Below are 122,964 nucleotides of genomic sequence, written 5' to 3' on the forward strand. Positions count from 1 at the left end.
TAACTGCAACTTGATTGGACCTTGAACGAATCATTGGCTTAATAGCCGAATGTGCAAGAAACTAGGCCTATAAAATCTGGCATAGCTTTAGCTATATATAGAACGTAGCCTATTAAAAGTTTCCCACTATGGCTGTGAAGTTTCTTCGGACTACTAACTATCATTTAACAGACGAAAATCGACCGGAGAGTGGGTACGGAGACATTGACTCCAGAGTCCATGTACAGATACAGTACATTGATTACAGCCCACCCTTGGCCAAATTCGCATTTTAGCAAAGCAAGTTGTGACTTTCACTGACCCCTAGTGACTAGAAGAAGCGCGACGATTAAAAAACAAAACAAAACAAAAAAAAAAAAAAAAAAAAAAAAAAAAAAAAAAAAACAGGAGATAAAACAACCCAACTGTTCTGAATCCTGAACACTTAACTTTATTGACGGAAACAACTAGGCCTACCTACATGAATCAAATAAGCACTGTTAGAAATTAATCTCCACTTAAATTTTGTTTTATACATGGGGTGAACGTCTTGTGTGCACTAATGTTGGGCTGTCACGGTGGAAGACAACAGGGGTCCTTGGGATGTTTTCTGATTGATAACGGGTTTGCATCTTCAAAGCCTAACTTATTCTTCTACTTGACAAAACACTCAAAAAATGTTTTAATGGTTAATAAAGATGCAATCACTGCTCTAGGCAACATGGTTATTGGTTAAATATTAAAATTAAGTCTTTTGTTTAAGAATGTATTTTTAATGATTTCCAGTTCAGATACACAACATACAGTGTGTAATAGCCTCTATTTGAAATAGAAATATTAACTTTGTTCTTTCAACCCCTTCAGTCCATTTTGCTCTCTCACATTATGTTGAGCTTCAAGCAGATACTAAAACAGACTAAATGAAACAGACAAACAGGTGCAAGCCTCCACTTTCCCAATCAGCGTCTGGTACAAGAAGATATCTGAAGTTTGGTTAAGCCTTTGTTATTCATATATATATTTTTTGTTTTTACTTATATTGAGCCAACATCATAACTGTAGTGTAAACATGTAAACTTGAGTGTGCTTCCGATCTGTTGGCTGACCCTTAACATTGCATGAAAAAAAGAATGCATCTTTAAAATTGGCACAAATGCTTGATGAGTTAAGATTAATGCTGGATGAACATAATCTGAATATTTAGGCCTATCCATCAAAGTCATGTAAAACATATTGTGACATTACAATGTCCCCAACTAGCTCTGCATCTACTATCTGCCAATAAAGGGTGATTATATTAATGCACTGAAAGCATTATTTTTTTGAGTGTATTCTGAGCTCAACAGATATGCTGTCATTAAATCATATTAATTCTTGAAAGCATGTTTCTGTGGCTCATTGAAAAAAAGAAAACAAAAAGATGAAAAAACTAAATGAACAAAACTTGCACCTGCTGTCACAAAAAAAGGTTTGGCCAATCACTCAAACCAAAGGACAAACAGAATATTTACAAATTCCCAGTTGGTTCTCTTACACTTAAAAAATGTACAGTTTGTGTGGTGTGGTGGTTTTGTCCTCTCTGCTCCAGTCCAGTGAGGGATGGCAGTCTGGGCCCAGGGTCGTGATCACATGACCCCCACACATCCAGCTCCTGTAGTAACACATGAGGATGAGTTGTGTCTGTCGGAGTTTTGAACTCTTGTTTTCGGCTCTGCTCCTGCGTGCACCGGCAGATCAAAGTAGACAACAGATTTATCAGCATTTGTCCACGTTTGTCCTGAAATCACTGGGCTGTTTGATCATGAATGTCCAAAGTGCGACCCGTCAGTCTCCTGTTCAGTTGTGCGAGAGCTGTGAAACACACATTGCAAGGCGCTCTCACCTTTAAGCCATGGTAAATTTAGCCCATCCCACTGAGAGGAGAGTAATAACAACAGAAGATGAAAGACAAGTGTCAGGCAGTCTTCAAACACCGAAGCATATGGATATAGTCAGTCACACACAAAACGCATTAGGACTAATCATGTTGAGCAGTCGCTTTTGTTTTTTGTAACTTAAAAAAGTGCTTTCCTTGTGTGATATTGAGAGTGGCTGTGCAAAAGAGACAAGTTATAACATGAGGGGGAGATAAAGGCTTTGTCAGTCTTTCTGCTAATGTGTGGCACAGCCCCAGTGTTAGAAAAAAATAAAGAGGAAATATTTATTCTCTTTAGTATACTTTTACACAATATTCATCTCTCTATACTTTTATATCAGTTGAAGTACCACAAAGTGCTGTGTATTTTAAAACGGAAATAAAAAAGTAAAATAAAAAATGACAAATAATAAAAACAAGGCAAAATATGGGAAATCTAAATGGCAAATGTCTATGTCCACACTGTTTAAAAAAACATGCAAATATCCCAGACAGCAATAAAACTTCATATTCATTTTTTAAACAAGGATATACTGATTTCCCTTTGAGAAGAGACCATCCACAGTGCAACACTGAATGTAATTAAAAAGTGTGGATCAAACAGAAAAATGAAGGGGTTGGCACTTTTCTGATGATATTTCCTTTTGTAGAATACAGTCAGGGTAGGCCTCTCAGACGTCCACTGGACGCCAGCATGAGAGGAGCTTTGTCACAGTACTTGGCACCAAGAATGCTGGTAAAAACGAGATATCAGAATATCTTTTTTCATTCATATCCTTACAATTTATTAATAATACATCATTTACATTTGTGTTTTTGTATAAAAGACTCCAAAAGGAATAAAGAGTCTAGTAGTGATTGCAATAGAGAGAAGGGAATGTGAGATGGATAATGCAGTGGTTTAATAAAAAGAGCTACAAGGGCATATGCACAGAGAAAGTGGTGTGAGGCCGTAAATGGAGAAGCAGTTAAATGGGCCGAGATGCGGATAGAGACAGAGATAATGAGTGAGAAACAAATAAAGTAATGGATGTGATTAGCGCCTGTGTGGCCCAGATGCAGCCCAGTCTAATGGGCAGCCTGGATTCAGGTCGCACCCCACACGCTGAGTGAGTCAGTTTATCCAGGAACGCCCAGAGGAGCCAGCCCCAATCTGGAAACGGCATCATCACTACATAGATCTATGAAGCAAGACTCTGGTATTATACAGTATAATACTATACATTGATTTGTAAATATAAAAAATACATTTCATAATGAAGGACGACGCTCAGCTGTCACATTCTTGTACTGCAAACAGTACATTTCTCATATCTCTAAACCAGAACGGAGACAGCTTTGGGGACAAAGTGCTCAATGCGTGGTGCCAAATTACACTTCCAGATTGGGCCTTTAAAGCTGCAGTTTGTAGGTTTCAGGAAATCTCTTCTTTATGACACACAGCTTGTTAAGCATATGCCGCCTCGTTCAAAGCAGCCCCTAAACCATGAATGAAAATGGTTATTTGTATTCTATGTCAAACATAGTTTTACACTGACACAACAACACATGATCAAAACAACTAAGCTACACATAAGTTGCCTGATTGACTGTGATAGGCTTTCTACCTCTGACGGGGGCTATGAGCTTAAAGCTGCACTTTTGGCATCTCAAAACACCAAATACAGAAAGCTGTAATGAGGCAAAGCTGCAAGAACCAATGGCAAAGAGCATTTGAACACAACGTCCTTTGATTGTTGTCCTCATGTTGAGGTGTTCCTGAATGTGAAACGTACAAACTGCAGCTTGAATGAGGGCTGAATGAGAAGAGACAAATACAAAGGGTTGATGGTGGAGCAGTTTTGTGGTATGTCTCTGTGAGCCCAGAGTTGTGCGTGGTCCTATACTCGTGTGGTAGAGTGTTGGTGCGGCAGAGCATTGTTGCTGTGGCTGGGAACAGGAGTACCAGAGGGGGCCGGGACAGGTGGGTAGGTGTTGAAGGGGTGGAGCGGCTGCATGCTGCTGATAGTGCTGGGGATCATAGTGATGGTGTTGGCTGTCATCAACGGCACATCTCGGGCGCTCTCCTCAGGGCAAGAGTGTAGTCAGGGGGGCACACGGGGGGCCGCAACGTTTCCAGGTCACCGTGTACACCGCGGGAAGGGAGGGGGGTCCCATGCTCCAGCTCCACTCTCTGCTGCTTCATCTGCAGTGACATCAGCTCCTCCTCCTGACTCAGGGCCAGGTCGTTGTGAGGTGGGGCTCCTACCACTCCCATACCCACACCCATGCCCATAGTGGTGCCCCTCTGAGGGGACAGGCGGCGGTGGCGCCTCTGCATGAGTTCATGCCTCTTATCACGTTTGTAATAGAGTGCAGCGAAGGCCAGGACGTTTAGAAAGAGCAGAGAGGCTCCCACAGCCACTGTCACGCTCAGCTCTGTGGAGTAGTCCCGTGTTTTCTCAGGGAAGGGGGGAGTGCGCGGGGGCTCAGAGCTTTCGGGGTCTGGGTCAGGAGGGTACGTGGAGATGATAGGCTGACGTGTGGAGCGTGTGCCAGGGTTGGGCCTGATGCGATTGGGACCTACAGGAGTCACTGGAGTTTTCACAGAGCTGATGATCTCGTGCTGAAGGCCGTGGAGGTGTGGCACCAGCTCCAGCCAAAAGGCCACCTTATTGGCCCGATAGTTGTCCCGGACACGAGGCTTCAAACCGATGTGTAGGTACTGTTTGTCTTTTGAACTGAACTTGGTCCAGATGACCTCCTCAAAGCGGTTTGGTTTTGTGTGAATAAAAGTGGTGTCCTGTGGAACAGGTAGGTTGGGATCTCTGAAAGAAAAAATATAGCACCAGTTTTAAGGCCAGACACTGCATGGAAATACAGAAAAATCTTACATTTAGAGGTAATAATTTGAACCATTTTGGTGGCTTTTGTATTTTTTCACCATTTCATGTTTTCATATGCAAAAAGGATTTAATGTGTAAAAATGGCACACATGTCACATACTAGTATCTGGAACAAAATAGATGAAGTCAGATCTAAATTCTTGTCTCATTTTGTTGACATATTAGGCACACAAACATGTTACAGGAGGAATTTTGGATACCCTATTTAAGTAAACTAGATATTACTGAAAATAAATAAATAAAAAACTAAACCGAAAAATCATATGAAGAACTGTTGATGAATAATGCCTACAAAACGTATATTTATTAGTTTAAAGTTGAAAGACAAACAAAAATACATAATTTCTAATACAGTATTATTAGAAAAGCATACATACCCTGTCTTTGCAAAGTTGGTCCAATACGTCATGACCACTGCACTTAGCATCACATCATTTTTGCTGAAGTTGCATGGAAACAGGTCAGTGGCACCCACCATGGGGATCCCAAACACATAGGGGATCTCATCTCCATGGGCAGCGTCAGCCCACTCTGGTCGGGCCTCGGTCTGACAGTGGTGGTGGAAGGTGTAGAAGTAGACAGGCGACTGGAACTCTGCATGCAGCTTCGCTGTGGCAACGGCGGGGGCCACCCACTGATGGTCTGTGAACAGGGCCAGGAGGGTCTTCCTCCGCATGTCGCTGTTGTCCCTGTCAGCCCAGTCTGTGTACATGAACTTAATGGTCTCCCTGAGGATACCTTTACCTTGCCAAAAACAGGAAAGCCAAATGAGAACTCACTGTTGAAATAAAGCATTACATGTCATGAAGAGCAGTTTTTCTGTACAACTGTTACAATAGATAAATCAATTTAAGCAGATAATTAAAACTATTAGTAAATACATAGAGTGTAAAATGAAGTATGGTCTGACCATCTGGGTATCCGTAGAGGTTGTCCACAAAGTTTGATATGGTGTAGTCAAATGAGGCAGCTGAGATCCCGTCTTCTCCTTCACTGTCATCCACAAATTTCAGACCCTCTCCCTGGTTCACTCCCAGCAAGATGTCATAGTTCAGAAACTCACCCTGTGTCAACAAAGCACAGTATAACAGCATAATATTTAAATTTTAAACATGCAACGAAGCGAGTACAAAAATAACACTTCTGTCAAGGATATATTTATAAGAGATTTTGTAGCTGGAAAGCTGAAATGCTGCTCATATTTTATAAAACGTACTTCAGTGTAAGTTTTGAGAAAATACAAGTTAAGTTAAACAAGATCTAAACAGTTTCAATATGGCTGTACTCTACCAATCTCTAATTACCAGAAAATACTGTCAGAACTAGAGGTAGGATATACATTGGAAAAAAAAAAAAAGAATATTGAAGTTGATTTTTTGTAGATAATTAGAATATTTAGTATATCATCTACAATTTAAAAGTTCCTCAAAAAGAGAGAGAAATCACTACTGTAATGCTCCATGTGGTTATGTGGTTAAATTTACAGTCCATTCACATTTTGTGCTCAGTCAAAACATTTACGCAACACATTTAGCACATTCCTAATGCCTTGGTAGAATACTGTCAGAATGGTGTTATCAAGATACTGTAAAAAAGATGGAGTTTTTTGTTAATATCCCCCACCCCTAGTCAGAATATATTTCATAATCACATTTTTTTAACATGTAAAAAAAACTATTGCATTTCTGTTCTGTATTTAAAAAAACAAACAAAAAAAATCTTTATTTTCAAACAATTATTATTGTTTGAAAATGATAAAGCTCTGGAGTGATCCATGCATTTAATTTTGTTTGCAAAATTCCTGTTCATATGGTGCTTTTCTGCCTTAGAATTCTGTCATTGTTTAACAGGGTTAGGTTAGGTTACTTCAGCTTAAACCCTTTTGGTCATGGTCCAAATGGGGTTGTAGTCTATGCCCTTGTATCGCTGCAAATGACCGAATAAACTGCTAGTACTACTACAACTACAGTTTGAGTAATATCTGTACCACAAGATCACCAGTGTCAGCTCTGACCTGCTGCATAAGAATCTCGGGGTCATCTGGCACCACATCTCCATCCACCACAGGCCCAAAGGCAATGTGATATCGAGCCGGCTGGATGTCCTGATCCACCAGCTCCCGGAAACTCTTCCTCCTCAGGCAGTCCACTAGCTCTGCCATATCGCCTAGGTTACAGCCCACCTTCTTAGCCAGGGTCTTAGTGTACATCATGGGCTGGTAGTTGACCGACCAACTGGAAATGGCTGAACCGCTTTGTGCTATGGCTCTCTGGAACAGGCCTGTTGGAAGACGAGTATATCCATTATTAAAGATGCACTATGTGGAGGATCCAACATGTTCTTGTAAATGAATGTCAAATGAATTTTGTTATTATAACGAGTTCTATGGTCCTGTACATTATCTGGTTTAACAGATCTGAGAGTATGACATCATCACATCATATAATATAAAAACTACCGATGGATATGTTATTGCTTTAATTGGAATGTTCCACAGTATGACATTAAACTTATCATAGAGACAAGCAGGTAACACGACCAGTCCAAGTAATAGGGGAGGCGACCATACTCACAGTAAGAGCAGGAGTGTAACAATATCCAAGTCTCACGATACGATATTGTCACGGTATGAACCTCACGGTACGATATTTATTGCGATATCATGGGAAAGCTCACGATACGGTGGGGAGGCTCACAATTAGGGATGTAACAATATCCATATCTCTTGGTACAATATTTTCACAATATTTTGTGGAGGCAAACAAAACTGTGAATATGCTACTTTTTCCTCTTAAAATGTCTTGACAAGACTTAATCCAAAGAACTAAGACTTAAAAGTGCTCAGAACTGTTATTTCTACATGTAGTCTACACTGAAATGGAGCAAAGGATCATGGTCTATGTAGTTCCCTCTGGTTCTTTTTTAGCTATTATTGCACCATAACTCTTCATTTAAGCAAAGAGACTTGTAATTCAATATATATTATGATTGTCCACGATATTATTGAGAGAACTTTGACGATATGATATCACAATATTTTGGTTATTGTTACATTCCTAAGTAAGAGTGCATTTTTTTTAAGGTATGTTTGAACAATAAAAACGTGTATTTAAATAAGTGCAGGAAAGATAAGTTTAATGCCATATTGTAGAACATTCCAAATAATTCCAAACATCTCCTAGGAGACAATAGGTGGCATACCACCCCCAGAAAATACCATAGCACATCTTCAGTGATGGGAAGAATACTTTCAAAATGTATTTAGTTACAAAATACTGAAAGCCCGCATTAAGATGTATTTTCTGATATATGGTCTAATCAAAGTACTCTATTCTGAATACTTATAATACTTTTTAAATTGAGGTGCATGTAAATTATAGTGTAAAAACGCAATATAGGATTAAAAACATCTTTATATTTGTTTCACTGTTTGTTATGCATTTCCTATAACTGATGGGAGAGAGAAAAATAACTCATGCCCTTTTTTGTTTTGTTTTTTTCCAAAATTTGTATTCTGAATATGTATTCTCGGTACATGTATTCAGTTACTTCCCAACACTGCACACCTTTAACAACATACAATCACATATTCTCTATCAGTTTAGCACAGTTTTCTTCCTGACACACTTAGCAGGCCTTGGAGAGCCAGGAGTGTGAGCGTGTTAAATAATGCATATGTTGGAGGAGGAGCAAATGTGGAGTAATACATATGAAGCAAGATGAAGGAGATACCCTGCTGCGTTGCATTGCCGGGGAAAAATCTTTTTGAATGTTACAGCCAGGGAAAAATATGCTCCCATTACATATGACCAGAGACAGCGAGAAGAGAAATGGCGGCGAATCAACGCGCAGCAGTGGTCTTGATGTGTCAGATAATGCCAGTGAGGAGATAGATGGCGAGGCGAATAGAAAGATGCTTCTTGAACTGTTGCGCTATTATGTAAAATGGCTTGTGTCCCTCTATTTTATCTGCAGATTCTGTCATTAATAATTAAGCCCCCCACCCCCCTTTGCCATATTCTGCATGTGCCCCACCCCCGTTCCTCTCCCTGTGAAATCAATTAGGAAGGCTCTCGGAGGCAGCCCATCTCTCATCCGCTCATACAGTACCTCCACAAACTGTTCAACTTTTTTCACACTTCCAGCCATTACAGTCTGACTTCAAAATGGATGCTCCATGGATGCATGCAGTGCAAACTGAGTAGAGGATCTGCAAAATAAATGTTCCCCAAAAGCAAGTATACTTTGAAAATGCTTATAATTTATGCTATAGCAATGAAATGTTGCTTTGTATTGTATAGATATGGCCAAATAACCATCATCAGCCACAACTAGTTCAGCAATAAAAAAATATATAAATTTTCAAATAGATTACTGAGTAGAGTGAAGTATAGAACACAGTGGCACTATGTAACTTTTTATTGATGGGGGTGCATAAGTACACAAGTTTAATGCTGTACTGTGAAAGTTACCAGGCAAAGCCATAACTTTTCCATGGAGAAAAACAGGTGGTTGACTGTCACAGTCCTCAGTCTAGTAATAGTAATAGTCTAGTATAATATTACAGTTTACTGATATCGATATAGTAAAGTAGGAGAGGAAATCCCTTTTAAGTATTAGATTCAAGACATTATAAACCAAAATCTGATGACTCCTCAAATGTTAAAATCCCAACTGCATACAGCTAAATTAAATACATTTTAACTTTTATCATTAAGGAGTGACATGCATAATATTTGACAAAACCAAAAATAGCAAGACATTTCTTCTTATTATAGTGTGAATGTAAACTTTAGTTGATCAAAAATTAAATCTGATCTTTATGGTCAGGTTGTGTTAAAACAAAAAATTTAAGAAACAGACCAACAGCAGTGCCTCCAGCTAGCTTTACCACACTAAGGAATGTTGATGGCATCATCTGAAGGTATCAGGTGCCTAGACAGGATAGGTTTCATTTCAGAAAGACAATTTTTGTTGGCATAGTTGAGTGATTTGAGCTCCATGAGGAGTGACGTTATTTGGGATTATCTCAGAGCCTGTGTCCCTAGGTGCAGAGTGTGGTGGGGAATAACCTACTGTTTATATCCATCTGTCAGCCCAGTCCACCGCGCCACTCGGCTCTCACAGTTTATGGGGATATCCTCATGCATATGTGTCAAAATCCAAACATGGGCTTTCTTTTGCATTGTGTTTATTATCCCAGCTACCAGTGAAAGGAAAGAATTGGGTTTTGAAGTGCATATAGTATATATTGAATAGGTAGTTTTTTAGTATTACAGAAGTGCTTGTTGCTGTGCTCTAGGCATAAGTTTGAGAAAAGGTGGAAGTAGTACTCCAAAGCTATATTTTTGACAATTAGCATTACAAATATATACATTTGCAGAAATATTTTTAATATCTTAAAAAATAAATAGTAATAGCGAATAGTGAGTTTCAGAAAAGAAATAATAGTAGTGGTAGTAATAATTAACATTAACATTGGCAGGAACAAAGGACAGGATGAGAACATTTTCCACCTTGGATATGGAAGAAAAGTGTTTTTCGTGAAACAAACTCTCAATGACACACAATATGTGGGTTCATTCTGCTGCAAGCTCACTGGTGTGTTTGTTTTTTGAGCTGTTGTAAAAAATAAAAACAGAAGGAAGCAAGATTCTTATTCTGCTTTTGGTAAGCGTTGCAGTTTAGTAATATGTCAAAATACAATGTGCTTTATTTTTAAAATTAAATAGTATTTTTGTAAAATGTGTATGCAACTCATCCTGTGTTGATGTGTTGATTAAGCGTGGCCTCACCTTCAGAGTGGTGTGACAGGATCAGGAGGTTCACGCAGGCCGCCCCTGCTCCAGAGCCAAAGATGGTGATTCTCTCTGGGTCTCCTCCAAAGTGCCCAATGTTTTCATTTAGCCAGCGGAGAGCCTGGATCTGGTCCAACAGGCCATAGTTCCCCTTCGCTGACTGGTCCCCTGTGCTAAGAAAGCCTGCCGGCCAAAACAACAACGAAAAGAGAAGAAAAAATGAAAAGTGCTATAAGTGTCAGACAACAAGGTAATCCAAGTGCATCTCAAACTATTCTTTTAAGCGGAAGATGGCAACCTGTCATTTTCAAGAACTGCTCCAGCTCCTGTGAAGCCGGCTGAGATTTTAACACTGTAAGCTATGCCAAATTACTCATTTTTAATACACACACTACAAATACAGCACAGTTAGGGTGAGATGAACAGAAGGGAACATGTCTCAACAGTAGGTAAACACCCACTAAATGTTAAATTAAACTGAACAAACTATCACTGGTATGAAACAAAGTGTACATAATGTCTATTCAGTGTCTAATAATACATAAGGATTCTAATAGGAGCCACTCAGCATCACTGTAATTATGTAATTAACACACTTGCCTATTGGCAGCCATTGTGACCAGCAAGCTCTCTGTAAAAAGGACAATGATGTGAAAGATTTTATGCTGTACTAAATATTGCTATGGAAGTAGTTTAATGCATTAGCCATTTTTATAAGCAGGTGAATGTATGCAGTGTGTGGTTTGCTACTCGGATAAGTCAAAGTTCAGTAACAAAGAGAAAAACCTTTATTTTGTAGATCAATGGTGTCTGTGAAATGCTAGGGTAGATATTGAACACTCTCAAAATCAAAGAAATTAAACCAGAGCAACATAACTCCTGCCACAGGGGGTCAGTAAAGGAACATATGATTGTTTTAGTGAACTCTTTACTGTTCTGGTAATGATGCTAGGTGCTCTATTCATGGATATGGCATATATTCTATTATGGAGAAAAGTCCTCACAATATCCATCAAATCAAAAAGGAATCATTTGCCTGATAGATCTCTCACTGGTGCTCAGGTCTGGGCACTATATCAAAAAATCCAATGCCAATTCTCTGCTTGTGCTCTTAATTGTTAAAGTGAGGCAAAAAAAAATTGGCTCTAAAAGTTTAGATTAATTTATATATAAAATGTTTGAGGTAAATTATGGCCTGTGTCTAACCTGCTCTACTCTATTTTCCATGAGAATAAGACCAATGGAGCATGAGTGTTGATCCTGTGATTGATATTCTATGGAGACCGCTGTGTAGGTGCTGCTCAGGATGCTGAGGTAATGAGAGCCGGTTAGCAGCCACTGATGTGTGCCTCTGACAGAGACTAATGTTCCCTAATAGACCTGTAGGGCCCAGGCTCCCATTTAAAAATAAACCACACAAGATACAGTATCCCCAAAAGGAAAATAGGGCTCAGACACTCAGGTAAGCATCCTATTGCTGTTTCATCTCCAAGCTCCAGGGGATCTCTATATCAGCATTACATGAATGATTGTGGGCTGGATGATACAAAGATGTAAGTATTAATGCCATATTTTAAAGGAACGTATACAATGATAGAAGCACGTTAACTCTTTGTTCATGAGGTGTATTGTATTGCTGAATATATTATATGGTTGCATATGTATAAGCCTGTCAAAATATCACATTTTGAAGAGCAATATATTTATAAGTAAAAATAATACAATATTGCCATATGTCAAAAATAAATTAATAAATATAATATTGAATGCCATTATGCCACTGCCATGATAACCCTAAAGCAGGATTTCACACAAAAATTATTCTGTATGTACAGTATTGTTAATGAACGCAAGATAAAATATATAAATGTAAAACTTAATGAGTCATGGAAGTTGTTTATTCAACCCTCTACAGCTCAGTTATTATTGTAGTACTGAAAAATTGCAAAAAGTCCCCTACTAGTACAAATAGAACGTAGTCACAATAAATACTGATTCCAAAAATAACTGTTCCATTTTTCATGAATTGAACAATAAGTTGATATAGTATTTATCATGATATTATGATAATATGATATGTTAATACAATGATAAAACCACAATGCTATATTGCTACACCACACTAATACAATATTTAAAATAATAATTTGATGTGCAACAGTCTTGGGCTTTTCATAAAGTTAATAAGAAAAAGCTTACTGATTATTTTTGTATTGCACTTCACAATTTAAAAAACTATGTAGTGTTTGATGCTCTACATGAAATTTCCTTCTATGACAAAAAAATAAAATAAAAATCTTGAATCTGAATCTAAATCTAAATTGAATCAGAGTAAATTCTTGTGAGTTACATGGTGCAATACAGTCACGGATAACTGTCCACTTGTACTAACACAATATCTATTGGAGCTACTTTTATTACTACAAGCACTACAACCTCTAACAACTACCTAATCAAAATAAAATTCAGTTTTACAGAAGAAGGCATACATTTGGAATTAAAAAAATACTGTACACTTGAAATGCTTGGGTGTTTATAATTAATTAAGCGCACATAATGAGACTTTTGGATACATAGTTGATTTGACATTGTTCTTTCTCGTCGGGTTCGTCCTGTTCTTACAACCTGATGCATAAAGTTAATAGAGTGAGGCAGAGCATAGCCAGCACCGAGGGGACTGTTTGTCATATGGTGGAATCTGCAACAGCCACTTTGTGTGCACTTTGAACCTAACAGTTGTTGTAACAGCTGGCCAACAAACTACCTGCTGCCAAATACTTCCTGAAAATGGGACATAAATATATGCATTTGTACTAATAAATGTACTAAACAGTTCATAAACTGTTTGTTATACTAAATTGTTATACTATGGGAATACATTTGTGCAGGATAAATATTTGGCCAGACAGAAAGTATGAGACACTAACTTGTAGAGGATTAAAACTATAATGTTAGAGATTTTGGAGAGCCTAAAGCAGCTGAGGAGCAGATGGCCCAGGAGGACAGTCAGCACACTGTACAGAGCAGAGAGTGTGTTTGTGGAGGTACTGATGAAGCCTATGATGAGGCCATCATGATAATGAATGTACCATTACAACAGGCAACTTGGATAGACTTGCTAAATATGCCACAGTGGGAACATTTACATGGCTAATAGAAATCAGAAAACTACAATAATCCAATATCACAAGAGTTAGATAAGATTTTTGGTCAGTGTTTACATGCACAAGAGAAATCTGATCATCAAAATCTTTTAGAGTAACAGTTGTATTTGGAAGACAAAGTAGAATCATTTCCTAACATACTGTAACTTTTCCAATCTTTAACAGTTTTTCTTTCATTTTTGTTTTTGCCACATTTGCCATTTTTTGCATAATTTTCCTGGTGAAAACCTGCACAGGTATGAACAATCAGAATTTAAATCTGATTAGATTAAATGTAACTGTAACTGCAATAGTTTACAACTTCAAGGTGTGCTTTGTGCATTTTGTGAGTTCAATACTGCCATACTGTGGAGCATTCCATACAAAGGAAAAACAGCTCTATGGAGACAAGCAGGTACATAACAAGGTACATAGTATGTGTTTAACTTAAGTCAAGACAATAATTGAACATACTGATCAATGAATAGAACAAGAAGCAAAAATGTGCTCGTGCATGTATGTCCTTGGAATAGGAACATGACGAGTCACAATACCAAAAACGCAGCTCTCACAGGTCTGGGGTTCTGGGAAAATTGAAATTGGCAGAGGTGTACACAAATACAGATGATAATTACCAAAATGCTAATTCATTATGGTTGACACAAGTTTTCATAGATACATAGATTCAACAGACAACAGTGTGTTTTTATGTCAGTGTCACGAGTGTGGTCATAAATATATGCATGACTTTAATATGGCGTGTGCTATAGCGCTATAATCCCTGGTTCATCTCCTATTGACTGGACATTAGCCGGAGTGAGTGACTAGGGTAAGATATGAGCACTGACCTGTGTTGCCACACCACCACAGTGTGTGTATGTGTGTGTGTGTGTGTGTGCCCGGTCGAGTGCCGTGCTGCCTGCCACAGTTGCTTGGCAACTGTCCAGAGCTTCAAGCAAAATGATATGGACAGACACTCGCCAAAGCACTTGCATACACACATCTAAGCACTTATATATTCAAGTACACAAACAGACACACATAGACACACAAACATGCAGCCAGGATGTGGCTGTCTTTGCCTTTACAAGGGCATCATGAACAAACACACTTAGCATTTTCATTTGTTATTGAAGATATGTTTCGCGTGGTCTTCTGGTTTGTCTTTCACTAAGTTTTCATTCTGATTCCCTCCATCTGCTGAGTGGAGCTTCCTCCTGACTTTAGTGCTGATAGCAGCAGTTTATCAGGATGGACTCATGCATATTCAACACTGGCTTTAGGTAAGAGCCAAGCAGCTGTGAGGAGGGTCTCCTGACTCACACTTCATATGCAGACAATGGACAAGGAGGAACAAAGGGTGGTCTCCAACTGGAGGAGGGAAACTTCAAATGTTATTGCAAGAGACTGTTACCTACAAGTTACAAAGGCTCCATTCAGACTGCAATGTCTAATGATTTATTCACAGATAAGACAGAAGCACACAATACCTTGTGTAAACTACTGTCCTGAACTGACCCACAGATGCAGTAAAATATAAAACAAAATATAATAATAATTATTATTGCTCAGACAAAATTATACATGTTCTGGCTTCAATAGTCAATGTACAGTACTATACTGTACATATTACTAAGGCAGAGTAGGTAGTTATGAACATCTCAGGAGTGATCAACACAGCTCCCTTAGTTTAATAATATTCTTGAAGAATTTGATTAATCAAAATGCACTCAAACCTTAAGCAGCTAAAATGAATTAAAGTTTGTTAAGTGATCTTGTGTCATGTGCCCTTTTAAATATACTTCATCTGCTGGTCAGTGGTATGTCTTTAATGAAAAGTGATTCTGATTCTGTTCTGCAATGTGATCCGTCATGTATCTAACTGACAATTCAAACAATAGATTTTTAAAGTTTGGCCAAAACCTGTGCAGGTCACTGGGCACATTCTGGGACAAAGAAGAAGAAGAGGATGAAAAACACACAGGAGACGTGAAGCAGGCATGAGGCTGAATCTTGCCCAAAGCTACTGTCAGACCCAAAATGACAGAAAGGTGAGCGAGCGACAGTGAAGGACGTATTTGATAATGTCAGTGCATCATCACACCTAAGAGGATGAGAGGTGTCGAAAACAAGTGCCGAAAAATATTGCCTTTTGATACACAGAGGGAAGGTGATTGAAAACAGGAAGATACAAAACAAAGCAGTCTTTCTACGTGACTCACCAAATTAATAAGGCAAAAATCACACAACAAAACGGAAAAAAACCCTTAGCAGATGGTGAATAATTCCTGCACAAAGGAGCGGTTTTCATGTTTCAGATGCAGCATGTTTGATGGTTGTGGATTGCAGGCTAACCTTAGGAATTATTGAGAGGATATGAATGCGGTTATGCACAGATGAAACATGACAAGATGACTTCCGGTGAGTCGTTTGGGTGAAGAGAAATGTGTTCCCTGTCACTGGAAAGAGTTTGTTTACTGGTGAGGAGGTCTGGAGTAGAACACAGATTAAATCAGCCTAAAGCTTTTGTGTTTTGTAAAAAGGTTACAGGAAAAAAACAAACAACAAACTCATGTGTACTGTTGTATCTGTAGTATGAAATCATGATCCAGAGATCATATTATGACAAATCTAGGAAATATGCAGATGTGTTAAAAATCATATGTACATGAAAATATATATTTATACTTTTTAATGGTGTTTTAATTCTGAAATTGATGAATCGATTCTAAAATGCTTTTTGGAGTCTTTAGCACATGAATTCAGTTTAATTATTTTGAGCTGCATCAAACATAGACAAAAATCTTCAAATACATGTATAGTCTTAAAACAAAACAATCATCGAGAGAGGTAAAATCTCATTACTATGAAATGCAATATGTTCCGGCAGAAGCCCAAGGGAACAACAGACATATGGTTGACTATATTTTCTGTTTTTAAATTACTTTCACTTTTTTTCTGTTCACGGAGAGGTGTCTATTGTCAAATGAAATCAGTTAAAAAGTTAAAACTTTACAACGCAATCAAAAAAACAAAACACAAAACAAAACAAAACAAAAAAACAAGCAGTTGTTAGTTCCGTTACAGTCAAAATGAATCTACATTTATAAGCTTCTCGCTGCAAAAAGAAAAGGCTTTGCAATAAATAATTCTCACCCTCAATACATGCAGGTAAATGTCAAGATATCTAAACCAAGCATTCATAAAGGGACTGACAGAAAGATCTGATTTACAGTGGAGTTCAAATATTAGGACTATTATTCCAGTGAGAATCAGCTGAGGTTCACAGAGAGAACTAGCTGGCAGGTCGCCTTCAATTATGCATCATGCTGTATGTCAAGTACAAGCTGGAATTAAATTATACCTTGTAATTGGGCCTAGTCCTGCTGAACTAATATGATTTTAGTACGTCACCTATAGGCTCCCAATGACACTGTATTCATTACCTGACGTATAGCTTTCAATTTCAGCCCCCAGAGGCCCATTCTCATGCACCCAGGCTGTGTCGTAAAACTGTGCTGTCACTTACATTTCAAAGGCAATACTTCAGACAGTACACTGACAGGAGGCGGTGAGGTTCAAGGATCAGTGGCAATAACACCAGGGGAATTCTGATGGTTGCAATCAGACTTAAGCAGTTTTTACCCCTCATTCTAGAGTAAGACAATGATATATTAACTAACCATTAACATGCCAAGAATAACAGTAATAGTCAGTAGTTTGTCTCGAGTACTCCCTAAGCTTTGTCTCACTCTTCAGGTACCCCGTAATTTGGGTCCTAGACAAAAAAAGTCTTTAAGGACGATATTTTTGCCAGTTATTACCAAACTAGTATACACACTTATTTTAAATGTTATGATTTCCATAATAGAGAAAGAGAGCGAGAGGGAGAGAGAGACTTTGATGGTCACATTCACAATTATGCAGTTTTTCTACAGCTAAACAATGATATATTAAGTAATGACACACAGGCCAAGAAGAAAAGAATCTTCTAACTAATTATCACATGGGAAAGATTCTATTCAGAATTTTAATTAAAATCCATTTTCTTTTGAATTAGTGATTGTAGGTGGCTGGGTAGTTTATTGTAGTAGTCAGTTAATTACAGGAATTGTAGAAACAATGGATAAAAACAACTATTAAGTATTACGCCCACTCTCCAGACATGTTTATGGATGGGCGCACCCAGAATGGACCCAGGTCAAAACAAGGAGGACATGCAAACTCCACTAAGCATGCAGATTGAATGGTACAAGGACAGAGCCCATAACAGTAAAAAAAACAAAAAAAAACACTCTACTACCAGACAGCTCATAATAATTTATCCTGTATCAATAAAATGATTTGTACTGTCTGTAATTTTTGAAAGGAAGGGCTGGAGGTAATTATGAATACATTATTGCATTTAATTTAATTAACCTTTTTCAGCTGATTTATTTCAAACTGGTACTTGTAATTGAGTATAATTTTGACCACGTAAATTTATTTCATTACATTCACTGCTGTCTCTGCTCCCCTATACACAGACACAGACACAGACACAGACACACACACACACTGCATCGCCTGCTCTGATTGGCTAGAGCTCAGAGATCACACAGATTGTGATTTATCATGTTTTTGTGAAACTGACTGATCAAAAATGCAAATAAGATGTGTTAAAAGTAACTAGCGACTACTTTCAGTGACATTTTTACCCTGTAACTGTAATTTTACTTAGTCTTCAGTACTGCAGCTTACAACACTCACCTTCCCTGTCCCCAAATCACTGTATTTGATTACCATACATCAAGTAGCACTTACTATAAAAATATGTGTTGTTTTTCACTACAGCTCACTAAAAGGGTTGTCTAGCTTTGAGCTGAGTGTGGGCGTGTTTCATTTGGATCTGAGGACTGCCGAGTTGAGAGGAGACAGTGGTCTAAACTCAAATGGTAGCACAAATGTTTATTGGCTGGGAGTACAGTATGTGTCATGGCTAACGGGTGGTTTATGAGAACAACAGGATTTGAACTGCGTCCCAAGGCTCATTTACTTCAATAAGAGAGTATTGTTGAAATGCTGACACATCCTGACTAAACATCACACTTTGGGTTTACACTCTTGGCTAAAAATATCTTGTCTACAACTACTTTTACTGAAGATTTTCTTGTTTTAGAACATATAATGTTTCCCTATTATAATTTGCGTTTGGTGACCCCAGAGGTGAGTTTCCGCTTTGTTTTTGTCTATTAACATTAATGTCAGTAGTGGTAAAATTAGTAGGTATTTTATTACTAAAAACGCACATAACGTTTCTGGTGGAGGGTCCACCACCTGCTTGTCATACATTAAAAATATCTATCTTGCATTAATACAATTATGGGTATTTTTTGTTGCTAAAAATATTTGTTACTGTACACTCTCCACAGATCTGTAACTCACCAGGAGGTGAGTTGCTTGTCTTCACTGAGAGACATACGTTTAATGCCATACTGTGGAACATTTCAGGCAAAGCAATAAAATCTTCAGACAAGCAGGTGGTGGACTCTCAACCGGAAAGGTTACAGAGCGCAACTTTAAGTTTTGAGGCAAAGTTGTGAGTATGTATGTGGAACTTTTCAACATCTTAGTCACAGTCAGAGCCAGTGGTATCAACCTTTATATAAATAGTCTAGAGCAAGTATCAAACCGTATAAATTTTAACTTTATATAGGTTAGAGGGCAACCAACTCATATTCTGTGTCAAAGAGTTCACAGCAATAGTTGCAATGAATATTAATCTTTCTATGCACACACACACACACACACACACGCGTGCGCACACACACACACACTCACACACACGCACACACACATTTTGGTGTACAACTACTTTTATCTTAGTAAAATTTTAGAGTCTTTTTGCCCTCTAGGGGTCCTTTTGAAATGTTAAAGTTCAAACTAATTGCAGAATGGATGAATCCTTTTGTACAAACAATAGGCTTTAATTAAACGTTGACGTAGCTACAGCTTAATAGGTTGCTATGCCTTAGAAGAAGAAAGGTTTGAAGGAGCAGCGTTTCATCTCTTCCTCCTGAGGTGAAAAATGTTCTCTCGGAGCCCACACGACGGTAGGCCTCTCCCCAGAGTTCATTAATTAGTTAATTAGTTAATTAGTCAGAACAGATGGCTATGCAACACAAATCAGAAGGCTCCTCCGGCACAGGGCAGGAGGAAGGTGAGCCGCGACGCCATGGAGGGGGAAAAAATCTACTGTCACTAACCTCTGAACCAGCAGACATTTTCTAACCACTCACCCATTTTACTCCACTATATCCAGCCTCTGATAAATTCATGAGGCTATCTGGAGAAGGGCTATAGCATGCTAACATATGTACCAGTGGAGTGAGAGCATAAAAGGCTGCAGGAGTTATTTGAATGAATACTTAGCATCAGAGCCGATTTCAAAAAGCATTTCTGACGGTTTATTTTTAGCCCGTTCCCATCTCCCCCCTTCTGCTCTCTTTTTGCCTCCGTCTCTGCACCGTTCTCCCTCATCCGTCTCTATTCCGTGCTCCCTTCGTCTTATTCCTGACTCCTGATCAGTCTCTTAAAGGCACAGGCAGCCAAAGTACTACGGTTTTATCTGCAAGAACAGTCATTACAATCTGTACAGTAATAGTCATAATCACACTATCACACTTTTTAACAATCGAGTCTTATCACATGTAAACACCACTAGAAAGGCAGCAAACACAATTTATTATTAAAAGTAATATTTCCAAATTTGATATTGTTATACAAATACAGTATCACAAAATAAAAAGACCATGCATTCCAAGTCTCTTCTTTGCAAGATAACAACAGTTATATCTTGTGAGTTTGTAATACAGTGCTGCTTGAAGGTGTAAAATGACACACAATAGACAGATGACACCCTTCTTAAGTTTTGTTAACAACCATTAAAAAGATGAAACCCACATTTGTTTTGTTTTTTTTAACTATATTCTTGTTAAAGATGAGCAATGTAATTTTTCTGGAGTGGGCCTGGTATCTGCAGTTTGGCATTAAAATTACCTAACTGCCTATCTTGCCTTTATTAAATTGCAGCTATTTTATTGCTCAAAATTCCCAAGAAAAACATGTATTCTTACAGTGAGTAAACTTGCCTCTCAACAGATATGACCTGTAACTTGGTCTGATGGCATCACCTACTCCATCGAGTTAGATGTGTTAAATATCATACTGAGTAACATTCTAGGCAAACCAATAATATAAGGGAACAATTTTTTGATTGAGACTCCATCACCTGCTTGTTTCTATGGAGATCTCACTCCTCTAGCATGTTCCGTAGTCTGACATTAAACAGTTCTACCTTACATTTATTAAATTATAGGTGGTTTTATAGCTCAGAAACCCCTACTAAAATAGGCATTCTGACTGTGAGCAGGGTTTCCTCTCCACAGATCTGACATGTAACTTGTCTCCATGATTAATACCATACTGTGAAACATTCCAGACAAAGCATCTCCACAGAAATAAGCATTCCTCCACCAGAAAATGTACAGGTATAGGTATAGGTACAGGTTAAGGTATAGTATCCTAACATTTCTGGTACAAACATGGGAAATCTCAAAGTCCAAGAAGGATGCTGTTAAACATTCACATGGATAGTGCATTATTTATGTATGATTTACGCATCCATGCAGCACATCAAGACTATTACACATGCACGTGCAGCAATTAGCCTGCACACGGAAAAAATATGCAGGTTTATGGGACATGACATACATAGCAATAGCATACAAGCTTCATCTGCTTAATACAGTAACCCCTTTAGTGCCTATATCTGTACAAGAGGGTGTGCATGTTTTCACCCACACATTAAACTGTATCAAGACTTTTAAAGAATCGAGGACACTGCATCATCTTCTATAATCACTCAGCAGGATCACTCTCCACCTCTATTTATATACAGTGTGTGTTTTTGAGACGCTATGCAAAAGCTCTCATATAGTTACTAATGCATGTGAGAGCAGCGCAAATGTTAATGTGAACCCCTCTCAATATGGATCAGTCCGGATTAAAAGATGCATTCAAGATTTCACTCAAAGCTGCTGGATTTAAATGTGACAGGGAGTTTACCAAACAAGATTTTAAATTAGCATAAGATGGGATGAAATGATTTGATTTGTAGGGTAAATATCCTTTTTTAACCATGCCACTATAGGGCAACCTGTACCCCCATGAGAACACAGGAACAATATAAATAGAAGGCCCTGTGTGGGAACGATCCTGTCTCAACCTTCTTGCAGTGAGGTGAAAGTGCTAACCACTCAGCCACTGTGCCAACACCATTATGTACATACAGTACATGTAAATAAAAAAGCTCAAATAAATTCCATAACATTAGATTGTCCAAATATATTGTATAATGGAAGACATTTGATTAACAGCTCGATCTCATAATACACATGTTCTGCGTGTAATTTATATAAACACACTTTTGGATGAATAATGAATCATCATCAAAAAGGGGCAGTACCAATAGACAAAAAAAAAACCTAGAGGGCTAATGTAATTAAAACACATCTAAGAACGAAAGAAAGTGGTTCATACAGTCTGCCAAATTTCAGAAGCAAAAGTGTGTTTCACCAGATTTTGCCATGCACAAATAATAACCAGATGTGCACCTTAACAAGTCTGCCAAACCATTAGGTGATACTTTCCAGTTCATTAGCTGACTGGCACAGAGATCCATGTGGTTTGTTAAGAGCGTCAATATTGCTGTAAAACACGTCATAGAGCACACAATAATGACCCTCTCAGTCAAATATTTATAGTTTCATTTAAAACTAGATGTGATTACCTCACAAATATCACATGCATTACAGGTGCAGTCTGCATCACTACCTCACAGACTAGTGTGTCCTGGCATTGTCAATACGGCTCTGGATCATGTTACCCTTCGCCACAGCACTTGGATGACATCCTACATGACTCTCATTTCACTGTTTATTGTTATTCTGATATGTTGAAACAGACCTGATGCAATAAACAAGATTTGATTACCTAACCTGGCAACCGCAATGACTGTCGGAGATAGTGTGTATGCAAGCACCTCCAAAAGTTCACAGTCAGTGCAAATACTTGAACTCCACTGATTTTTGGTGCACAGGAGTACACATACACACATATACACATACACACATATACACAAACACACATGTACACATAGTTGGAAGTCACACACACAAAACTCTGACACAGAATGGACAAACAGAGATCCCCTTAATCCTGACATACACTGTCAGCCAACAGGCACATTGTAGTCCTGCTTTCTGACGTGTGCATAAACAGAATACTTCAGTCTATTTAGTTGAGTTACAATGTATTCACACGTTCACAAAGTCCTACAGCAACAATTTCACTTTACTTTTAGATGTCACATGCACCTGGACCCTGGCCTGCCAGAGTCCTTGCAGTATCAATGCGTCTGGTAGATGTTTCTATCAATTCAGTTTCTTCTGCAGCCAAGGCGAACGAACAAGGAGAAACTATTTAGACAAGTGCAGACTTGAGGTTAACATTGAGACACAAAACATTAAGTTAATTGTTTTTTTATACAGTTTATTTAATACATTTATTTTCTGATCTTCTTTAACTGAATGGAGAACTGTTCTTCACAGTTGTGAGAACATACTGTCACCATCTTGATTTTTGAAGAAAGAGCCTCTGTCAATCAGCTTGCCCACTTCAAACCAGACAGCCAATTGACTCATTGTCATTCATAAGGGGGTACATTAGCACCGATACACCTAGAAATGCATGTCTTCAGAACCAGAGAACATCCCTGGTTACTTATCTATTATAAATAAACAAGATATGGGGCATATACAGTATGCATGTTTCCCATCTGTATGTTGCTTTAAAGACTCTGACAAAATATTTTGACATTAATGACAAACATACAAATAAAAGGTGTTTCTCAGGGAGCTTTTGTACACAGAACAAACATGGCATAACGTGACATGAATGTTTTATTTTGAGTAATCTGTGTGTATCATTTTTTATCACTGTGCGTTTATGATGAATTGTGCATTCATGTATGTCATGTGCAGCTATATTTAATGCCTAAAGGGAATAGGGAAGCACTTACATCCTCTGATCTGTTGCATCAGTTGTGAAAGCTTACAACAGTCACTATTGGTTGCCACAACTCAAAAATACATGATCATCCAGAATAGACATGTGTAATTGTGTGCATGTGGACAATTCCATTCTCTATAGTAGTGAAATGAGAGAGATAAGATTTGTTCAGAGCTCAACTCTAAAGACTATTTTGAGACAGTATGACCCATGCAATAGAGACAGATACAATCATTATTGGAATGGACAAGATCTCATGATCTCATGATATAATAATGCCATTCTTGTCCTAGTAACAGAGACATGATTTTAATTTAATTTGCCATCAGGCTGCAAGCAATATAAATGACATTAGACAACAGATGTCTGCAGCTTTTAGTGAAAAGAATTTTAAATAAATAAATGCATTTATTCATTTATTATAGCTTCTTCAGTTTAATTTGACAAGGGAGTTGTATCTCGTTTTACTCCTAAATTTTCCTAAGCTACACATGCCCACATTCTTACATGATAGAAATAATACAACCCCAGGCCTCTATTATTTGAATCATTTTTATGTTTTGGAGAAATGCTATCGGATGGGGGTTAATATTTACTACTCCCTAAAAGTGTCTGGCAGAGGTGATGTGACTTACCGAGCACGCCAAGACGGTAGTTCATGGTGACAACAATTTCCATAGGCGGCCAATATACTGCCATCGAACATGTTCCCTGAGCCCTCCATGTACGAGCCTCCGTGGATGAACAGCATCACTGGCTTCTTACGACGGTCACGGATATCTGCGGCACACAAACAAACAAGGAATACATTTAACAAAGTTTAATCCTGGGGAACAAGTTGTACTGTACTTAATTGGTGCAAAGTGAAAAGTCCCTAAGTGAGAGCCATGCATACTACAGAGTCTGATGCTACTTAATATTATTAAGTCTCATAAGGGTCACATGACTGCTTCCCATTGCGTTTGTAATTATAAAAAGGCACAGAAATGTAATGCAGAGAAAATGTGGACCATTACATAACTGTCCACAGACAAGTGTAACAATGTGCAATAATGTTGAAAATGTCTCCTTTGGTTGAGTTAGCATGTGCTGCAACAATGCTGCTGTAATTGTCAGAAATCGTATTTTTGGTTGTCACCTAGAAAAAAGCTGTCTCTTTCTCTGTAAATTATGTCATAACAAGGTTCAAATATATAAATGTGAGCACATACTAAAAACGCTGTTTAATAAGGCAAATTTAATAGAATAGGGAAATTTGTTTCTGTGCATTTGACCCATTCGTCAATTTGCTAAGGCCCCCAGTCAGAGGGGACCTGCACTGGGTGACCACAGTAAAGAGCCATGTAATGATTTGGGACTAAATCTATTCAGAACTACTTTATTGAAGGATCAGTCTATTGTATTAGGGTGATGTGGAAAACTGCACAACCCAGAGGAAACCCACCCAGACATGCAGACATCATGTAAACTACACATAGAACAGACCTGGTGTGGGAATTTAACACGGGACCTTCGGCTATGAAATGGGAGATATAGATATATACTCAGCCACTGGCATCAAACTGTAATTAAACAATACATCATTGAAATGATAGGTAGTATGACTGTTTCAAGTTTATGCCACACAGTATCGCCCTCTTCATTATCCCTGTATGTACTGTATCTAACAGGAGCAGAGGAGTAGGTCCCTTTGCCCTGTGTGTTCCTGGCGTCCCGGCCATCTTTGTGTTGCTATGGCAGTCTCCGGCAGCCCCCCTGCTCCCCCACGCAGTGTCTGTGCTCAGCTCGTCCTGTCTGTGCGTGGATGGGGCTTGGTGAGCTGCCAGTGTGCAGCCCAGTTAGGCTGATCGTCGGCACTGTGCACGGCCTGTGGATAATTTGTATGAAAGCCAGACCAAGTGGAAACATAAATAACAGCCCCAGCATCTGTTTACCCTGATGAGCCTCAGCACTCGGAGATGGAGGAGACAGAGATAGGGGGAGAGAGAGATAAAAAGGTAGCGGATGAAACTAGGCCAGCGTGAGACAACCGGCAAGGCTAGAGACACGAAGGGGAGGTTCAAACAAAAAAAGATGAAAAACATACCAAATGTTACAAAGCAAGTCATACATAGCAAGGTACGCTAATGAACACTCAACTCACACCGGAGTCACACACGACATTCACGCAGCACGCACACACAAACTCTTGCATAGGCAGCTGCGATGCCGAGTCGCTATGGAAACTGCCTAATAGAACTGCACCAGCCATTCCGTCGCACCGACTCACTGAACGCCTGTTGCCCTGGTAACAAATTCTACTCACGTATTTGCACAAGGCGCCTGCATCACCACCTGAATCTCAGGTTACACATGCAGTATAGGGTGCGTCACTCCGTCAGAAGCAGCGGACAGGATGAGAGGAGCAGAGCATATGCCCACATACGCTGCCATCCATTCATGTTGGGCATGTATGACATAGATGCTGTGTAAAAATAACGCTTTTGTGTCGTACATCTGACGTGCCGCCTCCTCCGGTGGATGGAGAGCCGATGCTGATTTCCCCAAGGATATGTAAAAACAAGTTCAATTATCCCTGCATTACCATGACAGTATAGATGGGTGACATATCAGAGGGTCGCCTTGAACCGCACTCACCGTACTCATGGCACTAAATGAATCCACAGGGAGGGACAGAGTTTATAGACAAATGCAACCTACTTTGTCAATGACATTTAAAGGATTAATCTTATTTAACAGCACCTGTATTTTTCTTACATTCATTAGGACATGTTTTATTAACAGTCTGAACTATAACTGTGTGCATTTGATTCACAAATGGTGAATGACTTTTATGTCATACTGCGCATAGTATAGCATCTATATATACTGTATATTTTATTGGAACCAGAATGTATGACATCTTTGGATTTTTTAAATCAAGCATTGTATGTATAAAGGCATCCTATGCAACTTTTCTGGTAGAGGGTCTGCCAACTGCTTGTCTCCAAGGAGAGTTCTACAGTATGACATTAAACTTGTCTATCTCCATGAGGACAAGCAGGCGACACAGACAGATCATGTTACAGGTAAGATCTGTGGAGAGGGGACCTGGCTCACAGTAAAATAGTATTTGGTATTCTTAGCAATAAAATCTGGTATTTTTAGGTAGAAAATTGTCCTACATATAACTATCCTTACGTATAAACAGACCACACATTGAACTGAAATTAGTCGTAGCACTAATAGACAAACATCAGTTTACAATGTTTGATGTAAGATTATGGCAGGATTTATAGTACTGTTAAGCTTGGTCCCTTCAAAACCACAAGGGCTACCCATCATCTTGAGGCAGCCTCCTAATGGGCTAGTATGATTGATGTGGAAAAACTAAGTTGACATCTGAGAAAAACACAAAATGCAAATGCTGTATCCAGAATGAAGCCATGGAATGCTAGGTTCTTTTCATTTCACAGGAGTACTAACCTGTATATACAGCTCCAACATGACATTTAACTGGTAATTTTATTGCTTTGCTTGGATTGTTCCACAGTACGGCATTAAACAAATATATCTTGTATTTATTAAATTACAGGTGCTTTTATTTCTCAAAACTACAGCAAAAGCATGCATTATTACAGGGGTGGGCAATTTTTTTTTCCATGGCTCACTGATTTAAATACTACATAATGTCAAAGTACATAATATTTTACTCTCTGTGCAAACTAAACATCACTAAAATATTTGCTCAGTCCAATAAATGTGAGAGAATATGTTTAAAAGGAAAAAAATCCACTCATTTTATTTCAACAAAAAGATAAAAAACTCATGCATACCTACAAAGGTTTAATGAAAGGTGTAGCTCCATGCCTTATCTTAGCAATATATTTAACTTTAACAGACTTTTATTATAAGCATGTCCATAGTAAATGGTTTTTAAATTATTAACCCACACTACATTACATCTACATATTTTACATATGAAAAAGCATATTTCATGAAATATCGGACAAGTTGTAGGGCACATTCAGGTGTACTGCATTCAAGAAGATACTAGCTGCCTGATTTTGTGTAATCCTAGGTATAATTAACAATACAATTAAACAACAATATGCGATTTATCTATTGCCATAATAATATTGTGACTCAACTGATAGGTCTAATATACCTTCATACAGTGTAATTCAACTTTTCCGGTGGAGGGTCCATCGTTTGTTTTACTCCATAACTGCTTTGATTTGAATGTAGTTAGTTTGGTATTAAACATATATTTAGTTTAATTTTATTCATTTAATGAGACAGGAACAGTGCACAGTATACATTAACCTTAGCAGCAGATATGAGTTATACCAGGTTGTAGCACCACAATGCTAATTTCCAGCCTGTAGTCCCTGGGCAGGATGATTTTATACTTCAGAAAATTAAATATATCTTTACAATGACCACAATGGATGTATATCCATAAAGACAAGCAAGTAATTCCAGTGACTAGACCAAACCACAGGTCAGATCTGTGGTATCTGTGATAAGAATATATGTTTTTCAAAGTATTTCTATCAAACACCTGTAATTGAATAAACACAAGAATGACAAGTTTAATACTGTGAAAAATTCCAGAAAGCAATAACATCTCCAAGGAAACAAGCAGTCGCAGACGCTCTGCCTGAAAAGTTACATAGTGCGCCTTTAAACAAGTCACACATTAAATTATTTCTATTGTGATTATTCTCCATCCACATCACTTACATTAATAGTTGATAAAGAAACAGAAGGCTGTATCCAACACAAATATATGCCATTGTTCTTCACTTAGACTCTGACACGTGACCTGTTACCTCTCCTACTGTACCCTTACGATGAGGTGCAGGCTTAATCCCAACTCTATATGCAGCAGACAAGCAGCTTTCTATCTCCCCCTCTACACTAGCGCATTATTTACCCTCCTCTGTCTACCTAATTTGATCCTTTCTGCTCAGTATTCTCCGTCTTAATGCAATATCCTACCACCCAGATCGTCCTATACTCTCCCATTCCTCTGCTCATCTCTCATTCATTCTCTTATGGAAATTGAGATTGATTTGGGTGTAAAAGTTTTCGCCTGAGTCAGCCCATCCTCCCCGCACACAAACCCACACTCAATGAGATGCACTTTTTACATTCTTCCTGGAGCCAACTGCGAAATAACTCCACAATAAGATAAGTCTTTTGTCCAGATGTGCTTTAGCACCTGGGTACAGTCCATACACAAGCAATTTAGACTCTCTTGGCCTTCAAATGCTAACTTAGTGGCTTCGCAGAGGGTAACAGATGTGTGTTTGTTTAGATATTACAACCGCTTCCTACTTTCGGCAAATAAATGTGACATCCTGTTAATTATAATCTTAAACATTTAATTAATCATGCATACATGATACAGAATTATTGTTGTCCATAATATCTTGTTTAAAGAACCCATATTGCTATATTTTCTGATCTCACTTTTCTTTTATTCACACCCGTTTTTACACACAAATCCTTCATATTCAGAGTTATTCTCTCAAACAGAAAACACTCTGTTCCACCTTGTGTTGTCATGTGGCAATACAAGAAGTGCTCCACTGCATTTTTAAAATACATATAGTTTCACTAGAATCATTTGGATGATTTCAGCCCGGTCTCTACTGAACTAGGTAAAAGGTAGTTAACTTAAAAACTATTGCTTTATGACACAGGGTGGGACAGAGCATTTTGAGCTTTGAAAATGTAGACAGGCTAACAAAAACTCTAGGTATGTTTTTGGTGAGGTAACGATATAATAACATGGCTTAACAATCACAAGGGTCAATTTATAAAATATAGGACCTTAAGCTTAAGAATGCATTTCTTAGTTGTTCTTTTCTGATTTCTTACTTGCAAATGGAAATAATTTTCGAAAACACATGTAGAGATTTGTGAAATGTAATGCCAGGTCTGCTAATATTATCTACTTTCTCCTGACTATACAATGTGCAAAAGTGTTAGCAAGTTTTTACTCTCAGTCTCTTACTGATTTATCCAAAAAGTATTAAATCTGGATTACATTTTATGTCAGGATATGTTATGTTTTGGATATATTGTATTATTTTTTTTAATATTTTATGCCTGGATGTCTCAAAATCTTCACCCCTTAAATGTATAATTGATTGGATATCAATAGGATTTTGTATTTGTATCCATTTTGTATTTTATTAGATGTACTTTCTAGGGTTTTAACTGCAATACAGTGATGGGAAGAATACTTTGAATATGTATTTAGTTACAAAATACTGAATACCTGCATTTTGCAATGTATTCTGATACATGATCCAAATGCAGCACTGTATTCCGAATACTTGGAATACCTTTACATTGAGTTGCATTTAAATTATAGTGTAAAATCTCACACTAAAACACTGTTTGTAACACTGTAACTGTATTCTGAATACCACCAAATAACTATACCTCAATACAGGTACTCAAAATTTGTATTCTGAATATGTATTCCCTGGACATGCATTTAGTTACTTCCTAAAACTGCTGCAATATGGACATTTTTTGGGGAGAAACACATACACACCTCTAGTAACAAACAAAAGTAGCATATTTCTAAAGGGAGTACAGTAACAATATCTGATGGGTGGATCCTTGGGTGGGGCTTAATAGACAGCCTGTTAAACTAGGAAAACCAGGCCCTAAACAGAGCCCTCCTGATCCTGTCGAGATCCATCAGGTGTCAGCATAAATGTCAAACTCCAGCAGTCCTCCACTCCTCCGCCCTCTCGCTCTGTCATTCTCCAAATCTCTCACTTTCAAAGCTCTATAAATGTCATTTCATCATGCACTTGTCTTCATTATGACTATTTTTCCCTTTTCTCCCACTAGTGCCCTCCCCTGTGCGCTCTCTTCCACAGCTTTCATCTCTGCTCTATCATTTTGCTTCTCTCGTCGGCAATCCTGAGCGAATCCTTCCTTGTGTTTTCACCGTTAAGAAACCGCACAATTGGATTAGCTACATCTGTCTCTTTTTAAACCATGGCAATTAGAGATGCAAGGCAAAGAGAATTCAATACCCAAATAGCACACATAGCCCGAAAATGAGGAGGGTTAGGGGGAAAGGGCTCACGCACACGCTGGCTACAAATTAGAGCAGCACATGTCCATCCAAGTGGACACACACAGGCACAGATTTGTGTTATTGTTGTGTTCACATACGGTCATGTAATATACAGTAAGTATGGCTCGTCTGACAGATGCCTACACTGTCTGCATGGATTTGAGTTGCATCAGTGGAGAGACAAGAGCATTTCCATTAGCTTGCACTGAATATAGGCCCATACTATCAGCAGTGTTTTCCATTAATATTAACAGTTTATGGTGGCTCCCCATAGTCTAAAAACAAACTGTAAAAACAAAAAGTTAAACTTTATGCCTGTATGCAGCAAAAGATGTTAATTTTGTCTTCTTATATACTTTAACTTCTTGGGTTCTTTTTAAAGACAATGCAGTAAAGTGTGTTTACTGTGTGCCTCGTTTCCTGATTTCCATTGAAATCAGGAATCAGGATTTCAGTTGAAATCAGGAAACGAGGCACGGACAGCATTAACCGTGATGACGGCGCGTTCCTCCTTTCACACACCTGGGACACCCTCCTCCAGAGAACACCGGGCGACAGGAGGCGTGGTCAGTCTGAGCGACCTGCCAGGTCCATCAGGCTGACCACGCCTACAGGAAGTAACAACAGCTGATATACGACACGTCACCACCAACACCGGTGACAGTTCTGAAGATGGCTTGCAGCTAGCAGCCGAAACATGTCAACAAGGTAAACACACTTTACTGCATTGTCTTTAAAAAGAACCCAAGAAGTTAAAATTTATGCCTGTATTGTTATTAATATCCACAGATAACTGTACTTATACTTATAAAGGTGTATTGTGTAACTTTTCTCCATGGAGACATTATTGCTTTGTCTGGAATGTTTCACTGTGTGGTATTAAACATCATGGAGACAGAACCAGGACAAGTTACAGTTCAGATCTGTGGAGAGCCAATCCAGTCAGTCTGATTTACTAGGTATTTTTGAACTATAAAACCACATGTAATTCAGTAATTTAATGAATGTAAAGTAGAACTGTTTAATGTCATACTGTGGAACATTCAAGGCCAGGGATCTGCAACCTTTTTTCTGCACGGAGCTCCCTTTACAAAAAGGAAAATGCCAGAGAGCTATCGTACCAATTTCAGCAGTTGCTACTCAAGAAACTGAGTTAATATAGGAGCCAAGGTGAGCCTTAGATGGGGATCAGTTAGATGCTTATAAAACATAAACCATTATCCATTTATCGGTGCACCAAGTCAGGCATCAAAATGATACATTTACAATGGTAATTAATTGAATTTTACGTATTATGCACAGTACATATAATTCAAAAATCCCTTGGCAAGCTACTTGGAAGGGAGTGGAGAGCCACTGGTAGCTCCTGAGTGACAGGTTGAAGACCCCTGGACTAAATATTAAGACCTCTCAGACTAAGAGACAAAGACATTCACAGCACAGAAATGAAACTTTCCTGAATAGCTTGAGAATGATCTGGAGCTGTATCAGAACAAGTATAAGAGCACATAGACTAGTATAAAACCATGGACCACTGAGGGATTACACAGATATAAAACCACATGGGAATAGAAAAGAAAATACTAACATTTAATGTTAAAAAACACATGCTATTCTAAATGACAGTCATGTGTAAATAAAGAATATTTGTTATTCATTGTGGGATCGGAATGCGTATTGAGTATAGAGTTTATTCCTTTGTATTGAAATAGAGTTTAGAATTTTTGATAGAGGCCATATATTTTCAGTTCACCTTCAGAGCAGCTCTTAAACATGTTCAGTTTCCTCATTAGATTTGCAATATGTATTTAAGAGGAAGGATTCAGCGTGCACATTGTAAACAACTCCAGAAGACTGAAATCTGAACTGATAAACTAGTACGAGAATCACATGTATTTCAAAGCACGTTTGTAGAGTATGAACTACAGAGTTAGCAACTTTTACTCAGAAGAAGACCTGAGTGCTGAGCTAGTGTCTCTGATTGGTCAGTTTTAAGACGAGGGCCAGCAGCTCACAGATGGACGGCCCAAAGAATGAGAGGGAATTTCTGAAGTAACCCCCAAAAGAAAATCAAATCTGATTGGATACTTTAGTTTTCAGTTCAGTTCATTAATCCTTCATATTTATGTTATGTCTGAGAGAACTTAATGTCTAAATAAATACAACATTGTGACTTATTTATGTAATAAAATTATTTGTTTTATATTTCTTGCTGAAATGTCAGGGCCTTGCTGACACCACAATTGAAAAAACATGCATGCAGGTGAAGTGCCCTTTACAGAAATGTTACACAGTGCTGCTTTAAGAGATAAAAAGACATAAAAGAAAGATAATAATAATATTTGGGGGGAGCAGAATTTTTTATTTATTTTTTGAATGCATTTGAATAAAGTCGTTGTGTCCTCTGTGAGGTGGTGTGATCCTCATTCGGTGGGAGAAAAGGAGTCGCAGGTTTCATCTGAACAGTTTTTGAAATGGAAATGCTTCAACTTCCATTTGAGCTAAAATGAGCTCTGGATGACAGTGAAACTTTTTGACTTCAAAAGTGTCCAAATATGACCTTTGACCCCTCTCTACCAAACGAGTGACTCCTCGCAAAGGACACATGGGGCACTGTCTAATAGGCCCTCTTCCTGGGCTTGTCCCACTGTAGAAAGAGCCGTGCTAGAACAGTTCTGGGCCGGTTCCTGAAGGCGCTGAGGCGAAAGTTAAAATGTTTCATGGCTTCCTTCTGGAAATCTGTGGGATCTGGTCCCAAAAAATCGCCAAGAGCTTGGAGGCAGAGCCGTATTCATGGATCAGATCTCTGGCACCAGCTTTGCCCAGCTTCTTGATGTTCTTGGTTTTGATATGAACTCCAGCTGGGACTTTGAACTGGTCCAGAGCCTTCTCCAGAGTGTGTCATGGTGGGACTTCAGTTTGGACGGCAGCTTTTGAAGCAGTTTTTTGACCAGAGTGTGGATCACCAGGCTCTCCACTGAGCCCAGGGTTTGTGAGGCCTGATGAGCTGCAGGGCACTCTAGAACTGAGGCTGCCTCTTCTGTCTCCAGCTTCTCACACACTTCTTCTGCTGGTATGTCTTCTGCAGTGTGAAGCTGCTCCTCCTCTATGTTTGGCTCCTCTGCAGTCTGGAGGTGATTCTGGACCTCCATTAGTGTATGTGTGTCCTCTAGGGTTTGGTCCTCTTGTGCTTGAGGCTCACTTGGACTGAGGTCTCCCTCTGAGCTGATGTCCAGCTGCTCTAGAGTCTGGTAATTTTCAGGAGATTCATCAAACACACCGAGGAACTCTTTCTCCTTAGGACTTTGTTGTTTCAGTCCAGTTGGAACCTCCAGGACATCCTTTGGAGTCTCTAGTCTCTCTAACTCCTCTTGGTCTTGGGTCTCAGGTTGAGTTTCCAGGTTCTCTGGGTTTTCCACTGGACTTTTCTGGAACTCACCCAGAGTTGGGTGCCCCTTGGAGCAGTTGCTTGAAATGTGTGAACTGTATTTCTCAATAATTTTGAGTTCATCCAGTCCAGTTTGATCTGGAGTGTCTTTGCTCTGCTCCTCTTTGGCAGGTTCATGAGAGCTGTGTCTGCTCCCGTCTGCTATTGTACCAATTTCAGCAGTCACATAGAAACTGAGTAAATATAAGAGCCACGACGAGTCTTAGATGGGGAACAGTTAGATGTTAATAAAACATAAACAATTATCCATTTATCGGTGCACCAAGTTAATCATCAAAATGATACATTTACAAGGGTAATTAGTCAATTTTTTTCTTATTATGCACAATATGTATAATTCAAAAATCCCTGAGCTACTTGAAGCTACTTGAAATGGGATGGAGAGCTACTGGTAGCTCCTTAGCTACAGGTTGGAGACTCCTCATTATATAGTGCACCTTTAATTAGTAATCAGATGTCAGCAAAAAGTGACATCTATAAAAGTATTCAAATACGGGTTGCTTGTGCCACCATAATCTCAGTACAGGCCTGTGGCAAACACTGCTATATGACGTACATGTGTTTTGTTTAGGTCCAGTTTACTAAGTTTGAAAATTATTCACTGAAAAAATTAGGTTGCTACACACATATTCCAGTGGGGTAAGCAAAGACAGCTAAGTAAATGAGACAATAATAATAAAATTGATTTGTTGTCAAACTTGGTAAATACATGTGATACCGCATTTGCCAGTTTACAAATGTCTGTAATGGTTGTGCCCTATATAGTGTTAAGGTCAACTTTCATATATATTGTGATAGGGCCACAGCACTACATAGATCTCTTAACAATGAGTTATGAAACATGGATGTCTATAAATCATTGCTCTATATTTCTGGATTTCAGGCATAAAGATTCTTTCCAGATTTGAAAGATTTGGCATGGCAGTGGTCCTCCATTGTTATAATTAATTAACACAATTCAAATCAAAATGTATAACTTCTGAAGGTCTTCACAAAATCCAAATTCAAATAAAAAAATATCCACCTGAAACTCATGAATATTATACCATATCTATGAAGAACAGTGGACTGCAGACACTAAGTTTTAAGTAATTTCAGGCCATATAATTTGGGGAAAATTATCCACTCTACGCATTGGCTCTAAAATATTTGCAGAGGATATCAGTTACTCTGGAGTCTAAAGCAATATCACTGACTGTGAAAATACTGGTCAATCTCTATTACTGTCTGTTGTAGTCCAGTGATTATTTTTTCTACTGATGAAATCAAAAGTTACACACCATTAAACATAAAAATTATTAGATGTGTTTATATAATCTGAATCTCGCAGATAAAACACAGAGGCCTATAAGTGATTTGTGGAGAGAGACAGAGAATATAATGTAAAAGCAATTAATCAGTGGTCGGACATAAATAGGCATTGTGCATGGATTCTAGTTTATGTTCACCTGTCAGGGAGAAAATTCATGCACTTAAAATAGGAGCATGGTTGTATGTGTGTAAGATGCCCTGTGATTTATGAGATTGTAAAACCTTACCCTCATCCCTTGGCCTGTTCAGCGTCGACTCATCTTGCTTCTTTGTGAGTGGGCCTAACATTCAGAAAAACAAAAAAGAAAGAACATTGATTACTCAGTTGTTTTGCAAAATGCATCAAAACTGTGAGACAAAATGCTTACAGCATCTCCTTCAAAGATCACCTCAAACTCATCTGTTTCGAGTGTTTAACATCTAGTCACGGAGTGCCTTGTAAATGACCCAAGAGGCCACTTCTCCTCAACCCCTTCTCCCAATCAGTCCTGACACACCGCTGCTTTGTAAAGAAAAAATCAATGGGCAGAATCAAGCCATCACTCCGTTTGGTCAGGAAAGGCGAATAGCAATTGTAGGATACTGCCAGTGGCCAGTGGTGCGGCCCTAAAGCTAAACGTCATTGCAGAGAGCCTTACACATTGAAAGCAACATTATATAACAAGGTGAGGTGTACAAGGACTAAGCCAACAAAAAGGTGCTACTAGTGCTATAAGAAGGTATACGATTGTACTCACCAAGGTCAAAGAGTAGACCCCACATTAAGCTTTAATGGTAACGCCTGTTAAACGCTCCATAGGACTGGACCAATAAAAAGCATTTATCACAGTGACCAAGCAACGCCCCGGTGCGCCAACCTCTGTACGTCTCAACTGATAAGGATCCCATTAATTTGTTTTTTTTTTCTCTCTTCCATTTCTGTTAGCAAAGCTCTCCATCAGCGTTGCAATTACCACCAGGTTTTGTATCTTTCTCTGTGTCGTGGAAGTCATTAAAACTCGTTCACGTTTTGTCTTGCCAAGCCCCCCAAGATCATCTAGCCTTACATGTACACTCTAAGCATGTTAACAGTGCCCTTATCATCTGTTGCTGTCCTCCTTGTGGCTTTCTATGCATGTGTGCGGCGCTGCGGTGGGGAAGGCATTGCGGAGTGTGCCTTTAAAAGGAGAGAAGACTCTGCATTGGGTTGCCAAGGGGTTTATCACACTGCAAGTTGCGCTGCTGACAGGCCTGTTTCTCACATTCAGCTGGAAGCCTCACTGAAGCAATGCCGACTGTGTCTATTGACAAAGGAGCCATAAAACATTAGGGCACTATAGGGCTGTTCACAATATGTATTGTTGTGGCAATGTCTGCAAATTCAATATGCAAGAAATTACGTTGTTTTAAGAACCTTTTTATAGAGTCAAACAAACGAGTAATATTTTAATTGACTATATGACTAATGTGGGTTTAAGTAGCATGCAGGCCTTATTATTATGGTTAAACCCTGGCTTTGACTTTGTGAATTCTGATTTTACAATGGCTTACAGTCCTGATTTATATAATATGTTTATTAATATCTCTGTAATTACTGGGCCTATCCAGATGAAACAAAAACTGACACACAATGTTCACTGTCTTCAGTGTCAGTATAAAAGAATCTAGGTTCAATCTAGGACCTGATTCCTAACAAATAAAGGACACTTGTGCATCATAAGCTTTGATATTTTATAACCTATCATTATTTATTAATTTATTATTATAATATATATATATATATATATATATATATATATATATATATATATATATATATTATATATATATATATATATATATATTTTTTTTTTTTTTTTTTACATTTTGATGATGCCCTAATTTTGAAAGAAAAAAAAAATGAACATATGAAAAAATGCACAAATATACAGTATAATCTATATTCACTGCAGTTGCATTTACAGAATGCATTTTACGACTTGTGTCCATCCCTTCTGCACAATAGTGCATTTCAGAGTACCTCAGTATGGACAAATATGAATATGGTTTCCCGATATAAAATGTTTATCTTCCTTCTAAATGGACCAGGGTCGATGCTGAATAGATTTGCAGCATCCTCAGTAGCAGTATGCAGGCGCCTTGTTCAGGGGAGCTCTTCCTGCCATATGGCGAGATGGTGGTTAATTCAGGGCAGACAGGTAGACAGACCGGTAATGGACAGAGAGGCACATTAGTCAGCCACAGCCCGCTCAGCAATTCCCCACTACTTAGCATCACTCTGCAACCACACCTCATCGTCTAATGCACACTGCTCTGATTTCTTCTGCTCTCACAAAGTAGAAATGTCTCATGTAAAAAACAAATATGCCTTGCAAACTTTTCTCTTCTCACTGTTCATTTAGCCAAAACTTATCAACTGCCCGGTCAGCTTTCACAAGGCATTAACTTAGTGTTACTTACAATAGCATTACAATACTATCTGATATGTTATGTTTATTCTGCACATAAATTGTTTCTATTCTATCTATTGTGGCTAAGAAATAGTTTAATCTGCAATTGTGGGTTAGGGTTAGGCTTAATTCAGTTAATGACTGATGGTTTTCAGTGATCAGGAACATGTAGACTGTGTGTATGTGGAAATTTTGGGATTTGATGGATCATAAGAGAGGCTAAGGGGAGGAGAAGGAATGCATGTGCTTATGTGTATGTGTTTATGTTAATTTAAATTGTGTGACCCTATATCATATCTGTTTAATTAATTTGTGATAAATTTACCTGTATGTATTTCTAACATTTTTACCATCCTGCTGCTGTTTAAAGCATTGTTGCATACCATACAACATTATTATTATTATTATCATTATTATTATTATTACTTACTACTACTACTACTACTACTACTACTACTACTACTACTACTAATAATAATAATAATAATAATAATAATAATAGTAATAATGATTAACAGTGGAAGTATAAACTAGAACTAGAACAAGATATCTGTGGTACGGGGGTTGGAGTTTAAACGTTTTTCTTCTTCCCAATCCCTTTTGAGCCTAAATCATTATATTGTAAATATGTAGCAAACCTTCTTTGTGAGCTTTGACCCTATAAATATTGTATATATGTAAATACTGTCATAAGCTTGAAACAAGAAAATCTATCAATCAATCAAACAAATTAGAATTTTAAAGTAAAACACATCCACATTTCAAATTCAAGAGGCTGTGATGCAACGGATTGGTGAGTCACAATTCAAGTCTCAAGAATGAGCTAATTCAGACATTGTTTAAATTTAACATTGTGCTAGACATTACAGACGTGTAGCAGCTGGAGCTTAGCAGGGTTCTTGTCACTTGTGCATATGTGTTTAATTAATGTTAAAATGCCTATAAGTGGCATATATGTTAATTATATACTGTACATTTAAAACGATTTTATAACCAAACTAAATAACACACATACTGAGCAGCATGCCACTCGCTCCCTATAACTAGTCATGATCTTAAGCTGCTCAAATCAAGATTAATGGACTGTGTAAATTTAACTTTGCATATCCATTTAGCATTAAATTGGCCTTATTTCTGTAAAATCTGTTTGGCAATGTATTCCCCAAAATACATCACACTTTCCATGCTTTTTGGGGACATCATATTGACTTACATTCATTTCCTGAAGACTGATCCTAATCTTAACCATAAGTTACTACTTGGTTAACCTAAACTATTTGAACTTTAAACCATGTTGTTAATTTAAAAATAAAGAATTAGCATCACATAAGCCTGATTTTATGTATTCATTAGGGAGGCTGGTCCCAATAAATTGAATGTGTATACAGATTTCAGTCCCCTCAATGTGATAAATACCCGGCCACACTAAACCAAAACCCTCCACTGTCTGCATTCGATCTTAGAGGAGTAAATAAGTGCACACGCCTGCTGCTTTCTGCTCACTTGACATAATGGGCCAGTGATTAGTGGCGACTTTTGCCCTTTGTGAGGTTATTCAGCAGGGCCTGTCCCAGTCCAGAGTGACCTAGTGCCGCTCCCTGTCTCCCTGCACAGCCTCTCTGTCCGCTTCATTGAGCCAGTGGTCAGAGCACAAGCTGGCCTGCGTCCCTGTGCATCCCCTTAGCGTGGAGCGACGATGAAGCTGCAGTCTGTCATGTCTGCCGTGGCCTGTCTGCTTGACAAGGTGTCAGACACAGCCCAAGTCCAACCCCCTCCACACAGCAGCCATCCCCTGCATCTCCTGTGTCCCTAGCCTCCAGCTCTATCCCTGCCTCCTCTGTCCTGCGTCTTGAAATATGGTTTTTAATAAAGAGCACGGTAAATGGCTGCTCTAGCTGCAATAAAAATGAAGGATCTCAGGTCCTGAGAAGTGTCTTGAGGAAAGAGGAATGCGCCAGGACAGTGTTCTTGCCCTGCAGCCCGCCCCAGAGGAGAGCGAGGACAGTGAAGCAGCAGAGAAGGCACAAGAGAGATAAAAGAGAGGGTGTAAAACTCACTCCTCCGTCTAGGGGACATTTGTATTATTTACATTACATCAAGAAGCCATTTGTATTTCATTTGGCATCAGGAAGTAGTCAGCTAGATTGTGGCCTGGTGAAGAAGGGCATTGGGCTCATTTGCATTCACAACACTGACCCTGCTACCACCCATCTGCATAAAGATGGAGGAGAAAGGAGAGGAGGCAGGAAGGGATCCACTGAGGAGGGCTGAACAGATGCAGAGAGAAAAGAGAGCGGCGATTTTCCTGTGGCTCCAAAGAATACAGCAAAGAGCATGTTCAGAGAGAGGATTTAGTAGACTGAAATAGAACACAAGTGTGCCTGTAGTAAAAATACAAAGATAATACACGGCATAGAGGTGTAGGGGTTTAAATGTGTCAAAATCAACTCCTTAAAGTGTGATTCTGGCTGCTTCATTTAACTGTGTCTTATTTTGGCACACCTATCAGCATTAACTCGGAGTTGGAACACAACACCCACACTACAAATGCCAGCCCTTGCATCTCTCACCATCTCTCCGTAGGAAGCAAATACCAAAGCCAGAGAAAAGTTTAGTGTTAGTGGAAGATGACATGGATCTGGACCAAGAAAAAATATCCTCAGAAATATTAAAGGCCCAATGACAGTGCCCTGTGGGACTCCTCTGCACTGCGCAAGAGAGAGATGGAGCAAGCACGAGTGACATTTGCACACTTCTGACATCACATAAACAAGTTGAGGCGCTGTGACAACTTACATATGAAAAATGTGCTGTTTGATAGCACCAGCACTCCGCTCTCCTCCACTTTCCCCCTGGTTCACTCTCACATACAAGGCAAAAAACACATCCCTCGGGACCATATCAGCACTGTGTAAGCGGTGACCCCTGACAATAAGTGACAGATACTGACAAGAAGACAGGCTACATGTGAAATCAGTCTCACTCATTTGCACATGTACTCCCCTGAGAATAACAGAGCACACTACAGCATCCAGTCTGGGGACAGAGCACACCATCTAAATCTATATGTGTACAAATAACGGTTTAATGCTGCCTGAAATCGCATTGTTTGTAAAAGATAAGTGCTTGATAGTTGGCAAACGAGAGACAGAAGTGATGACACAGCTCTGGTTGCAACAGTAACATATAAACTCCTATCCATGGGTTTCAGAATGATGAGAAATCACAACAGTTGCCATAGTGATTAACAAATTAAAACAAATTATTACATATTTCGAATGGGAATAAGAGGTCAAAATGTTGCATATATGAAGTTGAAACTAGTGAATTGTTGCTGTATAGCCATGAACAGGAACACAGAATCACATGTTGTACTCATCATGACAACAAGGTTAGATCCAGAAGTAATTTATTGTCAGTTGTATGTGTCGAATGAATAAGAAAGTCTCCAATGGTCCCATTCATTAAAAACCTTTCAAAATTGTATCATTAGTCTTGCCTACTATCATCACTAACATATGCCTAGCTTGACTTTGATGGTGTGATTTTCTTACCTGACCATCTGCCTTCTCTAAGATCATTACAGCACCAAAATAGCTCCAAATATGCTCAGGTTTGTTCTATAATGATCAGAAAGGAAGGTTGTGGCTTTGGCTTACCCATGAAGAAAATGGTAAACTAGTGGGCAAAACACCTGGCAGTGACTAAATGTCTACTTGTTGTTTTGAACAGAACAAAAACAAACAAACAAAAAAACCCTCAAACAATCAGAGATATTACACAAAATATAGAAGGTGCTTACATGGTTAATAAAAATAGATTTGATAAATATATTTTAGAATAAATAATCCTCTGGACACCAGAGGCTTCACATTGAAATTTTGGCACCTTATGCACTGGTTTGTATTCACTATGCCTAGACATGTCAGCCATCAACATGCTTAGCTTAGTCCTAATGAAGATATACACTTCTAATTATCAACTTACTATATAAATTATAATTACTTTAATCCATGACTTAGTGGGTTTCTCTCTCTAAACACCACTACAATGCTAAACCTAATGCCTTTATTTTGTGCAACAGTTGCTCCACGTCTGAGCCTGAAGCATATGTGATACCAGATTGATCCAAGCAGACATGTTCTCAAACATGTTCATATTCATGGGAACAGTGGGGTGATTAGTTCCGATGTGTAAGTATAGGGGTTGCTCCAGTGCGTCGGTCTTCAACTGTAAGCATATGTCAGTCAGTCGTTAAGAGACATGCACTGTCATCACAGTGCCTCGGTGGACTAACTAAAGGAACCGGCAGAAATCTGCTGCTCAGCTGTCTCCTTTGTACATCACTGCTCTGCTCGCTCATTACACAGCCCCACACAGGGTAAACTTTATGCAGGCTTCAAACACATCATGCTAAGTGCATGTGCTTTTAGATGACACTGGTTAATTATTAAAATTGTTGTAATAGAGCTTTGAGTTAAAATAAGGAAAGAGAAAAAACACTTTGTTCCTTTGGCAGTTTTAAGAATAGCAGTTGTGACTCAATAGTGACTGTGCACATCTGTTGATAACACAATTCTATATTAGGCCATCATAATAATAATGGGTTTAGACAATGCATTTGCTTTCCCCTGACAATCACTTTTTCAAATTAGAGGCTATTTATACTCAATCCAACTGAAAATGTTAAGACAAAATTTAATTATGGGCAACTATATACTCTATTAACAAAATTGTTACCAGTTTTATCAAAGGGATATACTCAAACTGTATTTAGCTGGTAAGCATCTTAGTGCATAATGTAAATTGCTGTATTGCACTGAGTGACATAATCTGGCAGTAAACCTACAGCTGCAACACTGTGTCATTGTTGTCTTCAATGATGAACTGATATAACACGATCATTTATTTATATGACAATCAAAATTTGTCAAGTGTCATTTGTATTATGGCTTGAAAAATAGTAACAAGACAACACTGGCTACAACACTGGATAGTTGTAACCACCAAATCAGTCTGGGACTAGTTTCTCGTTGTGACCACTGATGGAAAAAGCAGAAGCCAAAAAAGTAGCACCCACAGTAGCAAAATGAGTACATTGTTCTTCCATGACTGTTTGCACTTTTGCTTGTGTAACTTATTTTGAAGTGTTATTACACCTTTTTGCATTCGCATGTGGGCTACAGTGTCTCTTAGAGGAAGGCAACTATTAATACTATGACCCGGTACTTTCTATGAAAACCATTTTAGCATGTCTTGGGGATATGCTGAGAGCTTTAGTGTTGTTCAACATTAACTATTTATACTTAAGGATACTCACCATCTTCAGTGGGTATATAAATGTTGAGGTAAAGGCAGTCCTCGCTCTGATTCTGCACATAGGTGGCGGCAGCATCCAGATTGTCTGTGAACCACACGGGCAGCATGATCTCGGGCAGGACACCGTGCACATTCTGGGGGCACACAGGGGCAAACTGGGTGGCATTTTTGATCTCCTGCCACGACCCAGGTGCTTCGGGGGGCTGGAAACGCCTCTCTCCTATAGGTGCTGTTGCATACGGGACACCCAAGAACTGTTCAACTGGGCCCAAGATCTCATTGTTAAGGTCCTTCTTGATGCCCCGGATTTTGCCATAGCCTGTGGACACTATGGGGTATTTGGGGTCGACGCGCTGACACAAGGACAAGGTCAAATGTAGGGCTAATCCCAAAAGCCAAAGCAGACAGTGATTGGTGACTTGGTGAGAGGGGTGATACCGCTTACCACCATAGCCCTGGTGGCCGGCAGCATTGAGAGGAAAAAGCAACATGTCCAAAATAGAGACTCGTGTAGTCATATCACTTCAGACAGGCACAGACAAAGGAGCATCCAATCAGAAGGGAGTAAACAAGGGTAAAAAGAGGGTGAGTGGCAGAGGACAGAGGAGCTGGTGCCCTATGCTGACATGGTGAGGCGCTGGGGTAGGTAGCATTCTCTGAGAGCGCGTGTGGTTTCATCCGTCTTCCTCCTCGGCTGCTGATAGGCCCGGGGCTGCAGTCAGGATCCAATTAGGCCTGGAAGACACACACAGACAGGTTACAGGTGTGACAGTGTGACAAGGAGAGCTGTGCTTTTTAAAGGCGCCGTCAGCGTCTTTAAAAAGCCACTGCAGAACAAAAGTACAAATCTGCTCACACTAGAATCAAAATTGTACTGAGAAGACTGTATTGCTGTGTGGGAGGAAATTTTGACATGTAATCAGAACACCGTCCAGACAGTACACAAATAATAAACACAATAGGATGTATTATTCATTGTTTCCGTCTTTAGTACTTAGATAATATTTTTCACTTCCACACATAGACTTAGCCTGTTGCCTGTCAGTTGGAGTTGGATTTCCGAGTGGAGGAACAAACTGAGGGAACTGAACAGCTAACATAGATGAACCAAAAAATAACTCAACAAAATATCAAGTCCTAGCCTCATATGACAAACTGAAAGAGTTTCCTGACACTTACAGAATAATAAGCCAAAATTAAGAATACACTCACAAATGCACTCACCCCAATCATAAAATCCTAGATAGTAAACAATTTGCTTTAAAGAAATAAAAGCCTTGTCCTGATCCTAAATGAAGACAGGGGTACAAACGAACAATGTTATATCTCCATACAGTATTATTAGAAGCACAAAGACAAAAAAACAAAATACACTTTTAATTCAAGAACTAAACACAGACAGTAGTCATCTGGAACAAGAACATTTTATAAAAAAAATAATAATAATAAAAATAAAAAATAGCACACCAGTTTAAAAACATATTTTTTTGTGTGTGTGCCAAACACTTTACATCATCTATGAACCAGGGCATCGCCACAGGCATCTCCTGCAAATTTGATACAGCTTCTTTAATGACCTCATATTTACTCTGGGAACACAGGAAGCAGTCAAACGTATTATCATGATGTCTATGGGAGAGTGTTACATCAGTCGATAGAGTCAACACAAACGGTCAAAGCAAAAGTGAGAAAAATCTATTGCAGCACATTGCTTTTGCTGTAGTGAGGTTTCTGGGGATGTTGTTTTCTCTACAGTGCACCTGAATTAAACAGTCATTGCCAAAGGATTCAGACCTGATGTATGATGTAATGGGTTTCTGGCAGACGGTAGCTGACAAAAGAGCAATTAAACAAGGACTCCATTGTGCTGTGTGAGGACAAAGCATATTGTGCATTCCTCCCAAAATGTCTCTTATTGTGACTACATTTTACTACGGCTCCAAAGACACAATTCCTGCAAACAAACAAAAAGGTTCATCTAAACAAATAAAAACTACAGGTGGGCGATATTGACAAAAAGGAATATTTCAGTATTTGTTGGTAACAATAATCAGACAATATTATATCAATTCAAGAGTAGTGGCTGTAAAAACTTAACTAACTAAAAACATATCTTAAAATGTATAAGACAAATGTGAAAGGACTATTACCCATAAGAGTGCTGTAATATCAGTTATACCCTTGTTATGTAATAATAGTAAGTAGTTAGAAATATAATTTATGACATATGCTCTTTGTTTTTTGTTATTTTGACACTTTTTTAAAATCAGTTCTTTTTGCAGCATTTTTAGATATGTATTATTTGCATCTTAAACGGTGTACCCAATTCCCCAAATCATTGTTCATTTGATTAATATTTTGATTTATTGAAAATGTCTTGAAAAACAATTCATGCCGCCCATTTAGACTTTATTGAGCAATTCACAATCAACATGTTTTTTGAGTTGTTTACTCATAAGTAATTAAGTTTTTTATTTTGAAGAAAATTGGTCAGTTCTCTGGCACTTCTCAATTTAATTTTGTTATACTTCACCACTAAATCCTCAGTTCAGGTTTGGTCAGTAACAAAAAATATTTGAATCAGTACTATTTTGTCAACAAAGAGAGCTGATTATATGTTGAATCTGATATGCTATAATATATACGTATATGTTCAGTGTCACACCTCTCTGGCTGAAAAGTCTATACAATTACCCAGCATAATATACATGTTCCAATAGCTTTATATGAGCTGAACAAGCAGAATCCCATGGCTCTACACTTCTTTTCAAGGCCTGTGTCAGAGTTAGCCTTCCCACTCCGCTCCGAGTTCAGCCGCTTCCTGCTTCCACATCATTACAGATGAATGGCCAGTGCTTATCTGTCCCTGGCTTTGGGAGACGGAGCCGTTTAGGTGTGATAAAGGCTTTATGTGGAGCTAACTGTTGGGTGAATGCCACCTCATCCCAGCACCCTCAAAGGCAGCGTGCTATCCATATACTGCACTGGCACAGAATACAGGCTAAAGAAGCCATGGCACGTCACTGCAACTTAGTGATGTGAGATGGATATTGTGGTCTGTGAGGGCAAATCAGAGCAAGCTGTCTAAAAAAAACACTTCATTAAAAGATCCTGACTGACTCCATTTTGTGACGGCTTTGCGTATTATAGAAAGCAGGTGAGAGCTGAAAGGGAGGCAAGGACTTTGTCAAAAATAAAGTGAGTGTGCAAAAAGCTGAAAGATTTATGTTACTTACAATACGAGATTAAAGCATCATTGTGAAATGAAATCTTGGCCAGACAGGTTTTTAAAAATTTTTTAGTTTTTTATATGGATTATATGTATGTATCGCAATCAGAAGGGCCATAACATTGCAATTTTAGCTTACTAATTTCATCATAGTTAAACTTATTATAGTTAATTTCTACTTCCTTCAATCAGCGTGTTTTCTAGAGTGTCTATATCACTTACTTCTACTGGCTGCCCCTCCATGTTTTCTTGACATCACAGACATAGGTTTATTCAGACTCAAATCATATGAAATGCGTGTTCATGCTTTATAACCCTACAATCATTTTCCACACAGTTACATGTTAACAAATGTGACTGCACACAGTAGTACAGGCTCAAGGTCAGTGGGCACATATCACATACAGATGGCTCATTCTCCCTGCTCATCTCATAGGTGTATCCTGTCAGCTCGCCTTTGTAACTCACGCCTCCCTGCACCAACAAGTGTTGACGTTCCAGCGCTAGCATAAAATCAAATGAGGCGTCAGCAGGTTGCATGTGAGCCCCGTGTCCTCAGCGTGCACAAATTGGTCTGTTCTCAACCTCTCACTTCTGATTTCCAAACGGTAGTCCTCCTACATCCCTAACATCTGTTCATGTCAACCAACCGTGCGTCGCAATGGCACCTAGCGCATATATTCACACACATAAAATAAAGGAGATTGACACACAAATCACTGAAGCTGATACTTTTCTATTGGATTGTATGTAATAGATAGTCGTGTCCATGTTGTCTGAGAAGTAATGGCCTCTCTGTCTTTATGGCTATATGTTTGAACAGAAAAGTCTAAGTGGTTGGTGGAAAACTTGGAGGACTGCCTCAGTCCTGGGATTTGGTACTGCTTTAGTTCCACAATGAGCACTCCAACTACATGCACTACTTGAGATGACAAGCTGCTTTCCACGGCTAGTCAACATCTGTGGCTGACAAGGCGCTTAGAAATCAAGGCTTTTTGACAAAACCGGCATCCAAAAATCAATGGGATTTGGCTTTTTCTTGGAGAAGAATGTAACTAGCAACATTGAGCAGCTATATTTGCACTGTGTTATTACCATTACAAGGATGGGGATGAGGCCAAGCTAATTTATTGTTTGGTCAACTCATTGCACTCTACACTAAATATTAAACATTAAATTAAGTAATTATAATTGATTCAGTAATCTGCACTCATCAGCATTAAATTACTACTAAAATGCAGTTTTTCTGATTGTTTTGCCTTGAATGTTAACAGTATTGCATGGAACTCTATCTTGCGTTCATTAACTTTCAGGGGCTTTAATTGCTCAAAAACACCTTGAAAAACATGTATTCTTAATTCAGGCAAAGCAATAACATCTCCATGGAGACAAACAGGCGTACTCTCCTTCAGAAAATGTACATAGTGCACCTGAAATTGATAATTTAACATGTTTTTTCAGCATTATAAACGACCATTCAGAGGAACTATGTTAAAAAGTAAACTTAAACTTACACCTTACGCCCAGAAAAGCCAATGATATAGGAAAAAGGACTACTATTTCTGTGCTAAAGTGAGGAGCTAACAGATAAGGGACTCTTAAGTTGGAGATTAGCCTTGTCAGTGCGTATTTAGCTTTAGCCAAAGGGTCAGGTTCTGCTCACACTCGAACACTGATGCCATCGCACTAATGCCTATAGTTTCCTGTCTGGAGTCTGGACCGCACAAAGACACACAGGAAGCAAAGGCAAAGATGGTAAAGGGTTGTAAAAATCTAGATATCACAATCTATTTAGCAGAGTCGTTATGGCCTCTGACAGTTTAGTGCCTACTGTATGGTAATGAGAGCGGAGCATATGTGAACTGGCTGACAGTGAAATCCTAAAGTGCTCCTGATAGACCATTTTCAGCCCATTCTTGTCAATTAACATCATGTTTAATTTATCTGTTCCGAGTCCCAACAAGTCAACCCAAATAAAGTTCTATCGTAATTAATTTAGGGTCACTATTTTCAGTAAATTAGTTCAGCGGAGAGAAACAATCACTAGCTGCCAGTTTGATTTAAAATGTGTCTTTCAATTAAACGTAATAGTTAAGCCCCAAAAATATTTAGGTTTCACAGGTAATGAAGCCAGTGGGACAAGGGCAAAAATGTGGAGGGGAAATGGAACAGATGGGATTGCGTATGTGCCATCTGAGGTGAGATAGACAGTGTAAAAATCAACAAGTTTACCTTTTTACATTTCACTTTTTTTGGTATTTTTTGTTTTTATTTTAGACACATAGATAGCTGAGATATATTTGTATTACTATATTTCTATATTTTACTTGTACATTTATATAACACCTTTACTTATTTTGATTTTATTATTACCTTTTATATTTGTACTCTTGCGAATGCGATATGTGAGCTACTGTGTCCAAATAATTTCCCTTGTGGATCAATAAAATTTGTCTAGTTTATCTACTTAGGTAGAAGCTCTAGAAGTTTGGACAATTCATTATTGCTTTGGATCACTTTACTTTGTTTTTGGAACTACCGTTAACAAGATATAACATTTATTGGACATTATGAATATATTTCTCTTTCAGTTAAAATATGAAGACTGTAAATTAGCCTCGAAAAGTCCAGAAAATCAAACTGTTACAAGAACCGTGTTGCACTTCTCACAAATGTGCTGCTTTTATTTTGCGCTTTTTGTTATTCATTTTGTGACTTTGATTGGCAGGTTCATCTGTGCTTGTGCCCTTGTCTCTCAGTGCTCCCTCAGTTTATAAAAACATGCATTAATCAACACATGCCACACCAAAGCACTGTCTTTTTGTTCATTTTAGAGTGTAGTGGAGGCATGGAGCGATTTTCTGCATTATTCCAAAGATGAGCTTACTCCATAGAAATAGTATAGCTCTGAGTCTCTTCATTTGTAAAGCTAAAAGGAATTCAGCAACATCACAGAAAGATGCTAATATGTAATTAAATTGCAGATTATCTTAAAACACTTATGTTTATCTTATGGTTGGCCAATATGTATTTATTCCTTGTAAGTCTTATATTGACTCTTGTGAGTTTTAAGCCATGTTATAATGTTGTTTCCTTAAAAGCATACCTGAAGTTGTGTTTTTGTTTCATTCACACATGTTTGAGTAATCCTTTATTATTAGTCTGTCTATATCTCCAAAGCTCAGAATGCTCTGTTCCACGTTGTGATTTCATGAAGCAGTAGTTTTATCTTTTTTAACCTTTAAGCAGAGATAGGGAATTCCAGGGCTGACAAATGATTCGAGTGAAGGTGTAAGGAGTTTAAAAACACAGTAGAGCACTTCCTGTATTATCACATGCCGTCACAATGTAGAACAGTGCAAGTGTTTTCTGTTTGAAAGAAGAACTCAGCCTAAATATGCAGGGCTTGTGTGAATGAAACAAAACACAACTCCAGTTATGTTTTTGATAAGGAAACAACATTATAACATAGATCAGAAAATAGCCTAATATGGGACCTTTAAATAGAAAAATCCCACTGAGATTTGAATCTCATTTTCATGGGAGGCCTTAACCCATATGGCAAAAAGACAAAATAATTAATCAATCCTCCTACTGATTAATCATGTTTCTCTTTTTATCTTTCATTCACATAAACAGGACAAGCTTAAGACAAAAATTAAAAAAGAAATAAAAAATCAAATTTATTCATCTAATGTCTGAAATCTGAAGCACACTTTTATTGCCACAGGATTACCTATAGACCTCATGATAAGAAAAAACGTAACAATAAGATCTCGATAACATTACAATTTGATAAGGCTTAATTGCACATCAGTATTTACCGTTGAACTGTGCTATTATTTATAACTTACAGCTCAAAAACTCTTCCTTCTAAAAGAAATCCTTACTGCAACCTTTACCAACTTCTTCACACATACATGAAGCAGTTGATCACAGTAGCTGTGGTGATCATTCAGGGAGCAGCACTACAAGCTGATAGCAGACAAAGGGTTTCCATCAGTGTCAACAGAAGACCAGGAAATCAATATGTGGCTGGTGGTAAACACTGCTCTGTCGCGTTCACACCTGTAGATCGCATGGCCACACTTTTATCTTGGATCGGACCAAACCGCAGGACAGGTGAAATTGTGATTTATGGGCTTCCCTCCAGTGGACCAGCATCAACAGCCCAAGCCAGATTGAAAGCCAGATAACCACTAGCGCCAGTAGCAATTTTACAGTTAGCCAGATCTGGTTTGTTTGCTAACTGGGAGTGCTAAAATGTGTCACGCTGTTGTGTACACAGTATCTGGTGCCGGACTAATTAGTGACAATGGAGGTGACGAGATAGCTACATTTGTGCATTGGCGTGTATAGGTGTCTGATGGTAATGCAGGGCTTGAGAGAACACTGACAGCTGCATGGCCCCCAGCTTATAGGCTAATGCGAGAAAGCTCAGTCCAGTAGTGAAGTCTGTTTATGGAAGTTGGCATACAGATCGCATAATTGTGTCAGTATCTTATAAAGGCACTGTATTTTGTGTGGCTATGACTAAAAATGTAATTTTCAATTCAAACAAGCATTCAATCAATCTGGAGTTTTTGTACAATGACTATCAACTATTTGCCACTTTGCACTGGTTTCTCACAGTTTATGTTAGCTATGTTTATGTTTATTTTAATTTAAATACAATACAGGTAAAGGTTAGGGTCAGGATTAGGTTTAGGAGCAGGTATTTTGGTTAAGGTAATAACTTTGGAACAGGTTTGCTAAGACATATATTACATATTTAGCTCACCGTGTTACCTTTTATCATCGTGAAAACATTATATTTCCCTAAAACAATGTATTAACATGTTTCATAAGTGTCACTTTTGATTTTGATGCTCTCTGTTTCCGCTCACTCCCCCTTCAGAGCGCTATCACAACCAATGTGCATCCATTAATGAAACTACTGCACAGCACACCAGGATTGTCAAATTGTTGTGTACAATTTTGTATGATGTTTTTGTATATTTATGGAGAACTGCTGTGTGGGAGCATGGATGACATAGGCTTGTGGGCTGAGAACTGGACAGATTGGACAGCTAACCATAAGGAGGGTTTTGTATAGGGCCCGGGAGAGATCGCTGTAATTATGGAAACATGCATGGACGACATCTTCAGGCATGTTTTTGATGAGAGAATGTTATAACAAGAAAGCTCAGAAAATTGATTTAGCATAATACCCTCTCTTTAAGGACTAAAGTCCATGTAATTAAACCGAAAAAGAACCAAATAACTTCCAATTAAAAAATAAAATTAAAATGTCAGGAATTTCAGACACACAACAACAATTTAAATTTCAGACTATCAAATCCAACTGCTGTTTTAAGTTATAGTCTCCCATTCCACCATAATGCCCCTTTAAGCCCCTAATGCTCTAGAGACCTTCACATTACACATAAGACCCCCGGGTGAAACTGGAACACCTTTCCTCTGCTCTGCTCCACATCTAGGGCGAGGGAGGAGAGCCCGAGGACTTCAGGATGCACTGGGGCAGACAGGATACACTGGATGTAGCCATGGGCCTGACAGCGCTGCAGCCTACTTCAAAATGTGAGCACTCAGTTGTGACGACACCAAAGGCACGAGCACCAAAATATCCTCCAGCTTTGACGTCATCTTGGCCAATCTTGTTTTAAAGATGGCCCACTGAAGAACTTGCTAAGTGTGCCATTAATCTCCAGACAGGTAATAAAATTTGCTATCATGCTTCTGGAAAAGGGCGTGTAGTGACTATTAGACTCACACTGTGCAAGGTTAACCAATTCATTACAGCTTGTTGTCATCTGCCAGGTATTGAAGCGTAGTAGCTAGATTTTTATGCTAGAAAATATGGTCTGAAAGACTTGTGGACAACATAAAGTGGTGAAAAGTAGGTGAAATGCAGCAACGTGTGAGGTCAAAAGGAAAAGTGGGAGAGAGAGCATAGGGAGAGGTGCAGAGGTAGCGAGCAGAGCTAAAATAGAGGCAGGTGCAGGCAGAAAGGATGACTTCCATGGTTAAGTGGTTTGCTGAATGTCAAGTTATAGCTCATGTCTTTCTTAAAGCTCTTGTTCAAAGATGGGTGCAGACAAAGCCAATTGCAAATAGGAATGTCAAGATTATTTGGATGGTTTTGATTATTCAGGTCTCAGTATAATCATATTAAAGATAACTATTGTGACAATTTTAGGCTGTCACAATTGGTGACAGGTGCCTGTCTCACAATAATCTATTGTGACAGTAATTGTGAATACATTTTTTGTGGAATTACAGACAGATAAATGCCTAAATATTATGGCTGAAAGATTAGTGATTTATCTTTTTATAAGTCTTTTATATATCTACAAGAATTAACTGAAAAATTGAAATATGAGCTGACAAACAAATACAAGAATCACATTTCAAAACGTGTACAGATCAGAACTACAATATTAGCATTTTTTATACAGAATAAGACAAGGATATTTTGTTGTTTGTGCAGTAAATTATGGCTCTTCAAAAATTGCAACCTTCGCGATTTGCTAATTGCGATCATTGAAATTGTAATGTCAATTTGATTGTGAATAATCTTGCAGCCCTACTTGATATGTAGTCATCAAATCACACAAGAGATTATTGAGACAGTCTCTAGATGTAAAGGCAGTTAAGGACAAGAGATTTGTCAAACATTAAGAAAACACCCATTATTACAGGACCAAATGGTATTTTATTACAGCTAATGGATGAGATAATAAAATAAAAAGGTAAATAAATTAGAATTTTATTTCATAAGCTATATTTGGAGCTGTGCAACAGATGGCACCATTAAAGAAAGGACTTCTATCAATGACCTTAGTTTTACTGATTTGACCATCTGCAATGACAAAATGTACTCAAATATGAACTTAAAATTGCTGATGTTAAATGAGCAACATTGAATAAATAAAAAGTAACAAAATAAATGTGATACAAATCTACTGGAAATAGATGATAATGAATCCATAGTTTATAGGTGCTGAGGGAAATTATATTATTATTGCTATGTGAGTTGGGCAGCGGTGGTTTGGGTTGATGTGTCAAATGTCTTTGCTTATTGTCTTGTTGTATTGTGATACTTGATACCAATTTTGATACGCAATTAATTTAAAAAGAAAAAAAAAAGTAATTTGGACAAATATTGTGGTTTCTTTTTTAATATATGCTGTTTCACTTCTGGTAGGTCAAAATAATTTCTGTTCAAAATAGGTCAAATTTTCTTCTTTAAAGTGATTTTCTTTTTCAGTACTGAGAAAGAAAGTTGTTTCATATACTCAAAGAAACATGGCACAAAAATCAACTTAAAAATGCTCAATATTATATAACACACAAGCAAACCAATCAACCTGAAAAAGACAACAAAAACATCCAACCTGGTGACAGTAATGAACAGCTCTTCTAGATGTATTTTGGCTCCAGTAACACCACTCTCCATTACATTTGGATGGCTGTACCACCTGAGGGGCAATATTGGGAGCACCTACAGAGCCACTGGCAGATAGACTAATGTCAATCGCACCTGCCTGGTTATTATATAAGATCATGTGAGTGTGAATGGGGCTGAAGAAGGCATATACGGGTGACGGAGCAGTAACAGTCGTGATGGGGAGAGGAGGGAGGCAGCTGCAGGCAGAGCAGAGTGGGATGAGGTGGGATTTAAGATGAAACGAGTCAGAAGTGGAAACTGTGTTCTATTAATGGAACTTGTTATCTGCAGATGAGACAAGAGGTGGCAGGCAGTGTACAGTTTAATGTATTTGCTAAACTGGGTGAATCATTAAAGCTAAAATGTCAGAATAACAGGCTTTGTGTGGTCAAGTGTTTGTTTATTTGTGACAATACAGTAAATAAGAATACAAGGAGGTGGTTTTGGAAGTATTCTTTTTCTCTTCTGTGTGGGTAAAAAAAAAAAAAAAAACATGTAGAATTTCATTACAAACTATGTGTATTGTATAACGTATCATAAACCATTAAAAGGTGTGCTGTATACATTTTCTGGTGGAGGGTCCACCATCTGCTTTCCTCCACTATGTTATTACTTGGCCTGTAATGTTCCACAGTATGGCATTAAATATATCTACTGCAGCTCCATGGCAATGCCACCAGGCTGAGTACAAGTCAGATCTGTGGAGATGTGACTGCACTCACAGGTAAAATGCTTGTTTTTCAAGGTAATTTTTTTAATCAAAAAAGTAAGATGGGTAGGCTTAATGCTATACTATGGAACATTACAATAATATCTCCATAGAAAAGGGACGTGTAATATGCCCAACACAAAAGTTACATTACACCTTTATAACAGAAACCGTAAGAGTATTGCATCAGAGTAGAGCAAGTGTCAGGTCGAATAAAATCCACACCAAACAGAACATTTTCACAAAATGCATCCACCAAAACCCTGCACGTCCCTGCTATCTTTTATAGTGAAGTAAAATGTTTAATTGTCCAACACAGAGTATATCATGCATGACAGGCTTAAGAGGTACAATGAGCCGGCTCCACTGAGTTGAAAATATTGTGAGAGGAAGTGGAAAGTAGAATGTGATTAATTTTAGCCGTTGGACTGCAGATGCTCCAAGTTATTTTTGATACGATTACATCAACATATTACTGTCTGGCTGTGTCAGTCTGAATCCTTATCCCACTTAAAGGAGACTATGTGGTAACCTTAAGGATCCTAAACACTGTTCAGTTTATTCAGTTTGGTTTGCGTCCTTGTCACCACTGTATTCCCACTCCAGACTGCTGTGGTAATACACTGTGGAGTAGCTAAATAAATGAATAATTTAAATGTTTTCAGAAGCTTGGATAACCTGCATGGTGTTTTTTATCCTCTCTATGGCAATACACGACCCTCTTTTCTCCCAGAATAAACTAACCAAATTCACTCTATATGTAAAACGCAGCAGTATCGACAGGGATCCCGAGAATAACAAAACAACTGTGCACTTGGGCTTTTGTATACTTGTTTGGATGAGAAGAAGAGTCATACAACATTAAAATCAGCTCAGCTCCAAGACAAAAATCCATTCTGCTTTAATAACTTTTGCTGCATTACAAAAATATAGTAATGGTGCCTTTAGTTTCCAACAAGGTCAGAAAACTCTAATTGCAATCTGAGGGTGCCTTGAGCCATGAGGTTAGATAGGGTGATAAAATGGACTTGTTGGACTTCCACAATATTCAATGGATATGTTTAATGTTAATAATTTAGCAGTGTGCTTGATCTCAACCCATAGTGTATCTAATTTGTGAAAATCAATTTTGCCTTAAAAGACAAACTAAAATCATGCAGGTACATTAAAGGGCTGATCTTTTCTTATCTATGTTATAATGCCAAAAACATGCCATTTTGTTTAGTTTCATTCACATGTTTAACACATAAACCCAGCATTTTTAGTATTTATGAGTTCTTCTCTCAAACAGAAAACATTTTGTTCCACCTTGTGATGTCATGCGGCAATACAGAAAATGCTTTTTGACATGACATCACAAAGTGGAACAGAGCATTTTGAGCTTTGAAGATATAGACAGAATAATAATGCAGGATTACCTGTGTGAATGAAACAAAACACAACTCCGTGTATGTTTTTGAGGAAGTAACAACATTATAACATGATTAAAGATCATAATAGTATATTTTATGTAATATAAGATCTTTAAGATTTGGCAGGGTAAAACCAAAATGGTTTCTTTGACAATATGAATAATTTAGGTCTGAACAAAAAAGAACTACAAATTATATCATCATTATACTCAAACAGGTATGTGCACAGCAACGAACAAGGCATGCAGGCTTGAATGCTACTCATTATGCGTTGCGGGAAATTACATGCCTGTTCAATTGGGGATTAATTCGAGGAACTGGTAACTCTACATTGCTATTAGCAAAAGAATGTGTAGCTTGTAGCTTTTTGTAGATTCTAGTTTCTCTGAGTTAACTCTGATAGCAATAATTACCTGCAATACCAAATAGCAGAAGATGAATGAAGAAATGTATGCATACCATTTTATACAAATTAAATAATACAATTGCATAATTATATATTCATTCAGATTTTGCTCTCTTAAAAGGACCATATTACTCTGTTTTCTGATCTATGTTATAATGTTGTTTCCTCATCACAAACATACCTGGACTTGTGTTTTCTTTCATTCACACATGTTTAACACACAAACCCTGCTGTTCCACCTTGAGATGACATGTGGTAATACAAGAAGTGTCCCACTCTGTTTTTACACTTCATACTCCTTCACTAGAATCATTTGGATAATTTCAGCCTTGGAATTGCCAGTAACCACTGAACTAAAGGAAAAGGTAGCTGTTAACTTAAAACGTGACATCACAAGGTGGAAAGGAGCATTTTGAGTTTTGGAGATGTAGACAAACTAATAATAAGTTATGAGTTATGACTTAGAAATGACTTAGTAATAAGTGACTAAAATCTGTGTGAATGAAACAAAACACAACTCTGTATAGGTTTCTGATGAGGTAACAACATTACAGCATTACTTAAAGGTCACAAGAGTCAACAATGTGTAATATAGGACCTTTAAGGTAAAAAATAATGGCATTGTCTTTTGGCCCTTTTATGAAAAGCTTTTTATTAAAATAAACATACCAGCCTCATACAACCAGAGCTACATTTTCACAAATTAGATACAGTATGAAACACAAATTCAGATACAGAGATGGAAGGTAATAAAGTGCAATTTGTAAAGTACTGTACATGAATTCTTAGGCACATTACTTACTCCACTGCATTTTTTAACAGTACTGAAAAGTACTTTTCATATTATTTGAGGGGTTATTTTGGCCATGTTTGTGGTAACATCCTGACTAAAGGATTGGAATTCAAGCTTTGGCTTTCAGCAAAATAAATACACAAAAACCATTAGAAAAATTCAGAACTGATTTGTATTGCTACTGTTAACCAAAATGTGTGTCATTTTTAATTAATATCACTACATTTTAATAAATTAACAACACTTAAATACTTTTACTTTTTACTCTTGACATACATTTTTAAACAGGTACTTAATACTTTTACTTAAGATTTTTTTCAATTGTTCATTTCCATAGTTTTATTTTAGTAACTTTTTACTTCTTTTTTAACTTAAGTAACAAAATTGAGTATTCCATCCACCACTGTTCAGATAACACAAGTACAAAACATCAAGATGAAAATGATGCACACGCTCAAACAAATCAAAGAGGATATAACCTATTCCAGCTATGGAGAAGAAATCACATGGCCAACCAGCTATCTCATTTTGGGGGTCTATTGACTCGGGATAATCATTCATAGCAGTAAATACACGCAGTTTACTTTGCCACGCAAGTCAACACATGCCACCAGCACACAAACAGCAGCTGAATTATAATGGCCTATCTCACCTTCTGTGGGATTCCTCTAACTTATTATTAGTCAAACACAACGACTGCACACAACAACACAAGAGGTCCCAAATACACACACTTTGTAGAGCTAACTTGATATTTTTCTTTTCCACAGACAACACATCTGTCACCACTTGCTAAATTCTTTATTGCGGCAGTACAAATCTGGTTTTACAAATTCATATGCTTCATTCACTGCTGTGTGTGTCATGCATTATACATTCACACACTGGCTTCTTATAATAGGCCCTGACAAACTTTGCACACCTTTTGACAAAAGGACAAAAAAGCAAGGAAAACTGCGTTATTTACTGAGATAGCAAATGGAAACTATTTGAGGTAGAAAATAAATCTAATTACAACTGTTCAGATAAGTTTTGTAATATATTTTTTTTAATCAAGTTCTGTTCACATTGCGCATTTAACCAATCCTGGAGCAGTGACATTTGAGAAGGTGAAATATGAACAACAAAAGATTTGAAAGAAATAGATTTGCTTAATATTGCAGCCCATTCATTGATTACTCACCAAAGTTTATAGCCAAACAAGACTTCATTGTTTAATTGATTATTCTTTCAAATAAATAAAACAGTTTGATACCATGTACTAGGTTTGTCAAACAAAAATCAAAACTAATACTGAAAAAGAAGAAGAAAACATTTGATCTATACTGAAAGAGTGGTTTTGACTTATTCATATCAGAACTAATATAAGACCAATTGATAATATTAATAAAACTGCCAATATTTTGTTTAATATTTGAAAGTAACGTTATCTTGTGATATTGAAAGCTGAATAAAATATCAAGCATTTTTCTTACTAACACAATGTGGTTGAAAATTGTAGTATTGTGACAACACCACTATATAGGAAGCCTAACAGACAGAATGACAGAATATCTAAGCCATTTATTACTATACAAGGAAAACACACTTGTTGAGGTGTGTCCCTGTGTTTCTCTGCAGTCTATCTTCCGATCAGTATCACCTCCATCTCCTCATCGGTCCAATCAGCTATCAGCCATCAGATCAAAACAAGGCAATTACGAGGCTCTGATAATGTGACAGGCTCATTCTCACTTCTCCATGTCACTGCAGCTTCTCCTCCACTGTCACTTGAGTGCTATATTTTGCCTAGATCTAAAAACACTGCAAAACAACTAGAGATACAGCCTACTCATTATAGTAGTTACTGATGTGACTTTTCTTGGTCACAGCATGCCAGGTATAAATCAGCATTATATTAAAATTTTATGAATAAATCTGCAAAATTCTGGATGTACAAAAAGTGAGACAAATCAGGACACAAATATATTGTTTCTATAAATAAAAAAGCATCTCATTCTTAATAGAGAAATAAAAGAAGATTTGATCGATACTGATCTGGTTCGTTTTTCCAATACATTTTGCTTACAACCAACTTTTAATCATTGCCATTAACAACAAGAAAAACTCTAATGTCTTTTTCCAAAATCTGATTCTGGTCCAAACCACATGCTTTTACTGACTGAGGATTTTTCAGTTAAAATGACCCAAGCTGATCATTGACTATTAGACATGACTGAATCTCGATCTTCATTACAATTCAAGTAACTGCACAGCCCTTCCTTCTTCTGTTGTTTTATTCTATTTTTTTCAGGAGTCCTAGGATCAATTTGATGCATGAATAAGACAAAACAAAAATTGGGAAAACTAACATGTACAACATTTTAAAATATATATTAAAAAAACACATTTATATAAAATACAAAGTGACAGGTTAACTTTTTAAATTTTGCTAATTTAAGCGACTTCCATCATGCTGGTCAGTTACACAGTTCGGTCTATGTTCTGCAGCCAACCAGCTGCTGCCACCTATAAACCTGTGGTCCACCTTTACTCTGCTGATAACCATTAAGTTTTACAGCCTTCAAACTCAAAGTAATACCCTTCATAAAATACAGTAGGTCCGGCATTCGGAAGCTGTTTGAGCTGCCATCATTTTTAATGAACAAGTAACACTGTCACTGACCGATAGGAGCAGATTGGTGTGGGATGGAGCTGGAATGGACAAAGAATATTGCGGATGCTACATTTCGTCCACAGCAAAATTCTATTTGTGTGGAAAGATCTGGGCAGTGCTCGAGAAATGAAGTGAAAAAGACACCAGTGGAGTGGGGGTTTCTCACTCTCAAGCCAATCAGTAATCAGATGAGGGCTTTGTATTCCAAACTGATGAAATGCCAGTTGGACATTTTTGAAGTCCATTAAACACAATTAAGTTGTTGACAATGTTTAACCAGAGATGGCCAGTGCTGGTTTAAATAATTTGTCAGTGTACCTCATTCAACTGACAGAAAACATTTTAACAAGTGTTCAATGAACGCATCATATTGTTACTGCCAGGTAGTATTGTTTCTATTGCCAATTATATTCAGACTGTGTTTGGACACTGCAGAGCTCAGCATATGTCAGCAATATAAATAATTCCTGTAGTACCACTTTGTGTCTTACAACCTTGTGGTCTATGGTTGGCTGTAGTAGTACTGTTCAGTAATCAAAACTTCTCTATTCTCTCCCTTTCTTCTCTCACAGTTATCAATTAATTAACGCTGATAAAACAGACAATGTGAGAAAAATATGGCATCAAAAAGTTCAATAACAGTTATATACCATTGTTATTATTATATTTTTTTCTCTCATAAAAACTGAAGTTTTGTGATCCCAAAAGTGAATTTAGATTCAAATGAAAGAATTTACCAAACACATATTTGATTTAATTGCAATGTACCTGTACCTCCATGAGACGCTGCAATTTTTCCATTAATCTTTTTTTTATATAAAATGCAAAAATATAACTATGATTGCTAATATTTATCTACCCAATATTTTCAGTACAGTATCAGAAAAATGACCAAATCAAGTCATGACCAAGATTTACAAAATTTATATGGGGTAAAATGTCAGAAATCTGATAAATTCCAAGCCCTTAAGCTGGGTTCAAAAACCACTAAATGAACTTATCCAGTGAAAAGACAGTCCTGATGTTTACTGATACAATGCTAATGTGCTAAAGATTTCCAATGACTTCCCAGAATTATAGCCAGGGCCAGTGTTGTGTCACTCCTTAATGGCCTTCCGTACATTCACTCTGAGCAGCCATTTCTTTCAAAACTGCCCACACCTTTGAAAAAAAAAAAAAATGCAGCTAGGCTAACGCGTGCATGGCGACTTATAATTAGTGTACTCCATGACTCACTAGCACGGCTTGAAAGAATCCTTTAAAAGACTACGCCGCATGTTTTAATGATGGCTTCGGTCAGAGCTCCCATAATATCACCAAAAAAAAGAAGAAAAAAAAAAAAAAAAAACTCACTCGCTAATGGAGGATATCTGGTGAACTGAAGCATCCAGCTATATAAGAAAGTCTCAACTTTTAATGGGGTTTTCGCAAGCTTGCTTACAAAACAAAATTTTCCAAGAATGTCAGCGTTGTTTGGTGAGTTATGCTTAATGTTTGACACAAAATGGCAGTTACATGGTCTCATGGATGACATGATATTCTTCAAAAGTTGTTACACAATACGGTTACCATGGCATTTAGTTCTTCTTCCATCTCCAAAGCTTCACAGACAGATAATGGGCCAGGTCAAGCTCTCCTCCTGCTTTACTCTCCTCGATCCAAACGTGACTAAGAGCTGGGTCGTTTTAACCTCGAGATTCTCTCCCTCACGACATCTCTGCGTAGAAATGATGGTCCGCAGACACCAAGAAAACCTGCTACAGCATGCACTCTGCTCCAACAGATGGGGAAGATAGGTGTTATATGAGATACTCGCCTGGACAGAAGGTGACAAAATGTATGGAGATATAGATAGCAACAGCAAGAGGATTCTGCTACTTTTTGCTATATTTGTCAAGAGCTTTTCTATTGTCTTGGTTTCACACAGCTGCAAGACACACTTATCCAATAATATATGGGACATGGTGGCTCTGTGGTCTTGTAATCTTGCTTTACATGAAAGAAATTTGATTCTCAAGCCATGCGGGTTGCTGTGTGGAGTTTGTATTAGGGCTGAAAATAATGATTTGGCAATTTTCCTTTCAGTTAATTGATTAATTTAGATGGTGAAAGGCTCTGTCAATATTAGACATGCACAATAGACAAATTCTCCAAAAAGTTGCTCGAACAGCTTTGAAGGATGAGTCAAATGTAGGTAATGAGAAACTGCTTCTATTGTGCAATAATGACTAAGGTTAAAATATTTCCAATTCACCAGTGAATGCTTAGTCCAATAATTCAAAAACTGACCTGCAATCAAAACAACAACTATAAAGTAGTTCTCAAAGTGTTCTAACCAAGTACCATCTCACTATTGGGCTTTCCAATTTTTTCTGTCACACTGTAACATTTGAGGGTGATATATGGCAACAGAAAAACTCAGAATAAAATATTATTTCAAACTTACTGACAGTGACATAATAACCATAAAGCGGTAATGAATACCAAAATGAATCATACAATTAAAAACAACCACACAAAATGCATACACCAAGTACTACAAAAAATCATCATCAATCATTTCTTCATCAGTAAAGTGTGATAAAATATTCATACAAATATCCTGGATTCAGATATCAGCAAACTAATGAAAATCATCTGCAAAATTATGGTCTCCTTGGACGTGGTTATAATTAATAGAGCATAGGAACATAAAAGCTGACTTAAATTAACCATTAGTATGTCTTATTTTACAATTTTAGACAAATAAAATGTGAAAGTCTGATGCATAATGTCACATAGATACAAATATATATAGTATGTACTTATATCCAGTCACTCGCATGTTCCCAAAGCAGTGACACTATGGATAAGCTAATGGCAGACATCCAGCTGCTCCCACTCACACGTATGACATGGTGACAAATGTTCCTGATCTGAGAGTCGAGGGGTGTCCCTTTGAAAACTGTCACAAATGCAAGGACTCTGAGCGGACTTTAAGGTAACCCTCAGGACACACTGTCTACAAATATGCAATTTTAAGACCTTTACACCCCTCATTTTGTAGTGCAGGGAATTGCTTTGTTTTATTGAAAGAAGATGCAAAATATAAACAAGAAAAGTACAGTTATGTTGGCTATGATGTGATTGTTAGTGTCTCACTGCTAGCCCATTAGTAATTACAATATACAATGTGGCAAAGTGGAAAATATAGATATAATAAAAATATATATAACTTGCAATCCATGTGTGCTTTTTAGTATACCTCTATAACAACCAGCCAATGGAAGAATCTTAACAGTTCAACCCTTGCTTTAACAGGAAATTATACTTCAGATAAGCTTCTTGTTTGAAAATATGGATGCTATTAATGAGCTCTGGACACTGGGGTCCCCACAAAGACCCTTATAGCAACAGAAAGGCTTCAGCACTGATATTGCCTTTTAAGTGCAAAGTCACCAGCAGATCCTTTGGTATTTGGGTCTTGTAGTTTCTTGCATATTCGCCTTCCATCACCTCTTTCATTAAAGGGCTGTTATTTAAGCCATACAGCTGCACCATTGATCGAGGTGCACTGAGTATTCTGTATTTAGAGATAAAGTGATCCCTTGGCCTATACGTTATTGAACTGTTGATGGGCATTTTTTTGAGAGACTGGTTTTCTAATTAAAAGAGAATTGACTTTAAATCCTTCTCTTTTATGCTTTGGTCAATATTGTCACAATATACTTTACTTTGAAACAAATCAATTGACCACATGCCTGTATCCTGCTCTTGTTTCCTCCATGTCTGTCACTGCCCACATAGCCACATAAAGCAGTGTACCACAAATCCAGATCACAGTGCACCAACAACACCAAGCAATGGGCAGATTCAGCAAAAGTCTACAAAAGCATGTTATTACTTTTCCTGATGGATTTCTAAATGTCACTCTTGCGTGGCTATGGGCGCTGTATCCATGGCATAGAAATTCATTTATTTCCTAAAAATGAAAACATACCATTTTTCATCACTGACCTGTCAGAACAGAGGTCCTGTTGTCTACCATTAACTGAGAGCTGCCCAACCAGTGCTGAATATTAATGGCGTCGTCTCCCCTGGATCATTTAATTCACTATCTGCATCTTTATGTGTGTGTGTGTGTGTGTGTGTGTGTGTGTGTGTGTGTGTGTGTCTGTGTGTGTCTCTGTGTGTGTAGCCAACGCAATGCTGTGTCCATCAGAGAGGACATCTTCTGGAGTTGGGGCCTGCACTGGAGATTATCAGTGCAGCATAATTGAGAAGTCAGGCAATCACCAAACATGAATACAGTAATCAATATCTGCTCTCAAAGACTTTAGGGGAGACATTGTTAGAAGCAGCCAAGCCATATAATGTGCAGGTTCCAATTAAAACACACGAATCCAGGGCTCATTAGCAGCACCTTATTGAACGCCCCATGTTAAGTGACAGCTCATCAACAGGCAAGGCCAATCGAAGGCTCCTCTTTATCAGAAAGGAGGAGGGAAAAAAGCTGTGCTATGGCAACCGAGCTGCGCGAGGATTTACATTAAAACCTCATTCTCCCAATAGTGACAGTGCGTCAAAGATGTGCGCAATGTGTCTGATTGCGCAACACACACACCAAAAACGACCAAGGTGGAGGTGGTTAACAGCAGGCTTACCTTTATAAAAGACACCGGGATTATGGGGATGACGATGATGGTGGTGCTGATGCCCGGTCCATCCGATTCTTATCCTCTCTGTGGTCACCGGTTTTGGCTCGTAACTAGGCCATTTCTTCCAGCGATTATTTCTCAGGAGACGTCGCTGGTGTATCGGTAGTAGCCGTACACCTTCCCTCGTCTTTATCCGGCTTTTCCCCCCAAAAAAGCACACCTCAAACGGCCCCCCCGCCGCCCCTGCCTCCTCTTGTCATCCCTCTCTCTGACAACACCCTGCTCTGTGCTGATATTTCACTCACTTGTTTTAACGTTGACCTCAAACCGAGGAAGAGAAGAAAAAAAATCAGTGGGAATAAAACGCTATAGCGTCAAGACTAACGCAAGCACGCGTCCCCCTTCCCTCATTTGTTCATGACGGGAATAATAATCCACGGTATCGCTCTTAAAACGGAGCGGTTTTGGGGGTTTAAAAAGGCGAACAGCTTACTCAAGATGCAAAAATCTGATGTCCAGTCCGATTTTGAATGTAGCTCGTCTTCAAAGCGTCTCTCCCTCACTTGGAGAGAATTAGAGCTCCAGATGATATATGTTCCGTTACAGCCGCATGTTTTTGAAAAAAAAAAAAAAAAAAAAACGGCTTTTAATGTTCAGAATCAGTGATATGATTGCAGTCTGGAGGAGCGACAAGCCCCTTCCTCCTCCGTCTCTCTCAGTGCGTCTCTCTCATCCACTCACGCGGCGATATAAGGCAACGAGAGACCAATATTTCAGTGCGCAGCCGGTTGTCATGACAAGGAGAGGCGACGCGTAACTCAATAAGAAGAGGTCGCCATGTGATGGAGAAAAAAAAAACTGCAGTGGGATTTCGTTGGGATTGTGCTCAAACGTGGAACTGCAACGCACTGACGTCAGAGCTGTAGTTTTCCCGGTTATTACCGTTTTATTGGTGTTTGTTTGAGCAAGTCAAGACGGACACAGGGGATACTACACGACCATCAAAGGACGGACATTTAAAGCAACATCATGTAACTTTCGGAGACAATCTGGATCACAGGGAAAACTGGATTGCTGCACTGTATGCATTATACCATGTCGTGTATTGTGGTTGTGTGTTGAAATAAAGTTATGTTCAGTGGACCTGGTTTATTTATTTATTTTATTGGAATGCCCCTTGAGATGGTTTTGGATATAGTTTTGAAGTGCTTCTGTATAAGAAGATATTTTTCAGTTTGTGTTTATTAATACAAAAATATGCAGCATAAATATGAGCCAATTCAATTTTTTATTGATAGACAATAGGATGTAGTGTATATCTGCTTAAGAATAAGACTCTCAAGAATATCCTCAAATCACTAGGCAAACCTGGCTAAGGACAAAAAAAGAAAAGTTATCATCAAATGATCGAACTGGAACTTGTAAGAACAACTAACCATTAGAAATTGCCATTTTAATATTGCCCAAAGCATTATACTCTTGCCAATTTTCATGAAGTCCAGTACATTACATCCAAGGACATAATGCTCACTTGAACAAAGAATATCATAAAATGAGAAAATTGCATGGATATAATATAATATCAAAATATTGTTCACATTTTAAGTGGATACTCTCTCTCTCTTCCTTGCATTCAATATCCCTAACAGTGGTTGCAACATAAATATACTCACAACACAAACTATCACTTTCTGCAACTTGAGGTCAGGGAAGAGCAGAAATGTAGGCTTTAGTTGCTATGTTTAAATACTCAGAGGAGATTCCCTCCTTTGGGGAATTCACAAGGGTCAGACGAAGCTCAGAACAAGGGCAGCGGCTCACCACCTACTGATAAATGCAAGACTGGAATAAAGAGGCTCATTCACAACACACAACAGCTAGACACTGTTGATACAATATACTAGCAAAATGGTTACAATTACAATACGCAATTCACATAAAGAACACACAGCTCTCAACACTGCAACAAAAACTAATGAGGGTCATTATGAGACCTTAGTATTCTTGCCTTCACAATAAATGTTCTTGTTCACTATGTCCCCAACCAATGCACAGGGCAAAGAAAAGCAATAGCTGTACTGCCTGGCAATAAATACAAATAAATTCATGTCACTCCTTCTCAATTGCTAGGAAAAGATCAAATATCTAACTTAAGTAGAAAAATATAACATTAAAGATTGTAACCTTTAACTTCACCACATATGAACATATACTTTGTTTTACTATAGGCTTTTATATTTTGTTGAGACCAAGCCTTCACTTTACAAAATGGGTCTGGAACATCTCCACTTCAAGAGGTTGTGTGCCAAAACTCCTGTTAAGTGAAATTATAAAGGGCTATGTGATGTTGGAGCCCCTGATTGGATGTCTCTTCTGAATTACATTGATTTATTCAGTAAACATTTATGCTGCTTCCTATTTTCTGATGTAATTGCATGTATAATTTATTTAACTTGTGTTTATTAGCCACAACCATATAGAAATCAATGTGGAATTGCTCATATTACGTTCGACTCAAGTGCGTCAAGGTGGTTGTGGCCTTGATCAATCTCTTTATGTTTCCTGAGTTGTGTCCTGCTACAACACATGCATTTGTTAGATAAACTCCACTTTACTTGATAGAAAAACATATTTTGCAACAATAATGGCTATTAAAGATCCTAAATTGACTCTTGTGAGCTTTAAGCCATGTTATAATGTTGTTACCTCCTCAAAAACGTACCTGGAGTTGTGTCTAAGTAACCTTTAATTATTGACCTGTCTGCATTTGCAAAGCTCAAAATGCTCTGTTCCACCTTGAGATGTCATGAAGCAATAGTTTTCAAGTCAACAGCTACATTTTAGTTTTGTCTAGTAGAGACAGGCAATTCTAGGGCTGAAATTATCCAAATGTTTCTAGTGAAGGTGTATGGAGTTTAAAAACACAATGGAGCACTTTCTGTATTACCGCATGACATGGTGGAAGAGTCATGGAAGTTTTTTTCTGTTTGAAAGAAGTTGGCCTAAAAATACAGGGTTTGTGTGTTAAACATGTGATTGAAACAAAACACAACTCCAGGTATGTTTTTGATGAGGAAAGAACATTAAAACACTGATTAAAAAATATCATAATATGGGCCCTTTAACCCTTTATGTCAGATTATTATTATTATTTTAATGCTTTTGTAACACTCGAACAAGTCAAACCAAACCCACATTAAAAGTACACTATGTAAACTTTGTGGTGGTCTGGCACCTTTTAGTCACACAGAGAGGTTGTTGCTTTGCCTGGAATGTTTCAAAGTATGGCATTAATGTATCTCCATGGAGACACACAAACATTAGCAGGCCATGTGACAGTCAGAACCACACAGAGGTGACCACACTTTTTTGCATTTAAACACATGTAACTGAACAAATGCCACATGACAGCCTATTTTTAAAGACCACATAGCTCACTAATATTACTCATATGAGAATCAGTCATTAGAGACTTTAGGAGATTAAAATCAGTCTTGTAATCATTAGCGAGGGAAAAAGGCTGTTAGCAGACTGCACAGAGGAAACATGTTTGGTTTAATTCATTTATGTTTCATTTAACTGATAAAACCACAATGAGCTCAAATAAATACAACATTAACACTACTGATAAAAAGCACTGTTATTAAGCTACATCAAAGTTATTTATGTGCTATAGAACAATATCAGCATTAATTATGTGAGATGTTATCTTTCAGTGCAGTCTTTTACATTTTACATAGTAAATGCATTATCACCAATGGCTGGGAATCACAGGGCCCCCTCACGATTCAATACAATACACCATACATACAATACATACAATAATCAATGTATTGCATATGATACTCTGTGATATATTGCTGTTTTTTAAGAACCAATTACATTTTCGCAACAATATTTCTTTGTTAGACCACTGTGAAAAGTTCATGACATACATCCCTTTTAATCATAAAAACGTAAGTATGTCAAGTGTATTGCATAAACACACACACAAACACACACAAAATTCTAAAAGATTCCAAAAAATATCCTTGGCGATATATGGTCACAGCAGCCCATGATAACTATATTGTCTCACCACATTTACTATCATGATGTGTCAATATTTTGATATTTTTTCACACCCCTACTCACCAGGCATGGATTTTAAATATTAACGAGCAAGAAAAATTATATAGTTCAGAAGTAACAGATAGACACCATTCCAAGATAAGCAATATTGCTCCCTGAGGAATCAATCAGTACTGCAGCCATTTATATTATTACTTTTTGTTTCAGTGTGTTTAAAATGAAACTGCAATGGCTTGGGATGACATCCTTTTGTATTGCATTGTATACATTCACCATCTGTGTACATCCATTGTTAAACGTATAGAAAAATGAAGCATGCTATAACAAGTCTGAACTATAGTGACAGATGTAGCTAGGCAGAAAAGCTTCTTATGAACAGTACAGTTCTGTTTAGAAACATATACAGCTTCTTTCAAAAGCATACACAGTCCTTACAAAGAACTTACAAACACTGAGTTGACATCAGTTCCTAATAGTAATAGTAATAGTGTCCCATCTCACTACACTAGGCATTATGTTAACTAAAAAGACCGTATTGTGGAGAGATAAGGTCATAGGGTGCCTCAAGCTGTGACCTCAGAGACAGGTCAGAGGTTAATAAGTCACCAGCTGCAAGAGTCTCATCTGCTTACAGCACAGTATTGACTTTACCAACAAGGCCAAGCATGTCCTATCGCGTGATGCATTAAATCCAGAATCATGATAAGCCTCACCTAAATCAAGGTTACCCATGGTGCACCTGGCTATGCCCTTGAGATGCTAGAAGTTGGGATGCAGAGTGGTGTTGTATGTGGAGAGGGAGAGGGAAGAGAGAGGAGGTGAGGTGGAAGGATTGGCCCAATGCCTCCAACTGCACTCACTCAGGCATGATGTGAGCAAGTTTGCCATACCCTAATGCTGTACGACCATTTAAAGTGCATCAGATAATTTTAGACACAAGGTCAGTCTTTGGATCGTGCACATTTCTAATAATGACATGTCAGATTAAATCACATTTATAGTGGATAACACACCAGATACGTCGACTGTACGGCTATCTCTCCACAAAATATCAGGAAATTTAATTATGGAAACCTACTCCATCCTTTAAACTCACGTCTATTATTGTCCCCTGACATGTAGTAGAACAGCTCTCTCTGCTGGACAGACAGAGTTATTGCAGCTTTGTAAATAAACAATTGTTTTAAATAGATTTTAGTTAGAATTTTGGCAACACCTTTTGTTGTTAATCTTTACATGTCACAAGTTTACATTTTATAAGAGGAAAAATACAATCAAATATTTTCTGCATATAGCTTTAAATGATCCAGCTTGGTGCAATTTGGTGTAAGGTGTTTGCTAGAAAACAATCTACAAAAACATGCATTCCTTCTGTGTGTGGGGTTCCTTTTCCACAAATCTGACCTGTCACTTGGGCTGGCGCCTATGACTGCATGTCTCCATGCATAGATTTGTTTTATGTCTTGTTCTTGACATTCCAGGCAAGTAACTTCCAGATACTATGTTCAAGTTTTCTATGTCCTATTGAAAGGCAGCAGAATACATAAAACATGTGCGCACCTCAAACTTATGTAGTTAAAAAAACAGACAGAGATCAGACAATGGTATTAGTGTTTAAATGGGACCAGAAAGCAACTGCTGATGTATGGCCTATATTTAGAACATCAGAATATCCCTGAAATGCAACTATGATTTGACAGTCTGTAAACAAAGTACCAATGACCAAATGCACCACACCCTCTCCAATTATGTTGGGAAAAAAACAGTATTTACATATCAGTGGACAGTGTTCGTAGTTGTGAAGTCTAAGTGAACAAGTATGGCAGTTTATCTCATATTTGAAAGCTCTTAATTTCCTTACACAATGTATATTCCCATCAATGCTGCAAGAGTTTAATTTAGTTGATTAATTGCATGTTTGACGTTCATGTGACGCAAACAAGGCTTTTTAAATAGCTGAAGACAAGCACCGAAAGGTCATCCGGCTCCATCTACAGGAAGCAATGGAAGAAATGTTTAAAAGCTGATTGTCGATTAAAAATGGGCCAGGAAAGACGATTTGTTCTCTATATTTAACACCCATTTAATCTTCCCTCTCATTCACTCTTGTTCTCACCCTCCCTCCTTCCTTTTGCAGCACCTCTACCATCTCCTATCCATAGTATGTCTTTAATAGGATGAGTGAAATCATGTTAACGGATTTAAAAACCACTGCAGTGAATCGCTGTAGCTGTGCCAAGTCCGATCTGTGTTCCTCCCCTCTCTCTCCTTCTCTCGCCGTCTTTCTTGTGTGAATTACTTAGCACTGGCTCGCTCCCTAATAGCAAAGGTCCGGCAAGGACACACAGCGATAAAAAAATGACTAATTATTTCCTTGTAGGTACCTGATGTGGACAAAGCGGCCATCAATTGAGCCTGATGATTACAAGCCAAATTTGCTTGTGAGATTTTTTTGAATGAGAGCGTGTGTGTAGTGCTTCAAAAAATTAAAAAGAGAGGAGTCTGTGCAGAGCTGCTGCTGTGCCCCAGTTTTCTGTCATTGTACCCAAATTTGCCCAAGACCTTTTTAATTCAGTCTATTCTGGAGCGGATTAACCATGCTGAAATATGATGTTCCAGAATGCAACGTCTCCCTTTGAATACTTAGATTATCGTTTTTGATGCATAGCTTTTTAAATTGAGGGGATTAAGTTGTATGACAGATCATTTGTCCTTTACTTGCCTCCTGAGAGCAAAAAACCTTATTAGGCAATTTGGCTAAGCTCTTAAACATTAGAATTAAGACAAACTGCTCCCATTTGGAGAACATTATGATCTCACGACTCGAACACATGCATTACAATTTTGTTTGCCCCAATAAACCTAATTTTAGATCTATTCTTGTAGCGCATAGTTAAATTCTTTGTGTATACACATTGTTGTCTGCGATTTTGTATATGAACCCACCGGAGGTAAATCAAAGTCACAACAAGGCTTGAGAGATAAGATGCCCTTGCTTCTGTTCCTCAAGGATGCAGCAGCAGTCTTCAGCGGTTTGTATTTGGTGGTGCAGTGGCGCTTGACAAACTCTGAGAGGCGCTGCTTTACTGCTCTACTCGTGCAGGTCCTGTCTCTAGTTCTAATCCGGTGGTGGCTCTGTCAGCGGCAGATAGTCACGCTCTGTGAGTAAGACTATCAAAAAGGGGAGGAACGCTAAGGAAAAAAGATGAGAGGAGGATACAAGCAAGTGCAATGGTGCTTTAGTGTGGTTTTTGGATGGACAGTGATGTTGTTGAAGACCATGCAATGTTTGTCTGTCTTTGCTTAATAGTTTTACACTAAATCATGTGTCAGTTTGTCCTCTACTGGCTTTTGAAACAGTCTAGTATTACAATGTTGGTCCACCACAACAGTGAATACTTCCTTATCCGCTTCTCTCCCCGAAGGCCTATGTCTCAGGGAGTTGCAGGTGAAATTAGAGGTTATAATTTCCCTCAATCAGCAGAATTTGCACACACACACACACACACACACACACACACAAGTATAAAGCACCTCCCTTCCGCTCGCTCCATCCAAAGCCCCACCCGTCCCACCATGGCCAGGGGCAGGAGAACATCAGCAGTCTTCTTCTTCTACACCAGGGGTCACTTTCATCTTTTGATCAGCGGCCGAAACGCAGGGAAAAAGTAGCTTTAATGAGTGCTCGGAGCATATGGCTGTATCTGAAATGCACGAGTAGAAGGGGGAAGGTCAGAAAGGGTCAAGTGAAAGGAGGAGAGATGTTTAGAGACAAATGGATGGATATTTGCAGTCCGCAGTCTGTCATGGATAAGAAGATTATGCCTGGGAGTTTTCCTGGAATGTTCTGTGCGCTGTACCCCCTCATGTGCTCAGTCCCATCCCCCTACACTTACACACACAAGCCTCTGTCTGCGGTTTTGGACACTTGGATACCCCAATCTTCCAGTTATATAAGTGGCTTTTTCTTTCTTCAGTGTCCCTTCCCAAGTCAACCTACCACAAAACACATCAAACACAGCTATATCACAGAGAATAGACAATTTAAAGAGACAGTTTCATGAGCAGGGTGCTTACTATAATAGAATAAAAATGTTATATTGTACTGGGATACTGGGTACTTGATATACGCCTAGACACATAGAAGTACACGATTAGCCAGTTAGTAGTAATGAATTGAATAGCTGGACATGATCAAAAACTGTTGTGGCTAATTATAGCAGGCAGTGTATCTCAAACATTATAAGTTCTCCAATTACTTTCTGTAGCATCCAGTCGAACTGTGAAGGCCAGAACTGATGGTTAAATTAGTTTTAATCTTTCCTTGCCGTGTCATAGAACCAACGTAAGAGCTAGACAAGAACAAAATAACAGCAATTACCATACGATTACAGCATCACTAGGTCATTACATTGCTTAACCGTTATCCATATTTAACATTAATTTGATACAAATGACAAAAAGTTCAAATATACATTAACAAGTCAAACAAACCTTGTTCCCCTGTCGACTGTAGCTATCTTTACTTTGTTTTATATAACTTTTCTCCGTTATTTTGATTTTCAATATTAACGTTCCCGTGATTACTTCGCGTCATTTCTTTATAACAAGCTAACGTTTTTTCCTTCACTTCCGTTCACACCGAAAGTCACCAAAATAAAAGCGCAACCTTACAATTAAATGCCATAAACTGCGTGTTAATGTATATAAGAGCTAACTTGACCTTTACACTTTCTTTTGTTTATTGTTTGTTTGTTTATTTATTTGTCAGGAACCATGTACATATGCATTAATCTTACAGAAGAAAAGATTATTTGTACCAGATTTAGCTACTGCTTTCAGCTTTCTGTGTGTACAGGTTCTATTCATGGGTTTCAGTGTCTTGTTTATATGCACCATTTTGCGGACATTTGCCCTTTCAAAAAAAATAAAATAAAATAATAATAAAAAAAAAAAAATATATATATATATATATATATATATATATATATATATATATATATAATATATTATTATTATATATATATTATTATTTATTATTATATTATTATATTATTATTTTTTTTTTTATTGTAGTGGTCTTTTTCAGCACTCTGAAATCCAAGGATTGGATTGGAAAGGTTAGAATAGTTCAGTATACATGTTCAATCTGCTGATTAATCAGTTTAATGACAGATTAGATTAGTAAAAATAAATAAATAAAAAATAAGGCCCAATCAACAGATGCATTTTTGCTCCCAATCAAACCTACTACCTACAAATCTCATTAATATCAATATCGGTGACCCTGTTTTCTCTACCATAAACCCATAATAATAATTTTAGGATAAAATGTACAATCGTAAGAGTAATCTACCATAAAACTAACCCAATTCTAATCCTAAAACAAACCGTAAACCGTAAACAAAACAAACAAAACATTGGCTATAGCACTCCACACTCTACCTGCATCATTAATAACACAGCTTTGCACATACGACATAAACACAGGGCGACATAAAATACCACCCATGATATAGTGTACCTTGGTCATTTTTGTTCTGCAATTCATTTCCGTTTGCAGTTATTGGAAGGGGAACACCTTGCTTTTATGCTTTACAGGAGGAACGCCTTTTGTAGATGTATAGTGGTGTTTTTTCTTATACTGGACTTAATGAAATCTATCCATCACTGGGTGCGTCCTTGTTTCTTTTACCCCACATGAGGCACTCCCTACTCCCTCCGTACCCCTGCACTGGCCCCTAACTACGCTTTGCTTTCTGCTCTTCCATGTCTGTTTGTTGCCCATTCCCATTAATCTCCATTAAGTCCAAGTGAGTATTAATAGGTTGTAGCTGAAAATGAAAAGGCAGAGACACAGGGTTTCTGAGGACAGATAGCAACAGTCACCAATTGGTTCTTTTAAAACACTAATTCTTATTCTGTGTGTGTATACAGCTGTCGTATATGCCAAGACAAATGGGCATTGATAAGTGCACATGTAAGGCATTTTTAAGGAAGAATGAAATGGCTAAGAGACATTTAAGTAAAGTGTCAAAAGCATAGATCTTTCAAACATAAGAGTGAACACGCTTTACATGACATTTGCTGAGTTGCACAAATTCATATTATTTACACTTCCTGGCTTTAGCTAAATATTAATTAATATTCTCTTTGACAACGTTTTCTCATTTCAGAAGCGAACTCTTGGATGCAACGTAATTGGCCATGGTTCAGAACCTTTGAAGTCAAATTGCTTGGGTGAAACGACTATTGTAAACTGGATTAAGAGTCAAGGGGGTAATAAGTAATCAGTCTGCAATTCACTTCCTTCCTTTCATTCTTTTCCCACATTTTTATTATATAGACTTCCCAACCTTCTGTTCCATTTCAGGTATCATAAAACCCAGAAGACAACCAAAATACCAAATGCACTGTGCTTTATGCAGCAGATTCAGAATTCATACTGAAGTAAACAAAACAAATCTAGATCTAATTCAGAGGTAACTGAAAAAAAAGTAGATCAAAAGTGAGAAGGGTTAAAAACATAGAAAAGTGGATGCCCCAGTGGCATTGAAGGATGGGTCAAATGCAAAGGTGTACTCAACATTAAAAATGTCATGGTACATGGTACAAACTGTTGTCAATGTGTCAACATTGCACAATGTTTGTGCATATTACAAGACCTTGAAGAGTAACTGGCAGGTTTCAATAAAGCAGCCTTTATGTCTTTATAAGTTAGACTATAAAAGAAAAAGCCTATAAAGGCTTTTTTATAATGTCTCCACGCATGCGGTGCGTAAGTTAAAAATCTGTCCTCGCCCACAAAGCCCAGAGCCAAAAATGCTGGTGGGTCCACTTAACTACACTATTAAACATGGATTTCCACTGTGTCAAATTTTTATAGCTCCCAGCTCATAAGATGTTTAAAAAGCATCACCACACATTATTTCAACTTGTTATATGTATTATTGTTTTCAGTTTAACATATAATCTCTATTGTGTTATGTGCAGGAAAAAGTTGTTTTAGTTGGGTTTTTCATATAATTGTCCAGGACATAAAATACATATTTATTACAATACAGTTAAATGAATAAGAACAATTAGCACAGTCTCACATACCAACATGGATGAGTAGATGAGGGAAAACTGGTTACTGACACCGTACTTGGTTTTAATCCACTGAACAGCATGAATCATTCACTCTGGTTTTATTGCCTCAGTCATGAGAGGGCAAATCAGGTCTTTGACAGCGTTACATCACATGTGTAAACAAACACAACTGTCAGATAAGGATAAAAGGTCTCCATTGTTACATGTGACCATACTGATCTCAGCACTTAAACACAACATTAAAAGCTGCTGTTAAAGGTATCATTTTAATTGCATGTGGTGTCAGGCTGAATTTGAGAGACAGACTTACAGCGTGCCAGATGAAGGTTGGGGGTAAACAAGGATTTGGCAGTGCTCCACCAGAATCCAGTGGACACAGTGGCTGGATTAAAAAGCAGTTATTTTGGCAGAAAGGCAACAAGCCTGCAGTGGTACAGTCCCAAATCCAAGCCTGATTACAGAGCATGGATATTAGAGTTCATGTATGAGGAAACAACATGAACTTGTATAACGTTTAAGACTTACAAGCATGCAGGAGCTGAGAGAAACCATTGGTGGATAAAATAAATCAATTTTATAGATGTCAAAAATCCGTAACAGTTTGAAAGACTGTTTATTTTACGCCTACACCCTCGTCACAGGGCTATTTAAATAGAGGTAAGAGATATATAAATACATTTCCTCGACGTGCAGGTTTGCTAGTGAGGAGAAAAAAAGTGAGACTAGATGTTCCCTACATATTGAATTTGCACATGTATTGGCTTCCTTTATTAGATTAAGCTTTAAAAATAAACACAGCGAAAAACATTCACCGGTCCCCAACTTTAGTGCAGTTTGCTTTAAGGTAGAAAGGAGATACTGTGAATTTAGCAGTTTCTATACTCTGTATAATCAAAATGTAATTGTTTATACCCAGTAAAAAACGAATTTGAACAGATGAGCAAAGAAGTGTTATACCATTAAATGTTATATGGTACAGTCTTCTAATACTCTTTTAGTTATATTCATGATATTGTCATGCTGTGTAAAACCTGCACATGGATTACTAAACAGGTGTTACTAATGCAGCCCATTTGTCCCATCATGGTCGGGTCAGTGAATGCCACAGCATGACGAGGCTGATACCTTCAGAGGTGGGGATGAGACAGCATGAGTTAATATGCAATGGCTGCGATTGTCTTCATAACCTGCAATGCATGCTGGGATAATCTGCGGGTTTATTGTTGTGATGCTAGACTCAACACAATCCGGGATCACAGGTTTTGTATAAACTCTATTGGAGCTGTTTTGTTACTTTGTTGTTGGGACAGTGCAAGTGTCCTCGACTGGCCTTCTCTAGAGATCTACTACTGATTCATGTATTATGTATTGCCATAGTTCAGGCTGGCATACACATCAATGCACATAAAGCTGGATTTCAAAACTTGGCTCATGTGAGGAAATCACTTGCAAAATACTACTTAGCCATGCAGGAGTGCACAGCAAATGGCAAGGCTCTAGACACTTAGAGCATGCAAACTCAACTTAAGATAGATTGATACAATGTTTGTCCCCTTAATTTATAATGACTTGTTTATTCTTGTTTTACCAAAGGGAGATGTTTGTGCACTGACCTGTACAGTGTAAAAGCAGAACAAAGCATACAGGGACATTTGGACAGCTGTGTAGATGTCTATAGGAGCTTTTATGTTTATCCTCATGTGACCGCTGGTTATAAATGATAATGATGGCATATGGGCAGACTATGAACAGCCATTGTTTCCTGTGTCAGGCAAAACCCAGTGCTGCTGTAGCAGGAAAATGTCTAACGCTGCAGAAACTTCATTACAAGAAATTAGTCAGGCAGTCAAAAACTTGTTTTCCTCTCTGAACAACTTCACATAGTTTGGTTTACCATACATATAATATGTATTTGTAAAAATACAATTAAGACTTTTTAAAAACATCAGACTGTGATTTACAATTGTGATATTTCATTCATTCACTTCTATTCTCTTAAAAGTTACTTTCTAGTGGGTTTATTTAAACAGTCATTACAAACCTCAAGTCAGACAACAAAACCAGAGTTTTTCAGTAGTTCAAAGGTGGGAAGCCAGTACAAAGTATACTGGTTAAGACAAGTAGTGAAATGTGGGCTTCAACATACTATATTTACTACACTGGACAGACAACTTCCTCGTGCGTATACAGATGACAATGCATTAATCTCTCTGTTATAAGGATTTTATAGTAAACCACTATGTGGTTATGTCTATCCCCTAGTTCTTCAAAAGAACACATAATTTGACTTTTAAATGTTATGCAGAAAGCATATAATTCTATCATATCATGGGAAAAAAATCACCATCTGTAGTTTTAATGCCATCCCCAAGAATAAGGTCATTTCAATGAGGCCAGTTTAAGATAGCTAACAAGGCCCAAATCCTTCTCCGCTTGTGAAAGCCGAGGCTTTGCAAATGTAATTCCAATTGAGAAACATCATAATTTGATTATTTTTATAATAATTATTGCAGCCCTAGCCTGGTAACGCTACTATAGCCATGTTCTTCTGGCATCAACAGAATTATTCCTCTGAGCCATTTATCTGCAGAGGGGCGGGATTTAAAGGATGAGTCACTCTTATAGAGGTACAACACCAAAACAATGACAATGGTGTGTAATACAGAGCGTATCTTTTCTAATTGTTAACTTTGTTGTGCTTCTGTTTAAATAGCTAGTGCTGCCATGTCTGCTGTAGATGCTACCCTTGGCCATTCCATCACCTGTTTTAGTTTAATACAACACAAATCATATTTGTTTTAGAATATAATATAATAATGCATGGCTTTCAATTCCACATTTTCAGTAGATACATTTTAAGTTATTCTGTTATTCCCATTAATTTTTCAGCTGTAGTCACTGGCCTTAACCCAGACATCACCCCGCACATCTGTAAAGGTCATATTTGTTTACAGCAAGGCAGCTCATATAATCCCCCACGTGCTTTTCACTGTGAACGCATTATGTCTCTCTTCATAATCGGACTAAAAAGCAACCACTAATGCTTTTATATAAAACCTCATCTATATATTTAATTAACAGTCAGGAAAAAAATCAAGCCTATTTCAAGACCAGCATGTTCTGTTTATGAAAATAAAACAGGAAATATAAGTGGACACGATTCACTGACTGCTCTAATACAGAACACAGGAATGGTTTGAAAATGTGTCTCTACTGTGGAAATGAGATAAACCATGAAAAAAGAAGTAAAATAGTACTGAGCCTAAACAGAGGTACACCTGCTATCACAGCTCACAATTTCCTCGATTACCTCCCCAGAGAGGTCAAAAGTGGGATTAGAAATAATTACATAGCAAAAAGAGAAAGACTTGAGTGGATTTTGCAACTTGCTGCTGCTGCTGTGACTGCTGACGGTGCACCAAGCAAAATATGTAAAGCCCAAGTTATCTCAGAATGTAACCTAGTTTCAAAGGAGCTACACTATAATAAACACTAACACCATGCACTTTTATTACTACTACAGAACAGTAATTTCTAATGGTCTAATTATGCTAATGCTAGAATTATCTTTAATCGAGTGGTCAGAAAAAGCATTCCTTTTGGAGCAGAAATAACATTTTGGAGTGAGAAATGTTATTATTTTTTGGGTCAAATGGCACTGATTAAAAGTTAAAATTTCTATTTGTTTTTAATTAGACAAATACAAATCTCCCTCCCGAGGATGCCTCCTGAGGGAGGTGTTCCGGGCATGTCCCACCGGGAGGAGGCCCCGGGGAAGACCCAGGACACGCTGGAGGGACTATGTCTCAAGGCTGGCCTGGGAACGCCTCAGGATTCCCCCGGAGGATCTGGAGGATGTGTCTGTGGTGAGGGAAGTCTGGGAGTCCCTTCTTAGGCTGCTGCCCCCGTGACCCGGCCCAGGATAAGCGGACGAAAATGGATGGATGGAAATACAAATCTAAGCAGATACAATCATGTACAATTATGTATGTATGATATATCGCTTGAAATGAATATGAATTCCTTTGTTGCATACAGCAGAGCATGTAACCCATGTACATTACAAATGGGTCTAAGAAATATCTCAAACATTAAAGGCTTCAATTATGGTCTCTTTCCACATTTGGATGAAAGGGCTTTCCTGTCATGGGCAGGTGGGTGGGTTTATATGGCAGACGTGGGTTAGTTGGAGCTTTCATGAGGCTCCACATCTGTGATGGGAGGTGCCCTCATGATCACCCAGCAGATGCAACAGCTCTTAGAGCTTAGGCTACATCTTTATCACTGAGCTTCAACCACAGTTACATCACCACATCATTCATGTTAACACAGGACTTTGGGATTTTCTATTTAGCATAAACACCCAGCCAGAAACACAGTCTTAGGTACTTTTTATTTCAAACAAAGATGATGATTATGGCATTCCAGATTTTACAGGATTCAGAATTTCTTAAGGATGAGTAGAATTTAGAACATTTTCTAAAATACAAAAATCTACCTTTATATTAAGGCAAACCCTTTTCATTAAATTATTTAATGTGACCTGAATTAGCTGGCAGATGACTACCTTCTTCAGTCCCCACCTTAATGCTGTGTGCGCGAATCATGAGCAAAGAATCATTCTGTGCACTTCTTATACACCAAAGCCCAGCCACACACACTTTGATTTGGGATCATACTTGACACTGGATTATGTCTGAATCTGAGAGCAATTACTTGGACCAATACTTTTTCATGTTTCTAATCCGCAGGGTCAGGTCAATATAATCTGATACACAGTTCATTTTTAGTGACATGAAGGATGAAGAGAGGCAGGAGATTGGGGACTGAATACATGTTATGCAAGTCAATAAAAGAATAGTTTAGCACTGCCACCTGTATTAAGTTATGTTATACCATGGAAATTACATGTTCTTTCAAGCTAGTTGGTGGTATGAACTTTATAGCTCACATTATAGAAAATCTACACCAACACGACGGAGGCACTCATTTAATTTGAGAAAAAAAAAAAAAAAAAACATAAAAAGAATATACGAAAAACAACAACAACAAAAACTTTCAAGGGTCCTCACTTTGTAGTTAAATAAATTCTAAACTAATCACAGAGAAATCTGAAACTCCTGAATCAAGAATCAAGTATGTATCTCCGACATAGTAAGTCTGTATATGAGCAGCAGTGAGACTCCTCATGGTGGTATAATAGAGGGGGATTACCGGAGAACACTGAAGAAACCTGAAGTGAGGAAGACAGAAAGGAGGAATAGACAGAACTAGGCCAATTGTTTTGCTGTGCTTAACTCAAACTGGCTTTGTGAGTGAGTGTTTGGATATGCACTTCTGTATTTACACAAACAGTGCCTCTCTTAGCCAGCATTCAGTTACTGTATACACTAAATGCTGTGTACAAAAGAAATAAAGTATATAGTTACAGTAAAGGAGATTTCTTTATTGCATATTACATATCATCTATGGGGGAATATGAATTACAATGAATTATTAATTATTGTGACCTTTACCTTTCTGGCTTTCATATAAAATCCATTTATATGGTGTATAGCAAACAGTACGTTACAGTTCACTGGATCACTGTAGTTATATTTACTGAAGCTTCAAGTATGTGTGCTTTGGTAGCTCAGATTAACATACAAAGAACAAAGCAAAACAAATGTCACCATAATGGGATAAAACAGCATTTGTAGAGTGATGTTTCATACTCCTATGTAAGAGGTATCAAAAATGCATCAGCAAAAATAGGTATAGGTCCAAAGTAGTAGTAGTAGTAGTAGTAGTAGTAGTAGTAGTAGTAGTAGTAGTAGTAGTAGTAGTGGTAGTGGTAGTAGTAGTAGTAGTAGTAGTAGTAGTGGTAGTGGTAGTAGTAGTAGTAGTAGTAGTAGTAGTGGTAGTGGTAGTAGTAGTAGTAGTAGTAGTAGTAGTAGTAGTAGTAGTAGTAGTAGTAGTAGTAGTAGTGGTAGTGGTAGTAGTAGTAGTAGAAATACAGCCATGAGTTACAAAACATTTACACTTGAAGACAGGTAAAACAACACAGTTTCCTAAAAGATCTTGGCCTCTTGCAAAGACTAAATGTATTTACACAGACATAATTATGATAAGAATATTTTCTTCAGAATAGGAATACATAGTAATAGCAGTGTGTTAGCATTCGCATTGTGGTTGTGATTGTGCTCAAAATAAAATAACAACAACATTCCAACAACCAAACCTGTAAAACTTACTTAAAAGTGCACCTTGTAACTTTCAGGTTTGGGATTCGTCATCTTCCAGTTTTCTTGTATATGGATATGCCATTGCTCTGCTTCAAATATTCATTATTTCATTGCTTCTGACTGTGAGTAGAGTCATCTCTCCACAGATCTGACCTGTAACTTGTTTGGTTTGGTCTCCATGATGATAGGAACATTTAATGCAATGCTGTGTAACATTTCAGACAACGCAATAACATCTCCATGGAGAAAAGTAGGTTACACAATGCACCTTTAATCAGCTCTCAACAGGCCATCTGTCATTTAGGTTGCACATAAATTTAGCAATACAATGCAAAATCGTAAGGTAACACATGTAGCAAAGATGACCAAAATCAATCAAACAAAACATTTAAGATTGCCAAGCCTCCATCATCTATGCCAATCAATAATGCACAGTCGGTAGCTGGATTGTTTTTGCTGAAACATCTGCATTTAATCCCCTCTTTACAATGAGAGTCAGGGAAAGCTATATATGGAAGCATTTCCTTTTTATGTTGTGTTTGTAATTTGGAATTATGGGGGATTTGGATCATAGCAGCAACGGCTTAAACATGTCCTGATGCAATATGAAGTATAAAAGGGAAGTGTATAATAGCTGCCAGTGTGAATATTTACTGTCATTTGAACTTGCTTCGACTTGTCCCGTTTGCTGAAGCAAGTTATCATACACTCTAATTAATAATCTTGACATAATGAATATTTGGATTGTTACATTTCACACAAGTGACAGCTCCTCAAAATGATCCTCAGTTGTTGGCATCAAATTTCATTACAATGATGGAAACATATCTTAACCTTGAGACGCTGTAATGTCTCAAAGTATTTCCACTTAGCTTTCTTTTGGTGTAACTTGGCATGTACTTGTGAGTGGGAGAAAAAAATAAAGAAGTAGTAGAACAACCTTTGGCAATGCGAGTATACGGGGTCCATTAGGAGATTGATTCTTAGCTGAGGGAATGGAGATGAATTTGAAGATGGCAGAGACCTATTACAAAAGCAAATCTGTCATAAATATATACATTTAGCTGCCGATACAAAGTGTGTTATCTCATCTGTGTTTCCTCGGCTCCACCCCCTCCGACTCCAGGCTGCCCGGTGTCCGTGGAGACCCAATCCTCCCTGTCACCTGTCAATCAATCGCCCTGACTGACACTGACCTTGCTCGGCATTGTTAGGAAAACATTTGGGAGTGACCTTGCGTTTTCAAGCTGCTTCCACTGCAGGGTTTCCCCGGCAATTGGCTTGTGAAGGAGGTGCGACTGCAAATATAAAGTGGATTGATTGCGTCTAATATTAGAAGATTTATTTCACTGTGAGTCAAAACGGACTGATGGCCAGATGTTCACCACTCTGCAGACCAGTTATAATGCAGATTTAAACCACGCAATGATGACGTTAAATACTGGGTGCAAGAGTTAGAATTTTGATTAACATTAGTGCTCAGAAGAAAATGATGGCAATATTAATTTGTTATAAAAGTACTAGAAGGCATTTAGCCAGCCCTACATTTGTAGATATTGAGATCATACACAGTCATCTTAGTTCAGGGAAAATTGCACATCTAGTTGTATGTGGCTCATATGGCTCATAAAGCTTTAGCCCTATACCAAGTCTTAAATGCTGCTGCGGCACCTGATTTTCAAACCATGAAATAAACTCTCTTCACTAGCTCTTACAAACCGTTTGACAGATACTAGTTTTTACATGCATGGATTTTTGGGTGCACATACATGCTTTCAAACAGCAATGGAAAACGGGTTAAGCAACATGCTCTCATCTCAAAACATGTTTTAGCAGCACTTTCTTCTAGGTATGCAATCGATAAAATACTTTATGTCAGAGGCAGACACCACACAATAATCACATCATCACATTTTCCCACAAATAGAGTTTTTAAAACATAAAATCTCAATTTACTCATTTGCAATAATAAAGTTGGGCACCCAAGCTTTAAAAATTTTCTTCTGTCCTTACTGAAAATGTCACCATTATTCTTGCATCAAACTCTAATGAATGAAAAACAAATAACCAGAGAATTATTGTTACAATATGAGTAATTTGATTGAGCTATTTTAGACCAAAATTTGATATTTAAGTTAAAAAATCTACTCAAGTAAAAGTATTAAAATGTACTTAAAGAGAAAAAACTCAATGTATTTCGCACAGATTTTGGATTCTAATAAAGCTTCAAATGTTTTGATAAAGATCTGTGCTGAATTCTGTTCAGTGGAAACAATTGAATATCTAGAGTTAGACTAGAATCCCCATCTGTTTTTATTTGTATAAATGTGTTTGCTCAAACTATGAACACGTTAAAAATAAACCCACAGCCTTTTCAGCAGGTCTCAAACTATCATAAAAAATAGTTTTACTTTTCAGTCCAGATCAAAAATGTAGTTGAATAAAAACTACAGAAACTGGCTCTCAAATGTAGTTAAGTAAAAGTATTCATTTAAAATCTACTTAAATAAAGCACAGATACCTAGTTCTAGTACTTTTACTCTGTTATGTTCCACCACTGCCTTTAATGCAGTTAGCAAAGATGACAAATGTCTGTCTGCAGGGCACTACCATCGCAAACTGAGTAATGCAAAAGAACTGTGTATTAAAGGGACATGCTTTTCTGTCTGCCACGGGAAACTCACTCTTTGGCTAGGGCCAAATCTCTTTAAATAACAAGCCTATTTTGTAGAGACATTGTGCAGGTGAATGAGCCAGTGTGTGTTGGCTGCATTGGTTCACTGTCTAACTCAATCTGTCCAGCCTCATGTTTCTGTCAGGGTTAGTGTAAGCCAGCAGTCAGCGATGGCAGACACTAAATGGCAGTTTGGAGGGGGACAATGTCATTTTTGCTTTGAGCTTCATACAAGAAATCATGTTGAGTGAGAGAGGCAGTGTTGTTGAGGCAGAGGTTACAACTGCATGCGTGGGAGTCTTGACTAGACAGTTAGACGTCATTTGGAAAAATGTACGCAAGGAACTCTGTGTCTCTGCGGTAATGTTTATATATGGGGAAAAAAAAGTTGTAGATGTCATATATGAAATACGTCACTGCAAGACAAATGAAGGATGACGATGAATGAAAATATTGTTATCCTGCTGCTTGTAATATAAAGTGACTGAAAAATGGCTCAAATGTAGAGGACTTAACAGTAGAGGGATCAATACAGTTCACCTTACCTTATCTAAAACAAGGGTTACCAAAGTGGAGGTCAGGAAGCACTGATCGTAAGATGATTTCAAAATGTATCAAATCTATTTTTATTCTGCTGAAAACTATTGAAGTGAAACTAATCACAATTACGACTTATCACTCATTTCTTATTTGAAAAACAAAGCACTCTGTAGGACTTCTGGCGTGCACGGACCAATGCACCAATGTAAACTCTCTGTATCAACAGTGAACAGCCTGGACATGAACACAAACTGAGGATGTTCAAGTTCAAAAGTAATTGCTGCACCCATTCAGCCATACAGCCCTCAACTCTCAAATCACAACAAAAAAGCAAAGGAAAATGAAAAACAAAAGCATTTTTCCCTCTTTTTTCTCGATGTTACAATTATACAAAATCAAAAAAGAACCTTACAGAGTCACAAAATAAGTTCTCCACTAAAATATGGTTCTGACTGGCGAATGAAATTTGTGAATAAAACCTCCAACATTTGTAACATTCATACAATAAGACAATGGTATTTTATAGAATCCTACCCCACATAATCAGTGACCCCATTATCAATTTTTTTCGTGGTTTTGGTGTTTTAACTAGCTGTTCTATACTGTGCCCTTTGGAGCTTTGAAAGGTGCTTATAAATACAAAAATATATAACATGATTACAGTCCACTGTGGTCCAGCTCTGAACCAGCTTTCCAGAGGCACTTCACTTTGCTAAATATGTTGTCACACTGTCCGAGCGAGGCACTTGTACAGCACTCACAAATGAAACAACTGATTAGATATTTTTATGGCCAAACTCCCTCCAATCCGGCATTTCTATATTTGCTTTGTTAAACATGTAGGCAGTTTGACACAATGGCATCAGGTTTATGAAATCGTATTCATAGTCAACTTCCCACATCTAACACTTTATTGATTTTTCACCCAAAAATAGCGCACTCACTTTTCTGCCTGCTTGACTTCTGGAATATGGCAACTGTACAAAGACACAGGCAAAATGGGGCATCCACATCGCTGTATTTGAAAAAGGCAGGGACTGTTGAAAATGTTCCTATCAGAGGGACTGAAGTGTGACAATGTGCACCTTAAGCGCTCCTCTCTCCAGTCTCCATCCCCCTGGGCACTGTCTGTAACACGATGGAGAGCTTTCTTATTGACCCAAAGTGGAACAAATTTGTAGCATCTGTGGGTTGTGATTTTGGTGAACTTACCAGTCCCTCCTCGCCACGTTTCTATTCTCTTTTACCTCATTCTTGCTCCCACCCCTCTCTCTCTCTCCCCTCTCTCTCTCTCTCTACCGCTTATGAATGTCACCTCTACTGATGGTGGCTGCTGGAATCCGCGCACACATACTCTCGCAACCACTCGCTGACTTTGGGACGGGAGGAGGAGGAGGAGGATGAAGAGGAGGGGGAGGAGCGGCGGCAGCAGGGGGGGCTCAGCAAGGACTGTGGGAAAAAAAGAGCATGCCATCAGAAAAGGCAGGAAAGACGAATCGCTCCCCCCCGTGTGTCCATGTCTCCGTTCCGTGCCGGGCTACATTCCGACACTCACCGCTCCAGCCGCTCCACATCTGGATATAACGCGTTCGGATTACTGCTCGGGATCTCCGCTCAGCGTTCCATGCCGCTGCTTTTAGATGGGAGGCAAAGTTGGACCTCCGTGGACTGCACAAATGGTGACAAACTGTTTATTAAGAGCTTCCTAGCACCCAAGATGAATCCACTTAACTTCAGTAAAGGTGTTTTTATATGTAAATTATTTTAAACTACTCCTCTTTGATAAGTAGGCTACAGTAGGTATTTTGCAATTTTGTATAAGTTGATGAGGGAATTTGTATCGTGAAAGATGAGCGGAGAGGAAGGGTAGAAGGATGACTGCGTCCTTACCTTTTTAAAGTCAGTCTAACCTTGCTCTGCTTTTGAACCGAAGATGTGACTGCAGAACTTTTTCTGTTCTTTCTGTGTCAGTGATTTGTATTCTTTAGCCAGGGGAGCTTTTCCGTGTGGCTGCAGGTGAACTTGCACTTGCACAACTAAACACTCAACTCTTCGCTTCCAAGGGCTCCTCTTAAAAGGTCCTGTAAATTCAAGTTTTTCAGTAAGAGCAAAGGCCAAACTAAAGAAGAAAAGAGGGTATTGTGAAAGGAAGCCACCCCCCTCCCAAAGGTGAGAGGGGGGGAAGATGGCAGCTCTCGCCAGCTCTCTCATCAGACAGAAACGGGCAGTCAAGGACGACCACGCCAACCGACCGGTAGCCAGCAAACGTAAGCCCTGTCCCAAGAGCAACAAGTCCCTGTGCCAGAAGCAGATCCTGGTCCTCATCTCCAAAGTGCGCCTGTGCGGGGGTCGGAAAGGGCGCAACGAAAAAAGGCCAGGTGAGTCACCCTCTTCTAACCAATGACGACTCATTCCCATCAGGCATTTTTGTACGCTTCGGACGTCATGGAATTAGGTTTATTATAAAGACGAGATTGTTTTGTTGTATAATACCAAAAACAAAGATTCATATTTTGTGTCTCTTTGTGATGTCCATAATTTCAAACCCCCTGGACTCTAAAGCTTGTCGTTCATTGGAGGTCTTCATAGCTCAAGTCTGTGTTGTCTCAAGGCTGGTTGTCTCCTGAAGGTTTTACTGGATAATATTGTGATGCCAGGAGAGCATCATTTTTCCTTCACCCCCTGTCAACTTAAAAAAGGGAAATATTTAATGTTCTCTACACCATTGTTTTATGTTGAATTTATGTTGAATTTTGTAACTGTTGGTGAGTATGTACATTTTGAAAACGTCAAATACTGTAGTGTAGTGGTTCTCAAACTGAGGTAGGGGTACCACTGGTGGTAAGTTGGCTGTTTCTGGTGGTGGCAGTTCTAGTATTCATTTACTGTAGTTCAGATACTTATTTGTGTGCTTTGTCTTACTTTGTCTTTGCCAGTGTTCAAAAGTATTAGTAATTCTTGAGACCAGGTTTAGCCATTTTAGGCTGAAGTCCTGTAATAAACCTGGTTTAGTTCTGTTAGTACTAACAGTGCTCAGATCTGAAAAGTTTAAGAGCCACAGCTGTAGTGACACCATGATTCATTTCGTATCAGAACTATTAAGGTTTTTAATTTATAACTGCACACATTTTCTCTGTATCTATGCATAATTTTTTGCTGGATGGTTAAGATGAGTTATGCAAACTACAGAAATATGGCAGAACAAACATCTATCATAAAGAGGCCACATGCTTTCATGGCTGATTGGATAAGAAACAGTGAGTTTTGCAGACCCCCTCCTCCTCCTCAAACCCCCGCAGCTAAAGACTGCATCTAAGCAGATTGAACGTGAGAACGATGCGCGAGCCTGCACTGGGGATGATGAGTACTTTCATTTCATTTGCAAGCCTCATGTCATGCAATAACTGTAGAAGTCAAAATTAGGTTTTACATTTTTTGTCTAAATATTTTTAATTAACCAAATGTGCCTGTGTTAAGGATGAATAACAGTTAGACAAAATAAACTATATTCATTGCAATGTTAGTTTTAAGTCAAATTTATAGGTATGGGTACAGTTAAAGTAATATGTATAAAATAAATATATATTCTAATGTATACAAAATATTTTCACAAAACTGAATGGATTCTCAAATAATAATAATGAAAATAACATGACATAACAAATGATTTCACTGAAAAGGTCACCATTTCCAGTTTGTGCTGCATAATCTGTCCAGTTGTGTTTTATGTAATACCAGATGTTTGTATGTGCTTTTATGAAATGCAGTTTCTGAATATGCTCAAATGTAAATAATGTGCTTTCCCAGAAATACTAATACTTCCAAGTTCCAACCTAAACAAAAAGGATTTAGTAAGACTAAGAAGCAAGATTTAATCTATAGATGTAAACCAGCCCCTACAGTGATACAGTGATCACTTCACAATATGGCATTTCCTGCTTCCCATTTCCTATAAGTTACAGAAATGATTAACCAAGAAACCTAAAGCAAATCAGTATTTGAAGTAATGCTGGAGTTCATAACATACTGTAATACAATCATAGCAGCAAGGAACCGTACATGCAGTAGTACGTACCACTAGTCACCAGGACAATCACTCAATTACATTTGTTTTTTATTTTATAATTTTGTGCAGAACACTGTGGCACTGCAATGCCTTTATAGCTTCTTGCACAGAATGAAGCATGAATAGAATTTCACCATGCAGGGCTGCTACTTGAATAGGATGAAATTACTGACTAACTGGAAAATTATTGTGTATTAGACCACATGAATCGTATGAAAAAGGCAATGAAGTGACGAATGATCAAAAATGTGCACTAATCATTACTGAGGAAATGTTTGATTAATACTTATTTGAGGTAATACATTAATGCACAGCTGAGTGAAGAAGAATTATAAATGTCATCTATCAAAGTTCACTCACAAAAAAGCTCATTGTAGGGTAATCAAAACAAATTGTGTTTAATTTGATTATGTTATATAATGTAGCCTTTAGGAAAGGCTGGAGATCATTATCTCAGTCTTTAGTTCTTTAACTGTTTTTATGTATTTTATTGTTGCATTTTGTATAGACTCATTTAGAATGCTAGTTTTACGTGAATGTTTTATTTTTTCTGATGTTGTGACTGATGCAAATTGGGATTAGCGTGTTATGTTGTCCCCTGCCAAGTCCATCTTAGATAAATCTTATCTAAACAGTTACTGTTACTTTACTTACTGTTCACTCAACACAGCCATTCAGTAGTTTGAAATCACATCTAGTTTGATTCAGCAAATATGAAACACTTAAAAAATATATTTGATATATTTCCAGTGGATTCACTTTATGCTAAAAGTATCGAGGGCTGCTTAATTATGGGAAAAAACAAGACAATTTAGTGTCAGTCTCAGTAGTGTCTACTGAGAGTCCATAGCAATGAAGGCCTAAATTTTCCTTTGGGGTGCATTAACTATTTATCCAATACCCATCTCTGCAATTAAATGCGCAGTCTAATTCTGATTATTATCTGATTTTTTGAGTTATAAGATTATTAAAATGAAATGTAAGTAGCAAAATCAACTAATTTCTTTCTGATCATAGCCCCTCTGATCACTCACATCAGATTCCGTGGTTTGCATGTCATTTAAATAATCTTAAAGGCCCAGAAATCTGATAATAATCAGATTTTGGTGAGTGTGTGAACATAGTTACAGACATAGAGAGGACAAGTGGCCTCCACCCAAAAGCATTTCTCCCAAATGGATAGATAGGGTGGTCAAAATATCAATACCCAAATACAAATGCTAAAACAGACTACTGGTTTGGACAAGCATAGATACTGGGAAAAAAAAAAAAAAAAAAGGCTATATCAGAAATAGATATAAAAACACAACAGAAACTATTATTTTGTGTTTATAATTACACACCATATTGTCTGAAGAATTGTATATTATTATTATTCTTGTACTGAAATAAATATCAAGTATCAAGCCTTTTCTTTATTAACAAAATCAACATGGAAGTGGTATCATGACAACACTGAGTAACATGTTTACAGTTGCCCTATTAGCATCAGTGCAGACAACCTTTATTTATAGCCATAAAGTAAAAGACATACGAAGGGATATGGGCAAATGGTAATATCATTTACACTCAGTTTACAGGAGACTTGCATATACTCTCAGTAGAGGTGAATGATTTGGGAAATAAGTGATGCTGTGATTTATGTTTTACTAGTAGGACTCTGTTCAAAGTTTACATTTTAAAAGCATTCAGGATAATTAACAAAAAGAGCAAATAGAGCTATGAAATGACAAATTAATACAAGAATCATGTTTATTTCAGAAGATATTTGTATAGATCTAATCTATAGGGTTCAAAGTTGTGTCCATTCAATTTGCAATTTTGATTTGATTGCGATTAATCTGACTTTACTATTGCTAGTCCAGATAAACTAATACAAAAATCCCACCTCCCCACTGTCAAGAATCTATACTGTTGCCCTCTTTTCCAATCAATTCAGCTCATTAATGTCTAGTGATTAATCGATAATCAGCCTCTTAGTTTGTTCAAGGTGAAATCTGACTTGAAGGAAACCAGAAGGGGTGGTATTGAACGGCCCATCCCCACGCCTCTGTGCTCTGTCCAACCACTAAACAACTGGACTGACTACAATATAAATATCCATGTGGAAAGGCAACTCTCAGCATCTGATGTAATGCACAGATCGACATCCCAGAGCAAGGAGTGGGCTGTTTGGCATGGTGGTACATTGTAGTATGTTGTCAGCAGCATCCCCCCAAAAAAGAGACCATCATCAATAGGGAGAGCACAAGAGGAGGCCCCCGGTTGGCAAGCTCCGGACCGGGTTACAAGGAGAGATTCAGCAAAGGATAGCATTAAGCTGACCCCAGGAGATCAGGGCAAACCTGCAAACTCGCTTACTCGACAACACCTGATCAGACAGTGCAGTGTTAGGTAGCTCCCCATCAGAACTTTAGTGACTGTAGCAGGGGTCAGAGAGGGAGACACACAGAGAGGGAGGGAGTCAGGGGGGGAGGGAAGGGAGAGCCCATGTGAACTCAACCGAAAAAGGACAACAGCATCGGGCACATGGATAATAAAGAACATAGCAATAAAATAGTGAGATGTAGCATTCAAAGTTTCACTAACCAAACATTGCAAATTACATCTCACTTTTGCACGAGGGAATACCAGATTCTAGTAGATGAAACACATTTCTTCCTCCAAAGTCTGAACACTGCTCCAAACTACCTACTTTTCCTGTCAGAGAACATTACAAAGACTCAAGCTGATCACTGACGATTAAACGAGTCTTGATGAATATACTGTACCTTGATTAATCCGGTTAATGGTACAGCCTTGGTTCAATGTCAAAATATGAAATAAGGCATTGTTAAAGGGTTTTGTTTGTAGAGGATGCTTTGCCAGGTTCTCTCCATGGAGTTGTTGCCTCAGATGTTCCACAGTATGTTATTACACTTATTTATCTGTATGGAAACAGCAAGGAACACCATGGAGCCATGTTACATGTCAGATCTGTGCAGAGGCAAGTCCACTCACAGTAAGAATTCAAGTTTTTAAGTTAATAAAAACCCATGTTATTCAGTAAATGCATAATGAATACATTTAAGACAAAGCAACAACATCTCTGTGGAGACAAGAAGATTGCAGACCCTCCACAAGAAAAGTTATACAGTGGACCTATAACAAGAAAGTATGCTCAAATAATGTAATTTAGTATAGTGTAAGAATGAGAGGGTGGCTCTTGCATCACACCAAGAAGGTCCCTGATTCGACTCCCGGGCCTTTCTGTGTTGAGTTCGCATTTTGTCCCTGTGTATGAGTGGGTTTCCTCCGGGTGCTCCGGTTTCCCCCATCAACTCAAAACATGCATAATAGGCAAACTCCACCGGCTAGGGTAGTCCTGACTGAGCAAGCCTAGCTCAAGATCTGGAGATGGGTCCCCGGGCGCTGCACTGCGGCTGCACACTGCTCCCGCCAGGTTGCCCCAGCTGTGTTAAAGGATGGGTCAAATGCAGAGGATGAATCTCAATAAAAGTATACAGTAGTGTAACATTAACCTTATGGTACTTGATGCAAAAGAATTAATATTGATTTGAAAGATCAAACTTTTTTTCTGATATGTATTGCCACATTTAAAGAGTTTATATATAAAGTAATTACTAAAACAACTTGAAATGTCTTTCATTTTGAAGCCTGTTTACATAGCTCTACAAGAGACAATGAAACCAAAATGAAGGATCAAAAGCACTAAAATTCAGTGTTACTAAAATGTTATGACGAATATATTGTGATAAGGTAGTCAGTCTACAGCAAAGTGAATGCAGATAGGAGGGAGATTAAGTAAAGGTGGGCGGGTGAATCAGTGTGTTGTGTAAAAGCTACATGTGGAGAAGAAGATGAAGCGCAGAAATCATGGGGTTAGATATTAACTGCCTCTGCACAGTGCTTCAGCAGAAACATTAAGCACTTTTTGAATTGTAAAGCAGGTAGTCTGATGTTTAATATGATTCAAAATGGTTGTCTTATTAGTCGTGTGCTGCTGCTGTTGTTTTTGAGTGGGCGTGCAGCCTATGTGCCACTTCAAAATGTTTTAATTGGCATAATTGATGTGCAACACCAAAGCTACAACAAGACCAGCATTTCTCAGACAGAAAATGTCTGCAGTGTGAATATGCATTTCCGGCATCTTTTTAAATGATTATGTCTTAGTTGATTTTGTGTGTTATTTAAATTTGGTCAATATTTAAAAGGGCCCATATTACAAAATTTTTTTATCTTTGTAATGTTGTTTCTTCATCAAAAACATACCCGGAGTTGTGTTTTGTTTCATTCACACATAAACGCACACAACCCTGCATATTTAGGTTGTTAGAGTTGGTAGAGTTCTTCTCTCAAACAAAAAATACTCTGATCCACCGTGTCATGTCATGTGGTAACACAGGAAGTAATTTACTGTGTTTTAAAGTCTATATACCGTCACTAGAATCATTTGGATAATTTCAATCCTGGAATTATCCATTTCTACTGAAATAAAAGTAGCTAAAGTAAACTTGGAAACTACAACTATGTGGCATCACAAGGTGGAACAGAGCATTTTGAACTAATCACACAGGACATGTGTGAATGAAACAAAACTCGTAGTATGTTGTTGAGGAGATAAAAGCATTATAACATGGCATAAAGCTCACGTTTAGTGAAATATGAGAGTTTTAAAACAAGTAATAATGAATTTAAAGGGTGTTTACCAAGTCTGAGGCTAAATAAGGCTAAAGAGGTTAAATAATAACTACATTGGATGGCGAACAACAGAACTGCCGAACTGTCCAACTGCTAAGAAATCAAAAAGAATTGTGTTACATTTCTTTGGCTCTCTGTCAGTTACTTTGACCTCTCTGCTTTTATCTGTTTAATAGACTTAAGGAGTGCATTTTCTGATGGAAGCATTTTCAACCAGACATCAGACAATACATCGCAACATTTGGGCAGTTGAAGGTGCCCTGTCTGGTCAGCCATGTTAATCGTTTTTTCTCTATTCTAAACAAATCTAAACAAGGAATAGAGCTGCTCCCTGACCAATCGAGTCTGATTTCCAAGGGGACAAACAAATTGGGGCACACACAAAAAAAAAAAAAAAAAAACAGTAACATGAGCCAAACAATGCACCACCCCTTTACCGTTCGACCTCTCATCACGCTATTTCATCTTGCAGTGATACAGACTCAATTCAATTCAAGTTTATTTATATAGAATATTTAAAACAACTGAAGATAACTAAAGAATTGTACATTATTAAGTTGTAAAATAAAAAAAAAATAGTATTGTCTTTATTTGTGCTAAAGTATACTACAATAAATTGCAATTCTGATCAACTTCTAACAAAACAAGAAGCCTAATTTCTCACTGCTCCGAATAGCACACATTACTGTCCCACCTACAAATGCAATATCTTTTAAACTTGGTTCATGTCAAGTGTATTTCTCAGCTCAATAACTTTGTGTCGCCTGGTCATTTGCCTGTACAACTAACAAGACACACTCCCAAACTGCAGTAGTGTTTTTGCCAACGCTTGATTGCTTTTAAGGTCACTCCGCCACCAGGGATTTTCAGCTTTAACCCTTATTTCATCAGGAGCTTCTAAATATGTGGTACCAAGTGAGAGGGGTACAGCTGGTGAGCTCTTAATAGCATACAAGATGAGGACATAGATTACAACCGCAGCCCAACATGACTTTGGCCGCTCTGGGTGAACTTTTATACACCCACGATTAGAAGGCCATAGTTCATTTATTTTAATTTAAATTTATATAACACGGTGTCTTTGAGCCTCCAAATCTTCTTAAATGAAGTCACATTGGAGGACTTGTTTTTGTCAGAGATTAGATCTGATAATAAGTCAGAGGTGACAGTGTTGACAATGACCGTAAGTCTTAGTCTAAGTGGCCAAGCGAATGGATTTGTGCACAATAAAACAACCCCCCTTTAACCGAGTGTCCCAAAGAGTGCACCTTAACCTCCTACACTATGCGGCTAAATTAAATATGTGGGTGGCTTTATTAAAGATGACAAGGACAAAGTGAAGCTGCGACAAGAGAAAGACAGGGGAAACACTAAGCGGCAGACATGTTGAGAGGAGGACACAAATGTGAATTGGGGAAAGGGGGGTGTTGGTGATGGGACATAGAAACAGAGTCACAGCCAACAATGTGTGCTGTTTTCAAAGTAGCAATATGGTAACATGGTGGTGACTTATCCATGTGTTTTGTAAGTGTGAAACATTTGGACTGTTGCAATTAAGAATTTGAAACCTAAATGTTATATCTGTTGAATTGGAAAAAAGTTACATATAACAGAAAGCTAACAGTCACTTTACTGCAAGAAGACTGAGGTTGTGTTATTGCTACTTTAAAAATATGTTGATGCCCCAACCGATAAAGTCTTCCTTTTTAAGTATATAGAGCAAAATAAAACAGATGAGTTAAGACTTCAGCTAAACAACCTAAAACATTTGATAACTTGACCTTGTATAAAAGCTCCTATGGATCATAAGCTACTGAGAACTGCACTGTAGTTTAAAACTGGTTTACAACACAAGAGACCAACACAACATGTTAGCTAGCGGCAATGTCAACCACAATGCATTTGTACATTGATCTAAAAAGGCTATGTGTTATGTGCTGTATTCAAGGTATGCATTTTCTGCAAGCAGCAGGCACTGAATATTTCTTCTTAGTATTTATTTTTTGCATGAGATTTGCATGAGGTAGGTATTACTTTTGCTCATGTTTGAACACTGTATATGTTATGTATATTAAGGAGCCCATTTCCATCCACACATACATATTGTGCATATTTTGTTCTGGATTTCCAGTCATGCTGCTAATCTCTTCTGATTATTTCCTACTTCACAGTGAGAGGAAAAGCATATCAATCCTAGCCTAAATTTGAAAGTCTTTATTGTCCACACTCCAGTTCCTCTCGTTGTTTGCCTGCCTCTGTGATCATCACTCGATCTGACTGCTTGGGACCCTTCTGGGAGAGCAAAGGCATTTTTGTGGTTGTTTGTTCTGCATATATTTATGTGGTTATTTGTGTTGTTGCTGGAGGGCCTGCATAAATAAGGATACATGAGGTGTGCTCGGGTGTTGCAGTCTTGTGCCTTGGTTCTTTTTCCATGTGGCCCTTATAAAGTGTATAATACATTATTGAAGAGAGGTGTGTCTCCTGTGTGGACTTGTCAGAGAGCTGCACCTGTCTAATGCTAATGAGACACATACACAGTGTGTGTGTGTATGCGTGTGTGCATGTCAGTGGTGTCTGATATGTCAGCAGCATTAGTAAGCACAGGTAACACAGCAGCACTTTGTGCTCCGTGTCATTGTCATGTCTCAGTATTTACGAAGCATTGTAAGAGGGAAGTGTGAGGTCTGCCTCAGATTACACTATTTTCTCTGTAGATCTCTGTGGTTGTGTTCTTTTCTTACAGTAAGAACAGAGGTGGATTTCCCCTGACAATATAAATACAAAAGTAATGTTTGGCATTATTAAATACACATTATCTTGTGATAGCGCTAAAAAATCTCATAATAACCTTTGTCTTTTTTCCCTAAAAGATAATATTACACTTCCAAATTGCAGTAAAATCCCATAGGATCTTTAAAAAAGCATATTGTAAGGCCATGAGTGAGCTCAAATAGACCCTTTGGGTTTAAAATGTACATTTTATATTTGATGGTCTCTGTTTCACATCATCAGTTTCATGAAATCTCTATTCTGTGCCTCAGCCTTTCTCTCTCTTGTCCTCTTGTTCTCTCTGTATCTTCCCACCAGGTTGATAATTACTAGCAGCTCTGTGGAGCACATGGCCCAGTTTAGAGGAGGGAAAAGGCAGGAAACTATGTTCTCCTTTTATTAGAAGTAGAATCAAGCTCCACACCAGAGACACTGTTCCTATTCCATACAGTATGGCCTTACATGCTCAGGTAGTAACGCGGTGAATGTGACATTAAGCCTAATTTAGCATTATATTTTAATAGACAAACATTCAATTTCTAATTGTATATATTTTGTGGGTCAATCATTTTGGTTATTTTGGTTAATCAGGACTGTGAGAAATAACTACCGATTCAGCAATTTATGACAACATTATAATGTAATTAGCATTTGTCCCCCATCCTCTCTTTACATTAATGGGGTGTATGCTATCGAGCAGCATTTGGGGAGTCCTGGTAATATATAATCCTGGGAAAGCCCCTGTATTTCGGTCGGTCAGTGAAGAGGAGGAAGTGCCCTTGGCCGTGCACTGAAGCAGACCCCAGTAATTACCTCCAACCTTATCGAGAATAGGCCCAGTCACACAGTGGGAACAAATCAAGGCAGATCAGTATGAATGTAACGATAACCAACATCGAGCCACACACTCCACTGATTGGTGATAAAAAGCCCAAGTCTACTGCTTATTTTTCAGAGCAATTACATCGGCAGCGCAGAGTTTAAGTGTCCTTGATGGCACTGGTGATGCATGAAGCGATTACCTTGGGTTCTTATGTGCATTGACCTCATTTATTCCGAGACACATAATTGCAGTGTGCATGGCTGTAGGATTAGGCTCCAGTCTACCCCAGGTGATTTTCAAAGTGATTATCGGTGCTGAATGTAAATTGATGAGGGGCATCCCTGTGTAGAGTGTGCAGCGAGAGGCGCAGAGCTGGGATTAGCATGGAGCCCAATTTAATAAACACAAATGCTGTGGTGATTGGACTGTTGACAAAACATGCCTTTACAGGCATATTTATCCTTACAAGAGACAGATAACAGTATTTTCAGACATTCTTTAAAGAAAGGAAATATCAAAACCAAACTCTCTCAAATACCGTTACTGTCAGTTCTGAAATAACACAAGATTATAAATAGAAAACATGCCAGGTCATAAATCTTTCATTGTATTGTGTGCATAACAGAATGTAAAACAAAACACACAGCAATTAATATTAAAAACTCTCAAATCAACACATGTATTGTCTAAGTCAAAAAAAAAAAAAAAATATCTATATATATATCTATCTATCTATATATATATATATATATATATATATATATATATATATATATATATATATATATATATATATATATATATATATATATATATATATATATATATATATATATATATATATATATATATATATATATATATATGCATCTTGTGTTCTGCTTTAAACTGTATCTGTTATTCCTCTATTGGTCACAGTCCCATTGGTCTTTCTGAGTTTGGTCAGCTGGGCCGGGGCTGCTGAGTCATCCCTGAACACAAACTCTTTGTGACCCACACTCCAGTGACCTGCATCAGCCACTCAGGACCACTCGTGTCCCCTCATGTCACCACGGTGACAGGTGTGGCCTCCCCACACTCTGCAGAAAACACCCTGGTGAATGGAGTGCCCTGTTGGGTGCTTCTGGTAATATCTAGTGACAGGGGGTTAGCCCTGTGAGAGAATCTGCAGTCACTGCAGATACACAGATACACAAGGATACACAAATCTATTTACCTCTGGGAGGAAAACAGCTTCATAAAACACTACACAATCATTGAAACTACTGTACTGAACAAAAATTTGATGTATTTATTAATAATACAGTCTGTCATGCTGTCTGCTACATCTGTCTCAGCTATAGATGCTGGACAAAAATATAATGTATGCAATAATAACCAAAGGGGAGAGTTCTGCTTGGATGATAAAGCAATAAAGCAAAAAGTGTCATGTCAGTAATCTTGGCCACAGCAGGGGGTCACTCAAATGCTGCCTATTGTCCAGCCCAGTAAGATGAGGGAAAAGATGGATCTAGTTTTGGAGTCAATCCCCTGAATCTTAATAGAAAAACATGGCCATGAATACAAAAGACAAGAATATTTTAAACCAAACCTCAGAGTCCAAACCAAAACACACTATTACATGCATATGTCCCCAAATCTACTTACAGTATTAAACCACAGGATTATTCAGGATATAAGCTCCTATTTGGTTCAAGGGAGGGGTTTGCCTCTAAATGCTGATGCATCATTTACTCTATGTGTTTAAAATGAAGCAATGTGAAACATTTGCTCACAGTAGATAACATGAGCTGGCAATATGAGCTGAGTTGACACTTTTATACCAGATTTTCTTTGTCAACCTACTTCAGTTTGGTCAAGACTCCTCACAAAATCCACTCTCACTGTTCACACCATGCACATTTCAATCATTCAGCCCTATTCATTCATATGGGTCTATAAAAACAACTGTGTATGCTTTTAAGTGGCTAATGCAGCAGTTCTGTATGTCTGTCAGTTAAATAGATGGGTTTAACTCCTGGTGAGATTTTGCTGTCACTTATAGATATTTATGGTTCACTTGGGAGTAAGCATTTAATATAAAAGTGTGTGTAAACATTTGTTTAAATATTAGCTACATAACATGGTACATCAATCTTATCTGGGAGAAAAGCTCGTCTTTGTGAATATTGTTTTCCTTCCGAGGCAAATACAGAAAATGACTCGTGAAAAACGACTTCTAGTGAGCACTTCTTTACATTTTGGCAGAGGTTTTGCAGGAACCCTTTTGAAAAGTTAAGGGATTGGAATTGAACACAATTTAAAATAGTTTATTGTATAATGTAATTGCAGACTATAACAGAAACTGGCGTCCCTAATATCATCTATTAACAAATGCGCTTGCTGTTTATTTGTAGTATGTGGTTCTGTTGAATGCCTACATTGATTACAATAATAGTCACGTATTCTTAACATATAGATCATAAACTTGCAACATTTTAGAATCCCAGTAGTTTAAAATTGGATAGGTCAGAATTATATGGTAGTGTTGAAATGTCAGTTTGCAGATTCGTGGATCTGATTAGGCCTGTCATGATGATTACTATATCAACTTATCATTCAATATATGAAAACTGGAACAATATATTTTAGGGGTCAGTATTTCTTGTGTGTACATTTTCTTTGCACTACTGTGAAATGTTTTTGTTATATTTTGGCTATATGATAAGATTTAAGTCATAAAAGGTTGAATCAATTATGTCCATGACTCTTTACAGATGCAAACTAAGTACTGAAGTGTTTTATTCTGATTTATTGCAGCTCATGATTTTTTAACAATATTGTACATTTAGAATAGGATTTGTGGTTTAAATCTGTTCTTAGCTTTTTGTGTCAGTGGCATGAATTAGTTTCAGTACTATTGTTTATTGTCTATATTTATTTTTAATAAGTAAATAACAATATAGTCCACTTCAGAATTTGTTATCGTGACAGGTCTAGACCTGGTTTGTGGTTATTATCTCTGTAATTGCTGGGCTTATCCAAAAATGAACACAAAGTTTAACATCTTCTCTGTAAGTATAAATTAACAAAAGAGATGTTTATTTTATATAATAGCTTCAGAAAGTGATGCCATTATTCAACCTTTAAAATGTGATTGTTGTCAACTGAAAGGACTTTAAGCCAAAAAATAACATGACAGTCCCAAACAAATATTGATAAAGTTCAACATTTATGGATCAAATATTTTCTCCCAAAAACAGCACATTTGCAATAGTGTTACATAGACCTTTGCCCTGCATCTGAAATTAAGACATCATTGGATTCTAGACTTTACTTTATTGAGTCTTCAGATGTCAGGAGGACACGTGACCTTAGTGTTCTCATTGGCCGGTGTTTAGCCCAGTGGTGAGATACAGGCGCACACTGTGAGTCACACTAACACAGCTCTCTGTGCTCATGTAAACAGCTCTGCATGCTCCTCTAATCCAGCAGAGGTAAACCGCTGTCACTGTTTGTCACTATCAGTCACTGCTCCTCTATGGCTTATGCAGCAACCAAATGCACCAGCACCAACTCAAACATTTTGTAGAGCCCAGAAATAGTACAGATGAAATAACTAAAATAATAACAGCCGATTTTTAAGTAGAAAGATATAAGCTCTGAGCATGCAAAGAAACATGTACATTGAAGAGTTAATGTTAATAATCTTCTTACTTGATTACATAATTTTTGTAATAATTTTAGAATGTGATTATTTGCAGTGCCCTCATCCATCATAAATAATTCAATGGGCAATATATTGGCAAAAGAATTATGTAAAAGCACTGATATATCAATCAAAAATTCTTACTAACATTTGCAAAGAACTCATCATGGCAATCCAGTATCTAGTAGAAAAATCACCAGGTTTAAAATAAAATTACCCTTTTTTATGGTCCTGAATTTGCATTTTTAAAAACTAGTAAAATAGTCCAGCAATGTGTTATATTTCAATTTGTCAAACTAAAACGTAAAGTTGTTTTTTTTTAAATTGTGTTTTCAAAGTATTCTAATATTTTGCAATTAAGTTTGCACATCTTCCATTTGGCCTTCATTAACTTCATTTACTCCTAATTTCCCTACAACTCGTAACCTTCAAAAACCAATTTCAGTGCGGCGGCTTTGAGCAGGTGTGTAGCGTTCAGAATGAGTGCGTTCAATTCGTTCCTGTGTTATGATTAGCAGGCTGCATAACTCGCAGGCATGACAGAGTGTGACAGATTTGTATAGCAGCCCTGTGTGTATTCAGCCCCAATGCCCAGACACTGCCATATTAAACACTGAGGCACAGATGCTGTCAATAGTTTTGGCACAATGCACTCAGGGAGCCAGAGCAACACAGCTATTTGATTTCACTCTGTTGTGATTATACAGTTTGTTCATTTACATGTGATTAGGGCCAATTTGCTGAAAAAGTAACACACTTAAGTAGCTGTTATGTGTTTACACTGAACAAGACAAGTACAAACTGCTAAAAAGATCCAACAAAAGTACAGAAATTATTACCTATTTTCTTTTGCCTTTCTGCAATAAAGTTACTGCACTAATTAATCATTTCTGCAGGTTATTTGCTGCCTCTAATGACTGAAGGCTTCAGTAGGCAGCGCTGCTTTTTGCGCCACTGAGCAAAAATGTATTAATAACTTTTCAGCATATTAAAATTCATGCGTTGAAGCATTATTTGCCTCTGTTTACAGTCATTAAAATGTAGTTTGTGAACTTACATTGTAGTCACAAGTTAGGTGACTTGTATTGTAGGAGATTTTAATTACTTTTCTGGCAATGTCTATTATCATTACATTACAAAATAGGAGCAAAATTTAACCAAGAAAGAATTTGCACTACAATAGACAGAAAATCAAATCTCTAACTAGCACACTACAAAACCATGAGATAAAATCCTGATATCAGACAATCATAAAAGAAATGAAATGCCAGAAGCTCAAATGTGTTTGATAACAATATTAAATAGAAAATATAGTCAGTAATTGAAATTTGTGATAAAAACTGGCCTATGATAAGCCTCTATATATTTTGTACTGAATGAGTGCTTGCCAATCAGCTATATAGTGGCCAACAATGTTCATTTGCTAATGCAGTTCAGTGTGAAACTGAGTTTGACATCAATGCACAGTTTTTCCAGACAGAAAAAGTATTCAATCCATGGCCTCATCACAAATACCTGTGCTTTAACTATCCCCTACATGCTATTACGGTCTGTTTATATCGTAATATTAGCAATGTTGTCACGTTTAAATGGAGGGGACGTGTTGGACACAATGGCTTTTGTATCACTGTTGATGTTAGCAAACTGTGGTAATAGAGACATTCGTTTCTATACATGACAGTAAGCATGGGGAGATGTGATTGCTCCTGTATTGCATGAACAGTCTATTGAATTTCTAACCTAAACATGGTTTCTCTAGCGCACATCACCTGTCATTTTTAATGAAAAGACAAGACTTGGCGGTCCCCACACTTCCCATTGCTTCTTTCTCTCATCTCTCATCTCTGCGACTGTGTAATGAACGGCTTCCTCCTCTCTGATTGGATGATGTATGGAGTTATTAGTCAGGATGAAAGCGTACATAACTCAAGAGGAAGACAAAAGAAATGCAAAAGAAAGATGTTTTGACAAGCGCCTTTGAAAGTGGGGAAGATGAGAGCTTGTGTGGTACAATGGGAGTAGGACACTTTGACTGATTCTGTCCCATAGGGTGTAGTCCTGCACATCTTACCTTTGTACTCCCCCTAGCAGTCTGTAGAGGACAGGGTGATAGCACAGTGCTGTGTGTCCCACGTCGGGAAGTGATGAGAGGAAAGGGGCAGAGCTTAAACCAGGAAGGGGTGGGATGTTCCCAGGTGACCACAAATCCACTGGAACCATGACTGATCTTCATCCATGGTTCCTCTGCTCTACTGAAATGCACAAGGAAAGAATGGTTAGATTGTTTAGTTTTAATTTTTTCAGATTTGGAGATCTGTGGACCTTCTTTAGGCCTGGTTTAGTCTGGACTTGGAACGTATTTCTATTTCAGTTCTTATTTATATTTAGTTTAGTTTTAGTTTTAATTATGGTTTAATATTTAGTTTAGTTTATTCATATAATGAAGGTTGTAGCAATAGTGCCATTTTCCAGTAATAGGTGGATGTTTTACTTCTTAAAAAATGTCAAGAAAAGAGGGATTACAATAATCTGACCGTCATATTATTCCTGTGACACTGGTTTGTTTCATTCAAAAAAGCTACTGTCTTTCTTAATTATAATCTGAGCTGAGCGCTTGCTATGTCGGGACAACCCACCATCTGGGTTTCCCTTTTACATCCCAGTGATGAGGCTGGCTCCGGTGGTTACTGTTTAAGACTAAAACTTAAGAAAACTGTGGTAGAAGTCTTTAATGAAATTGAGAGTGAATTTATCGAATACAGAAAGAGTATATGATGTGCAAAATGTGTGTGGTTCTTAAAATACAAACTTTAATAAAGGAAGTGGGCTCATAAAACATTCAACCTCTTCATTATGTTGTATATTACATTTGGATGAATGTTTCTCACTATACTTTGACCTCTGTTGACATGAGCTTTGCTAAAAATATCAGTTCGGAGCAGGAGATGACTAATGTGGGCCTACTGTATGGCTGTCCTTGTGACTCCTGAGCAGTGTTTGGGCAATGCACGTGTTTATTGTGCTGTCTATCAGCAACTTCCACTGTAATTTAAAGTGGTTCTCAGGTGAATTACATTTTGTGAGCTATACATAAAGGGCACATAAGGAAAGTTTTAAGTCAATGCAAGTCAGTAAGTCACTTCAAGAGACAAATGTGCAAGTGTGACTGACTACAATACTGCATCTATATTTTAGTAAATATAAATGTACAAATGTAAACATATATGAAGACTAAATATGCCATACAAATAATTTCAATATTCATCAAAATACATTGCTTGGTGTGTAATTTGTGTAAAAGGTTTGCTACAAAATGGCCAAAAAAAAATACATTTACTACATACTTACTGCATTTAAATGAATGACTTAATTTCCCCTCAAAGAATCTGAGCTCAGTATTAATCTAACCTGCATGAATCTGTTGTGCAGAGTCTTTATTACACAGTTGCTAAGAAGCTCTCCCCTGGTGTCTCTTGCAGAGCCTCAGCTGAAAGGCATCGTGACGCGTCTGTTCAGCCAGCATGGATACTATCTGCAGATGCAGCCTGATGGGACTGTGGACAGCACAAGGGATGAAGGCAGTTCTTTCAGTAAGTCTTTATGCCTTAAAGTCATACAGTACATATACATATTACCAGGGATGGATGAGAACCATATTATCCTGTACTGTATAACGATTTAGATTATAATTATGAAGACATGTATTCAATTGTATTCAACTCTGCTCAATGTTTATGTTTTATGGTGACATTCTATCATTTTAAATTATTCAGCACCCATTACACAGTGGCTATCTCCACACACACATTTCCATTAGATAAAGTATTATACCCTAATTAACAATGGGTTGACATATGTCTTCAAAATATAAACCAGCTAATTAACTGAAAAATAAACAGCACATTAAAAACTCATAACATTATGCATCCTATGTCACTGTTACTTTTTTAATGATGATGTGAATTATTATTATTACTATGAATGTGAAATTCTCAGATTGCACTGTGCGTATTTGATAAACATGCATGTGACTGTACTGAATCTCAAATGAAAAAAAAAAAGAAGTAAATCATCAGCATTTCCCTATTGGTTTATAATAGTAAGGACCATGTTCAACCAAGTTAACCCAAAATGACTATCCGGGTAAAAGAGGAGGAATAGAATCTGCTCAGAGCCACACAGAGCCAGAGGTTGAGATGATGAGAATGTTCCTCCTGACCTTTCACAATCTAAATTTGGTTTGAGACCAGCAGCGATGCAGTGTCTGTCCTTTCCCCTCATCATTCCACACTTTGTATTCGCCTTTACCCCTGGCTAACCTGGTTGGAGTCTTTTTAATGTGCTAAATGTTTTATGATGTTTGTTGGACAGGGGAGTTCTATTTGCCGAGCAAAACATTTCAGTTACATCTAGCGAAGCAGAACATTGTCATTGTGGAGCAGATTTAGAGGCAGTGAAAAATAGAGAAGGTGACATGGTGTTGTGTTTGCTGCACCATAAACTAAGAGGTCACTGGGCTTGAGAAAGATGTAGCATGCGGCGGTGACACTGTGACCATTAAGCCTCGCTACATAAAGCCTGTACTGCTTTCTTTGTAACTACTTCTCTCCCTCTTAACTTTTCATTCCAGCACAGTTCAACTTAATTCCAGTGGGACTGAGAATAGTGGCTATCCAGGGTGCGAAGACAGGACTGTACCTGGCCATGAACAGCGAAGGCTACCTCTACACCTCTGTAAGTATGCCTCATAGATCGCTAATGTACGTGTAAAGGAAATTCATTTGCACTTCATCAGAATTCCCAAGCAGTCTATTAAAAATCTGCTGTTTTAATGCAATTCAATATTCACTTTGGGAGATGAGGTCCATCACTTGACAGTCATCAAACAGATACTACTACACAAAAGCTATTAGCAGTCCAGGGGCACAATCAGGGACATGTGCAAATAATGTGCAAATATAACCTTCATTTGTAAAATAGTTCAGACAAGGTGAATACTATAAATGAAAACAAAATTTGTCAAATATCTTGTTCAGAAAAGGAATTTACATAGAAAACTACAAACTGACATGTTTAAAGGTGTACCATGTAACATTTCTGGTTGAGGACCTGTCATCTACTTGTCTCGTAAATGTGTTTTGGCTGAAATGTTCTGTTGATATTGCACATGAATCTTGCATTCATTCAATTATAGGTGTTTTTATTGGCAAGAAAGACAATCATAATGCTTGCTTTTCAAGGTAAGTATGGTCACCTATGCAAAACTCAGACTGGTAACTTTATCTTATGTATAGTTACCATACTGTGTAAAAAATAATGAAAAGCCATAACATCTCCATGTAAACAAAAAGGTGGCAGTCCTTCTTTTAAAAGGTACATAGTGCACCTTTAAGTTGAGTGATTTTATGGTAATGGGTTGGCAACAGCTCTCAAATAAGTTTAAAAAGGGACAGCAAACAACAATGTTAGTAGTAATTTGTCTTTAATTGCTGTCTGTGTCGTAACTGTATTTATTTTGTGGATGCCCGGTAGCTTTGGTCTTTGCTCTTGTTTTCCTGGGTCATACACTGACTCTGCAGAGATCAGTTACAGACGTTATTGGCACATCGTGTGACAAATGCATATTGTGAACGCAACTAAATTGTATGACGCCAGTGTACCTGTCTGTCCACTGTGCTGAAATATAGAGAGAAAAGAAACAGTGTATGATGTATTCACCGCAATCCATCAAGCTACTTTAGTATGTCCGGGTTAAGGATTGTTTAGATGCAGGCAAATAAGAAGCAATTAGGCATATTTATGGGGACATATTTCTATTAGATTGTAGTTAAGTACAATACAACATATCTGAATCATGCCTTTCTTTGCATAAAAATGACATTTCTTCTATGGGTAATGGAGTATCAAGGGGAGCCTCAGACAATTAGTGCTACAATCAGCATATGTTGCAATTCGATTAAGCAACATGAACGCAACATCTTCAGGATTAAACAGAGGGGCTGTATGTGAGGGAAAAAAATGAATGGTGAACACATTATACTGAGCACTTGTGCAGAGTAATACTTTTTAAGATCCTTTATTATGCAAAACTGTGAGCTTTATGCCATATTATAATGCTGCTACCTGGGGTTGTGTTTTGTTTTATCACATGCTTGTGCAATCCTGAATTATTAGAATGTTTGCATCTCCAAAGCTCAAAATGCTCTGTTCCTCCTTGTGATGTCATGAACCGGTAGTTTTCAGCAGTTTTTTTCAGCTCCTTTTAATTTTAGTTCGGTAGAGATTTGAAATTCCAGGTCTGAAATTATCCAAATAATTCTAGTGAAGGTATATGGAATTTAAAAACACAGTGGAGCACTTCTTGTATTAACACAAGGTAGAACAGAGTGTTTTCTCTTTGAGACAAGAACTCAGCCTAAATATGATGGGTGTGTGTGTTAAACGTGTGAATGAAACAAAACACAACTCCTGGTATGTTTTTGATGAAGGAAAAAACATTATAGCCCTTTAAATATAGTAAATGATGATGGTATTGCAATGTGACCTGGCACATACTGTAAGGCCCTTAAGGGCACTGGTGCCAGATATTGATGCATTTATGGAGTCACTAGTTTATAAAGAGCCACTTTGTATTTAAGAGCCTTTTTATAGTCGACACTTGGTTTTAGACTGGTAGCACAAACATTAACGTTGGTCCAGCTCACTTTATTGTTGAATTGAGTGGACACTCCAAGTTGTGACACGCACGGAGCTCAGGGTGCAGCGGCTATTGTTACTGTTATTAATTACACCTGTGTGTTTTCAGTCAGCCTGTCCACTGCGGATAAGACTCTTTGTTACTATTATTCATGGGGGATTCATGGAGGCATTGTGTAACTGGCTCGTCGGACAAAGCCTGGGATAGTTGGAGGGTTTCAGCACCATGGACAGAGGCACAAGCTTTCACAGTCCTGGTGCAACAGAAATACAATAGACCTAGAAGAATTACATAAAAGCAGACAGGACTGTAGTAGAATATGGTAAAACTATTTTCAAAATAAAATATGTACTTGTGATTTCTCTGTATTTAATATTGTTAAATTTTAAGAGCATTGTCACAAAATGTTCATGGAGACAGATTACGATTTACATTTGATCACAATTTATGAAAAAGTTAGTATTTTTATATTGTCTTGAAGAGGTAACTTTCTTCTGGCAGTTCACATTTCATCCACCTCTCATTGCTGAGGCTGACCAATAGGAGGTGTGGGTGGAAAAAGTTTGTTTGAGCATAGCGCTACCTTCAAGAGACGATTTGTAAAACACAATATGACAATTTTTAAAAAATTATATCATACTATCTCAAAACAGATCAAGGTTCAATATTACCAAGCATGTAATTTCCTACACAATATAATAGTAGTTTCTTTAATAATACTAATCAATTCACTAATCATTTCTAATCAAGGCTGATTAAAATTGTACATTCAGAGGAATGGTCCCATTTTGTCCCATTTTTGTGATTTTCAGTATTGATACTTGTCAAATGAGTATCTCAATGCTAGTTTTAGTATTTATTAGAATGAGTATTGATTTTTTGACAGTCTTAGCCACTGATGCACATTATTTGTATCTGAATAACTAAATATATTTTTTTCTTCTTTCTTTTGGCTTATTCCTCCTGGGGGCACCACTGCATAACATCTGCTGTGGAGTATACACAGATTTGCATAGTAATTTGCAAGGTTTTATGTTAGATGCACTTTCTAATGCAACCCCAACTTTTGTTAAGTGCATTAAAGGATGTTAGCATGTGTTACGTTTGCTCTCATAATTTAGATTTATATGAATTGTACCAAAATAGTTCAAAGATGCAGTAATGGACTCAAATGTTTTGATTGGACAGTCAATATATTTGTGATAATATAATCCTCTTTCTCCCATTTCGCATGTGGTTTGTTGGCTCCGAGCAGATGTGATTGAAGTCCTATTATGTTGAGAAGCTTTGAATGCCGGAGTGGTATTATGCAGATGAGGCATAGAAGGGAGAGCATCATTTCTGCATGTGAAAGTTAACTCTTGAATTATAGCAACTATGCCACCTCATATTATCTTGTGAGTCCCTGATTAGCATGCATTACTGTGGTGCGGAGCTTGCGATAGCAGAGCAGAAGGGATTTCCTCAGCAGCAGTCAATAGCTGTATAGAAAGTCTACACTGACCTCTTTCAGGGACTTTCATATAAAGAATGGTACATGTATGAAACACCAGAACTGCCATCTACTATGTGTGTTATGTAGCATGCCTGGTTTTATAACCCCATAGTATTCTCAGTGGCGTTTGTAATGAGCTAATTTGCTGATGCGAGAGGACGTGCAGGTGGCATGCTATGGCCCTTTATGCATTCCACTGGGCACTGTGTGGACGTGCAGATTTGCCTTCAGATGTAAAAGCATGTGGCGGCAGTGCGTGACAATGCCAAGAAATGTTTTCATTTATCATAAACGCCGCCATCACTGTCACTCCAGAGAAGTTGTGGTGATTGACAGAGTGACTAGCAGCATGCCTCCAGCTCTTTCCTCTGCTCTCTGCATAAAGACGCTGTTTGCTGCTGCTTACAGAGGCTTATTATTTGGCTGTTTCCCTCCAATGTCCTGACAGACTGGCTGTACATATCCTTGTCCTCGCCCAACACGCTCAGTGGTCAGGCTGTTGTGCCAGGATGCATCACGAAAAGGGCCTTGTCTGGGCATAAATCTCAGCCTCACTAGCTGTAGGTGACAATGGCTGATCCTGATACAAAAATAGAGCTTGGCTCTTTCCTGCCCCATTTTATAATCTATGTGCTCCGGAAAACTCCCCCAGACATTAGAACAAGCGAGAGAGAGCAGCATGAGCGAGGCTGCTGCTGAACCACAACAACATGGTGTTAACAGGTAAACCAATGTAAGCCATGCAAATCATCGACTACTGCACTGGACTTCCAGACACACTTCAACACTTTCACAGTAAAAATGATTTAATACATGAAAAACATGGTTTATGAACCTAAACACAATGGAAACTTGAATATTATAATTTGTTTTGGAAAATGTAGTTTAAATGATACAAAAAACATTCAAGATGTACTTCAGAAAATCAATGCCCTGGTGCGGTTTCAGCAAAGAATTGCATTGACATGCAGGACAGCACTGGCAGCCAGATTGCATCGCTCTCAACAGACAAGAGAAAATGGAGACAAAAATAACAGAAAGACTAATTGACCTGAGTGCGAGGAAAGGCTTACAGAGGAGAAAAGGCAATGATAAAGACAAACATTTGGCCGAGCACTTAGGAATGGTTATTCTTTCTGATTAACTCATTTTCCAAATTTATCCAAAGAATTCATTAGAGTTAGTTCTTGGCAATGTTCATGTGGTTGTAAACCTTGGGAGAATGACGCACAGTTACACATCATATTTTGGCAGGACATTGCTAGAATCGTTATTGTTTGTTTACGCATAAACATTGAACCAAGTAACTTTTTTTTTCAAAACACTCAAGTACAAAATCATACGCCAAATTTGCATATAAAGACCACCTGTACTTGTATCTTGTCTGTATGAATGCCAGCACCAATGTTATTGCTGCCTATTGCAGTTTGACAGGGTTTTCCCAGCTGCCAGTCATCACATGCAGCCTCTAGTCCCCTCACATTATTGTCTGCCCTGCCGTTGTTGTGCCACTGTCCCTGGCCTATCATAAAGCATTAGACAGACCATACATGTGTGGTGCTAGACAGTATTAACAGCTAGTCTCATCCTCCCTAAGCCTATCTTAATAAGCGCCCATGCCCTTTTGACTTATGTAACACAGCTACAACATCCACGTTTGACTTGACTTGATCAGTGGCAACATGCCCAACTAGTGACTTTTTTTACACACAGATTACGTCCCATGTGGTGTATGGTAAAGTTATGAATGAACTCCATGTTATGTGGAAATACAGGTCTGGGGAAGCTTAGAGATGGTGCAGCTACAAAGATTAACCTCAGAGGACAGATGACAATACAGTGGAAAAAGCTTGTATGGCACTCTGACCCCTTCTGTTTAAAACAGGCATTGCAGATTATCATTACCAATAATGTGTTTTGAATTCTAAGGCTATATTCTGCCTGCATTAGTTACTCTTACAACAATAAAGAAAACAAATTATTACAAATTTGTCATGCTTTTGCTATGATAATAATATAAACATTTCACTGTTCCAGTTTGCAAGCCAAATGTTTTGCCCTTCTTTTACTACTTCAGTGCTCTAATGTGGTGGGTACGAGTTAGGAGCATTCCCAGTGCATGATGGGATGGAGAGTTAAGCGCCCTAAAGCAGGTAGAATAGATGTAATCAGACACGAGGGATGAAGAAGGAGGTAGTGTGTGTGGGCAGGAGGTGAAGGTTGGGTTGCTGCTCTGCATCATAAAAAGGTTTTTCCCAGGTTCGGGATTCTCAGCACGGATGCTATGTATTACCTTTCCATGTCTTTCATTTGAATTAATTTCCGTCTTGAGACGTATCACAATAATTCATGTTTTTTATTTCGTCACTACCACTCTTCACTGAGGTGGAAATATTCTAAAATATACACTACACTTTTATGGTGACCGTCAGCAGCTGTAAATCTAGATGGTAAAGAAGGACTCAGAGTCCTTGGTGGTCGTTTGTGGTCAGGTCTGGAGGTCACTTCAAGGATGTGTTGAGGAGTAGAGGTTAATTTCCAGTGCACAGTTGTTTACAGCAACAGAGGATACTGACACATAAATATTTGCCCTCAAGAAATCAGATTGTAATAAAAAGAAAAAAATATATAAAGAGGAAACATACATATTAAGTAAACAAATATGTTCTTTCATCCTGTTTTACAGAGATGGCCTTTCTAAAGTTAATGCTTCAAGTTGAATACTGTGGAAGAAAATAAAGGTGCATCAAATTACCAGTGTATCATTCAGATTTTTCAATGAGAAGAAATAATTCACACAAGGTTACTTCTTAGTGATCTCTCTGAAGATGGTCACATTCTGACATGCTAATAATAAGGAGTCAGCATATGAAAGGTGCTTCACAGTGACACTGGAGGTGATCAGTGCAGACAGTCAGAGGTGGAGTTCAAGGGTATCGCGGTCAAGTCGTGGCTTCACTTTCATGACGGAGGTGAGTGTCGCTGCGTGGGGTGCACAGATTAAAGTGCAGTGCTCCGGCTTTAGTCCCAGAGGGTAAAGCACTGAAGCTGGATCTACTCTATTAGCCACAATCCCTCCTCCTCTGCCCTCTCCCTCCTAGTGATCTTCTGCTACCTTTCCTCTCCTTCTGTCCCCTGCACTTCCCAACCCCTTTCTATCTGGCCTGATTAATAATGAATGAAGCGGATCATCTATCGATCCCATCCTCTTTGTGTTAGCACAGCAGAAGATATCAAACCTGTCAGAGGATCTTAAAATAGCTCAGTGATGTGATGTTGTGGGAGAGTTTGTTAAAGGTAAGCCCTTGTTTTTGCAGTGCAAAGAGAGGTGTAAACTGCCCAGCACGATGGCAGGTCAATGACTCAAAAAGAGGTTTAAGCATTGTATTATAATCTGAGTCTAAAGAATGGTGCCTCCATGTGAAGGAGAAAGTTGATGATCTGTGATTAAATGGAAAAGTGTCTTCTCAGTCTCCCTGTCTTTGTGTGTTTTGTATTAAAGTCAGCTAACTTGTGATTCTAGAACAATCCTTCATCGTTCGTGGTGTCACAGAAATTCCTCGTCAGCCTTTTCTGCCCGGCTGCTCTCACTTAATCAATCCAAAAGATCGTCTTTGCTCTGAGACAGAGGAAGGACCCTGTCCAGACTGACAGGCTCACAGAGATGTATATCTGTCGCTACTGGTTAGCATCAGTGAGGAGCATTATGCAGGGTTCAGTAGTCCTTATGTTGAGGACAGACTGCTGGGCCAAATGCTGCTATGACACAATCATTTACAACAAGCAGCTCAACTGCTGGATTTGATCCAGAGGGTCTAATTTGATTTGGTAATGTATATTCAGATGCACTCAGTCACAGACAATTGACATGTCATGAGAGCAGCATGTTAAAGGGGATATATTATGTAAAATCGACTTTTATGAGCTTTTAACCATGTTATAACAGCATTCCTTCATCATTAGCTTACTCAGAGTTCTATTTTGACTGATTCATTGTTCTGAATTTGAGGCGCAAGTGCTCAGACACCATACTTGCAATTACAAAAAAAAATAAAAAATCAGACACTAGGTCATACATGTAGGGCCATAATTTTGAACAATAATAACAAGCAAGTGAAAATCCATTGTTTTCTATGGTGAAGTTCCACTATGAAGAGGTGGAGCCTCGCAGGTCTACAGATTTGAACAGGAAATCAATGAACCTGCTTCTATTATTAAGCTGCTTTAGCAATGAACACAGTGTTAAATCACAATCTATTTATGATATAGTATAATACTGAAAAAAAAATGCATTCTTTAAAGAGATGAGACGATGATATCTATGTCTAACTACAAACAGTGTTTTGATACTCATCTGCATTAGCACTATATATGATTATACACAAGTTGAAGTATTATGCATCACGGACACATACTAATTTAAAAGAATGAACAGTCAGACATTTGTTGTGTTATTACATTCTTAACCCCCACTGACCTCTCATCCTGCCCCATAATCCTCCAATAATATCCAAATCTTTTTTTTTTCTTCTGTCCTATTGGAGTGTGTCAAACAGTCTGTACACTCAGTGGGCAGTGGAGGACTATACTCTAAATATTTTATTAGTTATAGCACTAAGGTGGGTTTCAATGCTGGATCCTTTCATCTTTCCTTCAGGGATGTGTTCTGTTTAGAAGATATGCTCTTGTAATTTCTTCACGTGTGCATTCTTTTCTTAACATTCCCAAAGGAAGGAGAGCTTTCACGCTTTCAAAGAATCTCCAGTCCAGATATAATTCTAGCCTTCCTTTCCCTCAGGGCAAAGTCACCTAATTAATATGTTGCAATGCTGATGTTTATGCTTTTTCTTGTGTGCTCATACATGTATAAAAAAAATCTATGCTCAAAGACTTATGCATTTCTCATGGAGGTCTAAAATAATCTTTATATTTGTTTACTTATATTTTTTATGCTAATGTTTTCTTTTAGGAGCACTTTACCCCAGAGTGCAAGTTCAAGGAGAGTGTGTTTGAGAACTACTACGTGACATACTCCTCCATGCTGTACCGGCAGACCCAGTCAGGGCGGTCCTGGTATATCGGTATCAATCGGGATGGCCAGATCATGAAGGGGAACAGGGTCAAGAAGAACAAGGGAGCAGCTCACTTCCTGCCTAAAGTTATAGAAGGTACACAAAACTTATTATACTAAGTGATATCTAAAAAGCCTGTTCAAATATTTAGAAAACAAGGATAAAATATACATATGTACTACATTCTCATCACAGGAACTGTTGGCTTAAAAAGCATTAGATGTAATAAACTCGCCTACTTATTAAAAATGGCAATTACAACTGAGCCAGGGTTGCCATGAAATGAGGACACAATGCATCATATTATAGAAAGCATTTCTGGGTTTACTGCAAAGCATTTGGATCTGGCAACTCACCAGAAAGCACATTCTGCTTACTGATTGGATAATTTAACTAACTAAAAGGCAAAGTGTTAACATAAGCAACTTTTAAATCAAGTAAAAGGCAATTGTGAATTACGTTACAATTGCCCTTAGTAAATTTTGTGATACTTAGAAACAATATTTTAATGTAGTTTTTGAAATAACACCTTGAGTTAAATTAAAACAAACATTTTGGTGATATATTGTGCAGCCCTAATGTTTACTTACAGAAATAGTTATGTTGTATTTATCAAATGTTTTCAAAACCCTATAAAATCTGATTAACAAAATTGGCAAGTTCCCCAACAACTATTTAAAAATAATTGTGTTCCCTTTATTCTACAGTTGCCATGTATAAAGAGCCGTCACTACATGAGCTGGCCAGTGAACCAGTAAGTCCTCCGAGGAAAACGGTCAAGACGTCCGATTCTCCGTCCCTCAAGAATGGGCGGAAAGAGGCTCCCAAAGCAGACGCCTCATAGCATAGGAGACTGCGGGTGGGACAAGAGAAGCAGTGATGCCGAGAACACAGCCACCTATTATGCTTTGCTGGTGGCTAAGGGAATACTTCACATGGGCCACTGAATTCCAGGGTGCACTACAAAATCCAGAGGGGTCAAGAGGAGCCTATCAGGAGGCAAGAAGAGAAGTACACCAACCCCCTCACCTGAGAGAAACCAAGGCTAGCCCAGGGACAAACCTCCGCTCCTGTGCCCCGTTATGATATGCAGTCTCCTTTAAGTTCTCGGTCCCACCTGACAATCACAGCGTCATGGTTCTTACAGATTTTCATCCATCTTCTGACAAGCTAAGCTAATCACCAAGGTCAACTAAAAGCAATGTGGACATCACTTAAGATCGATCCAGCAAGGACAAAAAGGTTCAAAATAAGTTACTACTTACTACTGCTGAAAGTAGGGCTGGGCTCTAAGGTCAAAATCTACTGCACAAAATAGTTAATGGTGCATTATGTAACTTTTCTGATGGTTTCATCACCTGCTTGTCTCCATGGAGATGTTACTGATTTTACTAGAATGGTCAACAGTGTATTGTGTACTTACAGGTATATTTTACAGGTGTTTTTATTACTCAGAAAAACCTTGATAAACTCATCCTGGTGGTGACACCTACTTGTCTAGCGATAGATAAGTTTAATGATATACTGTATGTTCCAGGAAAAGTAATAACATCTGCCTGGAGGCGGACAGGTACGCCACCTGTTCCACCAGAAAAGTTACGTGGTGTACTTTTAATGTGTGAAAATAAATTAAATTGTTGATTTTCTACATGCCTGCGATTTAGCTGTGAGTTCATGTTTTATCAACAATCCAAAGAACAATTAAAGAAAAAAAAAAAAAGATTTATGAATATTTTGATGTTCTCAATAAAATAAGAGAGTTGAATAAAATGGCCAAGCAAAAAGGCAAAAGAAAAGGATATTAATAAGGTTCATGGTTAAAATAGTAAAACCAAAACTGTATTTCCAGGCTCTCACTCTGAAATGGTAACTCATTTCAACAGCTCATCCGAGGTAACACATTAACAACTGGGTCATATTGACGGCTGGGAAAGTGTCTGAACTCTGTCACCTGCAAGCGAAGTGGTTGTAGCCTTCTTAGCAAGTACTTCACTTTCTGCATCTGCTGTCAGCACAAAGCAGGTTTGAAGTGCACATCAAAGCCAGGAAGAACCTCAGAACTAGAGTACTTGTTATTCGGAGGGTGTCAGGCAGCTTATCCCTTCGCTTTCTTTATCAAATCACCTTGGAAGTATCAGCCTCACAAAATCACAGCTGTTTGAGGAAATGTGTTTCTGTGATTTCATTTCAGCCTCCCTGTGTCCGGGATGTATGCCCAGCGGGATTGTAGGTGTGTGAGTGAGGGGACGGAGATGGAGATAAAGAGGTTAACCTTTTCTGTCTTTTTCATAGCTTTCATCTGTGCAAGAATAAGGACTTGGGAGAGACGTCATGTCCAACTGTATTGTCAGTTTTGAAGTAATATGTGGAAATACCAGACAGCTAAAAGTTCATTTCAGGGCTGATATGATATATATGTGGCTACAGATGTGACAGCAAGAGGATGTAAAAGAAGGTTACAGCATGTGAAAAATGGTCTTTTGAATGTGTATTATTTAAAGTTTGAAACTGTGAACTGAAAAGAAGTCAGCTAATGCAGGTGGTTCACAACAATGAGGGATTAGCAGGTGTATTCTTGAGGAATGTTGATAAGGAATTTCCCTGGTAAAGTAAGCAAGATTCTTGGCAGGGTCTCGTGTAGCTTGTGGGTATGAGAATGAATGTGAGACAAAGTGGCATGTAAAGCACTGTGTGCTATTTATAAAAAAGGGGTCTAAGGAGGAAATTAGTTTCTAATTTTGTGAGCTTTTCCACCGGGAGAACCATTCACTCCTCATCCAAATATGGAGATGTTGTTCTCAAGCTGCGGGTGCAAAACACCATTACAGTTTATGGCAAAAAGGGCTGTGACTTTTGATCTCTATGTACACGATGGTTGGTATATTTCTGATGGGCCTATGTATTGTATTACTAAAGATGGTTATTGTAAGTGTTTTGAGATTGTAATGCAGCAAGTAGACAAGGGTGTATAGTGAGGTCTAGCTAAAATGTTTTTTGAATGTGGTTACATTAGAAAGAATCAGAAAAGTTGAATTTACAGTGATTGTGATGTGAAATTGAGTTGGTTTAAGACACGTGTATGTCATAAGTGACTGTTACCTGACTACTGGTATGCTTTAAAAGCCATTGAGGAAGTAACAGATGTGATATGAAGTATATATATATATATATATATATATATATATATATATATATATATATATATATATATATATATATATAAAAAAAATAAAGCTTTACTATATTTTTATTATTTTCTTTGATGCCCAGACAACTCATTGCCAATGTAAATGTAAATCTTCTGCATGTGCATTTTAATCTGTTACGGTGAGCATGTGTGGTCAAAATATTTATACATTTGAGGGAAGAAAATATTATGCCATTGTCATTTAGTAGCAATAAAGGTTATTGTTGCAGGACTAAATTGACAGATAATGAACACAAAGGAAGCCAGACATACAGGTGTGCCCATCTTTGTATAAGACAAGGCTGAATGGAAGGACATAAGACAAAACAGTGATAGATTGATTCAATAAGGAGAGAGAGTGGGTACAGGCATTGTTTGATAACACTCAAAATTTCCCCAGGGGCCACAGCAGACAGCCAACTCTCCTGGCACGTAATGAACTCAGAGGGATCATGTAAGCAGAAACTCTACAACAACAGAAGAGTTTTTCCATCTCCAAAGGACCACTTTAACATTAGCAGCATAGCAATTCTGAGGAGTCAAGAGTACTACAGAGGCAGACTAAAACTACCTTAAGTGGTTCCCATTGCCATAAATAAAAACCCAGGGAAGCCCTCGACTTTATCAAAGTAGTGGGTGTAAAGGCAATATTAAATCTGGAGCCATATCATCTCAAACTTTAAAGGTGCACTATGTAACATTTGTGGTGGAAGGTCCAATATCGCTTGTTTCCATAGAGATGGTATTGCTTTACCTGAAATATTCCACAGTATAGCAATAACCTTATCTTGTATTTATTGAAGTAAAGGTGTTATTATTGCTGCAAAAATGCATCTTTCTGTAAGCTGTGTTGCCTCTCCACAGATGTGACTTGGCCATGTCGCTGCTGGTTTCCTGCTCATTTCCATGGAGGTAGATAAATTTAATGCCATACTGTGGAATATTCTACCAAGGAAAAGCAAAAACATCTCTGTGGAAATGGAATGAAGGTGGCATACCTTCCTCCAGAAAAGTTACATGTAACTTAAAACAACAATGTTTTGGGAGCTTTTATTGCACTCTACTACAAGTGAACAGAAATTATCTTTTTGGACGACATCAGTGTACAGAAATAATTACTAAGCAAAGGTTTTTTTTAAACATTTGTGTGACATGCAGAGGAGAAAAGTGAATAACATGAGTGGCTGATGACTGATTACTAGTAAACATTTTATTACATTATTTGACCAAACTGGCAGGGATACAACACAATGTACTGTCTTTTACGATTTGTCCCATGATTTTTTGTAATTGGGAGTTATGTTTGTAAATTTATTATAATGCTACTCTACAGATCCCTTAAACTATCATTTGTAATAAGATTGCACTGAGTTTGATCAGGGCCCTTAACATTTGCTTTTTAATTACTTATGTTTTCCAAGAATGCGGTGTCCAATTTCTAGTATTTTGCAGCTTCATTAGCTTTTAATGAACTTTCAGTTTTGTTGTTTCTATGAATCCTAGTCTCTTATCTGTACTGTAACATGTACTGTTAATACTCCTTATGATAACCTCCATTCAACTGTTCAACAGCAGGGTAACAGCCCCATCACGTAAAGCAATGACCTTGGTGACCTTGGTGAGCTACGGTCAAGCAAGTCTTCCAGAAAGTGTCCGTAGCCACTTTCTTCTTGTGTAAAATTCTACGGTCTTCCATTAAATAACAAACCCTTATCCTAACAAAAATAAGATTAACCAAAAAGCCATAAACTTTATAAGCCACAAAACAAATGCCGGAACCCTCAGACGCCTCTTCAGACGCACCAGGATCTCAGACAAATGTTGGACTCAAATATCAAGAGCCACAGGGAACAACTAAAGAGCCATGCAGGAATGATGACCAGTTTTATGCAATGAGCCTGCGCTTCAAGAAAGGGAACATTTTTGGACTAACATATAACAATCATGGACTGCAGGCTTCAGAGGCACTTGCTGTTCTGCAATACTAATTATATGTGAGAACTTTAAATGCAAAGCATGCATATGTCGTGTCACTGTTGTCCCACTCATTTGGGTGACTCTTTCTGTATGTAAACTCACAATCCCTAAAAAAAAAAATATCACCTTTCCTTCATGTTTGCCATTGGACCTGTGTAAATTTCTACAATAACTTACAAATGAATTTAAAGGAGATGTCTTATATTAAAATATTATTCAATAAATTACATATATTTGTATGATTGTAATCAGAGCGTCTGAGTTATTCATTTATGTAGATGAAATTTAATGTATCAGGTAAAAATATCTACATAAAAAAGTGCAAAGTGTCTGAGTACATATAAAGTAGAGCAACGTCCAATAGTATGAGGAACAAGGTTAGGGGTCTGTTCAGATTGCCACTGGGCCATATGGTTTATTTTGACCCTGAATCTGATGGATACTGAATGCATTTTCGTACCAGACAGTGATTAGATACTTATATTGTATGGCATTTTCATATTTTCATGCCCTGTGTATTTTTAAATTCCATGCAATACCAGTAAATGGGGATTCTCAGAATTTTTAGGGGAAAAGCTGTATAACTTGAAATTCTTGGAAAGCCCTTATAAATTATTAAACAATCATTTAATGTGATAATTAATAGTTTCCATACTAATTAATGTTTGATAATGGGCTGCTTACCCAATAGCTCTGTAAAGGTCTGTATTCCAACCTCTCCCAACTCGTCAGCTCTGCAGTTGCTACATAATGTTGGGCCATGAAGCGTGACAAGGTTCCATCAGAGAAGAAGTCCATCCAGCCATGAGAAGAGGGAACCCACAGTAATGCAGGGTGTATAAATGGCTCTGAAATGATATGTCAGAGGATATATGTATAAAAAAAAAACTATAGTGTATTAGTTGAGTGTTCTTTAAGATTTATACTTTACTGGTTGGAATTTAAAAGGGATCAGTTTTTGTATGTTTATGAACTTGGATTATTTAACCAAAATGTCTCCCCTGGATGAAAAGCAGCAATTACTTCTCCACCAGTCAATTAGACGACACATTCTTACTGTGATAACCATAGCAAATGGATGTTAGATCATGTCCCAGAGATTATGCTAATTAGGCTATGGCGCGCTCCCCTGGAACAACCTAAATTGATCTGGCAGATTAGTGCGTACTGCTTCTGCTTCTGATGAGGTGACCTCGGTCAGGGTCGCACTTGTTTACTTTTCTGATTCTCTCTGCTTTACTGGGACATCTCTAATCACATGCTGTGTGCATTTAACAATGATTACAATCACAAGGCTGCACTTTGACACCATGAATGTTTAGTTTTCTTAATTCAGTAAATACAGATTAAGTACTTACAGCAAATATAGCTTCTATTGCTTTGGGGACTAAATATATTTACTATAATACGCTTTCCATAGTCGCCATCACTCTAGAGGCACTCACTAATTATACAACTATGAGATCTTGAAATTGTGATACTTTTGGTGTTTGACAGTCAGATTCAAAATACAACAATCCAAGAGGTATTTAGTCAAATGTGTAAAGTACCTTGAAGAAGCCAGCTGATGTCAATAGCATTACTTAATATGATACTCACCCTGAGCACTAGATGGTGATGTTGCACAAAATGGTTAGTTTCTATCAAAGATATGACTCATCCAGGTAAGGACAAAGAAAGCAAGCTATTTGAAACTGCATACTTTCAAGATCCAAATAATTTTAAGAATGTGTTCAGGGTTTGTAATCAAATATTTAAATATTATATAAGCATAAATACATGAATACTGTATATTTTTGTCATTTTTGGACATACCTTGACTTTATCTAATCTGATATCCCAGAATGATACCTTTTTTTTTTCTTTGTGATCCACTCTCAAACTCGGGATGACTCACCTGACCTTGTGACAGGTTGAAAACATTTACTAGATGGATTCTAGTTATGACTCACCTTAACATGACTATAAACAAATTTCTGTTGCGCAATATCACCGAAACCTTACAGCTACTAGTATTTTTAGATGACACCAGCTGTTAATATTATGTATAGGCCATGGGAAAGGAACGTGTTGAAGCTTGTGTCTCATCAGTTACCCTTGTTGAATATTGTGTTATGTTTTAAACTGCTTAGGGATAAATACAGTCCCTAAACCAGTTTGTCAGGTATTAGAAAGGCTGAGAAGTTTCCAAAATGCACTGTACTATATTACTCATCAACATAAACAGGGAAAAGTGGGCGTATTGACAAACATGGACAGGACAAAGATGGCCTGGACAAACATCTTCTTCCGTTCTGACGTCACATCACTTTAGTCAGACAGCAATGCTTCTTCCGTTTTCAAAAAAACGGTTTCAAAAAAGGAACTCAGGTTGTTTTTGGCATTAGACTTCAAATGTAACGGTTGAAAATATGGAAACATGCCACTACATTTCAGTTAAATACAGAAATCTATGTAGATAATAATAAAACTTTGTAGCTTTCGAGTTACAAATTATGACATGCCTTGTTTTAAGATGTGAATTGGCCCGTTTCAGGAACAAAAGGCAACACTGTCACGGAGAAGCCATAAAGTAAAGTCAATAATACAGGGGAACGTACCAAAATAAACTACCTTATTAAAAATATGCCAAGATATCAAATTAGTTGCAATTTATTGTGAGAGGAAACTTCTTGAGTTTATGATTCTTCATGAATGACGATCAAATAAACTGTGAGATTTGATCATTGTCTAATTGTAATAGATCACCACTGCAGTTTGTGACAGCTTTATGAAATCAAATTTGATGAATGAAGTAAAGGTAATGACTATGACATAAACAGACCATTAAAGTAGTGTACTTCATCAGAGTACTTTAAATGACTTAAACCTATTGTTTCGGAAATTCTCACAATTATTATTTATTTATTTAATTATGATTCGATGATTATTATTATTGATTGATTATTCTTGGCATCGTTAGATTGATAACTGTATTCTCAACAGTGACCGTAGTGATGCAACTGCTTAGCCTTATTTGAAATTTTCGAAATTTCTATGGGAAAAATGGATGCTAAATTTACGTCCACAAACGGAGTGAGGGTTGAGCTCTTATGCCTATCAGTGATGCTCTTCATGTAGCATGCTTGTGATCGTCAGCATGTCACTCAATTTCAATTCAATTCAA

General features: G+C 37.9%; 2 protein-coding genes across 3 annotated transcripts; one reads left to right on the forward strand and one right to left on the reverse strand.

Moving 5' to 3' along the window:
• Nucleotides 1–2,794: 2,794 nt before the first annotated feature.
• Nucleotides 2,795–64,888, reverse strand: nlgn2b (neuroligin 2b). The gene is given in 11 exon segments (XM_020930200.2): nucleotides 2,795–3,950; nucleotides 3,953–4,701; nucleotides 5,157–5,523; nucleotides 5,690–5,843; nucleotides 6,794–7,059; nucleotides 10,575–10,760; nucleotides 24,466–24,500; nucleotides 24,502–24,610; nucleotides 35,907–35,960; nucleotides 43,429–44,162; nucleotides 64,726–64,888. Coding segments are annotated over 10 exon segments (2,613 nt in total). The 5' UTR covers nucleotides 43,946–44,162; nucleotides 64,726–64,888; the 3' UTR covers nucleotides 2,795–3,774.
• A 22,617-nt stretch (nucleotides 64,889–87,505) lies between these two features.
• On the forward strand, nucleotides 87,506–115,478 carry fgf11b (fibroblast growth factor 11b). Of its 2 annotated transcripts, none has more exons than XM_020930265.1 (5): nucleotides 87,506–87,698; nucleotides 104,850–104,960; nucleotides 106,001–106,104; nucleotides 114,532–114,730; nucleotides 115,342–115,478. In XM_020930265.1, the coding sequence occupies exons 1-5, from the start codon at nucleotides 87,506–87,508 to the stop codon at nucleotides 115,476–115,478; spliced, it is 744 nt and encodes a 247-aa protein (XP_020785924.1). The 2 variants fall into 2 exon arrangements, with proteins under 2 accessions (XP_020785924.1, XP_055004568.1); XM_055148593.1 differs by lacking the exon at nucleotides 87,506–87,698 and adding an exon at nucleotides 99,687–99,702.
• Nucleotides 115,479–122,964: the final 7,486 nt, after the last annotated feature.

This window comes from Boleophthalmus pectinirostris, unplaced genomic scaffold (genome assembly GCF_026225935.1).
Source record: "Boleophthalmus pectinirostris isolate CB_2022bp ecotype Guang Dong unplaced genomic scaffold, ASM2622593v1 HiC_scaffold_12, whole genome shotgun sequence".
Lineage (NCBI taxonomy): Eukaryota > Metazoa > Chordata > Actinopteri > Gobiiformes > Gobiidae > Boleophthalmus > Boleophthalmus pectinirostris.

What these genes read in the sequence shown, in the direction of transcription:
- fgf11b (XM_020930265.1), top strand. Translation starts at nt 87,506, where the DNA reads ATGGCAGCTCTCGCCAGCTCTCTCATCAGACAGAAACGGGCAGTCAAG. An exon ending in GCGCAACGAAAAAAGGCCAG is followed by an intron (nt 87,699 to 104,849) that starts GTGAGTCACCCT and finishes TGTCTCTTGCAG; the next exon opens with AGCCTCAGCTGAAAGGCATC. An exon ending in GGATGAAGGCAGTTCTTTCA is followed by an intron (nt 104,961 to 106,000) that starts GTAAGTCTTTAT and finishes TTTTCATTCCAG; the next exon opens with CACAGTTCAACTTAATTCCA.